Here is a 144,179-nt window from a genome sequence, read left to right on the forward strand (position 1 = left end):
TATTGATAGGATAGCATCTTGCAGTTGATGGAGATTTGTGGGATGCACATCCAGGGCACGAAGCTCCCGTTCCACCACATCCCAAAGATGCTCTATTGGGTTGAGATCTGGTGACTGTGGGGGCCAGTTTAGTACAGTGAACTCATTGTCATGTTCAAGAAACCAATTTGAAATGATTCGACCTTTGTGACATGGTGCATTATCCTGCTGGAAGTAGCCATCAGAGGATGGGTACATGGTGGTCATAAAGGGATGGACATGGTCAGAAACAATGCTCAGGTAGGCCGTGGCATTTAAACGATGCCCAATTGGCACTAAGGGGCCTAAAGTGTGCCAAGAAAACATCCCCCACACCATTACACCACCACCACCAGCCTGCACAGTGGTAACAAGGCATGATGGATCCATGTTCTCATTCTGTTTACGCCAAATTCTGACTCTACCATCTGAATGTCTCAACAGAAATCGAGACTCATCAGACCAGGCAACATTTTTCCAGTCTTCAACTGTCCAATTTTGGTGAGCTTGTGCAAATTGTAGCCCGTTTTTCCTATTTGTAGTGGAGATGAGACGTACCCGGTGGGGTCTTCTGCTGTTGTAGACCATCCGCCTCAAGGTTGTACGTGTTGTGGCTTCACAAATGCTTTGCTGCATACCTCGGTTGTAACGAGTGGTTATTTCAGTCAAAGTTGCTCTTCTATCAGCTTGAATCAGTCGGCCCATTCTCCTCTGACCTCTAGCATCAACAAGGCATTTTCGCCCACAGGACTGCCGCATACTGGATGTTTTTCCCTTTTCACACCATTCTTTGTAAACCCTAGAAATGGTTGTGCGTGAAAATCCCAGTAACTGAGCAGATTGTGAAATACTCAGACCGGCCCGTCTGGCACCAACAACCATGCCACGCTCAAAATTGCTTAAATCACCTTTCATTCCCATTCAGACATTCAGTTTGGAGTTCAGGAGATTGTCTTGACCAGGACCACACCCCTAAATGCACTGAAGCAACTGCCATGTGATTGGTTGGTTAGATAATTGCATTAATGAGAAATTGAACAGGTGTTCCTAATAATCCTTTAGGTGAGTGTATATGCTCTAGCGTAGCCAAGATGTGGCTGAATGTGGCCCAATCAGGATTGCCTCATGTCCCATGACATTTTGTAATGTTGTATGCACTAATAGTAGAACTTACAGTAATGCTTGCCTCATCCCTATACCATTGCCTTCTGGTATCTATGATGCACTTGGAGAAGACCCTAAACATAGTTTTATTTTGTATTGTAGATGGCGGAGCAGGGGGGAAGGTGCAAGTTCAGTGAGATCTTCATGATCGATCTTCTCTTCTCTAAACCAGGGGTGGCCAACCCTGTTCCTGGAGAGTCGCAATCCTGCAGGTTTTCCAGGTCTCTCTAAATTACCAATTGATACCTTGAACACAGGGACATTTTGTCTAATTAATTGGTTCAATTAAGCAGTTAACAATCTGGCTAGAACAAAAACCTATAGACCCTGAGGATCTCCAGGACCAGGGTTAGCCACCCCTGCTCTAGACTCATGTTATTTCACTTGGTCAGGTGTGCCTGTCAGAATGTGTATATGTGGAAGGGGTTATTTCCTCAAAAGCACTAATACTTTCTCCCTTGTATTTAATAAGGCAGGTTCTTTTTGGCTTTTCTTCCCCACTGCCTGGGTCAGGTGCAGTCTTTAACATAGAGTTTAGCACCTGTAACTAATCTTGTAATTTTCAAAATGGCAATCCAGGAATGCAGTTCAGAGCTCCCTGTAATTTTGACTGATGGGACAAATGAGGATGTATCAATGTCACGGCTGTCAAATGAAGGATTGCTGGGCATTTACAGCCTAGCATAACAACAGCAGGGATTCTCCCTTCCAACACAAACTATATAGGTAACACTCCAGCTAGTAAATGAACTTGGTATAGAATGTGTGAATCGCACTTTGCCAGGGGTAACAGTGTCTTGTTCCCCCAGATCTCTCTGAATTAAATAACCATGTTGTTGTTGTTGTTTTAATATTTATTGTGGTTTTGAAAATATTTCAATTCTTCAGACAGACATTACATAGTAAGCAACCAATATAAAAACAAAAATTACTTCAAAATATATGCTGTACATATATTTAAACAGGAAACTTTTTTTAGCATCCCAGATAACAAAATTTCAGAAATATATACAGAAGTACTATTTACAAAATGTTAAAAAAAATGTTGTCCTGCACTTTGTGTTCATGCTTGGTCTCGTTTTATTAATCTAAGAGGCATTTATCTTTAAAACTAAAAACAATAAGTGCAAGTAACATGCTAAATGTCAATTTCAATTTTGAATTTGTCAAGAAACAAACCAATAAAACTTCAATAACCAAGTCACAGATGAACATTTGTAGACATGTAGTATAGAGTTAATTAAATCTAAGGTAACACCTTCGAATCTAATTCACATTCGAAAACAAATGGAGATGACACTATTTTTCTTCTTTGATTAAGCCCAAGATGTAAGTGCTGCAAGTCACAGTGCAAGACAGTGTAGCAAGATTAATTATTTTCTCCCAGCTGACATTAGAGATGTTAACCAGCCATGGGACAATGGAGCCAACACAATCGAGAGTTATCTACGCCATAATCATCTTTAGCAGATATTGTTCAAAATGCCAATATATATATATATATATATATATATATATATTTCACTGAGGTTACTTCAATATGACAATCCTTCAGCTATCAACACAGACGGACAAACACAAGTGATGAGATGTTGAGTAACAATCATTTCAGTGGAGTAACCCATGTAGAACTACTGGAAGAGGAAATTAGTTTTTACAGAGACTCTAAAACTTAATAGAAGAATGGACATGTCATAAAGAGGAATCTTGGTTAGAAGAATACTTTAAGGCCCCTTGATAGGAGTTGCTCTGTGGTCTGCCCTCAGGGAGAACTGGTTATAAGTCTCTTGAGCTTGAGATACTCCTCAGGGGTGAGGGAGACCAGGTTAGAGGAGGCAGGTTTGACCATGAGGAGTGGGTGCGGTGCTGTCCCTGATTGGAGGGCCCCTGCAGGTAGCCCCAGAGTCATGGCAGAGCCCTGCCTGCAGGAGGAGACAGTGTTCTCAGAGTTGTCAGGGCTGTAGGTGGGGGATAGGCAGTCTACACGGTCCATGTGCTCGTGGAGCTGGGGCCCGGGGCGGTCCCGCATGGCAATGGGCTGAGCCTGGCTGCTGCCTCTGCCCACCACCAAGTCCTGAGGCTCCACCTGCTCCCTTGGAGAATAGCGCTTCAGCACCTCATAGTCTCTGCGGTGCGGGTAGAGCTTGCAGTAGGGATCCCAGCTGTCCGTGGGAATCCTGCGGCTTAGAGGCATGGCGTCTGCTGGGTTCAGCTTGGTGGCGTTGGACCATGCGGGCATGCCCTCCCGCTCTCTGTCCTTGACACCCAGAGGGATCAGGTGGCTGTTGATCCTGGCATAACTGGGACACCCAATCATGAGGCCCTCTGTGGGGGATAGGTGGGAGAAGCTGCCCAGAGGGGGTTTGAGATGGTATGTGTCCACTGAGCCCAGCCTCAGCCCCTGCTCCTCTGCAGGGCTCGTCTTGTCCCCCCAAGGGCCCTGGAAGCTCAAATCTGTGGGCAGATCGATGGCTGGTGCTCTGTCCACACTGGCCCGCAGCCCCCTGCCCTCCCCCTCAGCAGATGACACCGTCCTCCCTCCCTCACCATTCAGCAGGACCACTGAGCCCTGCTTACCTCTGGAGCTGGCAAACCAGTTCTGCAACACCGCCAGTGGGATCTGAATTTCCATCCTGCTGGGGGAATCTTTAGGGGGCTCCTGCCTTGCACGGCTCAGGTTCAGAGGCTCTGGGCTGGGCTGAGGAGACTCAGCGCGATCCTTCAGCTGTTGAGCGCCATCTCCCTCTGGACTCTTTGTGACCGGAGCATCCTGGGGGTTAGGGCTGCAGGCTCCCACACTAGCCGGGAGCTGCCACACCGGTGCGGGGGGCAAGACCGGCGAGAGCGAGGATCTGCTGGAGGCAGCTGCAGAAGTGAGGTCGATGACAGGCTGCTCGGGAGTGGGGGCTGGGCTGTGGTCCACACTGCCCTCTCCGTTCTCCGTGACCTCTGACTCCCCTTCTGTCGAGGAGTTCCAGCCGGGGTACAGAGGAGACACCTTTAAAAACTTGGGGGCTTTGATGCCGGTGGGCGGGGAGAAGGAGGAAGGGTGCTGGCTAACGGGCCCCAGGCTGCACTCTTTCCTGCTCAGGTTGAGCGGGTCCGCCCAGCCAGAGGAGGAATTGTACTCCTTGGCCAGAGTTCGCAGGAGCACCAGCTGCTGACGGGGCTGCTCGCTGACCTCTCTGGACATGGGGAGGCAGCCAGTCTGGATGTGAGGCGCCTTCACAGGGGGAGAGGTGGGGAAGTAGGCGGGCAGGGCTGGGTGGTTGGGGTGGTAGTAGTGTCTGAGCTGCAGAGGCATTGGGATGATGCGCACTCTGTTGACTGCGAGGAAATCATGGTGGCTCTAAAGAGACGGAGAAAAAGAGACGTCAAAGCAATGTGGTGGTCAAGTAGGTAAGGTAAATTACACACTCTTGAATCCATAGTTTCCATCTCTTCATTTAATTGAAGAAAAGAACCTGCTGGGGGTTGGGAATGGGGTGCTGGGAGGCTGGGTGTACCTGAGTGAGGGAGGTGTGGCTGTGGCCATAGCTCGCAATGTATTTGCTGGCCCTGCGTCTCTCTTCTTCCTCCTCCTCCTCGTGGCAGTGGCTATCCCTGTGGAAGCGTTTCTGTGCCCGGGATGGGGTCATGTCCTTGTGCTCCTCGCCCCGCAGGTGGCGCTCATAGGGCAGAATCAGCCTGAAGGAGCAAAAGGGCAACAGTGGTATAGGGCCCAGCCACACACAGCCACAAACTCCACAGCTGTAACTGTATGTTCGGGGGCAGTACAGGTGTAACTGTGTGTTCAGGGGCAGTACAGGTAGGGGTGTGGGAGGTACAGTTGAGTTGACTTACTTCTCATAGTGGCGGCGCGTGCAGGTGGCGGCACTGGTGCTGCGAGGATTTCCCCCCAGCTTGTTATACACCTGCTTCCACATCTGGTGAGCAGTCACCTGGGAGAGAAAGAGAGAGAGCAGGGCGTTAACACACACACACACACACACACACACACACACACACACACACACACACACACACACACACACATCTCTTAGCTTCAGCTTGCAGACACACCCTCTTGCAGAGACTGTTAGGATGTGAAAAATTACTTTCATCACCCTGTTATTAGTTGTTGGTATATATATAATATAACTCTCTTACAGACATAATAATCTACATTACATGGGCCAGTGCAAATGAACTTCCTGTGTGCTTCCTGGTAATACACTTTTAGAGGAATGTATTGTATAAAATGTTTGTGTGGCTCCCCAGCCTTACCTGGTCATAGCCTCCCAAGCTCTGCACCGCCTTGTACATGAGGAACAGGTCAACTGGAACAACACAACAGCCACAGGTTAGCTCAGGCATTTCAGAGCTTTCCAATTCTGCTGTCTCTCCAGCAGTACTCAACACTGGACAGAACTACCCTCAATCAATCACTTTCACAGACTCACCCTGTTTGAAGCCTAGGTGAGGGATCCTCTCGATGGGTGTGTCCCTGTTCTTCATGAAGAGGTAGAGCTCCTTCAAGAATGTCTCTTCTGTGGGTTCTTCCTCTGGCGCCGTGCTGGCCTGCTCCTCTGTCTGCCCTTCCCGAGACATGCCCTCACCCTGCTGGCACAAACATGACATGGTAAGAGACATTGACACTGCTTGCTTGCCTCTCTGGTAGTATGGTGACACCCCCACCACACAACAAGACAAGCAGGGTAAGAGTTAATCCCTGCATATCTACCTGTCTCACTGTCTATCACTGGCCATGCTGCCTTATCTGACATGCATGTCTGCTAAGAAATACATAACTGTGATCTAAAAAAGGGAACAGAATTAAGAGTCCCAGTCTGTTTGTACATCTGTCAGCTCACAATCAGATCACAGTTGTGGTCAGAGACACCAGCACAGTTTCCCTGTATTGGTGACACATGGTGACACTATCCTGCTGATAAGACCCAGTCAGTCAATCAATCAGCAGGGAGATAGTCTTTCTGGCTGTCCCTCTGTTCCAGCATCAGTATCAGGTATCCACACTGATCAGCTACATGTTTGCAGTGTGAGGTTATGGTCCCGGTCATAAGAAGCAAGAAGAGCAACATGATGGGGTGTCAAATAGCTGACGACTTCTCAAAAACAGAAGAAACCAGATATTCAGGTTTGCGGCTGCTTATGGTCACAAATCATTGCTCAAGAGCCAGGAACCAGGGCCTAGAAATTTTGAATATTTCACCTTTTATGCATCAGCAGTTACCTGATCACAGATCTTTCATCGAATCCGCGCTCTGAATGTAAGAGCCAGTGCCCGGAATGACAAGCAGGAAGTTGACAGCAGTGAAGTAATCAAGGTTTCTTTGAAATGGTCTCATTAGCATTATTAAGATTTGATAGATTCTTGATTTGGACATACAGGGCGTGCCAGGAATGTATCAATTTACAAACAAACAAAACAAGCCTGTCCTCAAACAACACAATTTGTCAAACACTATTCCAACAGGCTAGGCAAAAAGCTGAGAACTTTACAAAATGGCTGGATTTTGCTTTGATTGAGTTATGATGATGATGATGATGATTTTACGTGGCTTTTTTTAAGCAGAGTTCTCTGCCCATTTCCAGACAGAATACAGAGAGCACTCCACAATTCAGATTGGAAGCTTTTGAACAAATGGATTCAGGAATGGTAACTGTTTAACTATAGACATCAACATGATAATACAACATAATACAAACTATCATAACTTGTACTTTGCTGCAGGCAGTCTGAGCCACCGAGTCACTCTCTATATGGCCTCTCTGCAGTACAACTTTATCACCTGTACATCCTTTTAGCATCACCAAGGTGCAATTCTTCAACTTACCCATTGGGGTCCACTCCAACCATTATCTCATCCCCATGCAGACTGTGGTCACCTGGCTACTCTACATCTCTTTGTTTAGTGAGTAGGAATGCACCCCTGAACTTTATATAGGTGAAAGCTTTACTAATAGTATATATATGATACTACTAAATATATTACTGTGTGATAGGAGTATAATGTCATCATTTGTTTTATTTCAATCAAGTATATTTGTGAATTATAGTGATTCGCATGCAGGACGCCAGTATTGTGCACATTGTCAAGTGTTGTTCATGCATCTGCTCTCACGCACACGGCGGACCTGTCCGACAAGTTCCCGTATGTATCCCCGGACTGACCGCTATTCAGCACTGCCAGCTCCGACCGGGAAGTGTCGTTCAGCGCTGCAGTATGTGCTCACAGCGCATTCCTATTTCAGCATGTCAACAACACCAGTTTAACGTGTCTTCACTGGTTGCATTGCATACATCATCAGTGCTTTAAAATATGAAGAGAGTATGTATTATTATCAGTAATATTATTATTCACAATGTAGGCTTATATCATGTTTAATTTGCAAGCGAGGTAAATCTAATTATTCCGCAAAACATCAATCAGTCAGTGCTGACCGCGTTGGAGCACAATTCTGAACCATAGTGACGTCATCGGATAGAAGGGGAATAAGCCTGAACATACACGTGTGATTCCAGTAAAATATCGTATTGACATTTGGGAAACCACCGTACTCTTATTATGAATTATTACTGTAACATTACTACCAATGCTTCTATCGACAACATCAATAATAGTAATAATTAGATTTATATTTGTAATATTGCTTTTATATATTTTGTATTGGTAGTGGAAGTAAATGTTGTCTTTCATCTTTCATTGTATATGCATAATTATAATGTTATTATGTATTACGTAAAACAAATGAGCATAGCAGCAGTACAACTCTAACATCAAACCCCCTCTATTTACTGCAGAGTATGAATACGCCTATATTCTAATGATAATAATAATTACTAGAATAATAATAGATCTAATCATCATCATCATCATCATCATCTTTGAAAATAATGGCAAATGTTCATGTAGGCCTGTGTTGTTTTCTTTCGTTGATTGTATGGTGATGTTGTCAACATGCCAAATATGTTTATTAAATAACAATCATAATAGCAGAGTAGTAGCCCTGTGCTGTATATGCAGGAATACACAGGATTCAGACCCCCTCACAGCCTCTGCGCATTTTGATACCATCATCATACAAGCAACGAAACGAATACAATTGCGATTATATTTATAGTTTATGATTGTGATGCTGCTTATTATTATTATTAAAACAATAACGCAACACAATACATCACTGAAGACCATGCTGACGTTTGACAATGGCAAATGGGTGTCGTGAGACTTTGATGAGCAGATCTCTAATATTTAATTTAGCAAATACATATACACAATTATATACTACTACTACTACTACTACTACTACTAATTAATTAACGATCATGATCAATAAAGATCAATAAACGCCTAATCCAGTACAGGGTCACGGTGAGGCTGTGTTCCTATTCCTATCCGGTGTGTGATTGACACACAGCTACTCTTAAGGATTAAAGCAAATGTAAATTGACCAATTTCTTTACATTGTGCGTAACATGAGCAACGGGGTGAATTCCCACAATAACTATTCTGTTCTTCTCCTGAGCAGTAATGGGCTACGTTTACTCTGCGATTCCACATGGGTTACAATAACTGATACACAGCAGGAAAGAGAAATGAACTAGTTATGCAGGATTGGTTTTAAAAAGCGAGAAGCTATGCATTTCACAGAATACATAAAAGCAACAGGTGGTAAAATAATGTCGAAATGAGTTTTGGATCAGAAATTATCAGTACTAGTACCAGGTGATGTATGACAGTGATTGGTGCATATATGGTCAATTCCTTTCAATTATTTCAAAAGTTGCATTGCTTTGCCTGTCAAAAAAGTATCCGTATTCTTACTCTTTAACAGTTAACAGTTGCAAAATAAGTGGGAATCATTTCAAAGCCCTGCGGGACAGTCCCACGAATTAGGACAACAGCTGAACAACAACCGAATTGTCCCAGAGTCCAGCCTTTTTACATTTTATTACAATAATAATAATACAAAAAAAAAACATTTTGTGCCAATTGTGCAGAATGGTGTATATTAGGAATGAGAAACTCAACTCTATTGAGACAATTGCAGAGCTCATTAAGTGTCTAGACATTTAAATGTATAGTTTAGATTTTATTTTGCACAAAGCTGGTTCCCTACACAACCGCTGCACAAGAAAGACCAATTTATCATCAGCTTCACACCCGCCGGAGGAATCCGTGGGGACGAACCACCGCAGTTACATTTCAATCCCACAAACTCTACCAGGTCTGGCGCATAAATCCGACCCGCACCAGCACAGGCGCATTAAACCGGGGCTTACTTTTGACGTGAGCCGAAGTCCGCGCTGTTATAACGGGTGTCCCGGCGGCGCCTCCCTGCGTCTCTTGCTCTGGCTGGTGCGTCTCGGAGTGGCGGAGTGGCGCAGCGGGCAGCTGTGGCGTCGCTGTCACCAAATCTGTGCCTGTGCCTGTACCTGGGTGACATCACCGGCTCCCAGCGCGGAAGGTGGGGCCACCTGTGCCTTTCAGCTGCGCTTGTGTTTGACCGTGACCGGTTCCACCTGTCTGAGGAATAGTAGCCCACAGAGAAGGCGAGGCTAGGATATTGTGTGCCATTTAATCTGACAATTTGAATAATACCGCAGGATGTTGTAATTCTTTTTTTTTTTTATAATATTTTATCGGGTCGTCCGCACAGATTCATAAGTCGGGGAAAGCAAGAGGGCACTGCAGGGCGACTGGAAGAATCGGGACCTGACTTCAGAAATAGTTTGATTGAAGTTGTGTCAAAGTTGATCAGACTGGCACTGGAATGTCACTAGAAAAAGAAACACACACACACACACAATTAAACTAATAAAAAAAATAGACCAGAAACATATGATGTAACCGTTACATTGTTTTAAACGTTTCAGAAGATTATCATCATAATCCCATTAATAAGAATTATAGTTTTAATTGTCTAATCATTATGAATATTATGAGAAATCATCATCATCACCATTAGCACTACCAACCAGCAAAGCTTCAGGAGATGTGCAGGAATCTAATCTTGCACTTGAAAATAAATATTTTTTACCTGTATTTGTTTTATCATTAGACATTATTAAATGATTCAGTGACATCCAATAAACAGGCAGTCAGACAACAGAAATCTTCAAAATGTGGGCCACACCCTCAACATATCCCAAGCTGTCATTCATGATCACTGTGCTGTATCTGAGCCTTCATGAGCACGCAGGGTTGCTTTTGTACGGATTGTCAAAGCAATTTGACAAGACAAAGTCACAAACCACACGGAATTCCAGTCTTTTGATTAATTTAGTTGAATTATTGTCTCAGTTGCCTGTTTTTTTTTTTTTACCGAGACAGGTGTCCCTGTGTTTTCACAGAATGAATACCAGTGAATACAAGTCTGTGGTGTTGATTGCTGTCCTTCTCGCTCTCCTCTCAGTCCTGATTTGCCGAAGCATACATCTCTTCCATATGTGTTCAAATTGTACCACTTGCTTAACAGATTCCAGTGTAATTACTGTGGGGCTGATATGGTCCAGAATAGCAGCATAAACCATTAGTGTACAGACTGACCAGGGGAGAGCACAATAGTTTTTCTCAGTTTTCTTCTCAGATAATTAACATGGTCCTGTGTGGCACAGAAAACCAACTACTCTTGAAAACATGTTCCTGCTGATCACTATGTAGCAGAAGTGGAATGGCACTACAGTGACTCTTTTTATAAACCATGTGTGTTGCGGTAAATGTTAAGAGTAGGCTATATAATAGGGGTGTAGAGAAAGCAATTACTGCATGGTTAAAATGTGCCTTTGAATTTAAAAATGATTACCACGTGGGGAAACGAGTGCTTTGTTTCGTTATTCTAATAATGACCTCAAGGTGAGTAATTAAGAGGTGGAATATAAGCTCTTGAGGGCTGTCAAAACCTCACCCTGCTGTGACCTGGGTTACAATTGTAGTTGTGAATATGCAGCACTGTCTGGTTATGAAGGTACAAATTAGGAAAAGGGATCAAGGCAGCTTTGAATGTTCACCAAAAGAAAGCTTTTACTGAGCGCAAGTGCAAGAAACTTGTACAAACTGGTTGGAACAGAAGGATTTCAATTCTCCATGCACTTTCCATTATGCGACCGCAATCAGCTCAGTGCAGTAAATAGGTTTATACATTAATTAAAATATATATTTTTTTAAATGAAAATATTTTAAAAAGGGAAAAAAAAAAACTAACCAACAAACAAGCCAAAACACTGTGAAAAGGCATTTGCACATAACATCACCCAGAGCAAAGGGGAACAATAAGTGTGCTTAAAATTAGGATACATACTAATTAATACATTCTAGTCCTCTATAGACAAAACAGCCTGGTCCACATTAGATTACAAGGTTAAAACGAGAAAAAAGTACAGATGAAAATACACAATCCCTCCACACTTTCAAAATCTGGCAGTGTGTGTGTAAGTGAGCAACGCTTAACTGCATACATTAGTTCAATATGAGAATACCACACACATGACAGGAAAAGTATCTCCCTCAGACCTAATATCCCTCAAGACAGATTAAGCGTTCCTCATGAAAATTAAATACATCACACCATCGATTCAGGTCTTTCTTGATAGTCTACAGGCGCACATATTGCAGTAATCACATTCAAAAACCATGCCCGTCTTTGAAATCGGTCCAGAAGGTGCTTTCTGACGTCTTGAGTTTGACACGTGTCCAGGCGCGAGGATGACAGCGAGACAAGCAGAAGCAGTTGAGAAGAGCCAGGAAACCCATTCAGAATCATCACAGTAAACAGCAAAACCCAAAGTAGTGAACCACTAGGAGTACAGTCAGCTTAAATGGGTGAATTAAAACATAAAAAAGGCAGTCAGATTCAGATATCAAAAGCCCCAGGGCCCCATTCACTTATATAGGCTTCCATAGCATCATGGATTTGGCTTCAATGTCTTACTACAGGACCTCACTAATCACTTCCCTAACCTCCCTGAACCCTACTTAAACCCCCTCACTACTTATTAATATGTACCTTTCTAGACAACAAATCAAACTGGGCTACAAACGGGCCCTTCTCTACAGATTTCAGGACTGACCGTTACAGTCAACAAAGATATTTCCCCTTTTCAATTAGTCTTATCTTGAATTAAAATAAAAGAATTTCAGATATATACACTTCCTATAAGAACAGCCTAGATATCCAAGGGTAGCAACATTCTCCTGTTCTCAAACAAACTATGAAGGAATTGAACAAAACACTGTTAAAAAGACCGCACAAAAGGCTGGGCTTCATTACAATATAGTTATCTACGTATTGCAGATAAACAACACTGTGATAATGAAAAGATAAATGCTTGTATACAATTATACCGTAAGGTCTTTTTACATTATGCCTATGTAAAACTTTGTTTACCAATACGGACTAAAGCCAGTCAATACAACTCAGACAACTGTGAACAAGAGACAAACTGACAGGGCATCCGGTTCCTACTGACAAAACCTGTGGGAATTTGCATTCTCTGCCTTGATGCAAAGATAGTTTGCGATGTCATGTGGGATTAAACCAGTTCTCTAGCATTTCATAGCTGATGCTAAAAGATAAAACAAAGTGCAAAAGCAACATTCTAAAACGGCAGTAAACACAAGTAAATGTTTAACCTATATTAATACGGACAAACCCTGCTGAAAACATACGAGTTCCACCTCCATCTGGGCTCCATTATGAGGAACAGTTAGTCAACATTACCTAGGTTTCCCCTCCCGAAGTATGAAGTCCACTAAAACATTTACACCACATCTAGTATGTGTGTATTTGCCGTGGATTTTCCCGTACCAGCTCATATATGATGGGTGACACAGACATCTACCTCAGACTTGAAACCACCTGCTGCTCAGGTAGGAAAAGCCAAATTAGTAATGGCCATTTTATTTTCCCAGGGAACTACACTGCCTTCTGCCATAAACCCAATGCAGTATTGTATACTAAATACACAGTGCATGGAAAGCAATGTGTCAGTCTGCCATCTTTGCATTAATACCTTAAACCATGACTTAATTCAGACATGCCCAGAGACACCCACACCCACTAGGTCTTGTCCTACTGATCTCCTCTGCTGCTACGGTGCTGTCCTCTCTGCACACACTGCTCCTATTCCCACACTAGATATTGCCAAGGCTAGCACACCCTCACCAGATACAGGCTGCGAGTTTCTGTTGCTTAAAGGACATTGTTAGAGCCGGTTAAAGTCAGTTCTCACTCAGTTAAGGTTAATCCTAAGGGGAAATGTACAATCAATGTAAAAACAGGCATACGCACAGGCGGCTGCTCTCGAGTCAGAAGGTGCCATTATCAATGGGAGAGTTCTCCAATTATGCACTTTACCACGAACAACCCCTCATTCAAGAACAGCATGAGCTGTGTGTGCCTACTCATACCCAGTCCACCGCATACACAATTCAAATCACACTATTCATTTGGAACCAGAAAATAATCAATCAATACTCACTATATATAATCTATATACATACACACCATTTTTTTTAATTAATATATTTATATATAAATATAGAAATTTCGTTTTGGGATACCACTGCACTACGTATGCAGATAGACCTCCAGGGCAGCCCCTCAAGGCATTGGGGAAGGAATAACGATATTGAAAAGAAAACACAAACAAAACAAAAAACGCTGTTCCATACCCATGTATAGTGATATAAAAATAGTTTAGTTTAGTGTGTGTATCCATAAAAAAAACGTGCTGTGGAGAGAATCCATGGTGGTCGTACACAATGCTGGTCTGTCAGTGGGATCTGTAGAGACAGTGTTCTGTCAGAATGGGGAGTCGTGCTGCACACAAGGATATCAACAGCATCCTAAGGCACAAATTCTTGATCTGAAGGCACTCATGCTGTATTGGTTATGCCTGCTGGGACGGTGACTGTTTGGCCATTGTAGGTTGCATCTTAGTAGGACTTTTTACAGTAGTTAAGGGCCTACAATTGGTACTTCCTGCATCTACACAGGGTTGTATGCTGGATCTGTCTCTCTAGTAGCCCCTCCACATTGCTGAATTAATGATAAAGGCCTCGAGGCTTGCCATTTTCCAATGGGCATGTGAAAAACAATTGTTCCTATGGGGACTAAAGCGGTTATATTGCATATTGTTTGGTTGCTCTTTGAACAGATAATGGAGTAATTGACTTTACTTTGTCTGTAGATGACAGCAATCACTGCAGGACAAGTTTGATTTTACTCGGCAGCATGAATGCACCCTGACACTTGCCTGTAGTGAACTCATGCTGCTGGAAACATTTCAATAGGATAGTCACCCAGTTGTATGATCCCTGTGAAAGTAAAGTGAATTATGGGTAATGTTCAGGGCCTGCAGAAGGTGTGCCCCCGCAGTGTAAGGCACAGTTGTACATGGCTGCTAATGCTGTAGTATAAGGATGACTCGACACAAGTGCATAAGTGTCCTCCAGCGCACTCTCTCTACACACATTCGGCGGCAGTGCTGTATATTGCGGCTGTGCTGTCCGGACATCAGTACAGTTAAATCCTCAGCGCTGTGTAGAGGCGGTGAGGTGCGGGGCCCGGTCCCTGAGGGAGTGCGAGTGTGTCTCCTCTCTACAGCGCCTCCACGTAGTTAGCCGGGAACATCCCCTGGCGGCCATCTTTGCTGCAGCCACTCAACCAGGCCTGGTTCACCGTTTCCACAGCGCTGATGATGTCACCGGGTTCCAGGGAGAGCTCGGACTCATCCTCTGAGGGAGAGAGAAAGGGAGAGAGAAAGGGAGAGAGCAGTGAACACACTAACTAGTCCACTAAATCACATCTTCCATACAACATCACAGTGAGGTGTCATTATCATTATTTGTGATCTGGCAAAAAAAACTATAGTAACTCCTAGAGAAAAGAAACTGAACTATTGCATTGTGGGTAAGATGGGGACAGTAATCGGAGCCCTGTGTTTTGACATTTCTTTCAGTCGGTCGCTTGTACGAAGGGAAGAGCAACAGCCTCCCATCACCACAGCTCCCACAGACCAGCAGTGTCAGAGAGGGATGGGTGGCACACGCACGTCATCCTTTCAGAGCCAATTGCTGCCAAATAAATTATAGTGACAGACTTACAGCTAATTATAGCTCTGGAGAAGGCAGGTAATAATGAAATATAATACACTGAAACTGAATTGTAATATATATTAAATTAATTTTGCTTTTGTTATGCAGGTAAAGTTCTGCCTCATCTCTAGGCCCCTCTCCTGCCCTCTCCCAGTCTATTCTTTTGGACTGTGATCTAGTACCCTTTTATAATAAATTGTTTTACTGATGTATTCTCTTAGTTTGACTAAATTGAGTTGGAGGTCCTTGTCCTCACTATAACACAAGGTGGCGTAGTTGTGCATCATTGTAGTTGGTGTAAACGCCTGCTACCCCTAGTGCCCACCCAGCCAGTGTTAAACCTTGGTTTTGTGGCTGTATCTTGTCTGGAAGGTGTTGAAACAAAGAAACCCACACTGCAGAGCAAAATATTTTTGAATTCTGAACCACTTTTAAATATTTTATACTACTTAAATAGACAACTGAATAATACTTATTTTCTAGAAGATTGAACAATACAGCACCCAGCAGAAATGAACTGATAATTAAAAATATACATTCCTCTTCTGTTTACAGTCTGAATAATTGCTTCAATATTTCCACATTCCCATATAATGTCCCTGCATACCTTTAGTGTAATAACCATGTACAGTAATGTTATGAAAAATGCAGGGTGCAGCCCATTAAATATCACTTCAGCATAGTAATCATATTTAATTTTAACCCTAACTGCTTGATTGAAACAACACCTGTATCAGTTCCTCCAGCACAAAACAAAACAACTTTCCTTTACAATATAGATATGCACTGCAAGAATACACCAGGTTAAAATGAAGCCCATAAACTCTAAATCAAATGTTATAGGACTGAGATATTACACAGGATATTTAATGCAAAATTACTCAAGCAATTTATTCCTGTATAATTGTAACAGCTGATATATGCGTTTACATAAATACACCAACATTTAAAAGCAATAAAAGAATGTACTTGAGAATGCCAAGTTATCCTTCGAGAATATTACCCAAAAGATAATGGGACATTGCATATTAACATGGGGAACTCATGAATGACTTTTCAATCAAAGCAGCCAATAGAACACTGTGTCCAGTCACTCACTCTGCCTGCTTTAACTATCTTTAACATCCTGCCTCTTTACTGTTGACTCCCATCTGACTTGAGCCACAATCCTTTTCTGTCTGTCTTAATATTATTCATACTATTATTTGGCTAATTGGGCCATTTCATGAGTTCTCTGAGGAGTGGCTATATTAGAAATAATACGAATAATGCACCTCCCTGAGTTAAAAGGAATATGTGTGTGTGCGTGTGTGTGTGAGAGAGAGAGAGAGAGAGAGAGAGAATGGCAGGGTTGTGTTTGTTTGAGAGTGAGCTAGCTGTTGAAGAATGACTGCTATGCTGTTCACCTATTATCACTATAAATCTTCATTACTGCTTATGTTATAAATAGATGGCAACAAGATGCCTTATCGGAATTGCTGCAAGAGATGCGTTCCACTGTTGTTTTTGTTGTTGTTTTGTTCATCATTCACGACATATGCAACACAAGTGCCGGGGAAATGCTGCTTCAGGCACAGCATCGCATTCAAATTCTAAATAAGAAAACTCTCAATGGATTTGGGATTTTTCTGACCGCTTCATGTGGATCTAAATGCATCCCTGATATGCACTGTAATACTGTATACACAGACATCCAAATTCTGGTCTGCATGCAATCATGCAATTGCAGAACAAAGAGAATTAAAGCACAGAAGTGCATTGCCAGATCCACTGTGAAAGGAGGAGGCCTTTAGGCAGGTTGCTTTTCCTTTTTCATGGGACATAGTGATGTAATGGTGGCCTTGCACACAGTGTACACTGCTGGTGTGTCTTTTTCAAACTGAATAGAAGTGCAGTCAATCGAAATGCAGTAGAAGAAACTGTCATAGTTTAAAATGAATAAAATGACCCCATTGGTGGCTAACTACAGCTAAAGTGATAAAATTACACCTGGCGATAAACTGTGGAGCAAGCAACACACTACAAGGATGCCACCTGCTGGAATGTCTGGGGAAAGAATCTGAATGGAACATTATTATCTGCATTGTAAAATAGTTTTAAAAGAAAACAATGAAAAACTGACATTTCAGCTGGTTGGAATACAATGTTTAACTCTTATTTGAAATACATCGAACATATTCAAATCAGTATATATATATATATATATATATATATATATATATATATATATATATATATATATATAATTTTATTACTATACAACATTATTTGTATACATCCTGGAACAGATTATGCAACTTCACACAAATTAAATAGTATTGTTTTCTTTGTGGAAAATGTTAAAATAATTCAGGTTCACAGAATATTTTTTCAATTGTTGTAATATATATATATATATATATATATATATATGTTTTTAAAAGAGCTTATGCAATATAAATTAAAAAATGAATGGGGTCCCCTTTACTGCACTGATAAAACCGTTTAAATTATAAATGTTATATATATATATATATATATATATATATATATATATATATATATATATATATATATATAACATTTATAATTTAAACTGTTTTATCCAATTGTAATTTGTATTGCTGAAAATGTAAACAGAACTTTTTTTATTTCAACTTGAAATATGTCATACTGCTAAAAATCTTTACTTCTTTAATTTAAGTGGATAATGTTATAACTATATATCTGTACAATGTTATATATTACATATATTACATAACTTTTAATGCACCCTAATCCTTACCCTAACCCATTTAAAGTAAAGGGGACCCCATTCATTTTTTAATTTATATTGCATAAGCTCTTTTAAAAACAACTTTCAAGACTGAACACCTTTAAATGGTCTAGATCAGTGGTTCCCAAACCGGTCCTGGGGAACCCCCTACACTGCTGGTTTTTGTTCCAACTGAGCTCTCAATTACTTAATTGAACCCTTAATTGAACTAATAATTGACATTTAATTATTTTAAACAGTAGGGGTTTTAAGTTAGGTATAGAATTATATTAAAAAACTTATTGAAGAAACAACTATTTTCTTACACAATTTAAAAAGTAAAATCTAAGCAGATTGTTACTTCAATTCAGGTTTTTCAGGTTTCAATTAAGTAATTGAGAGCTCGGTTGGAACAAAAACCAGCAGGGTAGGGGGTCCCACAGGACCGGTTTGGGAACCACTGGTTTAGATAGCACTGATTCACTGGTTTTGCCATCTAAATGTGGAATTAATCTTCATTGGCCCAATACTGGGGCAAAATGCCCCCTTTCTACAGTTTATGATTTTATCATATATGTATGTTTAAATAAAAACTCTACACCCTTATTTCATTTTTAAAAGTGTTTGCCTAAGTGAGTCAGTATTCACATATCTATTTATTACTAAACTTTGTTTTTTGTGTCAGAAAATGAACATTTTCCATAAGGGGGGCGTTTTCCCCCAAAATACCCTATCAATTCAATTATCGGAACATTCACTACAATTATAAAAATGTGATTATGATCTTATTTAAATATCGAATAACTCTACATTTCACATCTTGGCCTCCCTTTTTTGTCAAAACATGCACAGGTAGCACTTCACTTATTTCCTGCTTCCAAAGTTGACATGACAAATCGTGAATAAAAGCATGCAAGATATTGGGAGGTGAATATGCATCTGCCTAATGTAGGGGTTCCCACCCTGGCCCTGCTGGTTTCTGTTCCAACCAAGCTCTCAATTACTTAATTTAATGCATAATTGAACTAATAATTTCTTAAAATCAGCATCTTTTCATTATTTTAAACAGTAGAGGTTTTAAATTAAGTACAGAATTGTATAAATAACTTATTAAATAACCAACTCTTTTATTACAAAAAAAATAAAAAGTAATATCTAAGCAGATTGTTACTTAAATTAAGGTTCAATTAAGCAATTGAGAGCTCAGATGGAACAAAAACCAGCAGGATACCCAGGTACTCCAGGACCAGGGCTGGGAACATGCATTACCCTTTCAGCCACCTGGCACATACATCTGGCAGTAACAACCTAGTAATCTACCAATAGTATAATCTGTGCTTCTTATACTCTGAAACTGAAGGCATTGGATATTTGTAATTTAAATGGCAACATTGAAAAATAAGTCACCAATATTTAAGTAAATATAATTATCTTTAAAAAAAAAAAAAATACACGAGTATGTGCAATACGTTTAAATTGAATCACAGGATGTAACACATAATGTATGCACTATAGGATGGCACAGTCCTTTACCAAGTGATATAGTAGATATAGACACTATGGGATTTTTTCCCATTGTACTCATACAATGTATTATTTTATTTATTTGAATATAGGTGACCAAACCTTATTTTACATTTATTTTTAAATGATCCGAGATTGCCTTTAAATCACCATTAATGTCAAGTGTAGAGTCAAAACAAAACATTGACATTTTGATTTAATGTTTCCTCCATTGTGAGTACTACCTCTGTCCCTTTGCCGTGGACCCCCCAGCTCCCCACCTCAGTGCCCCTAGTTTGGGAACTTCTGGTGTAGGGTTCTTGTGATTTTATGGTAGTGCTATTTATTAACTTGTCTATTTATAGATGACATAGAAGCTGAACACTTTATTGGTGTAAAATATTGTTGAGATATATAACAACTGGTTATATTACATTACAATCAGACCAAGATGACTTCACTGCATGTACAATTACAAGACAGACAATTACATCCCTTACAACTTCAACACCTCCCCATCACCACACCTGCCATTTTTAGTGCCTGCTGTGTGCAATATTCCCATCACCACAACAATGTGTGCATTGAAACTCCATTAAGAACTCTATGTACTCTTTAGAGTAACAACAGTAAAGCATAGCATACCAGTTCCTTGTGAGCTGCCATATTGTTCTACTGCCTAACAATGGAATGTAGCTAGACAACTGCATAAAGCATTTCCATGAAGGAAATATTTAATAATCCAAACATGTATTTGAAGATAGATATTGCATTTGTATCAGTTGTACTGTAACACAAATAGCCAGGTGTCACTGCTTTACACAAAACTTTATTCATTAACATATACTGATATCTGGTTAATAGTCTGTACTTACTTTAATAAAGCTTGAAATTAACTGATGTCTCATAGTATGAGCTTTTGGTTGTCAGGATTCATTGTACAAATCCTTCTCCCAGTGCTAACAAAAGCAGACAATATTCAGTCTTTCACAATTAACAATTTCTCTGAAAAAATTAAACACTTGGTAAACAACGATCGCCTGAGAAAAGATGCCTCCCTTCAACTTAACAACAGTGATTGTGTATTATAGTGTTCTGCATCAGCTGAAAAACGACAAGAGTTGAAGAGATGCATGAAAAATGCAAAAAAGTGCTTGACTTACAGTGCCTTGCGAAAGTATTCACCCCCCTTGGCATTTTTCCTATTTTGTTGCCTTACAACCTGGAATTAAAATAGATTTTTGGGGGTTTTGTATCATTTGATTTACACAACATGCGTACCACTATGAAGTTGCAAAATATATTTTTTTATTGTGAAACAAGAAATAAGACAAAACTATGTGCATAACTATTCATCCCCCCCCCAATGTCAATACTTTGTAGAGCCACCTTTTGCAGCAATCACAGTTGCAAGTCTCTTGGGGTATGTCTCTATAAGCTTGGCACATCTAGCCACTGGGATTTATGCCATTGCTTTAGCAGTATGCTTAGGGTCATTGTCCTGCTTGAAGGTGAACCTCCGTCCCAGTCTCAAATCTCTGGAAGACAAACAGGTTTCCCTCAAGAATTTCCCTGTCTTTAGCGCCATCCATCATTCCTTCAATTTTGACCAGTTTCCCAGTCCCTGCCGATGAAAAACATCCCCACAGCATGATGCCGCCACCACCACCATGCTTCACTGTGGGATGGTGTTCTCGGGATGATGAGAGGTGATGAGACATAGCATTTTCCTTTCAATTTTAGTCTCATCTGACCAGAGTACCTTCTATATGTTTTGGGAGTTGAACAGCAAACGTGTTAGGAAATTACTGATTCCCTGAACAACATGCCAAAAGCTGACTTTGATGGTGTCCAGCCAAGCGAACAAAAAGAAGCGTGGTTTGGGATCACTTTGATTTAAAAAAGGATCATGTTCACTGCAAATACTGTGATTCTGTTTTAAAATATAACACCACGACTACGCCAATGATGTATCACCTGACAAACAAACATCCAGCCGCCTTGGCTAGAAATAAATGTAATGAACATCACGCAGAGAGGATAACACAAGAGATTTGCCGGTTAATAGAGAAAGATATGATGCCAATAAAAATTGTTGACGGCGAAGGTTTTTGGGTATTAATGAATTTGGTGGAACTGGGATATAGCATTCCATCGCCAGGCATCAGGCGCATAGAAAGGCTCTACAGAGAATAGAAAGCAGATCTTGCAGCACAACTGGCTACAATCAGAGGCGTCGCTACACCCTATTTAGGGGGGCTTCAGCCCCCTGTACTTTCGCTCAGCCCCCCTAAAAATAATACAACAAAAGAATCCAAGAATTAAGAAGTAACTCCGCAAAACACTCAGCAACGCCCCCCCCCCGATTCTGGACTCCATTTTGAAGCCCCCCAAAAACTTTGAAAGTCTACAAACGGCCCTAACTCCCGACTGCTGGACTGCCTTGACTGCGGAGAGTCACATCCCCATCACCTGCCATTACATCGGCGGTGTTTGCAAGGTGAAGTCCGCAGTCCTGCTAACCGAAAGTCTGCCAGTCCGACACACAGCGGACCACCCTGCAGAAAAATTAAATGAGGCAGTGGATATATGGGGACTTACTGCCAGTCATTTAAATGTAATACTCATCCAAAGATGGTGAGTCTGATTGTTTTATTGTTCCTTTTAAATATAGGTTAAAAACACCTTATTTTTCATTCATCTTTTGACTCAATTTCAGTTTTAAAATATAATGTTTTCATGTTTAATCCAAAAGTGAGGTAAGAGCGTTGCACTTTTCTGATATGCGTTTATCTACATGATGTCAAATATGTCCACGTCTTGTTAAAATAAAGATTTTATTGAGGAAAAGACACACATTGGAGATTTTCTGCCACAGGCCAAACCCCCCACTTTTTAATAAGATTAATCGATTGATTGATCTTTAACAATGTCAACGGTCGATTAAGGAAAAGTCTTCAAATTTGCAACCCTAGTCAAGGCAGCCCTGGCCCTGGCCATTATTGCGCCCTGTGCGACAGCACAATTCGCTGCCCCTGTATTAATAATAAGGCATTATTACTTACCTTTTCAGCGATTTCTTCTGTGATCGTGCCTTTGTCTTGTTATACTTTGATATATTATTATTATTTCAACCTCTCTACCTGAATTGTTTGTTAAGCCTAATGCATTTTTGACAGATTAGAGAAACTTTAAATATACTTTTTCTGTAGTTCTACCTAGCCTGCAGTACAGTTATTGATCACTGTAATGCTAAAACATGTACATTGGAACAACAAAAACACAATGGAAATGCAGTAAGTACTGTCATGAATACCAGTATTTATTCTATGCAAAATCTAAATATATAAAACAGTATATTTAACTTATATTTCAGTTTCACGATAAAGATTGTGCAGTCGATCACTGTTTCCTCAACCTTTCCAAACTCCAGTATTACTTCCTCTGGCTTTTTCTTTAAAATAATTTTAACCTATCAATGGCTCTCTGAACTGTCACTCTGCTTAGTCCCGCCTTCAAGCAGAAGTAAATGACTCAATCAGTGAAGCAAGGTTTTGGAAACCAACTCTGTTTGGACAGAACTGCAGCAGGGGTGCAGAACGTATATCATGCGTCTGATACTTGCCTCTAGAAGACGGGACATACATAATGCAACCTTACTTTTGATATGTTAGTAAGCTTGTAGAGGGCACGTGCCCCAAGCTCCAAGCTCCAAGATGACTTCTTGCAATGTCAGGTATTGGGCAAGGAAGTATTTATTATTTATTTTAAATCTTTAAAAGGTCTGTCTTTGGCTGCTGTAAGTGGAAATGTAGGATAGGAAATAGGAACAAACCACATCACTCACCCACTCCAAAACAGAGAACTTGTCTTAGCAGACAGACCACTTGTCTTTTCTTTTAAAACCGCAATACCATCTGCAGGAAAGATTTGAAATCCCTTCTGACCTTTGTACCTAGATACCTTGTAACGGCTTGACTTAAACAGAAGTATAGATGTACAGTACTATGCAAAAGTTTTAGGTAGATGTGAACAAATAGTAACGTAAGAATGCTTTCAAAAATAGATTACATTTATCAATTAACTGAAAAGAAGAAAAATCGAAATCAAATCCATATTCTCAACATCATTGAGTCTGTCTGGGATTACATGAAGAGAGAGAAGCAACTGACGCTGCCTAAATCCACAGAAGAACTGTGGTTAGTTCTCCAAGATGTTTGGGCCAGCCTACCTGCCGAGTTCCTTCAAAACCTAGAAGAACTGATGCTGTTTTGAAGGCAAAGGGTGCTCACACCAAATATGGATTTGATGGAGATTTTTCTTCTGTTCAGTCACTTTGCATTTAGTTAATTGATAAATATAATCTATTAACGTCTATTTTTGAAAGCATTCTTACTTTACAGCATTTTTTCCACACCTGTCTAAAACTTTTGCATAGTACTGTATATTATACATATTTTAGATATTGCTTTGTCTGCATGAATCCTTACATGTAGTTGATAGACACGTGTGTGTCTGAATGCATGTCTGCAGAGAAGAGCAAAGGACTGACCTGCCTGATATTCATACAGTGCACGCACGCACAGCTTCCTGCCTGGCTCGGTGGACTCCTGCTGGGACTCGGTGGACTCCTACCGGAACACACAGAGACGTTTAGACTGAGCAGTTCAATGAGACAATAAGAACATATAAACATCAGGCCAAAGTGAAATAACAGTTTTAATCACTATGGAACAGTGCCATGGAAGAAAAGACAACACAAACAGTGTGCGCAGTGTTTGAGGTGGGGGTAAGTGTCAGGCCTTCCTACCGTCTCTCCATTCTCCTCCTCCTTCAATTCTACCACCTCTGGCATGGTGTAGACCTTCTCGGACACCTCATGCCTCACACCACAGCGAGGAGGAGGGGAGTGCTGGGGTTCTGAGACAGAGAGAGGAAAAGGGGATGAGAGAGGGAGCAAGAGGCATTGGTAACCTTTAAACTTATAATTAACCACAACAGTCATTTATCTCAAAACCCAGTTAACAACTGGATTGATCTGGCACAGGAAAGGCAGGAAACTCTGTATACAACTTCTATTGCAATCTAATGGTGGTGCTCTGAAGAGACCAGTTCACCTGGACTGTGTACAGAAATACAAATAGAAAAAACAGCAAATCAACTATATATGATAACAAAAACAGTACTGCGTCTATTTTTAAGGCAGTGTCTATCAAAGCTCCAAGATTACTTCTTGCCATGCCAGGTATTGGCAAGGAGGTATTTTTTGGGTCCGATACTGATAATTGGGACGCAAAATTCCACGATTACCCACATATCTGCTTATATTTACTTTTTTGTTAGCATGCAAAACAGACATTTTCTAGCATGGATCCCTCAAAATGTGTCTCTCGTACATTTGAATAATAAACTTTAACATAACATTTTTATCATCAATAACAACCACAAATCATGTTATTAAATAAATTAGAATAAGGAAGAATAAAGGGAAAATAAATAAATATATGCATGTTCTATACATTAGAACAAATACCAAGGTATATGAACAATTTCACACACAAATAGAAAAATATGCAAGTTCTATACATTAGAACAAATAATAAGATAGTGTTAAGTGCTGACGTAGCTAATATAAGCACTTTACACGCGTCAGGTTCTCCTCAGGTTCGCAAGTCCTCCTCAGTGCTCAACACTGCTGATCCAACAGGAGAGGGTTATATTGCAGGATGCACAGCTTCTCTGCATTTTCTCCTAAGAGGGAGATCCTTTTTTTTCAATGTACTTAAAAAAGCCCTCAAAAGTGTAACTTATTCACTGCATATGTTAAAAGTATTGCAATACAAATCACAACCAAAACACCATACAGGATTAGAAATAGTTTTATAAATATCGTGTATGTTTTCATTTTATTCCAACTTTGTCAAAGAGGTGCTTTTTTCACTCATTTTCTTTAGATTGTTCACTGTGATCTGGGCTTGCTTTTAATTTGCAGAAAGTTTTCGCTTGCTTATATCCAGCCAACATCTTCAGCAAACATTTACTGTTTTTCATTATTTTAAGTCCTATTGTGAATTTTGAAAAGCGATTCAATTAACCTTTCAGAAAAAATGGGCCTCTATGCCATAGTATATGGTAATCTTCAGTCATGACAAGACTAATCACTAACCAAAATTATGGATACTCAAATGCAGCACAGCTTTCAAAAAGACTTCCAATTGGCTATGAGGGTTTTAGTCAAACATATTGGTATTGGTTTTTAAGCCCTGTTTCTCAATGGGTGTGTGTTTGTAAAAAAATTGAAACAAATATTTAGCCAATAGTTTGAGAAAATGTATTGGTGCATTATTGGTGGAATATATGTCGATACTTATATTTCTGTATAAGGCCAATATCGGAAGATAATATCACTGCTCCGATATATATCTGTCAGGCCCTAGTAAAGAGGTAGATTATATATTTTTCTGTTAGATATTCCTTTGTCTGCATTAATCTTTACATGTAGTTGATAGACGTGTGTGTCTGAATGAGTGTCTGCAGAGAAGGGCGAAGGACTGACCTGCCTGGTATTCATACAGCGTGTGCGGCTCAGTGGACTCCTGCTGGGACTCGGTGGACTCCTGCCGGGACACAGAGAGACGGTAAGACTGAGCAGTTCAATGAGACAATAAGAACATATAAACATCAGGCCAAAGTGAAATAACAGTTTTAATCACTATGGAACAGTGCCATGGAAGCAAAGACAACACAAACACAGTGTGCGCAGTGTTTGAGGTGGGGGTAAGTGTCAGGCCTTCCTACCGTCTCTCCATTCTCCTCCTCCTTCAATTCTACCACCTCTGGCATGGTGTAGACCTTCTCGGACACCTCATGCCTCACACCACAGCGAGGAGGAGGGGAGTGCTGGGGTTCTGAGACAGAGAGAGGAAAAGGGGATGAGAGAGGGAGCAAGAGGCATTGGTAACCTTTAAACTTATAATTAACCACAACAGTCATTTATCTCAAAACCCAGTTAACAACTGGATTGATCTGGCACAGGAAAGGCAGGAAACTCTGTATACAACTTCTATTGCAATCTAATGGTGGTGCTCTGAAGAGACCAGTTCACCTGGACTGTGTACAGAAATACAAATAGAAAAAACAGCAAATCAACTATATATGATAACAAAAACAGTACTGCGTCTATTTTTAAGGCAGTGTCTATCAATTCTCCAAGATGACTTCTTGCAATGTCAGGTGTTGGGCAAGGAGGTATTTATTATTTATTTACTTGTCTATGTATTTATTGCACATAATCTGTTAGATTTTATTTAATTTGACTTTAATACCAATATATAAAATAACAGAAGTTTGGAGGAACTATCAATTTAATCCCTTAGACACTAAACTGACTTATTTTCCATTCGAATTGTTTAATTTAAAGGTTCTAAAACACAGAATGTAACATATAGCAATACTTTCTACTGTTGTATTTATGTATAGGCATATAATGATATGCATCAGCAACAAAATAAAATTGATAATTCTTCCAGACCCCCTAAAATATAGGTTTTAATTATACATTACTTCTCAAAAGATGGCTTATTTTTGATAAACTGTTCCTCAAATAATAAATCCTGATAGTGTTTTATATCAAATTAACTAAATTGTGTTAATTTCATGTGTTGCATCCTCACAAATGTTGGCAATATATTCTCATTGTTCTTATTTCTATCACTGAAAAATAAAACCAATGGCTTCACACAACACACACGTCACAAAGTGTACCAAGGTTTTAAAATCTTACAATGAAAATAAAAAGAATGTGGTCTATTCAAAAATATTCTTTCATTAAGGTCAAAGGGAACTGGCTCATAACCTCTTTAGAGTGCAGCTAGGGTTATATTTACTATGGAACACATATAGAAACACATGTATGATCTGTACGATCTTCCTGTAAGGCCAAATGCAAACCCTCTCATTAATCTTTCTAGAGAAAAGCTAACCAGGTGCTTTAAAGCAACTCCAGTTATCTTCAGCAAGTCTACAGTGCTCTGTGGACAAAGGCCTTTGACCACAACCTCAGCAGCCCTGCAGCCAGTGTTGCAGCCCATCGCCTTTGTCATTCGAAATGTGAGGTTTTGCACAGTCTCCTTTTTAGCTGGGCCTAACCACATCCCCTTAGCCACACAGAGTTTACAATCACTAAAAATAAACTGCAAAGGCACTGTAAATGGCGAGGCCCATCTGTGCTGTTTCCATGTGTGGGTGTGTGTGTGTAGAATGCAAATTCAGTGACAATCTTGTCCTTATATTAATTTATTATATAGAACAATTGTACTTGTGCTGTATACTTTAAATATTTAAAAGGTCAGTCTGTTGCTGCTGTAAGTGAAAATGTACAGCCCTTGGTCACTACCTTACAGACAGCAATCGAGCCCCAAATAGGAACAAACCACATCACTCATCGACTCCAAAACAGAGACCTTGTGTTAGCACACAGACCGCTTGTCTTTTCTTAAAATACTTAAAACCGCAATACCATCTGCAGGAAACATTTGAAATCCCTTCTGACATTTGTACCTAGATACCTTGTAACGGCTTGACTTAACATCAAAAGCAGACATAAAGATGTATATTATATATTTTTCTGTTAGATATTGCTTTGTCTGCATGAATCCTTACATGCAGTTGATAGATGTGTTTGTCTGAATGTGTGTCTACAGAAAAGGGCGAAAGACTGACCTGCCTGGTATTCACATAGCGTGCGTGGCTCGGTGGACTCCTGCTGGGACACACAGAGATGGTGAGACTGAGCAGCTCAATGAGATAAGAACATATAGAGATGTGAATTAAAGGAAAAACTAACAGAAAGTGTCTCAGTAAGGTGTTGGGCCACCATGAGCCACCAGAACAGCTTCAATGCTCTTGACACAGATTCTACAAGTCTCTGAACTCTACTGGAGGGAGGAACACCATTCTTCCAAAAGATATTCCCTCATTTGGTGTTTTGATGATGGTGGTGGAGAGTGCCATCTACACAGCGGTCAACAATCCATAGTATATATAGCATATATGATTCACATCATTTTCATACTCATCACACCATTCAGTGACCCCTCGTGCCCTGTGGATGGGGGCATTGTCATCCTGGAAGAGACCACTCCCATCAGGATAGAAATGTGTCACCACAGGATAAAGGTGATCACTATGAAGAACTTTGTAATGATTTGCAGTGACCCTTCCCTCTAAGGGGACAAGTGGATCCAAACCATGCCAGGAAAATGTCCCCCACAGCATAACAGAGCCTCCGGACCCCCTCACTGTAGAGCTCAAGCAGTCAGGCCTGTACCGTTCTCTTAGTGTCGCCACAAATGCACTCGCCCACTTGTCCAGAACACGAGCCAGTTGTGACTGAAGCTCCTGCCATTCGTGCCCCAGTAATTATCTCTCTTTCAAAGTCACTTAGATCTTTTCCTCTTGCCATCTTGATCCAAATCGAGGTCAACTGGGCCTGCTCAGCATTTATATACATGCCACAGAGCATGATAGGATGTTCTTAATTGTATCATGCAGTACACCTGTTTGGAGGCATCTGCATTCGTTTCTCCACTCATTTTTTCAGGTTTTTCCTTTAATTTCTCACCCGTCTGTAAATATCAGGCCAAAGTGAATTAACAGTTTTAATCACTATGGAACAGTGCCATGGAAGCAAAGACAACACAAACACAGAGTGTACAGTGTTTGAGGTGGGGGTAAGTGTCAGGCCTTCCTACCGTCTCTCCATTCTCCACCTCCTTCAATTCTGCCACCTCTGGCATGGTGTAGACCTTCTCGGACACCTCATGCCTCACACCACAGCGAGGAGGAGGGGAGTGCTGGGGTTCTGAGACAGAGAGAGGAAAAGGCGGTGAGAGAGGGAGCAAGAGGCATTGGTAACCTTTAAACTTATAATTAACAACAGCAGTCGTTTATCTCATCACCCAGTGAAAACCGTATCCTGTACCTGCAGTCCCATTCTGTTTTATAGTCTGCTCTCCTCTCTCTTCACACCCCTCTTCCTCATCCTCGTCCCCATGATCCATCTCATTGGCTGGCTGCCCTGCTGGCTCCTCCCTCTCTGCCAGTGATTGGTGGGTTTCCTCTGGGTCTGTGAAACGCACACAGTGACAGACAGCATCGGTGTAGTTTTTGTGAAACTTTGCTTCAGTGACTACTCTACGTCACCATCGGCAAGAAATATAATATAATAATTATCTCTACCTGCTCTAATTGGCTCCTGATCTGGCTGACAATTAGTCTCACGGTCCTCCTCTGCTTCATCTTTTTCTCTAATCAGGTAGATGTCCAGGGGCGGGGCGGAGGGCTGCGTCTCCTGTATGTATGTGGAGACAGACTCCACTCTCTGCTCTCCCACTTCCTGGAGATCTCCATCCCCAACCATCACTTCTCTCCAAATCACTGATTCCGCCTTAAGACTCTCCTCTGATGTAGGCCCCGCCTCTGCCTCTGGATGGAGTTCTGCAGGCTCTGAATGAGGAACCTCATCCACACAGGCTGCCTGAACCACGGAGTCCGTCTCCATAGCCTGCAGACACACTGACTCAGCGGGGGCCTCAATGTGCACTGGTACACAAGCCCTCTTCTCTTCCTCTTCCTCCTCCTCCTCCTTCAACTCCTCCTCTTCCTCCTCTACCTCCTGCTCATGTGAGGCAGCCACAGCCACAGTGCTGGAGTCTGTTGCTTCGTTGGAGGCTGCCTTTTCTCTGGACACGGTCTCAGCTGTGGTGTCAGACTGCATTTGCAGGTAGCTCAGCGTTCTGGAGGCCGTGTGCGGCTCTGGAGGGGCAGAATGAACACAACAATCAGACAAGAACTCTAGGGATAAACAGCACTGATAGTGGAATAAAGGATTGAACAGCAAAATGTTATGGAAATGAACTGATCCATCTGAAAAGACTGGAAGAGACGGTCTTCATACCACTATCACCCATCCCCCAATCACTTACCTGCCGCCTCGGAGGTTCCCAGGGGGGGAGCAGGGCTGGGGGGCGTCATGGGGGCTGCAGGGCTGGCCAGGGGGGCCACAGGCGTATCGGAGGGCAGAGCAGGGGCTCGATCAGCAGGGGCAGGAGAGAATGTAGGCTCAGTAACAGGGGGAGTAGAGTCAACAGGAGGGCAGGAGATGAGTGAGGCAGACTGGGGCTCAGATGGAGGCTCTAGGACAGGAGGCAGGGGCTTGCTGAGGCCAGAAGATGCAGCAGGAGGCGAGGCCACAGATGAGTGGTCAGGGTCACTATGGGCAGGGGCCTGAGGCAGTTCAGTTTGGGCAAGAAGCTCAGGGGAGATGGAAGGGAGGCTCTGGGAGGCAGGTTGAGCTGGAGGCAGGCGGAGCTGGGGTACAGCTGAGGCTGCAGTCTGTCTGGTGAGGGTGGGGCGCTGAGGAGAGGTGGGTGGGGAGGTAAGGGGAACCACATGACGGGTGGGGGACTGGTCTTGGGTGATGGGGCGGAAGGTGGGGTCAGGGCGGCCGGGACTCGGTGGGGACAGAGAGCCAACTCTGGTGATGTGAGGTAGGGGGGAGGTGGGTGTCCGGGAGAACGGGGAGACCACGGTGGGGCTGCGGGGGGAGGTGGGGGTGGAAGAGTCGGACTTTCCGAAAATGAAGGCTGTGTCAGTCAGGCTGCGCTGGTAGCGACGGAATGGGGGCTTGACTGTGGAGAGAGAGACAGAGAGACACATACAGAGAGAAAGTGTGAAGTGTGTGAATATGTGATTTCAGTATGTAGCATCTGCAATATCACCCAGCAGCTTTAGAGGTTTGATAGCTTGAATTATCCTTAATGGCAACTCTCAAACACAGACAAAACACTGCTACACACACATGTAACACAACCACACACTCAGACCTAAAACTGCACACGCACACACACTTCATAAAGCCCAGTGGATCCTAACCCTGATCCTGGAGGACCTCCTACCCTGCTGGTTTTTGTTCCAACCGAGCTCTCAATTACTTAATTGAACCAATAATTTTATTTTTAAAATTGTGTAACTGATCAAAAGTTGGTTCCTTAATAAGATAATTTCCTTATACAATTTTATACTTAAAAATCACTATTGTTTAAAATAATTAAAAGGCTCTGATTTAGGGAATTATTAGTTAAATTAAGGGTTCAATTAACTAATTGAGAGCTTGGCTGGAACAAAAACCAGCAGGGTAGACTGTCCTCCAGGACCAGGGTTGGGGACCACTGATATAGCCCCCTACACACACACACACACACACACACACACACACACACACACACAAAAACAGCCCCTGTCCCCTCCCTTCCTAGACCCCCTCTCTCTCACGGCGTGGCTGACCTGTGCGGGGGGAGCCAGGACTCGGGGGGGTACGGGAGGAGGAGGAGGACAGCTGACGGAAGAACTCCCGCGGGTTCATTGAGCGCTGTGACACCAGCACCGCTGCCTCCTGCAGGACAGGAGGGAGAACACAGGTCTGTTACAGCTGGCCGAGCAGCAGAGAAGAATGCACTACAGTAGTGCAGTGTCACCCCCTTGCTGTACAATATCACCGCAGGGCCCAGTGCTGACACGGCGTGGCACTCACCGCAGCCTTCTCGATGGACTCGCTGCGCCGGAACCTCGCCCGCATCTCCTCCTCGTGCTGTTGCTGTTGCACCTCCTGTGGGACACACCCAGTCAGACCTCGCACCTCTCCCAGTGGCCACACTGTTCTTCCTCTTGGGTTTGCTTGTGATCACTGCACTCTGTATTTTAGCTTTTTGCTTTCTAACAGTTTTTTGTGTTTTCATGTTTTTATATTCATAGTCCAGAGAGATGTATGTAAACTTATTTTATACTGCCTTCTATCTGATTCCAAGACCCTTGCCTAATTGCAGTTGATTTGTTTGGGTGCATCAGTGTTTAATTTGCAATTCGGCGGTTGGGCATGTTCCGGTCCCATGTGTCATCGTCTCAAGAATGGTTTTCTAGAATCTTTCCCTCCTCCTTTGTTTCACTCACCCACTTGGCCTTCTCTTGCTTTCTTGCCTCTGCCTCCATTTTGGCTTGCATCATCCTAGGACACAGAGGCACAGAGTCCAAGAGTTAGACAGAGACACGGAAATGTGCTGAGGGAGGCAGAGAGGCTGACACAAACAGAGAGGGGGACAGATAGGAGAGACAGAGTGTCCCACAAAGACAGACACTCGCAAGGGCTGTCCCAGCGATATGGAGGTGGAGAGAGATGCATTTGAGAGTACCGGATGTAGAGGGGCCTGATTTGAGAAAGACACAAACAGCCATCGAGACTTCTGAGTTTGTACCTCTGTTCCTGCAGTAGCTGCTCCTTCTCGCTCAGCCTTCTCTCCCTCTCCTCGGCTTCGCGTCTTTCCTGCATCACCCTCTCCTTCTCCCAGCGCCGCCTCTCCTCCAAAACCCGTCGCCGCTCCTCCTCCTTCCTCAGCTCTTCCTCCCGCTGAGAAAGAAAGAACAGGAGGGGGGAGTGGGGGGGGAGGATGAAGAGAGAGGGACCGACACAGTTTTGGGACAACCAGTGAGAATTAAGAGATGGGATGGGTCTCATTTCCACCCCAATATCTCTCTCCCTGTTGTATAAATATGTTTGAGACAAGAAGGCCAGGCTCTTGGGTGTAAGTGTTTGTGTCTGCTCGGTTTTGTGATTGGTGTTTTGTTGCAGCTTTATTTTCTGCCGATGTTAACCTGGCAGGACTCATTCAAATGCATATTGAGTCAGTTATGGAGCTTTTCTTGGTAATCTGAATTATTTCATTAGATTAACCAGTGTCACCCAACAGAAAACAACTCCCACTGATACCTAGTAGAGACCCCAGAGGTTTGGGATCATCTGAAGCAAAACACTCACCTCGGCACGCGCCCAGAACGAGTCCCTGTTGATCCTCCGCATCTCCATGGCAGCATTTGTCTTCCTGTAGTTAGTGCCCTGGTGAGGGAGAGGAAAAAAAGAAAGACAGAGAGGGATATTAAAAGAGAGGGAGGAGGAAAGGCAAGAGAGCGGATGGCTGTACAACTGCATAACTATAATACGGTCATGCCAATATTCTAACAATGCATCTCTGAGCCTGACCAAACCAGATTTGACTTGATGCTCACCACCGCCTCCTTGGTGTCCACAGGGCACGACATTCTTCTCGCCCGCTCTGAAGGGGGTGCTATCTTACTGACCACAGATCCGATGGACTCCTCAGTCACGTCATCTGGCTTCTGGGCACTGACAAAGACATGGGCTTCCTGTAGGAGACAGGAGAGACACAGTGAGAGAGGGAGAGAGAGGAAGACAAAGGGTGGAGTCCCGCCACTTGAAAGTCCGTGTCAGGAGGGGCAGGAAAACAGAATATTTATTGAGGAAATTATAGACTGATTGACATTTATCAGGATTTGATATACGCCACTGCAGATATAGAAAATTGTCCTTGTTTAATGATTCTTCTACCCTTCAAACACTTCTGATTTTGTCTACCCCAGGCTTGCCAAACCACGGCCACAGACTCTCATTATATCTGATAGGAGTGTACACACAGGAAGCGCTGTCTTTCTTGCTTAATTACTTCCTCCTTCCATCCCTCTTTCTCTCCTTGCGTCTCAGGGTGAGGCCGGTAATGACAGGCTCCAGGGAACAGGGGATGCATTAGCACCAGTCCTTGTCAACACCGCATGTTTTGTGTTTCAGATGACAAGGTGCACTCACGGTAATGGCTGGGTGGGATAAACTAATCAGGGTGCATCAGGGAGGGAGAAAGCGGCTTCATTCATTCACTGTCAACCACCCCCAGCCTCCAGCTTTGACAGGACTGACTGAGCTATTAAAGGAACAGCCCCGGGGCCAACAAACACGCTCACACACGCAGATACCCTGAGACTGGCAATGGGAACCGTAGGCATGCTGACACTATTTACTCGCTACACTGTGTGAGACTGATGAAGCTAAAAACTGTTCTAACTAACTAAGGAAAGAGAAGCCACAAACTTTTTGGGATAGATTTCCACAGAGCCTGATATCAGCTTAATATACAACAAAATGATCACAGCTCCCACTTAATGGAAGTCAAAATGTGGCACGTTGCCTTGATCTGGTCCAAGTCCAGTCAAAAGCAATCCAGTCCAACTAAGTTTCATCCAGCTCACTTCAGTGTCAATTCAGTTCACATCTAGCCTTTAAAGAGAGCTGAGGATTTGGAGGCATTATGCAAAACCGGGCAGGATGACACTGCAATCTTCCAAGCAGCCACCTGCGACTCAAGAGTCCAAACCTCAGCACTCAGCAATCGACACTGTCTTGGCATTATAAAGTGCTGCCTCCTGCAAGTTTTGAAAGGCCTGCCAAGCAAGCTTGACATTACAAACAGAACCGGAGCAAAAACCAACACATTGACAGTGTCTGACACATTGATGGCAGCACCAGAGCAGCACAATTCCAGCACGCTAGTTCAGGCAGAGACAGAAGTGCTGACTACGACAGAAGGATCTGAAGTGCGTTTTGAAGTGTTGAGCCAACGTTTCTTGGCCGTGCAGCCAGGATGACTCATGTGCGTGTCTGGACTCCACTCCCAGGTACAGGGACGGAGTGCAGAGCAGATTCATGACACTCTGGAACTGCATGTCTTGAACAGGTCCACCAGGGGGCAGCACAGGCACGAGTGGATGCTGTGAGATCTAGCAGGCTGGGGTTACTCCACCTCCACAGGGGCACTGAGGAGCACAAATACTATGCACTATCACTTAAAGCAGGTCAAGGATTGGCTATTTAAAATAACATCTTATGAGGGCATCTCCAGAAAAGCCTTGCTGCATTATTAATATCAAGACAACAGCAATTTCTGCATTAGTCAACTGAAACAGACTTGGACTAGTTTATTTTCCACCTGTTGCCCAACAGAACTGATTTTGCCAACTGAATTATTAATTGACAATATAACTGGTATATTACAGATTTGTAATTTGATGCCAATTGAAATTGGGCCATGACAACAGATAGTCTTACTGCATTATGCTGAATTAAAAAACGACTGTGTGCCAACAGCCAATCAGCTTCCTGGAAGGGTGAAATGCCCAAGTCTAAATTCAACAGAATTAAACTAATAAATCAATATGTGCATATACCGGCTTAGCAAAAAATACACCAACCACTGTATAAGAGCAACAACTATTCAGCTACTTCCTGACGCTGGTATGGAGACAATCATGTCAGAGATGGGACACCGCAATGAAAGCTCAATTCGCAGCTACTGGACAGCAAATTCACAGGAAAGACCCAATCGGTCCACAGTTTTAACTTCAGCAGGATCCAAATGTCACTGCATCAAAACCAGCCAGTCAAAGTGCTGCACTGTTTCAGCTCCAGCCAATCCGCTCCCTGCAGCTTGAGTGAAGCCCCGCCTCCAGCAACAGACTGTTCAGAAACTGTAACGATACCAGATTAACTATAAGAAAGTAACCACTCAACAGTAATTAAAATGAATAAGGATATATTTTAGTCAAATAAGAATAATTTTCTGTATGTGTATGTCATTTTTTAATTTTAGATTAAGTTAGGAACTATTTTTCTCAGAGGAAGGTTACTGGACAAAATATCACAATATCAAGTTAAATAAAGGTTTTTAAATTCATGAAGTTAATAAATAAAGACTTTCCAATAGCAATAGAGCCTCACCTTCGACTCGGGACGCATAACTCCAGTCACTGTCATCCATCAAACGTTAGAGCCTACATCGCTTAAAGAGAACATTGACATTCTGAAGGTTTGGACTTGAGCATTCTCAGAACATCCACTAAAAACTCTTTTTCCAGAATATACTGCAGAAGGGAAACAAGTGGGCAGCTAGTGAACTGGTATGAACTTCCTGTCAGTTGCCCTAGGGCACAATTGTGAGGCAATTCGGGCCTGTAAATTATGCAAGCAGTGCGGGAGCCCAGTACCGGTGAAAGCATTTGTTGCGTTAGGTGCTCCAGCTCTGAAGAAAACCACTTTTGTAACTCAGTGCCAGAATAAATAGCATTTCTGAGAAAGTGCTCATTAAACCGGGTTGTTGCTTACAAGGAACAAGTAACAACAGAAATAATTTTAGCTTCTCACAGCCTTTCGCAACTGAAGAGCTCGTGAGAGCGAGATGGTGGCGATGACTCAGGGCAAGTGGCTTCAATCAGTGGGAACGGAGATCTTACGTGACAGCACTGCCGGGAAAGGTCTACTGTGGTGCTCAGGACCAGGTATGTGCAGGGAGGCTGGCTATCTCAGAGGATCTCTCTACAAACTCGGCTAAACGGTTTCCAAATCTCCGTTTTAATCTGTGTTGTGCTGAAAGCAGAGAGTGACCGCACATGCCAAAAACCCATCAAATACTTTTATTATTTAAATGAAAATGATATAGGGCTTTTGCAGTGTGCACTTATCTCTCTACTTTATGCTTTGGGTCTTTAAGCTCACCCATTTTTATTATATTTGTTGCATGAACTTTTCTTATGGTAATTGGTGTTGTGCCGACAGGTTTTTAATAATATACAAGCCATTGATTCCTATTGTGACAGCTGTGCGTTTTCTTTCAGGGTCTTCTCACAATCCAGCTCATCTGACCTTGAACCAGAACCTCCATCACTCCTCATCAGCATCAATCACAGGACTCTGCCTGAGGAAAGAGCCCTGGGGCCCAATCACGGAGCTCTGAACTTCAACTACTGCTTTATCTCAAACACACACATATATACACACTTATACGCACAAACACACACCCTCACAACAGGCTATGCTGTTCAGTGTCGCTCGCTTAGCTTTCAGGAATCTTCACATCGTTCTCTCCCTCTCTCCTTCCCAGACAGAGCCGCAGACAACTTCCTCATACCGCTTCAAAGCAATAACGAAAGACCTGCCGTCTCCTTCCCCGTCCGAGTATTTATTTTGCGTGGTTGGACAGCTTTGTTCTCAGCACACAATCCTAATGACAATCATGAGTGGCTGCAGGAACCAGCGATCTGAGAGGACAGGACACAGCAGGGAAACTCAAGAGGCGGAAATGGGAACAAATAAGAGCAGCCCAGCTTAAGCACGGCACCAGCACTTTAAGAGGATAAAGTAGAACCCAAACAAACTGACAGATGAAAACAAACAAGGCTTTTTTCCTTGGCTGGGGTTGTGAGGGGAGAGTCCAGGAGTCTCTGAGGACCCTCTGTGTAAACTGACACACTCTCTCTCTAGGGGAGATCTTACACAGCTCCAGAAACCAGGCACAACCTTGACCATGAAACACCACCACTGCTGTATATGGCCAAAAACTCAACAATAAAACCACAAAAACCACCTCAGAAGGCCCTACAGAGCACTGCCCTTCCCTAGTGGCACCCATTCGAAGCTGCATGGCTCATATCTGTGCTCATAAACATGAACCCAAATGAGGTGCCTCTTCCCCAGGAATTCCCCAGGATGCATCCCACAGAGAGAGCAGAGTGAGAGAAGACCAGACAGGAGCATTTCTTTATCTTACCTTGAAAAAGGCCTTGATCGCGGGCACATGACTGGCACACTCCGACCTGCGGGGCTCCTGCACTTCCTCGCCAACCTGCACCAACACACAGAAGCAGCAAGGTCAATAACACTGCCCAGTCTGTGTAGACCATCCTACCACACAGTTGGGTTAGTAAAGAGTCCTGTCTATATATTCAAATGCCCCCCCACCCCGACACCACATCATTGTGCTTCTCATAACCGTTTTCTGATAGAAACTGTAAAACGTACTTATACTAAGTATCCATTCATTCCCCTTCCCCACGTGCCCTCTCCTTCTGCCTTATGAAAGCAGTTTGAAAGCGCTATTGGAATAAACCATGTTAATTCCTTTTCACTAAGGCTCTTACTGTCTGATTAAGCCACTGAACACACCTGATTTTCAGTGCACATACCACATGGCCCCCTGCTGCAAGAAAACACTCCTGTTGGGATTCAACTCGGAGTCCTACTTGACATGGTAAGGAAATTGGTCACCTCCTTGCTGTGTTCAGAGTGTGTAAATGTGCACAAAGTGTGAAGAAGGGGAAATACAGCCCAGGTGCACAGAGGACTGAAAAAATAATATTTTCTCAGAGTCTTCTCATCACAGGAATATCTGATGACTGGGTTATGGGATGTTAGTGGTCCCAGCTGCCCATTGACATGATGGTTTATTCTACAGTGGTCAGACTGTGAAATGAGCTCATTTACTCAAGAGGTGATATCATGGGGTGTGGGTCACATGACATCAGGCCCCTGTGTGTGTGCGTCACAATAAAAACACACAACGTGGCATTGCCTATGAAATCATTGTCTTTTCCTGCCCTTCCCACATGATGCATAAAGAATTAGAAAGGTGCACTACTGAACTATTCTGTCGCCATATTCTTCCACCCTTCGAAAACCATCTTGATTTTGCTAACCATTTTGCCATGCTATGTTGAAGTAAGCTGTCCAGAAACATCCTTCCTGAGCTCATCAAGTCTGCCCTCAAACTTCACAGCACATTGGAGTCTTAAACTTCAGCACAGCAACAGCAGAGTAATTTCTGTGTTAAAAAACACACCCTGTCGTATTCCTAATAACAAAGCCTAGGTGGTCTTCTCATAGGTCATCGATTTGACTCCCAACCATATGTGACCCAGGAGAGCTAAGATAAGTAAGTCTTATGTCACAGGAGTAGCAATAAGTGCCATAAACGGTTCGGAGGCAAATTAATTTTCTGAAATGAATTAATTTTGTTTTACATTTTAGGTGCTTTGAAATGTCAAAATTGAACGGAGAGCATTGATTTTATGGGGGGGGGGGCTATTTAGCATAAAGTATAGTACTTTGTGATTTGCTAGTATAAAAAATGCAGTTTGTATACTCTATTCCACCCCATGGACATTAATTTACTTGAACCGACACAGAAAATCTATCAAACGATCTCGCCAAACGACCCTCATTATATGGGTATCAGCATACAGTGTGGAATTTCCTCTTTCTACCTACAAGATGCACTATATTAAAATCGATGTCTATAAGATTTCAGTCAATAAGAGCGCTGTAAGCAGGGGATGTCATATCTCATTTATGCATTAAGTTAGATCAGTGTTTTATAGTCTTTTTGACTAAGTCTGGACAAACCTGCCTCTTTGCGAATATAACCATTGCAGATGTCTGCCTGCTGGTTTTTGTCCCCTTTTTTGCGGCAGTTGCATATCTGTGGGTTTATATCATGCATATCAGAGAGAGAGAGAGACCCACAGACACACAGGAAGTTTTTAAGAGAGTGGGGGCTGCGGGTCAGCGGGGCAGTCTCCTCCTCCACAGCCTCCCTCCCTGACTGGCTACAGATGTGACCTCTGACTCCCTACTACATTCCAGCCAGCTGCCATGGAAACACACTGCGAGTCGGGAGTGAGGGGACGGGTCGCTCTGTGGCGGGAACAATCCCATCAGCACCCCTTTTAATGAAGGACCCTGGGGAGGAGGCCAGAGAAAAAGCCTGTCTGCTGAGTTAACACCCCCACCCCCAGCCCCAGCCCCACCCCCACAAACACACACATACACACACACACACACACACACACACACACACCTACCAATAATCTTACTACTCAATACCCCCAGTACCCACTGAACAAATGGTGAACACCCTGCAATCCCTACATTCATGTAAACCCATTTCACCCATAGTGTCCTTACGGTGAGCTGGTCGGCACTCACCCAGTTGATCATGACAATGCGTGGCTGTCCAGAGCCTGGTGCGGTCACCTGGCACAGCCCATACAGAGGACGACCCACATGGAACTTTGCTGCCAACTCAGCCACTCCGCCTGCTGGAGTAGAGACAGAGGGAGAGGGAGGGCAGAGATTTGAATAACAGAATAAGTGAGAGGAGAGAACATTTGTTTAACATTCCTCTATATAACAAAAAAATAAAAACACTCCCTGGCAATTGTCCTGCACATGTTTCTTTTATGAGAATATGCTGATGTGAGGGGTCAGAGCAGGGCTGGACCACCCTGGTCCTGGAGAGACACCCAGTGTCTTCTGGTTATGTTGTTGTCGTTGTTGTTGTTGTTGTTGTTGTTGTATCAAAAACCAATGACTACGTGGAGTTGGTCAAAATTACATAAATAAATACATAGATAAAAGCTCTGCAGTGATTGAGAATTTAGAGAGGCCTGTAAAACCTGTACTGTGGCCCTCCAGAACCAGGGTGGCCACCCCTCTTATGAGCATCCAATCCTAAAGTGTGGTCCTGGGGGCCTCTGATGGGCCTTAGAGACAGATCCCCAGAAAGGCCTGGTAACAGCTCACACCAGCGCAGACAGGCCGATCAAATCAAACACCACAATCCATAACTAGACCTGCACTCACCAACAGAAATGCATTGACATGGCGTCTTAAGAATCTGTTATAATTTCTTCATTTAAACAAAAATGTCTATACTGTATTTATGTCAGGTGGAACCAGGGGGGTGACAGTGGGAAGTTTGGGGAGCTCAGTCCTACCTCCTGAATCGCACAGTTTGAGGTTGTTGGTCGCTCCATCGTAGGTGAACAGAGCCCTGGAGGAGAGAGAGACACGGGTGGTTACTGATGAGCAGCTGGACTCCAATACCAAGGCTTTTGCAAGTTTACCCTGGTAAATTTTCCATAGGATTCTTACATGGTTGTTCCATACTTTAACAGTGGTCTCCTATGGGTTTGACAAGCCTTCACTGTGTTTTACTACACTCTACCATGACTAGATCACAGTCTATCACAGCAAAAATGCCTTTGAAATATTGGAATAATGGAAAACGTGCACGGTCCAATCAGTATGGTCTTCACCTCCACTCCCCGGGCCTGGCACGGTGACTCACGGCCAAGAGCACCTGGGTTTACAGATTGTGTTACTTTCCAAACTAAACGTTACTTCACTGCAGGGTTTGGGATGAACCTGTCTGACGGCTTCCTGGAGCCAACTGCGTGTCCCGGCTAGCACTTATTTCTAGGGGGACGGTAAAGCTAGACGCTACTTTGAAATTAGTTTCTGAATTTGGGGAATTGCAGCTGCCCTGAATAAGGTCATTATAGTGCCCTTTAGTAGGAGTTACATCTTGGATAAGAAAGAGATAAACGAGTCTCACGCACACAGTGGCAGAAGACACAGTGATGCGGACACTATCACACTGTAATATCATGGGAAACTCTTGATAGCATGTACTCAACACATTAATCCATCTAATTAAGCAGACTTAAGATCTGGGGTTGGCTAAGCAGCTAGGGTATAGCATGTCACTCGGCCTGTACAAATACAAACTAAATAACAATGCATGGTTAACCATACTGTATTGTGACACAGACTGTACTATGTACCAATCTGGGGACCGCCCTGACATTGTATACAGGCCCTGTTTAGAAGCCTGACCTATAATCCAGATTCTGCCGAGAAGCCCGACACCGATTCCCGACCCCATAGAAAGCCCAAGACTTCTTTATTTTCACTAAGACTTGGCTCAGAGATTCAGATCTCTCCCGGGCAAACAGCAGTATGGACGTCCGTACAGAATTCAAAGCAGCAAACTATAAAACTCTTCGATTGGACACAAAATCTGCTGACAACAAAAACCTTGCTCGACTCGTTTTCAAGTTCGAGAAGATTCACTGCAAGTTGCAGTTGCATGTTTATGTCGCCTGCTCTTGCTCTAGAACTAGAAGCAGAGAACAACACTGTGCTATGCTGATTTAGGGTCTCTGCGCACCTTTACCACGGCCACAGTGCACACATTCCACCCACCCTCTATTTTTCGGCTTGTTTTGTGTTTTTCGTATGCACAGGCAGGATAGGATAGCTTTCCCCCCACAGTAAATACAAAAGCGGATAAACGCAACTCTTTAAAAACAGTGCTGGCTACACAAAAAGTTGCAAATCCCCCTGCTCACGTGTTCCCTTTCTCTCGCTGAATCCCTAATCCATAGCTCCCCTGCCCTGCCAGCCCCTCCGGCACAGGCAGGCGTGTTGCCACTGGTCTGGTGCTTTTGCAAGAAGTCTATCAGAGATGCACAACTCAGCAGGGGTAAAAAAAAATCAAATCAAATAAAAAAAGCATATCAAAAAAACATTTAACACCGGGCTGCATGCAGCAGGCAACAGATTTACGATGGGAACCCGGTAAATCTTTCACCATGGACTATCAATTTCCATATCCCCACTCCCTAATAGGCCACTCTGGTGGGTGCAAAGAGATGGCAACCAGGAGACGAGTCTGTACAGAAATAATTAACTGTCTTCGGTAACCTGAGAATGTGCCTCCAGTGCTATGGACTCTCCACGTTAATAATTCAACAATAAAAAAAGATCACCTATCCAGTTGTTCTAAAGATCAGTACCGAAACCGGTCCCCTCTGCCCCCTTCCTGTCCCTTACACTCTGAGCTGGCATCACGGAGCAACACATCAACAGAGGCGTCTGTTCCAAGGCAAAACTGACAAAACTGACACTATAAAAAAAATGTTTTTAAGTAATTTCGCTTGGTAAGGCTGGACTGTATTAAAACGTTGACAAGTCCTTTATAAAATCTTTGACTGTTTTGCTATTTTAGCTCCTGCACAACACCACACAAGCTATTCAAAACACAACAGCCCTGAAATGAGCTTTTGCCATAACAGTTTACATCTGGCGCGCTAATGGACCATTTTATTCAATCAGCGTATTATTGTAGTCCAATTGTTTGCTGGGGAAAATATAATGCGGGGTTCATTAAAATGTGTATAATTAAGTAACAATATCGCCATTGTATTCTGATGCCCAAGACACAGCACAGTGACAGTCTAATTGCCATTTAAAATTAACTCATGACAAAGGTCTAATGATAGGCTGTAGGAATAATCAGTTTGCGCCCATGGTTTCACAGCGCATGCCCTGCCACTCTCCTTTTCTCCCTCACGGCCTCCTCTTGCCACCGTGTCTCCCAACAGCTTTACAGAGGGTTTCTGGAGAGACAGGTAAACAACACACTGTTTCAAGTCTGGGCTGCACACCGTTACAATCCCACTGCCAGCACATGTTTAAACGATGAAGAAATATAACAACATCAACAGAGAAGAAGCCCATACTTAGAGGCAAGTTTCTCAAACCTGTATCCTATAGTATTGTGTTAGTTCTCTGCAAAGCACAACTTGTGCACTGTTTTACAGCCCCTCTATGAAGGTGAATTGCTTTGCGTAATGGCAGCAGCCATATTTTAATGCCAATGATGGGGATGATGAAACTGACAGGAATTGGGGCAGCTCTGTGGGTGCCCACACTGCCAGTCTGATCCTCAGGGGTTATAATAATCCAGATCAGCCCGGAAACAAAGTTTTTTTTCTCAGTGTGTGCCACCGAGACAGGCTCACCCTTTTGTGAGTTGATGACAAGTGATGATACATCATGAAAGGGACAAAGGTGGCAGCACTGGGCAGACTGGATAATCTACAGAGGAACACTGTGCAGCAGCGTTTGTTCCATTTCTGCGTTTTGTGTTCAGTGAGAAGGATTGGAGGATCAGGAGGTGCGGGGAGTGGTTAAACCCTTTCAAAATATATGCACTGAGTTTGGGTGGATTAATGATCTTGTTTAATAGAAACTGTTTCTTTTTCCCAGACAGTCCTTGACACGTGCCTGGAGTTCTGAGATGTTCAGAGCCTGACAAGGCTCAGCCATAAGACTTCGGTATTATCTGCCAATGCCCTGCAATTAATTTATTGGCTCAGACCTCTGAAGAGCTTTCAGATGCATGCCTGTTCTTGATTAATATGTTGATTCAGGCTTTCAAGGGAATGGCTGTGGAAAGTTATAATGCAATCAATAGGAATTCAATGACATTGTTCATTTTTCGCATACAGTTTTTATAGGGAAGCGTTAGGAACTGGTTTGAAACAACACGCAAGTGTCACTAATCTTTACTGTGCCAACAACCAATTGCTGAAATTAAAACGCACACTCACAAATACACGCAACACACACAAGCACACATGAAAAATGTAAGACATGAAAAACGCATGCACCAACGCACAGACGCAAATGTGCAAACGCAAACACAGACGCAAAGCACTAACAACAACACACACACAGCCCAAGCTATTTGCTGCCAGCCTTATCCACTCCGGGCATGTTCAGTTCAAGCACGAGGTCAAGACAGCGCCGTCGCTGATCCCTTTGTGCCTGTGGAACGGCTGTGGGTTTGTGCGTCTCAGCGTTTTTTCCCTAATCCCCAGGAGCAGCCTTTTGCTGGGAAGAGTTCTCAGGACTAGATTCCAGGGCCTGGGATACAGCAGGAATGCAAGAGCAATACCATCTCGGCCAGCTCTGACTCAGGCCAAGTGCATAACACAACTTCAGTTACCCCGCAGTCATCCCCTTCCACGTTTAAGGTTGAAAGATTTTGCGTCCATTAACATATTGAAGTCAATACGTTAGTTAAGGGTAAAGCCACCATATTTAATACTGTACTTAAGCTGGTCAGTACTAAACTATTGGATGAGGAGCGGACACCCTCTGCCTCTCACGAGATAAAAAGCACGAGGAAGCAACACGAAAGCGAGGATGGGAGCCAGCTCTGTGGTGTGCGTGTGCCCACAGAGGCCACTGCCAGCGCTGAGCCCACTGCGGCCACACACAGCTGTATTTACACAGGGCCGATTGAGCAACTGCTCACAGGGAGGGGACGCTCCAAGACAAGGGTGCCCAGGGCACAGCATTATCATATATGCCACTGCAAGACAGCCTGGCTCCTGGCCCTGGAGGCATCTTATTAATTAATGACTCATTAAACCCATAAAAAAAGTCACAACTGGTCTCCCCTTTTGCACTGAAGCGTGGGAGCAGGGAGTGATTGATTTCATAAGGCTTTATGTAATGATATCAGTCACCTGCCAGTCCACCCAGTGCCCAGATGAAACAGTGCGCTATATGGACTAGTTATGCCCTAATACTGTATACTACAGCCAACTGGGACAGTACTGGTCAGTGCTGTAGCCAACGGAGAACATGGAGAAGATTACATTTCAGTACAAAATTGAAACATTTAATTCTCTCGAGTTCTACGTTCAGTTTCATTATTTATTTATTTTTCTTGGCCCACCTGCTATATCCATGCCTTCTGTAGTGGAATGATTGTGTGAGAGTGAGAGAGAGCAAAAGAGATCCTGAAAGAGAAAACTAGCTCAAATAAACTACTGTACTTTCACCAAACTGAAGAATACTCTGCAGTAGGGCCTGTCCTTACCATTGCTACAGACTGCCAGGGGGGCACTGCTTTGTAGAAGAATGAGCTTGGGACTTTGTTTGGCAGAAGCAACAGGATACTCTGAGCTGCTTTACTGTGCTTTTTAGTGCTATTGGTTGAACGGTTTATGTAAAAAAAAAAAAAAAATGCTCAATGAAAGAATGAAGCTCTCCCCAGTCGTGGAGCTAATAGGACCCAGGCATTGCTCAACAGCCTGGCTCCACCGCCCGCACCGAACAGCCCCAGTCTCGCTCACCACATGTGGAGTTCAGTCATGGGGCCCTAATGTTAAAAACAGCCCTGCTTCTGTAGCTGTGCTGCACTGAACTCGGCCCAGGACAGCAACATGCCAACACAAGACTAGTCAGGGAAAAAGAGAGGGAATCGAGTGGAAACAAGAAGGAAAAGAGAGACACAAAGACAGAGATGTCAGAGAGAGTATGACATAGAAGACGGGGGAGAGGGGCGGAGGGAGAGAGAGGTAAGGACATAGAAAGAGAAGGAGAGGGAGAGGGCCGCCAAGGGGTGTGGAGGGAGAGAAAAAGAAACTGAAGCAGAGAACAAGAGCAGAAGGAGGAGGGGAAATACAGGGGGACAGATGTTAGAAAAAGACACTGTTGAGTAAGAGAGGAGGAGGGGTGCGGAGAGCAGTGAGTTTTCACCGTCGGCCTGCAGGCTCGGGCTAATGATAGCTGTGGTTTTATTGTGGAGCGGTTAACGAGCAGCATTTACCTGCCTGCCAAAAAGATTGCAGCAAACTAGCTAACCTCAGAACCGCAGAGCAGTCAGAATTAAGTGGCGGCAGAAATGCAGCCCACACAGCCATAGAATTGAACCCCTTTTGAATATTTGGGGACAGACAGACATAAATACACACACACACACACGTGCAAGGCAGAGGAGATAATATAACACAGGATGCAACACCAAGCATAAAAGGAAGTAGACACAAGCACTGGGGTTTTTTGCAGCCTGTGCCCCAGACACTCATCCAAAAGGCTCAGATTTACACCCCAGGTGAGGGAGTCTGGGAGAAAACTGGGCAATTCCACTGCATTGGTGGAGCTCAGGTTTAAGAGGCCTTCATGAGACAATATTTTTCCATCAAGCCTGTGTAAACGTAATCAATGCGAACGGCCAATGCGCATGCAATGACATTTAAAAATAAATAAACGCATGCATAAATACATCATTCAATAAATAAATACATAAATCAAATTGTACTGCCGGTCCCCCGCTCTCTTTCCCTTCAGTCCTCCACCAGTCCAGTCTCAAGACTGTAATGAATCATATTTGCTGGCTGAGTGAGGCCTGACCTGGGGCCCAGGCTGCTATTTATAGGCAGCTGTCGGAGCCGAGTAGCGAGACATTACACCTCACTTCCTTTAGCACTCTCCGCTCACCAAACATGGCAAAAACCACAGCTTTTTGTTATCGTTCTTTTCTTTTGATATGGAACAGACAGCAGTAACCTATCCACGCACTCTGACATTGACACTCTCATACACTCCCGACTCACAGCAGCCCTGCCATTCCTCAAAAGAGAGAGGGAAGGAATGAATGGAGAAAAGGAGGAGAAACAGAGCCCATAACTGCCACATGCCTTCATAATGAATTCTAGTGTATTTCATGAATCCAGTAGCTTTCACTTTATTACCAAGCTCTTTGAGGAAATATTCTAGATTTTAGATATATGCCTCCCATCCCATTCCCATCTCCAATAGGCCTCTCCCACTGCCTGGACCAAGTCCTAGACTCTAAGGAATCTACAGATTTGATGGCGGCTGAGAAGGGCCAAAAACAATGGAGTCTTGTGGCCAGTATCCCTCAGTCAGGAGGAAGGCGTTGTGTTTATGAGACAGCCTGCCCTGCTCATTAAGGCAGGTAGAGGGGGAATGGGGGCTGTGACTCACGCGCTCGGGGCAGCAGTGCCTGGGGTATTTGGCTGAGGCTCAGCTTATTACGGGCACGCTCACACTGGGCCGTCGGGTAGCCCCTGACACTTGCAGGACTGTAATCTGCCATGAGGGACGACCCAGAGCGAGCGCAGACCACAGCTGGGGTCAAGGCATGGGTTTCTAGAGCTGCAGTGTGTTTGTGCAGGCGTGTGTGTGTTTGTGTGACCTGGAATCACCCGCCAGTTGGACATCTTCACCCTGTAGAGCACTCTTGCCTGCTCCTCCAGGCTAAATTAACCACAGAGAGCTGCCCAGTGTGGTGGAACACTTCCAATATGACTTAGGCCTGGAAGGCAATCTCCACTCTGACTCACTGCTGGACACACAGCTCAGTATTGAGAAGATGCTTTTAAATGACAAAAGCCAGCACTAAGGACGACTGCGGAAAAAACACTGAGCTACTGAGCACACTGCAGCCCAGAACTGCAACACAGAGCCAGAGAGAGAGAGAGAGAGAGAGAGAGAGAGAGAGAGAGAGAGAGAGAGAGAGAGAGAGAGATGGCGAGAAGGGGGAGGCAGTGAGGAAGGTAGATTGTTATAGTGCATGAGAAGGCTCCCTGGGGTGGCCATTACATCAGAGCAGCAGCTATTTGCGGAGCTGGAGAGGAATGGAGTGGTCCCAGACTTCCTGACAGGGGACTGTGAGGGCAGAGAGAGCATGCCAGAGGGGCTCAGTCAGGGCTGAAGGCTGGGAACAGGACCGAGAGAGAGGGAGCAAAGAAGAGGGAGGGGATGGGGAAGGGGCTGTAGAGAGAAGAAAGGAAGGGGAGAAACACAGGAGAGGGAAGGAGAGGGAGTGAAGTAAAAAAAAAGAGAGAGGGGGGAGAGAAAAGGGGAGGTTAAAAAGAGCAAGGGAATGAGGGTGGAAAGAAAGAAAGTCTGTGCAAGAGCAAAAGAGAGAGAGAGGGGTGGGGGGTGACTGAGGAATGAGAAGACAGAGAGAAGGCCAAACAAGAGGGAGAGATGAAGCAAAGCTGGCGAGAGGGAGGGAGGGAGGGAGGGAGGAGAGGATGGAATGCGAGAGGGAGAAACGGAAACTTTAGCTTCTCCGGTTCGATGAAAAATGACAAACAAAACCAGTACAGAAAACAAAAGTATAAATAACAACAGACTGGATGGATAGGGTGGGCAGTCAAATTGTGAGGGGAATTAGAAAAAGGGAGAGGGGAAATCAAATTGAGAGAGGGAGAGTTGGGACAGAGGCTGGAGGTGTCAAGACTGTGACAGCAAAAGAGGAAGGGAAGAGGCAGCAGGACAGAGTTTAACAGAATGTACTCCTTCTCTCTCTCTCTACTTTTCTCTCCCTCATGCTTTGCACATTGTCAGTTTACTGTATTATGCACTAAGTCAGTCAGTGTGTCTGTTTATCTCCCCCTCCCACCCCCTTCTTTCTCTCTCTCTCACGTCGCACAACACATCTGGGTCTGATTCGGCTGCTATGTGTCCAGTCAGGACTTGGCAGGAAGTGTGTGGGGGAAGAGGATTGGGGTGACACCAGATGTCTGCAGCTCACTAGTGAAGCATGAGCCTCTACAGTCTTTGCACCACCAATAAAGTTCCCCCATTCTGTTTCTATAAGCACATGCATATATATTTATTTTCATACGTATTTGCCTGTTTAGTAATGCAGCACAACAGACAGTAACATAAGATGGAATGACAGCAAAAACATTACATCAGACATCAGATATTGGATAATATTCGTTATCCTAACGAATACCACCATAATGCTTAATCGCTAACTTTACGCATGGGGAAGTTACTTTTTTAAGCAGCCATTAACGCTGACAGTTACGATGTGGTAAGGGCATTGCTGTGTTGTGGCCCCTTTGTCACATGATAAGGATTAATTTACTGCCTGGGACTTTCAGATTTCAATTCCATGCTTTAATTAGTGAGCCGGTCACTGGCAATGCCCGTCAGCGAGTCTCGTGTAAGTGTTAACTGTACAGCCAGCTATTGAGGATGGTTTAGTTGCAATCTAATGACTTTTTTCGTTCCCTAATAAATGTTGACCATGAGAAGCAGAGTTTCCCACAGGGCAGAGGGTGGGGGTGCAGGGGACACGGACTTACAGTAAAGACAGTAGCCAAGGGAGCTTTTAAAGGCCATTAATTTCTCGTGAGGTATTTACAGCTTCTGTGCTCTATTACCCAGGAGATATACAAGCATGGTCTGCCAGGAATTGTTACAGCACTGATAAAAAGCACTCTATAAAACCTACCAGGGGAATAACTAGAATTAGCGGAGATTTCGATTCTCCAGCTGTTTCCCATTGCCAGTCGGGGGGGTGTTCTGCCCCCCACCGGGTCGGAGCACCTTCCTCAGCCTGGCAAGACCCCCTGGCGGACTCACACACAGGCGGCTGCCTGTAAACAACTAGAGGAAGAACTTTAAAAAAAAAAAAATTACGTTAAAGAAGCATGATGTGCACAGACAGCCAAGCTGTTTATTGGAGACCTGTTTTACACATGCCAGTAAATTAATCATCAATGGAGCTGTTGACTTTCAGGCAATAAGTGTTGTTTTTTTCAATAATAAAAAAAAAGTATTTCAGTAAAAGAAGAAGAATTAAAAAATAGAGCCAGACTGACAGTCCACACGGTCCAGTTTATAAGACAGGTAAATATCATGGCTTGAGGATGCTGGTTCCATCTCACAGACACCCCGAGTTCTAGTGACAGCTCTGGTACTGGACTGGACTGGACGGGGGTCTCTCTCCTGAACCTGCCTGCACTCTGATTGGTCCACTGGTTAACCAATCAGGGAGCACAGCCCCCACATTCTTGAGATTCCCCCATGCCTGTAAATCAGTCCAATGGTCTCCACTCAGACACACGTGGCGGGCTATATAAACGTCCATCGTACTTCCCCTTCTCCACACAGTTTGGGTTCAAGAAAACTGCGCCTACACTTTTGATACAGTATAATCTTGAACTGAACTGCCATTGTGGGCACAGCAGTACAGGGACAGCCAAAACACTGTGCGCGGTCAATGCCCTGGGAGACACTGTTCAAAGGGAGGTGGGCAGCAGGGGAGTGTGGGAGGGAGGGTCCAGCACTGATAAGGAACAGAGTAGAGGCCTTATAATCGGCCGAGCGTGGACAGCCTTCCGATCCGAGCGGAAACACTCCCAACCTCCTCTCATCTCTGTCTTTCCTAATGTAAACAGGAGGCGGCTTGTTTGATGACAAGCAGCCCAGGGGACATTGACCCTGCCCCAGCACAGCCGCCACAAGGGAATTCACTGCATTTTTCCCACTGTGCAGCAACAAGACCAATCCAAGGCTACCCCCCCTGAATACTGAAAAAGTTAACTATAAACCCAGTGACTCGGGGGTGGGGGGGAATGGATTCCTAAAGAGGGAAAACAAAATCCTCACACTGGGTCACCTAGCTCCTGAGGGACGGCATAGCACCCACACACCACACGGCCAAAACTCACAGGCTACACAAGTAAACCTAAACGGAAACACAGATTTAATAATTGTTTCAGGTTGTGTTTTAATCCCAAGGGGAATTCAACCCCCGATAATGTTGTAGTATAGGATTGAAAGCAATTATCCTAATCCAGGGAGCTTTGTGTTCATATTAAATTGCATGTCCCCAGGTTTCTGAAAATTCCCTCAGGCTCTTAATCCAGTTTAGTCAAACAACTTCAGATGAGAAAAATGTGCCCATGATGCAAAAAAAAAAAATTCTCTCTCTAGGTCAGTTAACGTCCATTGGCCGGATTCACACACTGACGTCCTTGTATGGAAAAAAAATATATTCTTAAATCCATCAGCCACTCAACCATTGAGAAATAAACATTTCATTTTGAAATGAGGTCAATTTGAAATATTGTGCATTTAGAATTACGGCCTATTTTTGTCCTTGGGTAAAAGCAAAAACCACAAACAAAAAAGTCTATCTATAACATCTTTTGGATTAGCCCTGATCAGATCTGATTGGTCAGCTGCGAAGGAATCAAACCAGTAGGGTGGGCATCCTCTACCCTGTACCCCGTGTTATGTGATTGAGTGTAGCGGGGGTGCAGGAGGTGAGGGAAAGGTGGGGGAGTGGGCGACGGGGGGGTGAGGCTGGGCTGTCAGACAGCAGCTCTGGAGTCAGGCGCTGAAGGGCAGTGTCGGCAGCACTCCTCTGGGACCGTCCAGGCATTTCCTGTCAAGGCTGCCCCTTGCTTCACTGCTTTTAATGAGGGGGAGGGCTGGTCCTCTGTCCCATCAGCCTCATTGTGGGGCAGCTGGCCAGTAACACAACTCTCTTCCCTACCAGCGCAACCACAGGCCAACACCCTCACCTGCACAGATAGCCATGGACATTTTCACACCCCCATTGGAAATACTGCCAGGGAATTAGAAATAAATCCCATGAGGCATTACATTTGAGTCACAGTGAAACATCACAGCGAAGGACATGTGAAATAGCAAGCAATGAAGCCGTACTACTGTAGCACAACAGGACGCGACATAACAGACCACAGAATATGCAAACTGTAGCCGACAACCTACGATACAAAGAACATTAATCTTTGTAATTCCCTCTTTTGAAAAAGCTGAACTTCCATGCCTGCCCTTAACGTAAGGAACAGGTTAATATAATGTAAGCAGCCAATGACTGACACTTATTGTAAATTTAAACAATGGGATGTCTAGCTAGTCTAGGCAGGGTCTGGATCGAAGCCCATGCCAGGTGCAGGATATTTGACTTGTTATTGTGAATAAAGCAGGCTACAGAGAAATACAGAGACACAATAGTATTTGCCTGCTGTCTGTTAATGTTGTGCCTGGAGGGGAGGCAACCACTATGCCTGGCCCTTAAGCCGTGGACCCCCAGAGATTTATTTTCTTCTAAAACAGTCCGTAATCCTGTAGGAGCTTTTGTTTCTCTCCTCTGTGCCTAATAGTTTATTTTTTCCTGTTGTGTTAATGACTATGATATATTGTTCTTTTATTCTGTGAAGCGCTTTGTGGCAAGCTTTGCGAAGGGGCGCTACACCAATTAAAAACTGCCTGATTGATTGATTGATTGATTGATTGAATAGATTTAATGTCTGTGCTTGTATTTCAGAGCGGATATCTCAGGGCCAGACAGTGTGAATGGGCCCAGACTATATAACTAGCCGCCAGGAATCCAAGCTTGTTTTCTGCACAGGATGTGTGTTCAGTTTTGAAAAACCGAGGGCTGTTTTTGTTTCGCATTGTCCCTCACGGCCAGCCGGTACATTCATTCATTGTACATCGGGATTGTAAATGAAGAGAGTGTTTCCTTCCTTCTGCAGTCTCTCCACAAATGGTCCCGGCTCCCTGCCACTGCGTCTTGCCTCTAAGGCTTCCCCCCACAACCCCGCACACTCTGATCTGTTCACGGAGGCTGGGAGGTCACTGCAGGACATACAGTTACAGTGTACAGTACTCCCGGCTTGGCTCGGTCTATCAGAGATGTGCAGTACAGTAACTGTGTGAAACTCTGCTAAAACAAACAGAGAAAAGTATATTTAGAATTCACAGCCTACCCCCCTCCTTCCCTACTGGTATGCGGTCTGTGAAGGATCTCAAGAGCTCTGGAGTTCTCCGGAATACTTAACCAAAGTGGAATGTAACAAAACATATCAGTCTTCCCCTACCAAGGGTAACTTACCATAGTTTAGTGCACAGAAGCATAATTTGCCTGACTCTCCAATACAGCATCGAGGTACAACATAAACAGAGGTATCCAGGCAGAATTACACAATTTTGTAAGGTAACTCCACCCCACACAGACACAGACACAGACACAGACACACACACAAACTCCATTCTCGTCTCTGACAGGCTCTGTTTCGTGTGACTCAGAGTATCCCTTTCCTGAAACTGACATTTTCTCTTTTGCCAAAGGCTTAGTGCAGGTGTATATGTTTGTATCCAACTTTCTTGTCCACTGCACAGAAACGGTAACTTAAGTCTTTAGTGTGGGTGGAGGAGAACGCACATCTCACAACCATAAAAAGACAACAAGAACAGAAGGACAGGCCAGGAGACTAATTACATGACTACTTCGGCCGCCACTCTCGGCTGCACAATAGGGGAAGAAACGCCCTCACTGACAGACACTGCTGCGGTGCTCAAAAGCTTGTTTTTAAGGACATTTGCCACTTTCTTCTCCGGTTACTGCAGGTAGCAGATACTTTCACCTGAATTTGGAAAGCTGGAGGCTGTGGCTTTGATGTGCCTTTGAGCCGTGGAGAAGACTCCACTTCAGCAAGGACTGCCTGAAAAACATCTGGGAACGCAGCCAGAACCTGCACTTTTATTTAAGGAAAACTGCACCCTCTTTTTAAAAGTGCGTTTTACAGCCCTGCCATAAAGGTTAGTTGCTTAATTGTGTCCTGCTGAAACACCCACAAGCCCCAAACAGCTTGGGCAGGGAGGGTTCGTTTGTTTTCCTCATCCCACACTTCCTTCCACCTGTTTGTGTTTTATTTGGATTCGTTTATTTTTCTTGCAGGGAAAGACAATTAAAAGTCAAATACCAGTGCCAGCCCAGCCCCCAGGGCATCATGGGTACATTTCTGCATATGGTCTGGGAAGGTCGTGATGTGGAGACAGGTTTCTTCACCCCCTTCTGTTATTTGTGATAGAGAGATTCCTTACGATTAGAAAACTCTTCACTTGAACTTTCTGTGACACAAACGTGGATCTTGTTCAGCCTGACCTCACAGCAGCTAAAAAGACAATAGCCCTTCGTCGTTACCCCCCCCCACTCCCTTCCCTGGCATTAGTGGACCCTCCATTTCCTGGGCATTGTTCTTGTCAGGCTTAGCCAGGACCTTGCTGGACAAAACTTAACTTACTGGTGAATTTTAACATCCGTAGTCCTTATGGTGTGGTGGGTTGTGAGTTACAGTTTGGTGCTTTTGTATTATCTTCTTATCTTCTTCAAACAAGTTAAAAAGTCTAATACCAGTCACACAAATGAGAAAAAAAAAACTGAACTCAAGCCCTCGGAACCTGACAGAACGGTATGCATACAGCGAACAAAACCTCAAACCACACAACAGTGCTTTCATTATATTTCAGGGTTGGGGTCAATTCCAATTTTTCCATTCCAATTCCATTTGCAATTATTTTCGCAACTCAGATCTGATTCCAGTAGAATCTATTATGCCAATGGTAAAAATAACTGGAATTGGAATTTGGAATGGGTCTGAAAAATTCTATTGGAATTGAAACATTGAAATTGACCACAATTACATTTAACTTGCGCTCAATACATCCAAAACACCAGAGAGATAACCAAAGTCTACAGACAGTGAGATTTTAACAGAACACTGTATACAGCTCTATAGGGTAGAGACAAGCTTGTGTTTCCAGGAAGTGTGCAGTTTTACTACATGTTAGGGCCTATATTTGACAAGTAATTTCTCTATACATCATAATCTTCTGTTTATTAGTATTTGCATTTCTTTGATCCTGCAGCACTTGTGAAATTGATTGAAAATACTATTTGCGTTCACACCCAAGTGCTCCAGAAAATGACAAATCGCAACTGACTCATTCTCCACTGGCTGCAGAGCACAAGCTCAAGTTAGGGTGTACATCAGGATACTCATTAGACTACCCTGTGCAAACAATTGCTTTCCGGTACGATTGCAAAATCTCCTCTTAATGCATTTCCCTTCTTGTCCTTTCTTTCATTTTTGTTTCGGTTTCACAAATTAAAGGAAAGGTCCCACTAGTTCTAAAATCACGTCCTTTGTTACCAGAAAAGATTACTTATACACTATAACAAAACAAAAAGATGCACAAAACCATGATTTTAGAACTAGTGGGACCTTTCCTTTAAAGGCCAGGATTAAATCGAAACCGGCCCATCGACTGCTGTGGCACGGTGGCATTTGGTTTTGCAGAGGCCTCTTAACTTCAATCAAATACTAGGCTTGGATATTGAGACTGGTGGTCAAGTCAAAGCTTTCATTCAACCCAGTTTAATATAACTGTAGGCAACTAAAATTTGTCTCTCATTAAACTTTTGACAGAGTTTAATCACATCTCCCTCTTGGCTGTCGTTTCCTCAAGCTCAGCACATTGCATTCCTCAAATCTCCTCCTATCCTTGAGCCCTAGACTAAGTCTGGCTGCTCTACTGATGTGGAAACAAGCTCTATGCATTCCTCCTGATATAAAACCATGGTAAAGCCACAGTAAATGCATGTGCAACTTTGAAAATCCTTCGGTACATTAACTAAGGTAAATGTCTTAAGGTTTATTCAATGCAAATCTTTGTGAACAAACCAAGCAGGGACAATACACTGATACGATTGCCCAAGAAAGCAATTCGAGGCGTGTGCATATTTTTTGATTCATTTGTTTTCTGTAGGAACGCCAAAACCGAGAGAGCTCAACGTCTCTGGCTTGTGATTCTGAAAAGCCTGGAGATCAAGTTTTTTTACCCCTTGTGTTAAATAAATAAATAAACGAGAATGGTTAGCTCATTGGTTATGGAGCCTGTCCCACGATACTGATACCATCTACTGCTTGAATGAGCGGTTATGCCAGCTTGTTTTGCCCATCGTGGGTTTCTTTTCATTTTCTCTGTTCCCTGTCTTTGACTTTGCTTTATTTTCCTCTGCTGCCACACGGACCCCGTCAATGCCACGCACCACAAGCTGGAGGACAGGTGATCAAATCAAGAATAAATAACCTGGCCAAATAATCACATGAAACACAAGGAAAGTGTGACGGTTCGTCCGGGGGCATCCCGTAAAAGATCACAAGATAACGTATCTCAGTCAACTTTTTTTGTACTCTCTTTATACTGTTTTGTTGTTGTTTTTTTCCTAACAATCATATTCTGTTCTGGTGCTATAAAACACTGAAGAGCACAATGATGAGGCCATATAACGAGACCAATTGTGCCATTGATATTCTGGCCGTGACTCAGATCTGCGTGCGAGACTGCGGGCTGTAGGCAGGCTGTGTTGGTGGTCAGATCGCAATCTACACTGGAGCTGGGGGTGACAGACACCCCCTCAGCCCTGTCGCCGTGTCAACAGTGCAGGGGCAACCTGTAGGGGAATGGCTGTGAAGTCTTTCACCTCCGTGTCCTGTGAACGCCCACCCAGACACGCTTGCATCACAGAGCCCTTTTTAATTTTATTTTTGATTTTAAACACAGTCAGTTCCCAGATCCTCCAGTACTCTCCCACATACACAGACCCGTATACAAATGAAAGACGGAGACTCAAGAAAGAACAGATAGGTTTGTCACTGTGGATTAAACCATGATGGTAGAGAGATGTAGGCAAGACTTTGAAGTGGGCAGACATTCTGTGGCAAATTAAATAAAGCACCAACTTCTATATTTAGCTGAAACTAAAAGGTTTGGAACAACTAGACAACTGATAAGCATCCTGCAGATGGAGAGAGTGAATAGGATGCTTTGGTGCGTTGTATAGAGGGTACAATACAACTCAAGAGACTCATAATGAAACTTTGCAAAGCTCTGGTTACACCCATATGTGCAGGAATGCATACAGTCTAATTTCTTTACTGGATTACTCACAACATAACGTGAATTGTCCTGCAACTGGTATTGGTTTTCCAGTTTTAATGTACTTTACTACACTGGATCATAAATAACTACTAAGTCTACTAAGGCATGGTATTCCCTTGGCAGTGTAGGCATGTTGAACACATAGCAAACCACTGTAAAACCATGAAACCATGTTAAAAGTGCATCTATGGTAAACGTTCCAGGGCAAACTTGCATAAGGAAAGCCTTTGGGAAAGTTGGGTTATTGCCAATTAATAAAGGAAATTGCTCTCTCTCTTTCACTCTGATCAACAAAATACCTTGTTAAACACCCGAACCGCAAGTAAAAGCAAGAGCGCAGTACAGACGCGCTGCCATGTCACAGACTTGGCCTCCTCTTAAACTGCGAGCACGCTTGGCTGGCCTTCAAGGTTTCCGTGACAGCAATCGGCCCAAGTCCTGAACACTCTTCCAAAGGAACGTTTTGCAATCCGGTCTCCTAATGAGGACTGGGCATTGCTAAAGCACCTATCAAATTCTGTCTGGCTGCATTTCTGAAATAAGCCACTGCCCAACATAACATCAGAGCACCACTTCGAAAGAATGCAGGTAAGCACTGAACTGAACACCCCACTCACAGATGGGGCACTGGGAAGAAACGGGACATAAATAAAGATCTGTCAATCAACATAGAAGTGTATAAACAGGAAATGAGGGAACTTAAACTATAAACTATAGGGGTATATTTTGTAATCTGAGTTCTATATCAGTTCAACTGCAGTGTTACATCAGAGTGGAGATTTCACACAGAGGCAGACCTAGTAAGTGAGAGAATGGACGTTTAAAGCTGCAGCAGGCGCCAAAGACAACACAAAAGAAGCTCCACAATGCGGTTTCTTTCACGTAAGAGGAAAACACACCAAGGGTATTCATTGCTGGCATATTTTCCCCATTCATCAGGCTTCCACACAAGGTCAGCTGATAACCAAAGCCGAGCGTGGAGAAGGATCACTTTTCAAAACACCCTGTCTCTCTCCCTCCCAGTCTCCAGACACAGCTCCCAGTGATGACCTCATCCACTCTCCAGCCCCCCATTGCTGAGGGAGGGGGGTGATGTGATGGCAACAGAGGAGCACCGAACTATACTGACAATGCCTCCATTTGCACTACTCACTCTTCTAAAAAGACAGGAGTGGGAGAGAGACAGGAGTAGCTTAAAGTAGAAAGTCATTTGGAATAAGGTAATTGAGAGACTTTTTGTTACAGTCTCTCACAATGAGCTCTCTCATTTGGGCAAAACACACACACACACACACACACACACACAGGGACCAGTCTCGCCCTAACACATAATCCAAACATATGCTGATGTGACGGCAGGAGCGGGTCTGAAGCCCTGCTGGCAGAGGCACACATGCCCAGCGCACAGACAGCTCCCAGCGCAGTCTGCTCTGCAAAGCCTCGCGATTGTCAGCGTTTCCACAGGGATTAACTGTGTGGAAAAATCAGAATAGCAACACCCCAGATCGCTTAAGCTGCCAGTGACAGGATGTCTGCGGGAATTAGGTGTTTCGCCCGCTGAAAACTTGCAGAGAACACACTATTTGGATAATATAATAACGCCATTGACAGTGGAGCGTCAAGTCCCGGCACGCTCAAAGCCACAGAAGGAGTCTGAATACAGTGTGAATATCAGATTCTGTTTCATGCACAGACAATGTTTAAACTGTCTCACATTGAGAGTTGCTACAGAGTAACAACAGAGGGAGGGAAAAAAGAAAAAAAAATCTACTAAATAACATTTGTACCCTTTGCGGTCATGAGTAATTGCATTAGGCAATTATGTGACTTTTTAAGAAAATACAAACTCTAGAGATGATGGACTGGGCTGGGGTCATGGGGAAATGTTTCATGAGAGGGAACTAGAATGGAAGTCTTTAGGCTTGAGAGGAAAAATAAACAGACACCGGTTATTATTTCAGACTGAAGCCTTAATGATCACTAAGGAGAGAGCTAACAGTTATTTTGATTGATTCTTTATTTTCCTGTATGGTTTGGCCAGTGCAATGCTCAGTGTGTACAGATCTTTTCTTCGAATGCTTTGGTAGACAACTGTGGTATGACTGTCACACTGAACGATTTTTGTATTTTCATCGATTTGGGCAGACAGGGGTCTTGCTCATGATCAAATGAAACGCACAGCCCCCTGGGTGTCAAATTTGGGGTCATCTGTACTTTCATCAGACTCACCATTTTGTCTGGACCGATACACAAAGAGCAGGCAAGTTGGGGAAAAACAAAAACAGCCTTACAAGCACTACTAGTTTAAAAAATACAAACCGCTTGACATCATTATTCACATGTTTGTTTTGTTTTGTAATGTAACTGTGCTGCCTTTTTTTTAAATGTGTTCTAAAACTGGATTTACAAGTATGGAAATTAACCAGAAAATCCAAAAATAGTACATTTGAAATTCTGAAGAGCTGGGAGAGACGTCTAGCTCCTGCTCCTGCTCAGCTCCAACCTAGATAGTAAAACCGGCCCAGGCCAGAGAGGGACACTTCACAGCCAGACCTGGGGGGGGCAGAGTAACTGTTTTCAGGTGCCAAACAGCCTTCTTTGTCCCACATTTTATTCCTCTGATTCACACACAGCCCCTTTTTTCTGTTCCTTAGGGAGCAGTAACATAGTTCGCATTTCCCTGGTATTCCACTCCTGGCTGTTGAGTCTGATCCTCACTGATCTCTCTCCCTCTCTCTCGTTTCTCCTCCCAATGTTCACAGTCTGTCCATCTCACCCAAAACGGGCAGGGTCTTTGATTGACAAAGCTGCTTCACGGGGATTACTGTAGAGGGGGAAATAAATGCCAGGACCCCAGCAGCACCAAGATTCAAACTCCAGCCCCTGACCACATGTTTCTGCTCCACTACAGGGTCTGACCCACGAGTCAAGCGAGCTTTTGTTATGTTATCCTGCTGGGCAACGTTGGACCTCCTACACTATCTACAAACAAACACCAAAAACGAAACACACGAAGTACAAACAGGTGGTGAACCTGCCCCTACTTTCATTCATGCTTCTCGTTGCCCTCAGTTCTGGCAGGTACTGAACACCACTGTCCTGACTTGCATGTTCAAGCCTCCAATAATGCATTCTACAAACTGAACATTCAACTACCCTCAAACCAAGCCCTTGGGTCTGACTGTTGTTGGACTAATTACAATAAAAAAGGAAAAAAACTTGTTCGTAGTTACTGTAACCAGATGAAACAGGAGAACTCCTCCTTTATGCTTGCAGGGTATGATAACTGAACCCTGCAGTAACTGAACTCTGAAGAGCACTTTTACAGTGTTCACCCTAACAAAAAGTATGTGAAGACATGTTTGACTGTTTGCCCATTGGCCTTTAGATTGACTGGTTGCTTTATAACGATGCACTAAGGGAGAGCCTTGCAGAAACAAGTGTCAGACGATTCTCTGTTGTGGTGCAATAAGGGGTTTTGGTGTGAAAGAGCCAGCGGTTAAACCATGTATTTCAGCACTCAAGATAAATGCATTTTGGGAATATGATAGTGTTGTAGTAGTGTTCGTGTATTTTGTATTGTGTGTATTCGTGCGTGAGTTAGGGGTAGGGAGTAGTTAACGTTTCATAAGCACAGTACACATTAGTACTTCTGATGACGTCGACATATATTACAACTAAAAAATACCTCTCTTCCGTGACTTGTACAAACTAGTGTTGAAACATCTGACTGGGCTTTAATGTGACCTAAAGTGCCGCCTCGACCAGCGCAGCTACGGGAGCGCAGAGCAGTCGTGTACAGGTCGCTCTCTTGTGGCGCAGATCTCCGCAGCTCTGCGCGGCTCCACCAATGGGATCGAGGCAATTCTGCAGATGTGTGCAGAAATGCGTAAATCCGGACTACGTAAACGCGACCATTGTATTTCAGCACAGGCTTGCGCGCACACACACACACACACACACACGCCGAGCGATTACAGCACTAGCGCAACAGCAGGCTGCGCGGCGCACACAATCAACTCCACTGGGACCAATTACAGCCCGCAGCTGCGTACCGGAGCCCTGAAGTAAAGGAATCGACCCAGCAGTACGTTTCCGTGTCCCTGCAAATGATCACACTGTTAAATGTATTGGGAAGGACAATATGAAGTTGCAATGGCAGTGTCCTGTAACTACGCTATAACAGTTTGACTTACCAGTTCGCGGAGGACTTGGGGTTGAGGATGTCCTCTTTGGCAGTGAGGAGAGACAGGCTGTAGGTGCTCAGATTAATGGGCTTCATGGTGATGCTGCTTTTTCTTCGCCAGTTAGTCCCCTTCTATGGTCGCCGTCTAATATCCGCTATAGAAATACGCCGAGACACACACACGCACTCATACAACTAAAACAGCTCATATATAGCGATAGATCTGTGTTATATATATATATATATGTATGTATATATAAAAAGAAAACCTATGTATTTGCTCAGTCAACCAGTGGAACAGCGCTGCTCACACACAGCAAGCACCGATGAAGTCTGTCGCAAACTTCAGCAGAGAGGGGAAAAAACGTATTGAGAGGCAACCTAGAGCCAAAAAGCCCCACCTCCACCATGCAAAAAAAAAAAAAGCGCAGTTAAACAAATTCAGATGGACTTCAGCCCCCGCTCTGCAGCGCTGCACGCCTCGCACAGAGCCCAACAGCGGCAGCACTTCCCAGATTGCCCAGTTTCCGCGGGCCGTCCAGCCTCAGTGCAGCCGCAGTGCAGCCGCTCCGCGTCGTCTGGCTCAGGACTGCGCTGCTGTGGTGGAGCTGCTACCTCCGCCCTGCCTTTTGTTATGGGACTCAAATACAAATAGAGGGGAGACGTTTACTCTCGCACTGCCCGCCTCCTCTTCCCTCTCTCTGTCTCTCGCCCGTGCTTCTCAATCCGCTCTACCCTGGCGCAGGATTGTATTTATTAATATGTATGTGTTCTTGCATTCCTAACTGCACATTAGTTAGTAGCTATTGTAGTTGTTGTTGTTGTTGTTGTTTTTGTTTTTTGCTCCCATACCTCTATAATTTCAAATGCACCAAACGCAAAACAGCACATATCAAAGAATATATATATATATATATATATATATATATGTGTGCAAAACCACAGTATTTTCTGCACTTTTACGGTAGACTCTACCAGACAGACTCCGACACGTTGACTTTGCACCCGAGCTAAGCTGGCATCCAGTGACCCTTAAGAGCAGAGGACTTAACAACTGAACCTTAGACTTTTCCCTGAACACTGTAAAAGAACCAATGATAATTAAGCTTCCTGGTATGATTAATTTCCATTCAATTAAAAATAGTTTGTAACAACTATATGATGGATAGATAGGTAGCCCTACCATTGTACACATAGTGGTGTTGTCCATATGTTCTACAACAGTTCTGCCCTGGGTGGCTGAATTTGTGGTCCTCAAGAGTTTCCCCATTTCCAAGTGTAACTAGTGTTGTTCACAGGTCTGCTCCAGTTTATTCCTGGTGCTGGGTTGAATTGTGGTGCAAAAGGGGCAATGTTTGAACACAGTAGAGCTCTATACACATAAAACCTCCCCAATATTTAGCATAAAGGTGACACAGGCTCCTGCCCTGAGTGAAGTGTGCAGGGTACAGTGTTCAGTGTTTAGGGCGATATCTGCAGGAACCCATTCAGGGTGATACCCCCCCGCCCCCCTGCAAATGCCCATTCAGCCGCTCTGTCAGTCCTCATTGTTGCAGTTCATTCAGAATGGCAGGCGGCCTGGACGTCACCGGAAAGCCTTTTACAGTGTGGAAAGCATGACGCCTTTAAGTTAATCGCTACACACTGGGGCCTGTTTATACCATCACAAAAACTGGGTCCCTGTGCCCAGTTTCATGGGAACCACATTCCGTATTTAGGCTGTGACTTTACAAACAAGAAAATGAAAGAAAAATGGGCATGGCTGGTGTGATCTATTAATCCCACTTTACTGGGAATGTTTCTCATTAAGTGTGTGTCCTGGTATATTAGCTGTATGTTTGCCTGGAGATTTTGAACAGAAGGGGTTGGTGGGCCGGGCAGGATTTTGTGGGCATATTTTGCAATGTTTACATTGAAACAACATAAACACCACAACTGTATCATTCATGTAATAAGGTGTTTCTTGACATGCATTTTATCCAATATCAATTCAACAGTGCCTGCTGTGGCTGGGCATAATATCGTCCAAGCGTCTGGCAAGATTCTGCCAACCCCTATAATTCAGCTTCAGTGTCCAGCCTTAGATAACATGTGGTCAAGGATATTTTCCTCTAGACTGATGGATTGCTTTAAGTACTAGGGACACTCATTCATGGACAAATGTGTACACACAGTATGCAAATAACAACCACAAACAGTGAACACAGAGTAAACGAGTGAAACACACAAAAGTTCAGTTCTATAGCCATTAGATCACATTGCCTCCCCATTTCTGGCATATCTTCTGTACCTCTAGGCCCTCCTTGTTGGTGAACTCTACTGATCAGCCCACGCTGTCTTCCCCCTGCGCTCTCTCTCAGAACCCCACTTCTAATCACCTTGGCACACAACCTCCCGCTATCTCTGGCAGTCTCTCAGCTCTAACCGCCAACCCCTCCTGCCTTCCTATCTTCCTATCCATTCTCCCACCTCCTCCGACTAGTGACCACAGTTAAACTGTGTTAAAAGTGCAAAAATCCTCCTGTCAGTTTACCGGGGTAAACTCGTGTCAGGGACATTCCCGCCAAGGAGATTCTGGAATCCTGCAGTCAGCTTTCTGAAGGTTCGGGACGGACCAATTCCTAGGAGAGGAAGCAGGCCATTGCTCGGATCTGTCCGTAAAAGGCAAACAGCCCTGAGCTTTCCTGAGAGTCACACACAGACTCGGGAGTTAATTAAGGCCAGTGGTTCTCAGACAGTGAGTATCCATGCCCAGAGAGAGAGAGGGAGATAGAACAACGGATGGGCAGAAGTCATTTCTCTCCCATAACTTTGGCTTCCTGTCATTAACTTTTAAGATTTTTATTTTTTCCCCCTGCAATAAAAAGGCAGAATAATGCTACAGTCTGCACACTGGAGAATTTCCTCTATGTCCGGGAGGCAGGGCATGGGATGCACATGGTATATATTTTTTTCTTTAGTGCAACAGTAGCCAGCAATGAGAATAGCCAACACATAGCCAATCCCATCTCTGTCCTGAGAGAAGCACCTCATCACCTTTTATTAAATTCAACCGTTAAACCCATAGCCATTACTCACAGGGGCTGGTGACACGGGCACACTTTTGGTTTCGATTTTAAGTTTGTCTTCACGAGTGTTGTTTTGTTTTTCTGCCTTCCCTGGATTTTACTTTTACAACTACAAACTATGTATATACGCTCTATTGTCTGTTTATCTGTTTTGGCCCGTGTTGATGCTGGAAATGTAATTTTGTCCACACACAGGAAAGAATGTGTCCAATTCTGAGTCACGGAGGTGCCTGAAGAGGAAATCTGAAACATGCCCTGGTAAAAAGAACCCGAGGAGATGCGATTCAGCCTCAGCTTTGTGTGTTAGTGCCACCTTATGCGGGCCTTGAAGTCCTGTCTGAGGAGTACCCTGCCTTGTGCCCCATGTCTGCCATGTTAGGCTCTGGCTCACTGCAACCCTGCGCCGGCTGAAGCGGTTATCGATTATGCCTGGATTTAATCCCGGCTTTTCATTGTCTGCTCTTGCTCTGTCAGACCGTTCAGTTGCTGGTCTTTACTGAGCTCAGTGTTGCGCCACCAGATTCATCCCAGTTCACTTTGCATTTAATTTGGGACTCCACTATAAAAGCACGTGGACAGTAAATGGCTTTCAGACAGCCCTATATGGATGTATTGCCATCACTCCAACAGCCCTGAACTGGACAGTACACCCCCCACACTCCTCTCTGCTCTACCCCATTAGCTTAGCATTGAGGCATTAAAAATACTGAGAGGAAGGAATCTAGCAATGTAGTTTCTTTCGCTTTACAAACAAATCACTGAAGGCTGGATTTGAAAAAAAAAGCAGAAGATCTTCTCTTCCTGGTTCTCGCTCCACTGATTGTCATTGTCACAGGGAGATGAACATATGAACTATCCCCTCAAAGACTAACTCTGGAACAGATGAGTCCCAGCTGGATTTATGGGTTGAATGGAATAAAACAAAGCAAACACCAGGCCACGAGAAAGCATCTTTCCTTTACTGAGTTCAGCAGTTCCTCATCACATACCTACACATTTAATGTTACACCAAACACATCACTATTTCCTTTTAGTGAGTCAACCACATAGATAATCTGCTAAGAAACAAATAATAACAGGGGGCGGTACGGAAGTGAGCATGCGGCCCACACAAGGTTAGGTGGCAGATAAGAAACGTTAATGGCAAACACCATTGCATTAAGAGGTGCATTTTGGAGGCCAGCATTGGACACTTTGTTTATATGCGTGATGTTTTTCCCCCGAACTGAAACGAACAGAGGTAGCACACAGATAAGCTGTACAAAACGGGAGCAAATGCAAAGTCCCGAAACCCCAGCCTTTCTGTGCAAGAGCCCTGCTGTAGCACAATCCACAGGGGAGTCCTCCCATCAGCACTCTACACTGAACGCCTGCCTCCCTGACACGGCGTGTTGGGGTCTGCTCCGTCTTGTGCTCGGTGTTGTGAACCTACATGCCTGGGAGCCACATGAGATGTTTGCTTTGCTGTTTTACTCTGTAACTAAGAACAGAAATCTGGCCTGCCTGCCAACAGAAGAAACACACTCCTCTCTCTCTCTCTCTCTCTCTCGTCTTGTTTATTTTGCACCATTGGAATATATGAATGAACCCTGCCCCCCCCAATCCTTGCTTTCCTTTGTTCATTTAAAAGCATTGGAACTGAGGCTATCCGTCATCGCCTGGAGAGCGGCTTCAGAGTGCAGGAAAACACAGGATGTTTTACAGATGGAAGACAAGTCTGAATTGCTGCTCAGGGCCTCTGGAAAGATATCCGGAAGCTAGAGGAACCTACGTTAAAATTTCCCTTAGAAGAAGCTTTTGAACCAGCCTGTACGTCTTTATCTTGTATTTTTTTATTTTTTGGTTGTTTTTCCCTTGCTTCATGTCCATACTGGTTGAGACTCTACACAAATAAGGGATGTATTTATTTCTTTATTTGTTTGTTCTTGGCTTAATTCCTCTTTGTTTGCCTCTTCTTTAACTTCTCTTTATCTAGTGCACCCCCACCACACAATGTACATGAATTGGTTAAAGAAGAACTATTCTGATTGAGTTGTAAACAGTTGCTGCAATCTAGATTTCCAAAGCAGGTGAACACAAAGGTTATAGGGGGATCTTACCACTCTCCCAGATTATAATGTTTGCTACTCAGAATCAGTCGGCAACAGGCAGTCTGTCAAACATGAGCTCATGACTTTAAAACAAATTTGTGGAGGCCATATTTGCCTGTGGTGGTTTGTACAGAGGCGTCCAGAATATATTAAGACAGTCATTGGAGTTATTTCCCTCTAATGAATGGGCTGGACCACTCCTACGGTTTATGGACTGCGATGCCAGGCTTTCCCCACATCCACACTGCGAGCTACAATCGGGCCACTGTTGTCCGTCTGTGGGCTGGGCGCTAGTTAGCTGTGATCGGTCGTATCAGCGTTGGTGCATGGTTGTTATCCAGGCCTCACGTCTGTGTTTGTGAAAAGATCTCAAAGTGTCTGTTACCTAGCAGCACTAGGTGGGAGTGTTATTGTATTCTACGCCACTTGATATATTTAGATGGAAAGCAGTCGGGACTATAGTGACAGGGATCCAGCAGGAAACAGAGAACTACACTAACAGGACAACTTGAAACGTTTTGTTTTTCGGCCCAGTACAAAAATTAGTTCTGCTTTTTGGAACCCTGAATGATCTCCAGAAGACATTCCCATTCGAATATTCTCTTTCAAAAGGTACACCTTAAATGTTGCCTGTTTCCCTCCGAAAACTGTGAGCAGTTCAGACTCCAAACACTGAGAGAATGTTTTTTCCCAAATGATTTCTAACAGTCTGAAAGGATGGGATGGGATTCTGGGTACAGAGCAACTCTCTGTCTGTCTCTCTGTGTGAGAGAAAGAGGGAGAATTGGATGGAGATGAGAAGAACTGGGGGATAAATAAAAAGAAGGCAGAGTTAAAGAGCGCGAGGAAGAGAAAGAGAGAGAGAGAGAATGTGGGGGAGAGACAGAGAGAGTAGTTGAGAGGGAGAGGTCAGGAGAATTTCCCAGGGCACACAGATTCTTGCGGAGGGCGGCTGTTTTTCCTTTTCTTGGGGAATGCACCCGCCTTGGCTGTGTTGTCTGATAAGGCCGCGTTCACACAGCGAGACTGATCGGCGCAGTTATTTGCAGCTCCCCAGCACTTTCTCTTTTCTGCGTTTGACCACAGATTGAGGCTGAACAGCTGCTCAGGTTGGAGATGTGAGGAAAGCCCCTGGCTGAAGGCTTGAGGTAAAGACACTGCACTTTTTTTTTTCGAATGACACAAACTCAAGACCACGGCGGACTGCTGCAAAGTCAAGATATGGCCCTGCCACGATCGCAGTGAAGAGATCTCTGCCATTAAGATGGCTGCTGTGTCGATTGCAGCTTTCAAGTACAACTCTGAGCGCCTTTCTCCCAGCTTGAGCTTCCCCCGAACGAACGGGTCCCGAATGGAAACAAAACGCTCATAAAGACGGATGAGACAGCGCTCCTGGCTGCACTCATGCAGGGCAGATGTCTGTAAATGCATGACTTAGGATTTTGCTGCGGTCACAGGCATGCCACTTCATAACAACTCATTTATTGCAATTCTGACTGAAGATTTTATAGGCAATGGGAAGTGAAGTCATGCAGGTCTATTTTAAGAGTGTTGGAATAGTTTCGTTTCCTTCAAAGCATTGTTTTTGCATCTTGAAGGTCGACCCACTCCCAGTGCTGTGCCTGGAGTGGGAGAGACTCGGGGGGCTGTACTAGCTGTAAGAGACATGAGACACGCAAAGGCCTGCCACCACCCCCCACCACCACATCAGAGAACGAGGCAGAATATTGCTGACACCCAACCAAACCTCCTCCATCTGTGCAGCTCAGCGCCCACAGCGTGCCAACAGGGAAGTGGTTACTGCTGCTGGGGTGGCCAGCTCCCTCTCCTCGCAAGCCATTCCTCTGTTTCTCATGTTCTGGGACTGATGCATTTTATACATTCCCACACAGGCCGAGTGACTAAGTGACAAAGGGACAATGACAGTGTCCTGTTGTTCAGCTAATTGCAAATGGAACAAACAGAGCTTTTGACATTCCCAGTTCACTCCTCTGTGCAGTGCAGGGGCGCACACTAATGCATCGTTGCACGTGTCCCCTACTCACCAAATCGGGATAGAGGAAGTCACCGCAAAAAATCTGATTCCCCTCCATTAACATGCCAGTGTTTCCAGTGGGAACACAGAGCTCTCTAGTCGCATGCTGCCTCAATCTGACCCCTCTGGGAACAGCAGATCAAATAGCTAAGGCCAAGCAGCATGCTGAATAAATATTTGTGATGGTTAAATGCAGTGCAGCCAGCAAACAGGGCACAAACAGCTCCATTATCAGGTTAAGTGTTTAAGTAATGACCTCATATGAATACTGCTGGGAGCTTTTAAAACCCAGGACATGCCTTTCTTCACGTCTCGCTGTCCTGAATCAGTCACGACTCATAGGGCTGGTGCAGGGCTTTCATTCACGGAAAAAGAGATTGTCTTTTTGTGCTGTAGTTCTGAGAAATAAGCAGGTTGCACACAGCAGTAGTTCCCAAAACACATACACAACATTACAAAAGCTAACACCATCCGCATAAAGAAATAATCTCAGGAGTGCAATAATGTGACTAGGGAGGGCCTAATAAACCTTTCTATTAGCGTCTCATTAATGCTAAGTAACAGCTCGTTTGACTTATTATCCAAATAATCACTTAAATTGGGGGAACGAAGGTTTGGGGTTGAATTAAATCCAGAGCACCCTGCAGACCCTGCAGGTAAGGTTTAACCGGCATTGACCGCCACCTCCTGGTGGGTCTCTGGCCTGCACCTAGAAAAATCTATTTCTGTGGAGTTGTTTACCATCTCGATTTCATTGCTTTTGCAAACTGTTACGCTTTGTTGCACCATTGCGCATTTTATGCAGATGATGGAGCTGCAGTGACACTTGTCAGAGACAGCGAGGTGGATATCAGCCTCTCTAAGACATTTCAAAGGCAGCTATTTCTCAGTAGCATTGCAGCTGGAAATAATTTACAAATTCACTATATAAGTCATTAAACAACCACCCTCTAGAATCTAGCGACAGTAACGACTGAAATAATACCGAAAATGGGATATGACCGTTAACTGGAAAGCTGAGAGGAAAGCAATGGTATGTTGTTTTCTATCTTCAGACAGTCATTGTTCATTGAGTTCATTGACCTCCCGATCACTCAGCAGCTCGCGTTTCAGAGATGTGTGAAGATGCAATGCCCAAGTACAGCCAACAGATGGAGCCAAACGCCTCTTTTATCGGCCGTTGCTTATTCATTTCTCTGCGTCCTCGGATGATGGAGCCATCAGCAGCTCTGATACGCAGCAGGTACGGAGACAGTTTTCACGCCCAGAATTTGAGGCTGTGTTTTCTCTGCTGCTTCATCTATTCAGTCCATGAACTGAATCCATGTGTACTTGAAAACGTTTCCCATGAAATGTTTTAGCAGGTAGCAGGTAGATGGACTGAACATTAAAAAAATAATGCTTCTTTCAGCCTACAGTCTCCTGGGTCTGTTTGAGCTGGCACTGGAAGGGTTAAGATGTTTAAGTCAATCAATCAATCAATCAATCAATCAATAAGTCAAGTATTGACCCTAACGCCACTTCAGTGGAACTGTGCCTGTGGACCCAGAATTCCCTGTGCCAGCGACACTGGCTGCTCATAGGGAAGCTTACTGTCCCAGGAGCCACACACTGGCACTGAGATGCTGTTCTGTACTGTGCTGTACCCCATTCTCCTGCACAGTCAGGTACGGGCACATGCGTGGTACAGAATTTTGGAAAAGTCGCATATGAAATAGGTAAATGCATACATAATTAAGATTAAACTTTATTCCAATTAAACAAGTTCCTGCCAAAACAGAATCCCACACCGAGCCCACACAAATGTCAACCCGACTCAGGTAACTCAATAGAAAAGCAACCCTAACCTTGGCAGATGTCTTAGTTCAATGGGGAGTCAAACCCTAACACTGGCACAGACCAAATATTCAAATACTTAAAATAATCCCCTCTAAAAAACTCAAAAAGAAGACCATTCTGGTAGTCATTAAAATTTAAAATGACCAATTAAGATTATTATTATCCCCATTTCGTTTTTAGTTTAATTTAAAAAAAAATCATTTAACATTCAGAATTTCAGTTTAAACTGGGAGAACAACCAATTACCATAACCCATAAATAAAGTTCCCAATATGCAACTGTGATACAGAGAAGCCAAGAGACTAGACATTCCGGCCTGTGACAAGGAATGAACCGATCTGCCATGGAGTTTTGAAATAAAATCACAAATGAAGGAAGGATAAACATCTCCCAAACATCAAGAAAAGAAGTGCCAGAATAAGGCAACTAAATGAAAATAGAATTAGTATTGGGTGAACAGGAGGAGTGTATAAGCACTGCATTTGAATTGTGTTTTAGTTATCCATCCTGAACTGTGTAGAACATCTTGCACAGTGCTCATGGACAGTGCTGTTGTGCCGTGCCGCCCTGAAGTGCACTGCGCACAATCTTATCGCATCGCATTGTTTTGCATTGTGCTGTCTGACAATTACCTCAGCTCCCTCCCAGCACAGTGACCTTAAAACCTCCTTTCTGCTCCATTGGCTGATTCAGAGCCCGGCAGTGCTGGCAGGCAGCGCTGTTACATAATGCCATTAGCGGGCCGGTGAATCGGGTTCTTATTGACGTTTGCTCCCTGCTCGGTCCATTTCCATGTGCGCTGGGTCAGTGTGGGAGTGCGCCGCCCCGGGGCCCTGCCAGGCACTTCAATCCTGCTGCAATTATCCACACTGGAGGGGCTAGTGAGCATTATTAACACTGCCCATCGACGCTGCTCATTCACACCAAACACTGATATATTAACCCCCCTCAGGGCCGTCGCAGTATATTCACACTGAACGCTGTAGAATTAAGACATTGCCATTGATCCCAACCTAGGCCCCTTCCCCTGCCTGCCCGCCCGCTCTCTCTCCCCCAGTCTATCAGAGCTCTTCTCAGCACCCATTCCCCCTGAGAGCCATCGATTATTCCATTCCCAGAGGGCCGTGGGCCAGCGCTGGCTGAGCTGGACCCGGACCAACTGGCACAGAGCTCGGACAGGGGGAGACAGAGGACACTGAGGAAGTCCACCAGTAAAAAAATAATCTTTCTCTTTTTCACTGCGTCCCCAAGCCTCTCTCTGGCACACTCTCCCAATTAAATGAAACTAAATTGTATGAAACAAAGTTAAATTCACTTCACTTCACCGCCAAAGGGCTCTTTTGGCATGACCAGGGCACACACATCTTGCCAACATTTTATACGGCAATAAGCGCGACAAAACCAAAAGAAGACACATTCATATACCTTTTAAAGACATTGCAATGCATTTACCAACATGTTTTACTTGTTTTACAGCTCTCTCTTTCACTCTCTCCCACTCAAAATAAGGAACTGCTTGCTTTTCATGCAAGATTTAAAAAGAGAGTAGATGCAGACAGGAGTGGAAAAAAAATCATTCTTCCCCAATAAAGGGGAATATACATGTATAAAATTGAGCATAATTCATTTTCTGCAGCTGTCGTTAATCTGTTTAAACATGGCGATGCCCCAGTGTTCTTGTCAGCGAGCGCCGTGTGTTTTAACCATTCTCTTTGTCGCTGTTGAGCGCTGAGTGAATGGCAGCGCTGACCCCATTCACAAAACGCAGCAGACAGACCCAGCTATCTTTTATTCATGACCAGCGACAGGAATATCTCTCTCTCTCTCTCTCTGTCTCTTTCTCAATGTTATGAATGAAAAAAATGTCTGCTCCTTTTGCGCGTCTAATTCCTTTTTCCTTCCCCTTCCCAGCCTAAGCAACACAAAAGGTACCAACAGAAGTGCAAAACGCAGAACAAAATAAAATAAAATAAAATAAATATGGATCGAGGCACGAGAGAGAGTGCGGAGGTGTGCTTTATTCAGTTTCTCAGTGTCCCCCCTTTTTGTCATGAAGAACATTGCATCATGCAGTAGCTGTGATGCTGAACATACAGACAGGAGGGTGACACCTCCTACCATGAAAATCATTGTCTACAGAATGGCCTAGCTCCACACTGGACAGATCCCCAGGTAGAAAAGACTGTATTTATAATGTATTTAATACATAGGAATATAAATAATACACTGAGCTGGAGCTGAAGATCTGTCTTGAGAGATAACACATTATGATGTCTGTTTGAAGTTTTTATTTTCACCTTATGGCCCAATTCAGAGTTCAAATGGCAAGCTGAGACAGAACATCTCTTTGTTGTGGATAAAGTGGGAGATTTATTACAAAGAACATAGTTAGTTTCGGGAAGGCTGCAAAAGACAGAGACGGGCCGTGTAATACCCTTGCAGGCAGACTTTCTAAGACAAACACAGCATGAATTATTCAATATAAACAAGCAGCTATCATACTTCACTGGAGGAAGGAGATGGAGAGATGGAGCCATCGAGAGGGAGAGCCAGGAAAGGGCGAGGAAGAGACAGAGGAATGATAATCAGGAAATTATTAATTCAGTTGCAATTAAGATACAAACTCACTGTCATATCTTCCACTAATTCCTCAAAAGGTCCCTGTGATATACCACTTGAAATAAGTAGATCTCTGCGTGTGCGTGTGAAAGAGAGAGAGGAGTTCTAATGAATCTTTTGAGAAGTGACAGGAGGGGAAGAGAGGGAAGTGTTCTGGGAAAGAAAGAGCGATATAATGAGATTAAAATGAGTTCGCAAAAGAGGGAGCGAGAGAGAGAGAGACAGCAAGACAGGAAGGAAGACAATAATAGGATGAGAGAAGCAGTCTGGAAACCGACTGACGGATGAAACAGCATTTACTGCTCCCCCTGGACTCTGCTGAAGATCAACATCAACTCATGATGCATTACACTGGCATTAATATCCACGCTGCTGTGGATGAGACGTGCGTACTGAAGGGCATCGCTGGTAAATAAACACCAAAGCGCAGCAGCAGTCCCCGCCATCTGTTTCTGAGGACAGGTGCCCTAGACGTTGCCTGTTTGTCTTTCCCAGGGCCTGATCAGTTATCAGGGCTGGCTGTGTGTTATCTCAGGGACTCTTGAACATGAAGGGAGACAAAATGAGTGTGCTTTCCCTTGTCTGTAGAGGAGAGCGCGTCCTACTGTCCCTGACCATGTCATGTCATCTGCTTAGGATGTCCTTCTGGGCCAGGATGGCTAACCTCATTCCTTTAGGGTCTTCTTGCTTAATTAGCCTTAATTAATCTTCTATGCCTAGCCCTCCCTTTAGCATATATCTAGGACTTAAATGTATTAAGTCTGCACTTGTACTAGGATGTCTGCTTATTGAATTGTGTACAGATTGTATTGATGCACTTTGTAATGCTTTGAAATGTTTATTGTGTAAACTGGATACGGGATAAGAGCATCTGCTAATAAACAAATAATAATCATAATAATAAACAGACAAATGTGACCAGGCCTCTCCAAGGAGAGCTGGAGAGCTCCTGGTGGTAAAGGCGGTTCATGGTTGCCCAGGATTGGTCGATTGACCCCTGTTGCATCAGTCACAGCTTTGTAAGTCATCGCTTTATTGGTCCTCCATAATACCCATAATTCTATGCTTTGAAACTGGTAGAAACTCTTCCCATGCGAAGCAGTGTGACATGACTGTACGTGCCGTGGAGCTGCATCCCTACATACCTGGTGTTTCCAGAATAGGAGAGTATATGCGTGCCAAATAATGGTCTGGTCTATATTTATCACAATAAACATGAGGGACACTTGAAGACCAAAGAGGTTATACATTTCCAGACCAGAGCTCTCCAGCTGGGTCCAGCATGTCACAGGGGCTGGGGTGGGGATATCAGACTGGTCTGTAGCCCCACATGAGGAGGCCAGAAAACACCAGCTTGGGCCAATTGCTCAACTCAGCACTCTCTAGCTGTCAAGCTTGAGAAAGAACAGCGGCGGTCTTCTCTCCCCCACCTTGTGTTATCAGTGACACTTCCTAACGAGATGCTGCGTCCTAACGAGCTAAAAAAGTCACTGCGTCTGTAATCACAGCCTGGTAGGGGGTTCAGTATGGATGCCCACTCAACAGAAAGTGCTCCCAAACACATGAGTGTGGCAGGGAGAGTGCTGAGAGGCTGTCTGTGCCACCGGCTGAGCCCAGGACCCCACACTGATGAAGCCATGGCAACAGTGCCAGAGCAGCCAGGATTTGTACCTGAGCAGCAGACTGGTGAGACCCTCCACCAACCCCGGCTCCCAATGCCACCTGCCTTGCATCACCATCTGCCACACACAAAGGGTATATTGGGACCTGGGCAGGGGGAGAGAGATTACATAATTTTTTTGAATTGGACTTGAACACAACTGAAACAACTAAAATCCAACAGCTCAGTTACTCAGGGAAAGATATTTTCTAGAACTTTCTGTAACTCTGCCCAGGAGAGCTGGTGCTGCCCAGCAATCTTCAAAAGCAAGAGCAGTGTGGCAGCGATGTAATAAAATATGTAGTGCAATCACAGGGAAAGCAGTTTACGCTTGAGTTCAGAGTACAGTACAAATGCAGGGAGTACAAGGAGTGGAGTGGAGTGCCAAAACACAGTCTGAGTATCCAGTATTCTCAAAGGAAATAACAGCGATCACAGATCAATGCCGCCACGTCGATTGTAGACACACATGTGAGTCAGAGTTGAGCTGGCCGATGTCAGTGTCGTAACACACTTGCTCCCGAGGCAGCGAGAGTCCCAGTGAGATTTCCTCAGGAGAGAAACTGTGCCTGCGGTCAAGGCCTGGATGGGAACAGCTGTCTCGGGCACAGCTCTGGTCCATACGGGGCCAAAAGACTGGTCCCCTGACGTGGGGGCAGGTATGAGCGCCCTCCCAAGCCTAGAGGGCTTGACATTGCTGTATCATATTTGGTTTTGGTTCAGTTCAGTACAGAACTGGGGAAGTAGTTGGGTTCAACATGCCGTAGTATACCATGTTATGTATTTAAAAGGCATGTTTACTGTGGTAGGCCATGGGTTATTCATAGTAGAGTGTAGTAAAGCCTCCCCTTGCCCATCACCTGACTCTCATGTAGGAGGTGGTGAGGTCATTTTAAATCAAGCAACTAAGCTCAGTTTATAAATATATACAATCAGAGAAGCCTCTCAGACTTGCAATTGAATCGTTTACATGTGCTATTCTGAGAAAGCTCAAAACATCTGAACGAGGTCATAATCAACCAAATACACAATCACATACAGCAGGCAAAATTCGATCTTCCCCGTGCTGAGTTTCGGGTGACTGGACTGCATTCACCCCTATTGACCAGGAATAATTAACCCTGACAGTAACTATCCTAAGATTAGTTTAACCAACACATACCGATTATCCTGACAAGGCAGATAACAGGCAGTGCTATAACACACAAACAAACAGACACCGAGGCCAAAACAAATATGGACGTTAACCCCGGTTACTGAGAAGCATTGATTGGTGATAATGACTCTGTGACTGTGACAGAGGCAACATGTTGAGAGAGACAACTGGAACATCTTGTGCCAATGCCAAACGGCAAGTGAAGCACAAAGAGCCCCAGGGCATCCCGAAGGAGCCAGAGAGAGATAAAACCAGGAGAAGAGCATGTGCAGTAGCCCTTTAAGACTCAGCTGTCCCTGCTGAGGTGGGTGCAGTGTTGCCAGCTGCCTTTCACATTGATATCTCTGAATCGGGCCTCGCAATGGGCACAGCCCCTAGGAGCAAGCTAATCAGATTACGGCACAGCAGACCCTCCTTGACCACAGACATGGTGCCACCTTGACCCCCAGCACGGACCCAGCTGTCCACTAGTTGCCCAAGAGATAGCAGAGGAGATCTGTGCTATTTGGGGATTAGGCTGTACTCTGCTAGGATACTGTCAACACATAAATACATCGTAAAAATCGACGAAGGGGGATAGATTTTGAGGCATAAAATAGCCACAAATATTACTAGAGGAAGGACAACAACCTTGATCACCCCCGCTGCTGGGTAGACCATCACTTGCATCATGAAAGGGTCAGACGTGCCTGCAAAACCAGTCTACTATGCTTTTATTGGGCTGTTCCATTGCATCTCCACCTGGTACCAGCAGAGGCCGCCCTGTGAGTAACGGCCCTGCCAGCTGTAGCCCATTAAGCACAACTCGTGCAGGGCAGCCTGGGACGCGGCAGTATTTTCAAACGAGAGTGAAAATAACAACAACAGTAATTAAAGAAGTGTGCACCGAGTAGAGCAGACTTTGGCCGCAACACGTTATCTTCGCACCCCAGGTCTAGCAACACAGAGTCACAGGATCTGCAGTTTTTCAAGGCTCAGGCTTTAAAAAAAGACCAGTAAAGTCTGCAAATAGACTGTTATGTAATCAGAGCTGTGCCGCAGCAGAGAGATAATATTTGCATGACACAAGAACAAGCACAAAACGAGGGAGACACAAACATGGTAGTATCTCATAGCTAGGCTTTGAGTTTAATGGGGGAGGCTGAAGTGTAAACACTATTGCAGTCTTGTTGGCTAAGGGGGTTATGGGTAAACTGGACAGTTGGGCACAGGACTGGCAACAGATCCAGCTCGGCACTGAAGCAGGCGATGCTCTGCCATCTCGGTGCTGTTTTGGAAACAGGGATTTGCGATGCAGTCAGTGCTGGGTAAATTAAAGGTTAAAACAGATTATATAAGTTTATCTGCAGTCGTGAGGGACGCGAAGACTCCTGTGCTTTCTGGGCCTCCCTCTCCGGAGCAGCAGGGCGCCTCAGACACTGCTATCCTGTTTCACTGGATCCCCGCGCCCACAAAAATAAACCACAGGGAGAGCAGCCAAGAGGCCTCTCCAGGATATACACAGACACGACTGCAGGCTCTCGGTTAAAGAGGCCGCGTTTAAAGGGTCCTGCACGCTCATTCACAACTCGGTGTCTTGTTGTCTTCCCTCCACTGTGGAGCAGAACAGCTGAGCGGTGTCCGGCGTTTGCAGAGTCATCCCTCTGTCTGTGCACTGACAGCATGGAGAGAGCTGCCAACTTTTATCCAGGTCAAGCGCCGGGTTTTTCACTCCTCCATCTCCAGGGGACTGATGCACACCTCCCTCGCACGTACAAGCAGAAGGGGCAGAACTCAATGTCATATTATCTAATTTAATTTGTGCCTTGAGCTTCAGTTCTGATCAGGTGTCAGAACATCTGCAGCAAATACTAAAAATACAAGCAGGCAAAGATTCAAACTTCCCCATTCTGGGTTTCAGGTGACTGGACTACGTGAAGAACTGCATTCAGCCCTATTGGCTGAGAACATGGAATCAATTTCATAATAATCTCCAGGCAGGGGTGAGCTTGAATGAAACTATGACTAAGGAAAAACAAAGGCAACGTTAATTAACCCTGACAGCAACTAGCCTCAGATTAGTCTAACCGACACATACCGACTGTCCTGACACTGCAAGTAACAGACCGTGCCACAGCCAAGGAGAGCAGATAAGGTGACTCCAGATTGTTCCACACAATATAAAACCTGTGCTATAACTTACAATAGGAGACTGACAGCCCCATTGCTGCACCACAGAAAAAACAATGAAGTGTCAAGGGAGGGTAAAATAATACCAAACTCCATACAGTGTCTAATTTTAGCAGGGACTGTTGTATTGGCAAAGCAAAGTCTAAAATCACTGTTATCTAGCACAGAGGATATTACTGCAATTACCAGTGCAAGCCAACAAGTTGAGAGATACGTGAATTTAAGCATGTATACAACTCCTAGTTTTGGAGTACAGTTTAATACATAGATACCCTGTGCAATTGCCACAAGAGTGACTTTGTTTTATCTCGATACTGGCGTGTTGCTAGAAAAGGGCGTTTGGAGAACTGAGACTTTCGTCCCAATTAGAGTTATAGAATGCTTTTGTGTCCACCGTTTCTGTATTTACTGTACAGCAGATGGGCTGAGTCATCTTTTTTTTCCACAGCAAGTGCGTGCACATGGAATATCAGGCTGAACAACAGGTCGTCTGAATGAAGAGAGCAGTGTTGTCTGTGTACAGGTGTAGCAAGGAAATATGTGACTCAGAAATAAATGCTATAGAGAACCTTCATGTGCAGGGATGAAAGTAGACACGAGAGACTGAGGGGGCTTAAAACTCTCTCTCTCTCTCATACACACACACACATGTCAAGCAACCTACGCAGCACGTCTTTGGGATGTGGGAGGAAACCAGAACACCTGGTGAAAACTCAAGTGGCCAAAGAAGAAACTCCCCAGCCCAAAATGTTATCCTTCACTGTTCTTCCTTAGCTGTTACTCCATGTCAGGTCTCCATGACATTCTGGGGAATTCAGGAAGATATACACAGTCACTGCTGCTGGTTGCGTTTGGTTTGTTGTCGGTATTGTCAAACCTGTGGTTGTTGTTCTACCAACCTGAAAAAGAATTTGTGAGAAATAGCTCAGTCTTTCCTCTTGGCAGTCATCGGTTCGTATGCCACAAGGTATGAATGGAGAAAGAGAGAAAATGAAAGGAAGAGGGAAAAAAACAAACAACCAACAACATCCAGGCATCTTTAACGAGCTCGCTCAAGAATGTCAGGGCAACAACTGCACTCTTCCTGTTTCCATGGCTACCCCAAAGTGCTGCTAAAAAAGTGAAGCCGCTGGGAGTCAGTCTCACGCCAACCTGCCTTCTCCGCTCAGATCTATTAATAGCGCGCTAGGGCAGGCTGGGTTACCGTGGACGACACGCCTCGAGATCCAGCCCTGTTTCTGAGTGAGGTGGACAAGGTGTCAGTCACCTCTGGTGTGTGTGGCCTGCCATCTCTTCTCAGTGCTCTCCACACACAGACAGGAGAGATACACCTGGGCCACTAGCGTACTCCCTGGCTTACATAGCAACCCGGATTCAGAATTTCTGGTAGCGTGAAAGCACGTACACAGGTTGAAAGAGGGTTGACCTGGGTCAAGAGCAAACCATCTCAGAAGGTTGGGTCAACCAGCACTGACCCAGGTAGAGTGAGGCGAAAGGCAAGCACCAAAGCAGGTAACATGTACTTACGTAGATGATTGCAGATCTAACCTGCTTGTTAAATTTGTAGTGTGAAGGTACGTATGCAATCCCCTTGACACTGTGAATGTGACCTGGGCAGGCTTGAGCTGGGTAGAAGATGCATGTGTGCCAGGGTCTCTATTTACCTTGACTAGCACCCTGGAAAGTTTCTGATTTTTAACACACTGCCTAACACTGTGGTGCAAATAAGCGTCTGGCTATTTTGGAACCTTCCGCGTGTTCTGCAGTGCTTCCAGCTGGCAGATTTCACACAGAGCTATAAAAGGAGGGACAAATGCATTCTATTTTTTCTTTTATTCCTATTGAATAATGATGGTTTTGATCGCTGTGCAGGTGAAGTCTCTGGCAGGTCAGGTGTGCCGCTACACACTGTAGTATCAATACCCAAACTCCATTCCCCCTTCTGCTGTCTGTGAACATGTGTAGGAATTCAGAGGTCTATTAAGCTATTAATGAAAGGTCCTTGAGGTGATCCAGGGGTGGCCACTCTCACTTTTACAGGGCTGCAGTGAAAATAAGCGGCCTGTGTGTCCGAGTGTCTTGGGAGCAATTGGTCGAGGTCAATTGGCAGTGCCATAATGGCCCTTTGTAGGGGGGATCAGCACTGTGAATGGAAGGGCTTTTGGCCACAGAAGGAGGCCATTGTGGGCATGGATGGGGCTGTGGCTTGCGACACAGAGACTGCTGAGTGAAACCAACCACAGCTCTTTGCTGCTCAGGATTAGCCAGCCTCTTTCATGTGTTTTTTGCACAGCACAGCCACCCGCGCTTTGTCTAAATCAGCCTACGCAGGCCTTTTGGATCCCTCCCATCAGCACTTTCCCCCACGACGAGCGAGTGGCTCGGGGGCAGACTGTATTGAAGCCCCGAGTCCCTTTGTTCCGGCCACGCATCAATAGTGCTGGGTGGGAGCCAGGGCAAAAGCGCTGGGCAGGACACTTTAGGGTAAAGCTCCCATGCAGCCGCTAACAAAAGGCTAGAGTGCCAATCCGAATGCACACTGCAGCTGGTAGAGTTTACACAGTTGGCACCATTACCACTATTGTTCATGGCAAGTTGGCTATGCTGCTCAGTTCAAATGTAGTTTCTTCTGCAAGTGGTATCAGTGGAGTGGGTGGCTCTCACCCCCTTTGAATAAAAATGACACAGCGACACACCAGAAGAGGGGCAACCCATGATAATGGACGAATGGACATTGAGCCCACACTCTGATTCCATGACCCAATTTATCATATTTCCATGGTTACAATACCTGGCCTGTCATAAATTCCACCACACAAGGGTTGCGGTGAAATATTTGGTTCTCTCCCTGCCTCTCCCCTTCATATAGATGAGTTGGTATGTTGGGTTTCTGCTACTCCCTTGACCACACCTTGAATATGAATATGATATTAATAATAATTTCTTGCCTGTGCTGATTGACTGGTCTGGCCTGTAGGATTCCTGGGTCAGGTGGAGAAAATTGACTTGCGTTGACATTTAGCATGTCCCATTGTCACCAACTACCATAGTGTAGAAACACACAATACTGCCCGGCAGCAGTCACCTGAGCTGAGCCCCACCCTGCTGAAATGTAATAGCTGCCTAAGTCGCACGGATGGGGCTGCAAAGTGATGCAAACAGTCAGGCATATCAGAGAGACACCTACTGGGCCCTAGCCTTTCTTATTGCATGTAGTGGAGAGGTTGGAGTACATACTGCAGTGCGACCACAGAAATGGGTGGCAGACAAAAAGAAAACAACACGAGCACCCACACAGATTAAAACAGAGAGAGGTCTGTGGTGCGGTGAGGGCTTCGTGTAGGAACAAGACTTGCTGAGTTAATGTGCCTTTCAACACCTGAGGGACATGGTGAGTTAAGTCATTGCAAGTTAATGGGCAAGGGCTACGTGGCTGACTGGAAAACCACAACTTCAAACGATGATGTAACATCGCTTCTGCCTGCCTCCCAAAATGCATTCATTATTTAGCGGCTCTGCGTTACGCAAGCTGATTTAGGTAAGATCTAGGTTAGCAACAGCTGCTGTCTTTTTGACTCCAAAGATAAGCTGGAAGAAGATGTCAGACACACACATACAAATACACACAAAGGCATACACAAAGACAGGCCCACGCACACACATTTGCACAATATGCGCACACGAGCTAACGCACATTATACAGAAAATGTGGTTGGATAGAGTTGAAATGGCCTGCCCAATCTGAAAGGACTGAAAACAAATGGAGACATTTGTCCAAAATGGAAATCAGAACCACTTTGCGTTCTTGTTCAATTACTTCACCACCTCTGAAGTCTCTGTAGGAATGCTAATAACTTCTAACCTGGGAAAATGGGAGACTTTGAAAGGGGATTCTAGAATGAAACATCAAGGTTCTCATCTCCATTCCAGAGAGTGTGATCTGTGTAGCCCAGGATTAGGGTTAATGATTGGATTAGGGTTAGGTATGTTAATGTTTGGCCTGAAATTAACCTTTACCACAATTGTAACCCTATCTGTAACCTCAACCCTTATTCTAACCAACACTAATCCTTCAGATAACCCTAAACCTAATCTCAAACCTAATCCTAACCTTTATTTTAACATCTAATCTTAACACTAACCCTAAATCTAATAAAGGTAGATTTTAAAAATAATACAGCAGTGTAATTCCCTATCACTTGGTAATATATTATGAGGTTTTAGTTAGTAAAGGAGAGCATCAATGTGTACTAAATAAACTGGAATACTAACAAAACTGTCTTGTCTTTCTTGGCCGCTTTATTGCTGTCATGGCAAAAAGTATAACAGGTTTTGTTTTCTAGTTCCGAATAGAGCTCAGAAATATGTATTTAAGAATACAATTCAACCCTTAGAGGACACACAACTACTCAAGGCGCACCTGTGTTAGCTTAACTAAAGGGTCTGAACATCATTATCATTAAAGGACGTGTCCCTCCATCACCTGCGTGTATGCGGGACCCTGCGAGAAGAAGAGCGCCCCAGCTCCTGCCTCCCGTGTGTGTGGGTATGTAAGTGAGCAGGCGTGGCCGCCGCGGCACTTTATGAATGGATGGGTGTGGCCGGGGCCTGTGAGTGACGCAGAGGTGCGTGTCGTCACGACTCGTGTTGAGAGGCACGGCCGTGTGCACCGGGCTGAGGCTCGACGGGGCTGTGCGATCAGATACGACTGCACTGAGAGAGAGAGAGAGAGAGAGAGAGAGGAAAAAAGAAAAGCAAGGGGCTGAACTCCGAGTAACGGGCAAATCAGTGTGGCTACGGCAGCGTCTGTCTCTGCGCTTATTGCTTGACAGGAGAGCGCAATGAAACGCATGAATTAAACGCGCAGAAAAAAAGGGCTGGGTGAAACAAAGGATTGGCTTTCGAGATTTTTTTTTTCTTTCTCCCCTTTTTTGTTCCTAGATTTCCACAATCATATAGTTAAGTTCTATGTCTGGTCTGCAGCTCACAATGCAATGCGCTTGGACGCCAAGTAGTGCTTGTTGTAGGCGATCCACTTGAAACATTTACAATATTATGTCACCATTTGTTTGGACTGGAAACCAAAACAATGCAATGCATGTAGCGGAAGAGTCTACTACAAAACCCTGTAACAAAATACAGCACTTCACACCAAACAAGTGAACCCACAGGAGAGAAAAAAGCCTTTTTGTGAAGCACAGAGAGAAGGCAAACACGGGACTTTAAGATTGTGCTTGCACCCTCAGCCTGCAGGGAGTGGGAGAAAGAGACATCTGAGCGGCTGCTCCTTAATATTTGGAAAAAGGCGTGACGGCAACAACAAAAACTCGCATCAGCACCACCGGATCCACAGTGCTGTATAAAACGCCGTCTCCTCGCTTGCTTTTTTTCTTTGTGGGATTGCACTTGCAGCCTTAACTATTTAAAAAGATTTGGAGACCAGGATTTTCGGTCCCCACCAGAACCGACGCCAACATCCCGGGACCAGCTAGCGCACTGACCGAGAAGAGGCGGAGAAAGAAGAAAGCAAGCAACAGAAACGAGAGAATCGTTGTGGGTCGAGTTGCACCCGAACCGAGCTCGGGAAGAAACTCATCCTAGAAGAACCGTGTTGACCAGAAAGAAAACCCAGCATAAAGGAAAGACTGGGAACAACTGTCAAGTCGACAACGACCCCCACACACATATTCCCCGAAGTGAATGATCACTGAAGGTAAGACACATCTCATATTGCGTTTCCAAATCCCTTCCAGCGAGACCGTTGACCCGTTCTTGCTCAGGTGCAATACTATGTTTTTTCTCCTCTAGCTGTGTTCTCCCTAGTATTGTGACAACAAAGAGCATGCATCCGAAATTAGCTGCAGTGACAACACAATCTCTACACGTGCATTACATTACATAACACAAGAGTAAACCACCAGCTCATATTTACCATGCATACAAACCCGACCGCCGTGACAGTCATAGCTTATATAAAATACAAACACATCTACTGTATAATAATAAATAAATACACACACACAAAGACAACAAAGAAATGACTCTGACAGCAAAAGGACAATCATCCCCCAATAAGTTCGCCTATTGGGTTGCAAACAATAGATTCCAGAGTACCGTGTTGGGTGCAGTATAATACAGGCAGTACAGTGCAGTTGGTCGCAAGTCTTTGTCCCCAGAGTAGAGGCAGTGAGGCTCTATACTAACTTGCAATGGGAACCTCCTCCTGGTCCAAACCTCCTTCTGGCGACCCTGCATTAGAACTGGCTTCAGAACAGCTGGCTTGACCAATTACGGTCTGTATTATTATACCTGGAAAATGGCAACAGTGTTCCTTGCTGTATGCTCATGTTCACACCTCGTTACAATTATATAGTTCAAAGGAATACATACTAACAATACAATGGCTGCTAATAAATAACGACCCTTCCAGTTTGTGAAATATTACTGCTTTCTTTTTTTTTCTCTCTACACAATTTTCGGTAGCAGGAATTTCCTCTTTGTTGATGAGAAAGCAGAAAAAAGTGTGGAGTGTGGTGAATATCCCCCTTATTGAGTCTCTGCACAGTTAAGAGAGGGTCTCTGTTAGGGATGGGGGTTAGCTTTAGGGGTCCGTGTGTTACAGGGGAGAGGGGCAGGTATTGGTTGGAACTGGGGAGTGCTAGAGAGGGCAGAGGAGTCTGTGTGAAGTATGCTGTGGTTGAACTGTGTCCACCGCAGACACTCTGTGACTGGGCAGGAGTGGCACAGAGGTCAGTCTATTACGGGGAAGAGATGACTCCATATCACCTGGTCACATGCCCTGATAGTTAGTGTTTTTTGCTTTGTTTGTTTCCTGGTTTTAGACTGGATGCATAAAGATGGACAGTGTAGGAGATGTCACGCGTCAATAAACTTGAAGTGGAAACATTAAAATTGCATGAAGATAGGGTTACCTCCAGGGGGAAAACTTAAAATAAAAATGGTGAAAGTGACCAGTCCCCAGTGGCAGGGCTATGACCAGGGTCTCAGTACTGTCTCAGTACCACTGTCCAGTGATTGAAAGGGGAGAGAAAAATGTGCAGTGATCTGGCTGGGACTTGCTGCGGTCCAGGGGTTGGTCTCTGGAAGCAGGAGAGAGACTCTAGTCTGTACAATCTCTAAGGATGTTTCAATGGAGCAGGGGAGGTCTCTTGCAGTCAGTCTGTCATAGCATGAACCATAATGTTCTCAACTAAGAAACAAACAAACAGTGTATTGAGAATACATTTTAGTCATCTGCAATCAGGAAGAGAAAAAGCTGCAGAGATGCAAGCCTTACGCCAGGCAGTTTGAGTTCCTGTCTTTATTAGTTTAAGCCAATTCACTTTGAAACATTATACTTGCTCTCTATGTGATTAAAAAATATATTTACATCAATTTGCCCACCTCAATTAAAAATTGCAGTGATTGCACTCAGGATATCCTGTCTACTTTATTTTAATGATTCATTTTTTGATGTGCTGTTTGTATCAGTGTAGCAGAATGGGTTGAAATATTGAAAAAAAACCGTTAATACTCAGCTGCATCACTGTTTGTTGTATGAGCAATTTCAATTAATAATACAGAAACCCCAGCCATCACAAGGGCGGAAAAACTGTGAAGAATAGGCTACTGATGTATTGTACCTTTTCTCAGGGTCTACAGACCATTGATTAGAAATATGAGAGTGCTAATAAAGCAGACTTATTATCAATTGATGTAGAATTACTTTCCAACATCGTTTACTTAAAGCATTTAAGGTGATAACTAGGTAAGGTTACTCTTAACTAGATGGCAGTGGACAAAATACAATGTTTCTACAGCTCTTGAAAGCCCAAATTTCAAAATTTAAAATGTCTGCACTACGGGGTAAGATGTATAAATCTTTGCACGTTACAAATGCATCCAAGTGTACCATTAAATGGCTCCTGAAATCTGCCAACACACGGTGTCCGACTGGAAAATCAAAAGCGTAGTTTAGGATGTGTTGAAGGCTCACATTAGATTTGTTTCCCTTCAAGTTTCTACCAAACGAGTGTGAGAAATACGGCTGCCACGGCCAAGCTAGTGAGAGAGGGAGAGAGTTGCTAGCTGCTCTGCACTGTAGTCGCTTCTGAATCTGTAGTTTTATCAGCCGTGGAATTTGAACCATTCTGCTCTGTGGGTGAAGCCAGACCCATGGAATTTGTTGTTCGCTGATGGAGCCGGGATTGTGTTGGCAACTGTGTGTTTCCAGTGCTGCTGTGAACCAAACATTCCAGCCTGTTAGAGAGTTTAAGCGCCTGCCAGCTCCACACAGCTGGAAGCTATATAAGAAACCCTGTCTTTGTATTGAGCAATATCTCCCCCTCCGTCCTGTGGAAACCTCTCATATACAGGACACTAGGCCGGGGGGTGGATACTGGGGCTGGAGGCTGCATTTGCTGAGCCTTTCTGTATTTCAAGTGCATTCTAGGGGAGGAAATCTAAACTGCATGACTGTAAATCGAGCCTTTTTCCAAACCCCATGATATTTGTATATATAGTCTAAAAGATTCTTAAATGGATTTGTTGTGTTTTTTTGGTTTGTTTTTGTTGTCGTTGACGTTTCTTTCTCGTCTCTTGCGGTTGTTCGGTGGTGAATCCGTTTGCACGAGGCTGTGCGAGTTGAGGTTGCGACCGGACAGCAGCTGGCTGGAAAGGAAGAGGGTAGATCCTGTGGAAGAATCATGAAAGGGGAAGGGAGGGAGATGGGATAAACTCTGTTTAGAAAATCTCTGTCAAGAAAATGGGAAAAGGAAGGCCCTGGGAATAGCAGCTGGGGAGCATGCAAGTCCTGCTAGTGCCAAGACTTCTCACATCAGTGCCTTGTGCAACTCTTGCACATCCCACGTGTGCACAGAGATGTGACACTTTAATGCATGTTTCTACAATCAGGAGTCAAAGACTTGGAATCCCAGGGGCACTTCCAAGCAATGTTCACAAGTGGGTGTTGCAGCTAATGGTTTCTTGTAACATTTTCTAGCATTTTTCTCCAATCTGATTTAAGCAAGATCATATTTGTTTTGCTTTGCTTAAAGGACCCATGGTGCTTTTGACCCCCTTAGCACTTTAGTGGACTGTGAATGAAGAATCAAAGAGCTTGTACCAAGAAGTAATGCTAAACCTACAATAGTAGCGCCTATAGAGACCAAACGAGTAACCAGTGTACATGGAAAACCGTAAGGGCGAATATGCTCATTTTATCTGGGTTCCCCTTATCTGAACCACAACCCTTCTGGTATATCAAGGTAATGCACAGTATAAAAATGAAAGACCTCTTCATGAGCTACTTGGTCATGGTGGCCATCGTTTAATCAGCTTCTATTGCCTTTATAAAGTCCTCACTATCCAAAACATTTCTGTTTCTCAAACCAAACTGGATTTTGGCCGATTCCAAGTTGGGACCCCCTTGTTAAAAACAGTCGCCATGATTTCAGTAGAAAATCGAGCTTCTTCCATGGAGCCGGGTCTGGTTGTGATGGTACAGTTCTATCCGGAACAATCCAAAATAAAAATGTCTTGATGTGAGTGTCGGCATATGGCTGAGAGCCAGCACCAAAAGAAAGACCTAGGACCTGATGTGCAAATGGTAAACGTACTCGCATAAAGGAATGAGAGTATATGTGCTTCATTGGGTTGCATGATGAAATGCTCAACAATGTGCTGTCATTTCACTTCAGTTTAATTACCTTCCGTTGATTGGTTGGTTATTGGTTTAGTGTGGCAAGAAGTGCTATAGTGTTCCAGTACCATGCAGGGACATTGCTCTCCAGCTAGCACGAGTGTGTTGGTCTGTGCCAGTGATGAGCGTGGTGAGAGCTGCGCCGATAGAGGGGTGTTGTACAGGGAGCGAGACCAGGACCTGCTGTGATTAGAGCTCTGGGCTATTCCTGCCCTGGCTGCAGCTCTTTCTGTGTCTCCTTCTCCTCTCTCTCTCTCTCTCTTGCAGTCCATCTCAGTATTTTTATCTTTGTTCTGAGTCAATTCAATTTCAACTGGTTGTATTATTTTAATTACAAGTTGCCTCTAGACCCAAGGTTCTCAACCCTGCTCCTGAGGGACTTCTGTATCTTCTGGTCTTCATTCCAACCACACTCCTAATTGCTTAGAATTATTTAGCCCTTAATTGAACTGTTTTCTGAAGCTTTTTCAAAAAATCTTTTCTCTGCCCTCGGTCTTTGGTTGCAGAAGTGTTGCACCGTAGGTGTGTTGTTGCCAAGGCACTGAGTAAACAGAATCGTATTCTGACTGTCTTCAGCTTGTTCAATAAATTGTTGCTTTCTTAAACCTCTTAACAGGTTACCTATTAATGAGGCACAGACACATCTGTGGCGATGATATTGTATCAAGCACTCCTACAAAAAGCATGGTTAATTATTTATTCATTCAAATGGTTAAATTCCAGCCATTCTAATCGCTTGTCTAAATGAGAGGAGTTCTGAAACATAGCCCTTGTTACAGGGTAGTGGTAGTGGTCTAAGATATTATGAGCAAACATGAGTTTTAATAAAGTTGGAATAAGAACTATAAGGTGCAGGATCAGTGTTGAGGACCACTTCTCTAGGCTAAGGAACTGTTGCCCTGGCATTTCAGTGTGTTGTTTGAGCAGGATAACAGAAGGTGAACCTCTGTTTCAACCTTTTCCAGCTCACAGTGGCGGCACAGTCAATTCTTTCTGGCACGGCACATTTTTCTTTGTGCCAGCCAGTCTCAATGGCCAAGCTGCGGTCATTAGAGTTGGTCTTTGTTTTGTGTGTGTTACCCTGACAAAATGTCCTGTCAGGGTAAAGCTGGTCTTTAGGTTTGCTCATGTTTGTTTCAGAGTTTTTGTTCTTATTTTTTGTTTTTGTTACTTTTATCAACTTCTTTTTCTGCTGTTGTTGGTTTTGCTCGGGTCCTCGTATCATCCTGCTCTCCCTGCCTCACTCTCTCTGTGTGCGGGTGTCCTTCTCCAATCACTGTCTCACCTCCTGTGTCTCTGTCCAACCCTTCTTTCTTCTCATCGTGTGTCTGTCTCCCTCGGACAGTGTTTTCTTTCTGGTCTGTGTGTCTATTTGTTTTTGTTTTCCTCTCTCTCTCTCTATGTTGGTCTGCTCACAGGCAGCCGGCCCCGCTGTGCGTATTGGAAAGCCAGTTCCAGTGGAGTTGAAGTGTTATGCAATCTGTGTCAAACTCCTCCACTGAGATAAGGACACGGGCCTTCTGGGATAAAGGTCTTCAACACAGAACAGCACTTTTGGATTTAAGCCACCTAATCAATTATTTAGGCAGTTTGACCCACCATGCTGAGTTTGCATTAAATCCTCTTTAGTGGTTCTTGTCCAGTTTTCATGTAAAGGTGATTGGCACTTTCACCCAACATTAAGCATCTCCATTCTTCACATGCTACAGTCTTGCAACATTTTAGTTGTGATATTCAGTAGTGATAGCACTCTGTAAGGTATTGTGTTGTAATTCTGTAGTGTGTATCACTGATCAATGAGATCTATAGTCTGCAATATTATAGATCACGGCACTACTGAGTTACAATTACTTGGCAAAAAATTAAACCCAATACCAGTACTGACTTACAAATACAGAATATTATAGTTAGGTCATTAGACAATGTCCTACAGATTTATTCATACCCCTAAATAAATAGAAACAAAAAACAGCATAAACAAATATCTATGGATTGGAAAATGTGTCCAGCTGGAAAAGTCTAAAATCTTATACTGTAATCTGATTAGCATCGCACAGAGCAAAGTCATTTGTCATAAATAATTCATTGCATTCCAGAAAACAGGAGGGTCACATTTATTCACACCCTTGTAGTGAGTACTTTGCAAATCCTCTTGTGGCTGGATTACACTGACAAGATGGCTGCTGTAGTGTTCTTTGAGGTTCTGGCACTTTCTGATGGGGGATTTTTACAGTTCCTTACGGCACATTTGCTCTAGGCCTTTCAGACCCTTTGGTCTCCATTTGTGAGCTGCCTTCTTGAGCAGTGGCACCCCAGAATTGTTTCTTAGGGGTGGCCAGATGGGGCCACTGAAAGTCTTGGGGTGGCACCAGCGGGGTTTCTAGAATATTTCAGCTAACTTGGGTGTGGGGTGGAGGGGGATTGGGTGCTGGCGGTATTTCGTTCTTGCTAGCGGGGAGCCGCAGACAGCATTCGTTGGGGTGGCCTCTGGGGGCACCCCTGTTCTTGAGTACGAACCACTAATGTTTTATTGGATTCAGATATAGATTGAGATGGTCAGGTGAGAACGTGTATATTGTGTAGTTGACCATTTCCTTGTAGATTTGGATGTATGCTTCGGATCAAGGGCGTTGCAAGGGGGTAGGAAATCCAGGCAATTGCCTGGGGCCCCAGACTGGGGGGGGGGGCCCAAATGGGAAAACTACCCTCCACCGTCCGCTGTCCCCCCCAGCTCTCATGGGAGAAAGCTCCGTCTCAGCCCCCCCCCCCTCCCCCCTCCCGTTTCCCCCCGGCTCTCACGGGAGAAAATTGTCATGCCGGAATGTCCATTTTCATCCAAGTTTGTCCTTCTTGGCAGAGGGAACCAGTATTTTGGCCAAAACGTCCTAGTATATGTCGGAGTTCATGATTCTTAACAATGGCATTTGCCTGCAGTCTTTGGAGACCATAACTATGATGATGCATGCAACCACAAAATGCCTTCTATGTATTACCCCCTTTTATACCCCAGGAAAATGGGAAACCTTTGCAGACCTCTATATAGTTCCAGAGGCTTCCATTGAACTTCCAAAGAGTAGAATGTTGTTGTTGTGGTGGTATTGTTGGATTTTATTTAATTGAATACTTTTCTGGAATTAAATTATCTATGACAAATTTGACTTTGCTAATAAGATTACAATATAACTTTTTAAGACTTATTTCAGCAGCTTATCCAATCTGTACAGTTTTTTTTGTTCCTGTTTATTCAAGGATATGAATAGATCTAGAGGGCACTGCAAATATTGAACTGCAATTTCATTACAGTACATGTCACAGTCATTTATTGACCACTATCACTGCTTAATTACTACTACAATCAAGGCCATTATAGATCTCTGGCACAATGGAATGGGAACTTTAATGGGGCAGGCCTACATTGTCCAGCAATATCACCTTCAATCCATGAGTACAGCACATTACATAATACAGCACGATCATTATTCAGATTAGGAGGTATAATATAAGCTGCTGTAATAACTGAAATGAAAAGTACTTTAAACCTTTGTTGTTTCTTACAAATGTAGTTTTTATTTGATTTTTACAATCCACTCCCAAAATATACATTTGTAAACTGTCCAAATGTAGTAATATATAACACTGCACTATATAATTTGTGATGTCATACTTTGTCACCCCCATCATTTCTGTTGCTCTTCTCCCATTTAAATTCTGTCACCTTCCGCTGTGCAAGATTTAATTAGGACTATTGCACTGTTGCATCAGAAACTCTTTCCATGGTTATGGGATGATGCAATTACATGCAGAGTGTTACATCAACAGTTTTCTGTACAGTGGTATTCTAAAAGAAGTATACAATTTCCAAAACACACTGTGATCTTTCTGACACACAAATTTCAAGGGAAACTGTAAATCACAAAGTTTGTGTTGGTTTGGTAACCCTTGAAACTATTTGTGCATCAAAAAAATATGTAGTTTGATGTAACTCCATTTTCCTTACATTTTCTGCACATATTTTAGACCGTGTGATGTAAGTGAGGTATGTGAAGGTCTGTTGAGACCTTGTTAATTTAAGTTGGGAATGTTCTGGCACAAGCAGACACGGAATATAAACGACCATTGTTCTGTTGTTGATCTGAGTGATCATTTAATGTAGATTAACTCAATAATGAACTAAGCATTCGGCCTCTGTCTGTGATTAAGGCTACAAGAATAATACAGCATCTGATGCCTTTAATCAAGACCGTAAATTGAAAACAAGGCCCCTGATCCCTGGGCTTGAGGCGTGGACTATTCTTAGTGTAGAAACTATGGCACCAGAAATGCTATGTGAATTGGTGTGTAGACCTTAGCATTTCAGTGTTCTATATGATAATTAACATGGTTCTTCATTATTAGGGTACCACCCAACAGGGATGTATCTGGGTGCAGCAATTATAATAAGATCAAATTAAATCATATACATTTTTTATATACAATCTGAGAAACGTACTAGTCACAAATGTTTTTATATCAATGTCACCCCAGGCAGTGACGAGATCAGAAAGACAACACAGCATAAGGACTGATGATGTAAATACAATAAAGGACAGTTATGTATGTTGCTTACATTGTATGTGTGTAATTAACAAATTAAATAAAACATTGAATAAACTGTGACGTACAAAATGCAGTTCAGTATTTTCTCCTAATCAACGTAAACATTGTTCCAGACTGTATAGGAGGCTGGTCCGGGGTTAACCAGCTATTCAGATGTGAAGCTTTAGTTAGTATTGGTTTGTGGACTCTTTAATTGAGACTGGCCTGTGTTACACACTATAGAGCTATGGAGGTGATGAAGGAAGGCAAACTGCACCAAGCGTTTGTTTCTCAGCTCCCCCCAATTCCTTTAATAAGATCCTGCACAGCTTAAACCAGTCAGCGTGGGTTTAATTAAATTAGAATTAAGACTCTCCATTAGTGAAGTGTGTGCATGGCATTCTGTACAGCCCACCCCCTAACCAGCTGTGTGAGAGAGAGAGAGAGAGAGAGAGAGAAAGAGAGAGAGAGAGAGAGCGCAGACGGCAAGAAAAATTAGAAGGTAAATTCGAGAGAGGTGGCATCCTATCCGTGTGTCGTAAACATTCAGCTTAGCCTTTGACCACAAATGTCCCTCTCGGTCCAAGCCAGGAACTCTATGTAAATCCGCTTCCTGTTTAGCTTTAGTCTAACCACAGAAGTCAAAAGAAAAGACATACTCCCTATCCTACCATCCCTATGCCACAAGCTCATACCCTAGTAGGAGAGGAGAAGAATTTAAAGCAAGAAAAATGAAAAAGAAACCACAGTGAAACTCCTGACACCTTGTAGCTAATAAAAGCACACCCAGAGAGCAGATCATGCTGAATGAATTGGCTAATCACACACTTGGAAAGTTTGACAGTTGTCAGCATTAGCCAACTAGGTGTCACCTCGGAGTCTAGAAATGTCTTTGGACTCCATAATGCTTTGATCTTAACGCTCGGGGGAAACCTATTCCAAGCCCGGAGTGCTTTGCCTAAAATTCCATGCTTTTATGCCCAGAGGTGTGGGTGGGTGTGGTGCTACGTGCAGTAGGTTGCAATACACACTAAACCACACCAAGTGGGATCAGTGTTGTGCAAGGGCTGAGGTATGCCACTGTAATTGTTTTAGAGAGATAGTGTACGGGAAGGAGTTGTTTAGCAAATGCCTTCATATTGAGAAACTAATACTTAGGGTGAGTCACCAGTCTATAGTGCACGTACACCTTGGCAGCTCCAAAAATAAAGCTTTTATTGTTATTATTAGATTTGGTTTCTGCTTTGGGGAGCAGCTCCATTGTTATGGTTTCTTGGGTTTTGGCACACCTATATGATACCAGGTGGCAAGAATGCATACAATCACAATTTCACCTTTTAATGACACCAGAAAGTTCACTTTTTCTAGTATACAATACAATACAATATGATAGAATATGTTTTGCTCTTCTATGATAATCAGTGGTCAATCCATCAGAGAGACTGAGTTGGACAGTGGAATCTGACAAGTAAAAGTTTGTGTAACCTTGCATTGTCCATGAACCTTCATTCGAAGTTGACATTGAACTTGTGAAAGGCTAACTGAGCCAGGCAGAAGAGGCTGTGGAAAGCTTTGTTTGCTCTCTGCTTTCCGCTATCTGCAGCTATTGTGGTGAGGTGGTGAGCACGCCAACTGCAGGGACCCGAGGTGTCATGGAAAAGCAAAGATCACTTGTCCGGCACAGGCTTGCTGTGCACGGAAATAACTGGACACTATTGATTTTTCCATTGTATTGAGGATCTAATTTTAATCGTGCAGCCAACCATCCTTCAGAGGCTATGAGGGAGGTGTATGTGACATTGCTGCCACTGCAGGACACCACAAACCGAAACACACACAAACAGCCAAACACACACATGTACTAATATACACCCATTTATGATTTTGTTATACTTTGTTATACCATACTGGCTGGTGGACACAGCTAGTATCCTAAAGTGCCCCCCCTATTGTGGCTGTCAGAGTGGACTGGCTGGTCTCTGTGCCAACCTTGCCTTCCAGGCTGAAGTCCAGATCTGTTTGCCTTGGCGTCTGCTTGTTTGATCAGACTGCTGCAACTCTGCTCGGTTTGTCCGTCAGCCCCGAGCTGCCTGTAGGCGAGAGACACAGAGGCCAAGGCTCCCCCGGCCTGACATCCTGTTTCAAGCACAGTGCAAGGCCCGGTCACTGAGCCCGGAGTGCTTTCAGACAGAGCTTTACCCTCCACATTACTCAGTGTTGAAAAGTGAGCTGAGCTTCTATATGCCTACCGAATCTTGTCCTAACTTGTATTGTGCCTTATCAAAGCACCTCACAAATAAAGGCTTTAAAAACAATATGTTTGCCTCATCACTCCTAATTCAATTCCTGTCTGTTATCCCAGCTCTGTCCAGCTCTGCCAGAGGAGAGAATGACACCAGCGAGTCAATTTGGAAAAGTGGAACAGCTCCTTTGATGGGCATTAATGGTTTTGTTCCAGGAGTAATGGTGTGGCCTGGAGGGCTCGGGAGAGTGACAGACTATTAGGCTCTGTGCTGACTGATTCATGCCAAGCCACGATCTCTCTCCGCATTAAAGAGCTGGATGCACCCGGCTGGCAGACAAACGGGTACGAGGCGGGCAGATCAATCCTGTGCTCTTCACGGCCAGGACTCGGTCTTTGTGCCTTGGTGCCTGTGGGGACCAGTGACTGCAATGCTGCCCCAGGTAAACTCCGCCTCATAAATCCTCGTCCTCTTTTATACCTGCGTGAAGCCTTGGGAAGCTCGCAGGCTCTGCGCTGTAAACCGAATATTCCGGTACTTAGCTCAGCAATCGACCAGCGCTGTTTAGTAATTAAGTCTCCATAAACCTGCCTGAGTGAAATGGTAATGAGATTAGCTGTTGCATTTTAAAAAGGGTCTGCAGCCAGTGGGTGGCCCGGGCTCTGTTTTGAAGACAGCTGTTGTAGAGTGGATCGGGATGGTGCAGTCCTGAAACAAATCCTGAATCGTTTCTTAGTCTGGGCTCCTCCTGCTCTCCGAGGACGCATCCCCGGTGGGAACACGCTTGCCCAGGTCATTGCCGACACCTCACCTGAAGCAAGCGGTTCCAGATTGTCCTGATAACCCACACACACCGGGACACATGAGATGGATGTGGTGGTATATTGATAGGGGAGCCAGGTTCTTCCTCATTCGACCCTGGTCCAACAAAAACAGTGTCCTCTCTTGTGCATGTGATTTGTCAAAAGCTGAGGGGTGATATTTCTGACAGTGAGGTTGGCAGAATAATATTAATAGTGATAATCTTCTTTGCTGAGTCTTCGCACTGAGGTGTATAATGGCAGACGCAGCTGCCTGGCAGAGCTCACACATGGCTCTTCAATAGTGGCTCTATTTCCCCTCCAGAAGAGAGAGAAAGGGAGTGAGAGAGACCGAGAGGAGCTGCATTACTGTAAATGGGCAGCAGCAATGCTAACATGGCTGTGTAAGAATGGGCGAGGGTATGTGTTGCCAATCCAGCGGGGTCTTGTGATCGCAGCACAATAAACCAGCCTGTTTCCCATCACTGTGATGGAGCGCAGCTGTCCGCGAGTCCCCCATGGATCCTGGCTGCAGTCGGCTCCTCATTGTTTCGCCCAGCCTGCCGCCCCATGCCTCTGGCGAGAGCCGAGCGACAGCGGGGGGCCGGGGCAGCGTCCTCTCTGATTGGCCTGGCTATCGATTATTTGCTCGGGAGCATTGAGCAGAGAAATGGAGGGAGTCTTGCTTACACGGCCGAAGCAACAAGGGGATGTCTGACATTGTCTTTTTTTTCTTTCACCACTGATCGTTGCTTTCAATGTGCTGAGATACTGAGAATACTTCTTCCCACTCAGCCTTGAGCTCTCCAAGCTTCTCCAAAGGCCCGTGGGCGGTGATTAGGTTCTTGGAAGCAGTGAGGTCGGGCTCCAGGGGGAGACCTAGGCAGACAAAAGCATCCAGGAACAGATCCAAGATAAAATGATCTGTGTGACATTGTACCATACATTGCACAAGCTGTGTAAGGGGAGTCTTTGTTTTTAAATGCAAAGCCTTGTGGATTTTCAGGCCCTCCAATGGTACATTACTCTTATTATTATTATTCCTTCTGATCCCCAAAATGAAACGTATATGTAATTTCTACCGGTGTCCTGCAGGGGGCTCTTCCTCTGTCTCCCCTGCCTGCACTTTGCTTCTTCCTGTACTCTCTAGAAATTCAGTTTTGCAAGAATCCTTCACCTGACCCGTGTGCACTGTTGTCACACACCCTGTACATACACACACACCGAGTCCTGGTTTTTAGATCTCTCGGCTCGTCTGCTCAGATCCCTGCAGCCCCCGAGTGCATTGCAAACCGACCTTCCTGATGATGTGGGTTTGCATTGCAGTATTGTAATGGCAGACAAGTGGCTTCTCGGGCTCTGTGAACAATGCAGATGTCCAACCAGGTGGGAAGGGGGAGAAACAAATTACAGGGTGACTCTTCATATGCATGTCCTCCTATTCCTGGGCTTTCCAAGTACCAGGGCGGGATTGAACCTGCTGTTTGGAATTGGTTCCACGGTGGCACATTGTGAGCAGGAGAATCTCTCAGAGTAAACTACAGTATGGCTCTGTTAGATTGTATGTCATTATTCTCTTTTTTAGATCAAAATTTCAGGGAGGAAGAAACTTTTCAGCTGACCTACATGTGTCGGAATTTAGAGCGCAGCCTGGCGCAGACGCAGCCAAGTGAATTCCTCAGAATTGGAGTGTCTCGGCGGGGAGAGGGAGTTCTGCCTTGCAACGTGGTGACGTCGAATGGGCACGGTGTTCTCACTGGAGAAGAGGAGCTGCACAGCTGGAGCAGAGCTGCACCTGCATCAGGGGGCCACGCAGACCCAGGGCTCTGGCAGCGAGCGGCTCTGAGATTGCTGAGTGGCAGCAGCAGACTGAGCCCCTTTGTTCTGAGGCTTTACCCCCAGGCCAGGGATTTAGCCACTGGCCTGGGCCAGAGGAGCCCCTGCCTGGCACCGCGCCTGCTCCTCTGCTCAATTTAGCAGCTACAAGCTAATTTTAAGGCTGGCCTCCCCATGCTGTTTGAGTAGAGCTGCCATGAGCCCCAAACCACGTGGCTGGGTGCTGTGTGGACAGCAAGGCCGGGCTGTGTGGCAGTCTGTGACACCATAAACATCAGGCTGAGAAGTGCCCGCTTCAGGGCCAGGGCTGATGTTAGCTCAGGATACTGGGAACAGCTGGCTGTCCACTCTTGGCACTGTGTGCCGTATTGCAAAGTATTGCACCATGACGCTTGCTATATTTATATGACTTACAGTTACAAGGTTTCCTTGTTCTCTCTGCATAATACATTGCATTTTGAGAGGTAGGTGTCAACCAAATGAAAATAAATAATAATTTTAATATCAATAATTATAATTTATTCCTTTGATCAAGGCCTTACACAGGGCAACATAGATATACACACATTGAGTGCTCTGTGCAAACTCTTACCCTTCCAGTCTTCAGCATCCACAGGCTCTTGTGGTTAGCATTGCAGCCCGAGCTCTTATTTCAATTATGTGACAAATTGGTCAAAATGACCCACAGAGCACAACTCTCATCTTGGAGAGCCACGGTGAGAAGCCTTGGAACCGGGGAAGAGCAGGCTCCGGTTAATTGAATAACTGGTGTAATTAGATAGATAAAGACTCCTATGGAAAACTCCTCATAAGACCTTAATTTGCATAAAAACAAATCCAATAGCTGGAATAACATCTACAGTAAGGGAAAATGCTGCTGATTTTGTACGTTTGCCCACTGACAAAGAAATGATTAGTCTATAATTTTAATGGTAGGTGTATTTTAACAGTGAGATACAAAATAACAGCAGAAAAATCCAGAAAAACACATTTCAAAAAAGTTATACATTGATTTTTATGTTAATGAGGGAAATAAGTATTTGATCCCCTATCAATCAGCAAGATTTCTGGTTCCCAGGTGTCTTTTATACAGGCAACGAGCTGAGATTAGGAGCACTCTCTTAAAGGACACCTGTCCACAGAAGCAATCAATCAGATTCCAAACTCTCCACCATGGCCAAGACCAAAGAGCTGTCCAAGGATGTCAGGGACAAGATTGTAGACCTACACAAGGCTGGAATGGGCTACAAGACCATCGCCAAGCAGCTTGGTGAGAAGGTGACAACAGTTGGAGCGATTATTCGCAAATGGAAGAAACACAAAATAACTGTCAATCTCCCTCGGTCTGGGGCTCCATGTAAGATTTCACCCCGTGGAGTTTCAATGATCATGAGAACGGTGAGGAATCAACCCAGAACTACACAGAAGGATCTTGTTAATGATCTCAAGGCAGCTGGGACCATAGTCACCAAGAAAACAATTGGTAACACACTGCGCCGTGAAGGACTGAAATCCTGCAGCGCCCGCAAGGCCCCCTGCTCAAGAAAGCACATGTACAGGCCCGTCTGAAGTTTGCCAATGAACATCTGAATGATTCAGAGGAGAACTGGGTGAAAGTGTTGTGGTCAGATGAGACCAAAATCAAGCTCTTTGGCATCAACTCAACTCGCCGTGTTTGGAGGAGGAGGAATGACCCCAAGAACACCATCCCCACCGTCAAACATGGAGGTGGAAACATTATGCTTTGGGGGTGTTTTTCTGCTAAGGGGACAGGACAACTGCACCGCATCAAAGGGACGATGGACGGGGCCATGTACCGTCAAATCTTTGGTGAGAACCTCCTTCCCTCAGCCAGGGCATTGAAAATGGGTCGTGGATGGGTATTCCAGCATGACAATGACCCAAAACTCACAGCCAAGGCAACAAAGGAGTGGCTCAAGAAGAAGCACATTAAGGTCCTGGAGTGGCCTAGCCAGTCTCCAGACCTTAATCCCATAGAAAATCTGAGGAGTGGGACAAAATCCCTCCTGAGATGTGTGCAAACCTGGTGGCCAACTACAAGAAACGTCTGACCTCTGTGATTGCCAACAAGGGTTTTGCCACCAAGTACTAAGTCGAAGGGGTCAAATACTTATTTCCCTCATTAATATGCAAATCAATTTATAACTTTTTTTGAAATGTGTTTTTCTGGATTTTTTTGTTGTTATTCTGTCTCTCACTGTTAAAATACACCTACCATTAAAATTATAGACTGATCATTTCTTTGTCAGTGGGCAAACATACAAAATCAGCAGGGGATCAAATACTTTTTTCCCCCCACTGTATAATATATATCCTGATGCTGGCAAGGTTACAGATCACATCAAAGAACACATTCCCACAGCTGAAGTACTGTGAGAAAACTGGGGGAGGCACCGCTGTCTTTGGAGGGGCTCATTTTCATAAAAAGGGCTTCTGTGGCAGAATGTCTCATTTATTGAGGCAAGTGTTGCCTAGGCTAGTTCTTGGAGTGTGATGGGTCTGAGCTCATAGCCTTGGAGTGACTCCAAAAGGCACGTACTTCCCATCCCTCACCTCTGCCTGGAGCCCTCTGTCTCCCCGCGCGGTGCCATTCAGCCTGAATCTATTCGATCCGAGCCAGAGGGCCCAAGTGCACAGTGTTCTCAGGCCCGGCTCACCAGAGACTCATATTGACATTCCTGTCCTGCTCAGGGCGGGCAGCACAAGGGCACTGGAGAGGCACTGTATTGATGAATTGTGGGAAAACAAGGCCTGTTTCCCTCTGGGCTGTGATGCAGTGCAGCTGCACTCAGGCAGAGTGACTGGTTGGCCACCTCTGTGGGCAAACAACCACCCAATCCGTTAAAATGCCTGAATAAATGTAGGATTCTTTAATTGTTTTTTTTAATTTCATTTGAATGGTTGCAGTAATTTAGAAGTGGATTTGCACAACAGTGTTGTATTGCACTGTGGAAATACTGTTTATAACTAGAACTCGATTACATCCTCACCATCCCTGCATGGTGCTAAAAAATATCATTTTCTTTTTTTTTTCTTTTCATTGAACCTGAAAAAAATCAAGACTACAGGGGTGCAACAAAACTAATGGAATTTAAATTATTTATTTATTAGTATGATGATTTATGATTACTACCAATACTACACTGTTATAGTGCAGTTTACTGAATGTGTCCTTAGTATAGACAGTAAAAAACAACAACTTGAGATTAACTCCCACTCAGACCCTTCCAGACACAATTCTCTTAGCTTGGATCATTACAATACTACCATTTACATGAGCTAGATGGAGCCAGTTGCTGCCTTTTCCTCTGTAACTTCTCTTGGGTTTTTCTAAAACTCAAGAAGAGTGAAGGATATTGTCCTTGACCACTTTCTCTTTCTACATCACTTGCTGCCTTTAAGCTTCTGACCTGTGGTGTGTCCGCATGAACACAACACACAAAGGAGCGCATGCAGGGCACAGAACAGAGGCCTCTAGGTGCTTGGTCAGGAGACCGCCTTCAGGAACAAACCATCAGGCAGAGACATCGGCTCCAGTGCCAATGGAGAGAGCCACATGAAAGATCCCTGACAAATCCCTTGCACAACAGGAAAACGAACTTTTCCTTCCTGCAAGAGGTCTAAAATGAAAGAAGGCAAACTTCCACCTGGTAGACCAATGGCACATTCTTCTAATACTTATTTTGTTCCTGCTGCTAGACTTGCATTCCAGGAATGCCTGTTATTAGTGCAACGGATTTATTGGGGATTGATCAAATATTATGGCAGGTTAAATAGTGGAATGGATGCCAGGCTCCAGTCAGCAGACAAGATAAGAGGGGAAATCAGTATTATCTACATAAAAATAACTGAGGTATGCTAGAGGTGGCAGACTGAGCCTGGGCCATCCACATTCACAACCCATGCAATCGTATGAAAAAGCAGGTTTGAAGACCTTCTACCTACTTCATATAGACGGTAACCTTAGGGGCCGCTGAATGGGGCCCCAGTATTTCTGTCCTTTAGTGCTGTTGCTCTCGCTGAGTCTGGATTCAGTACAGCAAGGGAAACAGCTGGATTGTAAATTTGCCTCCTCAGATGCGTGTGTTTTGGTGATGGTTAGAGCAAATTAGCCCCATTTAAAATTGTTTTGCAAGGTATGTTAAATGAGGCAGTGCTCCCAAGACTGTATCTGCATTGAATGGAAAAAAGAAAAAGAATATGGCAATTACACAGAAAAGTGAGTTAAGCCAGTGAGGCGTATATAGAAAAATATGCAGAGATTTAACAGAGGCCAACTGAAATTAACCAGATTTGTCCAGATTTGTATGTATTTTTTATGTGGTGATCTTAATCATCATGCAGTCTCTCCTCTGAGGTCAGGGCTCAGCTTGGATGATGTCTTCCATTGCTCTTTAATCAAGAAGACAGAGGCAAAAAACTTTCTACTGTCTATTCGACTAATCTCCGTCAATCTACATTTCATGTACATCTGTTACAACAATCCTTAACGTTAACAACTGATTGTACTGTAGTGGGGTCGTTGTTGTTGCATCGCTGCGCATGGGAGACTGTGGGTTAAGAGGGGCGTATTTTTAACAGAGGGGGTGTGGCTTCGAGCGGGACCGAGTCCACTGATTGGCTTCTCGTATAGTTTCTCTCGGCGGAATTGGAGGGGGCGGGACGCTGACGCAGGCCGCTGTGTGGTTCGTGCAGGTTGGGAATCAGCTGGAAAAATAAAAACACAGAGCCGGGCTGCAGCGGGCGGGAGAAGCGCTCGGTGGAAGAGGGAAGAGACGGGAGCCGCTCCGGTTAGGGTGGAAACCAAGACGAGAGCCGCGGAGCATCAGTGCCACCCGTGGGAAGTGCAGACGCGCTCAGGGAGTCGACTGTCACCCCCAGCCGTTTGACATCGTACCGCGGGCGCCAGCGAAGTGATGCTGCCTTTGTGACAGCTGTCGTGCAGCCGGGCTTCGGCGACACAACTTTCCCAGTAGCCCCTCCGCAGCTTTTGTCCTCGCCTCTTCTCTGCCTGCCTGCCTGCCTGCCGGGCGGGCGGAGTGGCATGTGGGTCAGTCCTGCAGCTGTCGGAAGGTAGGAAGACATGTGACTCCCCGCACGGGCTGACGTGTGTAGAGCGTGCTCCGGTCAGAGGCATGTGCTTCGTGTGTTGACCCCCCCCGCCGTGTTGTCCTGCACCTCTTCTGTAGCCAGGGCACATGCACACAGTTTGATGCTCTGGCGTTCTTGGTAACGGCGATGACACAGTGGTGTGATTACAAAACTATGCATACTGGCTTAGAAAGCTGAGCTACTTAATTCATTAACCGGGGACTTTTTTTATTTTGCTTGTTTCGTTTTTAGTTTCTGGAAATTTTGGAAAGGTCTTATTTCAGGGAAAGTCCCCATTTCATCTGTGTGATAGGTCCCCCCTTCAGTTGCCGTTTCTTAAGATCTGAAAAGCTTTGTTGTGTTGCTGAATTTTGTTCCCAGTCTTTGCAAATGCATGCTTTTTAGTATGAACCTCACAGGATGGCTGGAAGCTCTCCAGGATTGCGGTTGGGCAGCACTGCATTAGGTGGAGAAGTTGAAAGTATTGCACCTGCTGTGAGGACAACTGTTCATGTAATGATATTTAAAAGCGCTGTATAATATCTTCCACGGATTTCTTTGAATGCAATCTGAAAGCTTGCCATTCTTTTTTGCAGTCAAGCATGAAGCATATGTTTGCTCAGTGTTTCTGGCTGGTTTGCTTCTGCAGCTGTACACTAGTCACAGTGAGCACAGCAGTATTGTCCAAGGTGCAGCTTCCTCTGTGGTGTAGGAGTAGATCAGAAACTGCCTCATAACTCTCCTACATAAAATAAGCCTCTATGTGCTTTTCAGGCTGCTTTTAATCCACAAAAGACGCTTAACACTAAGTAACCACCCATCAAACAAAACCCCACTTTAAGGCGCATGGCCCAAAACCACAAATTCTTAACCTGCCATTCAGTCTGTCAGTCGGTGACAAAACCATATAAAGCCGTATTGCATAAACAATGTCTTGAATGTCTTTTCACAAAATCTGGAAAAAAATAAAAGCTGCACAAACATCTCGAGTGCCGGAAATTTTAGGATTCTATTTTCAAGCTGAGAAAAAGGGAGGAAATTGTTCTGGTATTCCCAGAGGGGAAAAAAAAGAGTCCAAAAGCAGGGAGAAGCACACATTCTTTCAGTTGTTTATCAAGTTAAGGGTCAGCCTCAGTCACAGGCTTCAGCATGAATGCACAGAGATAAGAGGTACTGCTGCACCCCACCGGACCCCCAGTGTGCAAACAGGAGGGCTTTACACTCCCCTTCTTGTCCCCGTCTCTCACCTGCAGGCCTTGGGTCATGTTCAGTTCAGAAAAGCATGTTGGTCTGACTTCAGCACATTCATCCTCAAAACACTCGCATCCCCCTGTGTGTGGTGAGATGCCAGGGGTTGTCATGTAGCAACAAGTTGTAACCCAAATCTGGAGTCTGTGTTGGTGTCTTCTCTGGCTTCTTAAGCATGCAAAAAGAGAATAAACCAGTCTGGCTTGTTTGGCTCCTGGTATTGATCCCTGAACTGTAGAAGGCTGTTTCTCATCCTAGTTCCAAGGAGTTGACTTATCTTCAGTTGCTTTGCAGATGAGCACATTTGAGTCTGCCAAGAAACTGCATTGCATTCTGGGTGTAGATCTTCCATTTGCACCGTTAGATTGACTTATTTGCTTATTTCAGCTTATTTGCATATTGGGTTTGTTGCTCTGCTGGTAGGGCTGCGAGGATCAGGCGCTTGGAGGTGTGCCCGAGACGCCAGACTGCATAAACATCTTTTCTGTATGGCCAAATGTTTGTGAAGTATATACAAATATTTATCCAGGAAGGACTGAAGAGTGTATTTAAGTAGCCGCTGTATTGTTAAGCAATTTTCTGCGGATACGAGAGGATGTGTAGTAAGGAATACTACAGCTCAGGCAATGAGATGACAAGTGAGTGGACCAGGCAGGCCAGACCAGCCCCAACTCACCACAACCCCAGCCTGTATCTCTTACTGTAATATTTTCTGTTTCCTGATTGATGATTTCACATCATCTGCACTGCAGTTGGTTCTGTATTGCACTGGACGATTGGTAGTGTACGACTACTATGCTCTCTTTTTTTGCAGAAAGGAACATGTAAGCAGAGACCATAGGGCTAGATTGCAATTCATGCTACTCTGCATCGCGGTAGATTAGTGTCACCCAGTTTCTGCTTTTCGTGTCTGTCCAGTGTTCCTGCTAGCACCCAAATCAGAAACGACTTCAGTCGTGGTCAGTGAGGGACCTGAGAGAAGGTGTGCGGAGGTGTGCTTTAGCCACCCAGTGAGTTACACCCCTTGACTATTAGTTCCTTGCTCGGCAGACTCTTAACCACACTGGCCTACAGCTTGGCAATGGCAGTGTGTTTTTCCAGTCTTCTGCTTGCCTGACTAAAGCTGTTTCTCACTGTGTTTTTAAATTGCCATCCTCTCTGCCTTAAGAGCTCCCTTACAGATTGAGTGTTGCAGCCTACCACTGTGAAGGCAAACAGTAGATCAAGCGTTAGTTACAGTCTAGTTTCTTTTCCTGCGCCCAGGGGGGATGTTTCTTGTATGTATTATGTAACGCTAAAGGATAGAGAAGTAGAAACCATTATATTTGTGTGTGATGGCATTTCGGGTATTACATTAGTTTGGTGTGCTGCAAGCCATCCAGGCCCCGCATACAGTGTTCTGACCCGGCCTAGCTGCCTCAGGGTGGGCGGCATTTCTGATGGTCTGAGTCATCTGTACATTCATTTTTTTGGTTAAACTACATAGTCAGATGTGTATTTGTACTCAAGAGGACAGCCATAGCTAGAAGAAGGCACAGCCACGCATGCACAACAGAAACCGTGGTCTGTGTTTCAGCCGTTGGTTTGATTTATGCTGACAATTAACTATTATCTGTTTGGTTTATTGTGACTGGCCCCTGTCTGAGAGGGGGGACCAGATGTGGCTCTCCAGCAGTCAGGGATGGGTAGGAAACGAGATTGGGGCTAAAGGCACCATAAAACGTTTGGGATCTTGACATCTGGGTGGTGAGCTACGTGCCTTGCCTGGCATATCTCTGTCTCAGGGCTGCCCACCTCCGCATGGCAGGGTGTGTGGGTTTCCCTGTCTGGAGAGGAGCAACAGAGTGAGTCATGGCTCGGCTCTGACTCCCCTCCCCGTCTGGGCTGAATGGCTGCTGGCTGCTTGATTCACACACGCTGCCACTGAAAGCCAGGCAGTCTGCTGTGAGAGGTCTCAGCCCCAGTGCAGGGAAACCTGTAACACTACTGTCAAACAGCAGCCTGGGCTATTTCTGTTTTTACAAGCTCTTGTGTATTTAAGAAGGCTTGATCCTTTTCAGTGTTTGAGTCTGAGAACAGCAGAAATGAACCTAGCTGTTCACTCACACTTTAAAATGAATTGTTTTCATTTTGCTGACTTTTGACACTTGTTAAGTGCGTCATGGGACTAGGAGGGAAGGGGGAGCTGATTTGTATGTTGAATGTAATAAGTTTGAATTATTATGTCTACTAATGTAAATCGTATCAATCCTAAAACAACCATGTCCTTGCATCACCTTATCACAACTTGTGTTTTGGAGTTTCAAAATTAATACTGCAGGAGATGATTATGGTGCCTCGCTATCACATAATTTGTAGGATCCACATCTTAACAGGAAAACAAACTGTGACTTTAAGTCAAACATGTTGGGATAGTTAAGATGTTTCAATATAGCCTACACCTTAAAAAACATTTCAGCTGCATACATGGTTATTAGTATGCTTAAAAAAAGAAATGAATAAAAACATTTCCTACAGAGTAACAATATTGTAAAAACGCCAACTGCAGATGCTTGTATTTCAAAATGGTTTATTTTTTGCATTGAGGTAGTACAAGAAAATCAGTAAATACTTTTTTGTGCTCCATCTGTGCATTTTGTAGAAGAGGAGACTGCAACTCCTGAAACCCAATGCACGATAGTTACCAGTTACAAGCAGGTCCATTCTTACTTTGTTTTAATTAGAAATTACACTTTTTTTGTATACATGTTTGCTATGTTAATACAGCCTATCTATACTTCTCTCACTTACATGGAGATGGTCAAAGTGTTTTAATTATTCTAGTCATATTCTCATCCAACCGTCTTGTTCAGAAGACCCAGAACTCCAGGGTCGTCTTTCCTGGCGCTTGTATGGCATCACTGTTGCGCTCGTGTACCGTTTTATGAACAATTCTGTATCCTATTGTTGAGAGAGATTTAGATCTGAACTCCAGTCTAGTATGCAAGATAATCCTTTATTTGAATAAGAATATTAATAATGCAACCCAGCCTAAGAAGTGTTGTACCCTGGGAACTCCTGCACCTGCACCGGGAGAAAATGAGCAGCTCTGCAATGGGAGACATCCTTGTTTCCATGCCAGCTCTCCAGATGAGGAGTACATCACAGTTTCCACTGATTGAGTCATGGAAACTGCAGCGTTACTGACTTACACCACAGTGACTAGGCTGGGCTCTGCTTGCTGCACCTGCTTTACACAGGAAACTGAAAACAAACCAACACGCAACAAATTAAGCTTTGGATCCTGTCTTCCTCCCAAAAGCCAGCCCACAGCAACAGTGCAGTTGAGCACAGTCTCAGCCTGGCCTTGCACAGAAAAAAAGGAAAACTAGAGACTGCTCCACAATGCTGGTGCTTAAGATGGATACATTGATAAGAATATACTGTATTTAAATGAACACAAAGAGAGGACATTTCACCCTCGGCCCAATATTGTCTCTTTGTGTTTGTGTTTTTGCTCCATCTTGTGCTTGGTAGTCCATCTGTGGCGGGTGCAGTATGTTTATGTTGGGACTGTTTGGCCACAGCAGGGCTCTGTAATTTGATTAAGACAGTAAGAAGGGTGGAAGAGAGGAGCGCCGGGCCCATTGGTTATGTACAAAGACTGCAGGATGCTCTTCGGCTCTTTATTCTTCACCACTGCTCTACCAGACCTGCTTTCTGCCAGTCTGGAGTCTGTTACATAATTAGTCTGTGCGTGCCTTACCTTGCCTGTGGCTGCAGCTGCTTTTCCAGATTCCCATCCACATCCACACAGACACGGAGACACACAGACTGAAATCCCGTGCCCTGTCGTGTGTGCGCATCTGTTTAGGCGCTCTGTCTCGGTTGGCTTGGAGCATTGCAGGGGGTCAGGGGCAATGAGTGGGTACCAGGGGGCCAGCTGTGCAGATGCATGGAGTCGTGGGGAATGTTGCTGCTTCCACATCTGGCTGTCGGGAGAGGGATCTTTGTTATGTTGTGTGCTCTGCTGCTGAGGCTGTTATATAATGGAGGGGGAGGAAGGGGAGACGGAGGAGGAGGAGAGCTGATGGGAAATCTGTCTCTCTCTCTGTGTTGTACATGCAAGGGAGGGCGAGAGATCTCTCTGCAGCGGGAAGTGAAGACTCCACTCAAGGAGATGGAATGTTGTTGGGGGGTGGGCTATGTGGTGACCAGGCGCCTACACTGGAGCAGGGCCGGGGTTGTCAGGGAGAAAGATTGCGCGTGCGTGTGTTTAGGATGGGAGCCAAGACAAGTGCATTTCAGTGCGGAGACCTACGGATGACCTTTCCTCCTGCACTCTGTTCCACTCAAACACACGTGCAATTCTCCCACAGAGGAGAGGTGTGAGCAGGGAGCATGAACACCGACCCCTGGGGTCTATAATGAGCCTGTGGTCACACAGTGTTGCTCTTACATCACACGTCCCTCACCCAGAGCAAGCCTTGCTAAGCTCATTACATGTTCTGCAGTTTATTCTGCTTTGACACCTGGCTGAGCCCTCTTTTCACTCTCCACCGAGGTCACTGCGAGCACATATCACATCCAGTCTTCCCCGCGGGCTTCCCACAATTCTTTCTGCCTACTGCCTGCCTACTTGACATGATCTGCTCCGGTACAGTTTTATATGTATAATTGAAGGCAACTATACAAAGATTGCAGCACAACATTTCTTTCATTGGAAACACCTTTAAGACTTTTACAAAGCACACCATGCATTTTAAAAAAAAGACAAACTGAAGTTTAGTTAGTGTAGGAATACCATTTTACCTTTTTCTTTTTTTATACAGAAACCAGTATCATTTGTTTCTCCCTGAAATTGACACCAAGTGTGAGATTGAACTGGATGGACTTGATTGTGCAAACAGACCTTGTGTATAGGCTGCGGATCTCTGTAACCTGACCATGTGTGTTTGCAAACAATGTTTTGTTCACGGGTTTTGCACCCAATGGCATACACCAGCCCACATGAGTCCTGGCTGTCTGAAAATACAGGGTCTGCAACCCAGCACACCGGACCCGTAACTGTTCTGCGTGACTCTTTGTTTCTGTGGGTTTAATTCCGCAATACTAGCAGAGGAATGCCTGAGTGAACTCTATAGTCAACCTGTATTTGACAAGTGCTACTCTGGTGTATAGACATGCATTGTAATCTATTTAAAGCAGGAGACCTCTCCTCAGGTTACAGGGCAGGTGATTACAGACCAGGTGGTAAGAGACACAGCCTATTTGTGTTTCCTTTCCAGGCAGCACACGTATTCCAAGATAAGGTGTTGACTCTTGGAGGGATAATCTGATGTTTATCATTTCCCTTTCACCAGTGAGGGCTTTGTGTACCTGCAATTTCTGAGAAGCCGGTCTTAATATTGGTTGTCTAGCAGGGTGGGGTGGCTGCGACAAGTGATATTCAGTTACTCGTGTGCTGTTCCCCAGATATTACAGTGGAAAATTGAATGAATAGCTCACATTCTGACACAATTAAACAGGAAGTAATCTTAGACTGTACTGGTTTGGTGAAGGGTATCATTATGATGGAAGTTTGATTAGTGTAAGTGAATAAAAAAAAAATAGTGTAGCATATTAATCTTTGATCAACTACAGCTGCCGTGCAAAAATCAACTGAGCTCTTGTGCCTTTTCCTTGCACTGGGAGCACTGAGGATTGGCAAAGTCCAACCAAGATGTCCACACGTTGGCATCTTTCCCACTCCTGGTAATTTATTATACTATTCAGTGTGTGGATCTGTTTATACACTGAGCTGTCAGTGCATGCGTTGTACCCAGCTGTCCCGATTATCAAGTGGCTGATGTTTGAAAGGCGCACTGAAGACGATATTCTGAGAATTCAGGACACTTCCCATGAGGTGGCAGCTGTAGCACAATGCACTCACTGTCTTAGCTCCCACCGAAATGCGGTCCCTGGGCTTGTGTGGGCCGAGCTCTGGTCAGACGGGCTGGAGCGCGGAGGAGTCCTGCGGGTTAGGAGTAGGAGATTGCCAGTGACTCATGCTGCTCTTTTCCTTTGTCTCCACATCAGAGCAGTTTTTGTTGTTGGCCCAAGTATTGTGTCACAGAACAGGTATGGCATTAAGGGCTCTGTTGTAGACCGCTTCCTACAGTGCCCGGGCTCAAAGCAATGATGTCAGAATTGTACACTCGCCTCAAGTTTACAGGACGGTCTGTGGTGTAGGAGGCCACTTCAACGTGGCAAAATAAAAGGCATTGCATTTCACAACTCTACCAGGTTGAAACGACTCCCCCGAAACTGAAATAACAACATAACTCCGAAGTGGCATTATTACTTTTTTACACCTTGCTTCTACGGTGAGGGAAAAAAGTATTTGATCCCCTGCTGATTTTGTACGTTTGCCCACTGACAAAGAAATGATCAGTCTATAATTTTAATGGTAGGTGTATTTTAACAGTGAGAGACAGAATAACAACAGAAAAATCCAGAAAAACGCATTTCAAAAAAGTTATAAATTGATTTGCATGTTAATGAGGGAAATAAGTATTTGACCCCTTCGACTTAGTACTTGGTGGCAAAACCCTTGTTGGCAATCACAGAGGTCAGACGTTTCTTGTAGTTGGCCACCAGGTTTGCTCAGGAGGGATTTTGTCCCACTCCTCTTTGCAGATCCTCTCCAAGTCATTAAGGTTTCGAGGCTGACGTTTGGCAACTCGAACCTTCAGCTCCCTCCACAGATTTTCTATGGGATTAAGGTCTGGAGACTGGCTAGGCCACTCCAGGACCTTAATGTGCTTCTTCTTGAGCCACTCCTTTGTTGCCTTGGCTGTGTGTTTTGGGTCATTGTCATGCTGGAATACCCATCCACGACCCATTTTCAATGCCCTGGCTGAGGGAAGGAGGTTCTCACCCAAGATTTGACGGTACATGGCCCCGTCCATCGTCCCTTTGATGCGGTGCAGTTGTCCTTTCCCCTTAGCAGAAAAACACCCCCAAAACATAATGTTTCCACCTCCATATTTGAAGGTGGGGATGGTGTTCTTGGGGTCATTCCTCCTCCTCCAAACACAGCGAGTTGAGTTGATGCCAAAGAGCTCGATTTTTTTGGTCTCATCTGACCACCACACTTTCACCCAGTTCTCCTCTAAATCATTCAGATGTTCATTGGCAAACTTCAGACGGGCCTGTACATGTGCTTTCTTGAGCAGGGGGACCTTGTGGGCGCTGCAGGATTTCAGTCCTTCACGGCGTAGTGTGTTACCAATTGTTTTCTTGGTGACTATGGTCCCAGCTGCCTTGAGATCATTAACAAGATCCTCCCATGTAGTTCTGGGCTGATTCCTTACCGTTCTCATGATCATTGAAACTCCACGAGGTGAGATCTTGCATGGAGCCCCAGACCGAGGGAGACTTGACAGTTATTTTGTGTTTCTTCCATTTGCGAATAATCATTGTCACCTTCTCACCAAGCTGCTTGGCGATGGTCTTGTAGCCCATTCCAGCCTTGTGTAGGTCTACAATCTTGTCCCTGACATCCCTGGACAGCTCTTTGGTCTTGGCCATGGTGGAGAGTTTGGAATCTGATTGATTGATTCCTTCTGTGGACAGGTGTCTTTTATACAGGTAACGAGCTGAGATTAGGAGCACTCCCTTTAAGAGAGTGCTCTTAATCTCAGCTCGTTACCTGTATAAAAGACACCTGGGAGCCAGAAATCTTGCTGATTGATAGTGGATCAAATACTTATTTCCCTCATTAACATGCAAATTAATTTATAACTTTTTTGAAATGCGTTTTTCTGGATTTTTATGTTGTTATTCTGTCTCTCACTGTTAAAATACACCTACCATTAAAATTATAGACTGACTTGCAGTTTCTGAGGCTGACAAACACAGGTGCCAATAGGTTGGCAAAAAAAGGCATTTACTGCTATTTCTGTTATCTTCCTCGTGATCATACTTCGAGCCTCTGGCGGATGTCCACCGGGAATAAAGGACAAGGTTAAAAGCCAGCATTAAATCCCTTCTGCTATGCTCAGTCTCCATTCAAACACAATTAGCCTTTTAGCTGTCTATTTCTGAAAGCAGGCCATGTGACATGCAGGCAACAGTCACCTGAGGAGTGTATTTCATGTCTGGGAACCGTGGCATCCAGGGATTGCTAAGGGAGGTGTCAGGGAGTGTAGATCCTGCTGTCCACCTCCTAACACTGGAGGCCAGAAACAGCTGCTGGGACCAGGCCAGAGTCAGAAAGCACTTTTTATATGACATTCTATATTTACCACATTTGTTACCAAGGGAAAATAATTTCCTTTGTTTATAAGATGAAAAACCTAAATTTAAGCTGCCTCTATTTACTTATTTATGTGTATGTGTGTATGTATATGTGTGTATATATATATATATATATATAATATAATCATCCTGAAAGGCTCATGTGACACTGAGTTATATAATCTTATTAGGAAGCAAAACAGGTGTAGTCCATTTGTATACACAGCACAGTTTGTGTGTATTCTGGTTAGGAATACATTATTTTAAAGTTCTATTTTAATCACAGAAAAACTTTTTTAACATGGAAAATGAGGAACCTTGTTAATGGCACGTCCATTTTTATAGTTCTATATATGTTTTTTTTTTATTATTATTTATTTATTTATTGTATTATTATTATTTTATTTATTTATTATTGGAAGTGCTAGCAGAGCTGTCAGTCTGTTTGATTTTCTGTATGTTTAGATTTATGGGTTGATGTTTATCTGTGTGCATGTGATCATCAGTCACCAGTATTCACCCGCCACTCTCCTTCTCTCTCTCTTCTCTCCAGGCCCTCTCCATGGATATAGACACAGACTATGAGCGGCCCAATGTTGAGACAATAAAGTGCGTGGTGGTGGGAGACAACGCAGTGGGCAAGACTCGACTGATCTGCGCCCGCGCCTGCAACGCCACCCTCACGCAGTACCAGCTACTCGCCACACATGTGCCAACTGTCTGGGCCATCGACCAGTACCGCGTGTGCCAGGAGGTGAGTGCAGACACACAGATAAACACACAGCGTGCCCATGTGTGTTCACCTGTATCTCTCTGTAATTGTTTCCACTATTATCCTACTAAAGTTTGAGACTTGAGAGATCCCAAATTTCTGCAATTTCTGCACTTTTGCTGTCTATTTTGTTTAATAACTACTGCATTTGGCTGCCAATAGCCACTAGCTGAGTGTTTTTTCTTGGCCATGTAAATTTGTGAAGTCCAGGCCTGATTTTGTATAGCCTAATCCTGAAGATGCCTGGGCAGAAATATTCTTGGTTTCCACATTAACAGGAAAGAGGAATCTTGATTTGAGATGGAAAAGCTACTGTACACACCTGTGTTAGGCTGCTGACTGCACGTTTCCTCTGGGTGATAAAGCAACAATCTCCTCAGCTGAAAGGGACTTCTCAGACGGTGCACAAAGCATTCGGTTATTCTTGGCAATATTACAATATTTTCCCTCAAGCTGGAAGGGAACTGTGTGTAACTGCTGTGAAAATGGTCAACACACACAGACCTACTCAAACAGGTGTTGGAGAAGTGCTGTATTTCACCACCCAATCTGCAGGAGTGACACTGACCTTTAGAGCAGCTGCTAAAATAATGAATTTTTAGTTTTCTGTGGAACACGTCAATCTCCAATGTACACACTTCATTTCTCAAGATATGTTTGTATTCTGTGAGAAGGTTGTACAGATTTAAGTCGTATAAAAGCATTAGAAATTACAAATCATGGTATTTAAATAAATAAACGTGGCATCAATGTATTTTCATGTCCACCTGCCTTTGCTTTCTTAGTGAGGTAGGTCTGCATGTTTGTGGGATCGAGTTTGATTAATTACAATAATAGCTAGTTTTAGGACTAAAACTATTTTCAAGTAATAGTTATTATGATAATAGATAGAAATAGGAAACTATTTTTATAAGTTCAAAATGTGTTGATTTAGGTGGTTGTTTAGGTCAGTAGATATACATTTTTAATTTATTTCCTGTTTTCTAACCAGGAAGGGATTTTAAACAGCAGTTTTTCCTCCAAACTTTCCATTCCAATAATAATTTAATGATGTCTTTCTGACGTCTTTTATTAAACAAGTCTACATGTATTTGCCGTGCACATATTGACTCTCTACCACCTGTGTTTGATTATGACTGTTTTATAATACCGCTCAAAAGTTCACACTTTAAAACTAAAACAAAAGATGCTTTTTTTGTACTTTTTTAAATGCTCCGTTGCTGAAACAGGAGAGAGTGTAGATTCCATTTCTTTCCCCGGTTGTTTTCTTGGCAGAGAAAGATCTATCCTACTGCCAAGAAGCTCAGACAAGGCTGTGCTTTTAAACCATGTCAGGTTGGTTGACAAGTTGGCTGGAGACTTGAGTGAAAAACAAAACCAAACAAAACCCTGACCGAATCGGTGTATCTGTGCGACAGTGTCTCAGTGCCTGTCAGTGCGTCCGCCTCAGACCTTCTCTGTGCGCCCGCAGGTCCTGGAGAGATCTCGAGATGTTGTGGATGAGGTCAGCGTGTCCCTGCGGCTGTGGGACACCTTCGGGGATCACCACAAAGACCGACGCTTCGCTTACGGCAGGTGAGGAAGATGCACACCGTGGACCGCATGCCCCACAAGAATCATTTAATGTTTTTCAATTTATATGCCGTCCCAAGTTAATTCTGATGCACAACAAGTTAGTTTTATTTATAAGCAGTAGAAGGTTCAATTTGTGTTTTTATCATGCTGTTTTGCTGTGCTCTCGCTACCAGAACACACTGATAATACACACTATGGCCTCCCGTGTAATTTGATAAGTTAGGATGAAAGTGCAGTGCGGCCTTTCTCCAGCATGCCATATAACCGAGACGTGATGAGGCAGGGCGTGCGTATTAATACAGGGAGTGTTGCCAGTGCAAGTCAGACAGACGCACAGAGAGAGTCTGGGCTCCAAATTTGTGCTACTCTTCAGAATTATTGTATTAATTGCTCAGGCATAACATGATCAAGCATCCCGGCAAGTGGAAGCAACGGCTGTATGGATCAGTCTACATCGTCTGCACCATCCTGTCAGTTTCTCTCTCGCTGTGTGAAGATGGGGCTGAGGTGGCAGCCTGTGTGAAAAGTTTTCACAGCCTGTGCAAATCAGGTTGAAACTATTAAGCAATTATGAGGGGATTCTGATTTGCATAAAACTGCATCCAAAACGGAGACAAAATCAACATCAGATCACTCGTGTTGAGTCAGTTTGTAATTTGATTAGTCTTTAAATTGGCACCGCGGAGGATCTGCAAATATGGCTTCCCGGATTTCTGTGCAGGATAGTACTTGCATTCTGCCCAATTCCGTCTGCTTCAGTCTCCAGAACACTCTGGAAAGACTGCCAATGCTGACTGCTGGAAAGAGGCCACGGGCTCTAAATTAGTGTGGTGCATTGTTGTAATGCTTGTCAGTTAAAGGTCTCTTGGCTAACCCCCTGCCCCCCCCCTGCTCCCAAACAAATGTTAATGTCAGTAATTTTGTTCATGCACTTTTGTGTATTCTCTAGATTAGTGGTGTAGTTCTGAGTCATTTACAGATACCCAAGTGATTCTTTCTCCCCTGCTTATTATCAGGCCAAGCTGATAAGAGTTTGTGTAACTGCATGTCACTTCTGTTCTGTATTTCTTGTTGGAAGATAAGAGGGTGGTGCCAAGTAAAAAACTGTCAGACAGGATGGAACCAGCCCTACGACCAGTGAGACTTTTTGACGTGGAGTTTTTCAAAATGGTTTGACAGACATCCCATCCAGACAACACCACAGGCACAGCTTCTAGGGTGTTAATGGGATGACTCATTTGAGAACCCACAACAGGAGGCCCTGCTTTGCACAAAGGGTCGTGGGTGTGTGTAACAAGCTGCCCAGTGCTGCTGTGCATTATATGTCACTGGGTCTCTGTGGGTTCCTGGTAGTAAACTATGCACTATGGAGGTAACCTGAAGTACCTTTTGAAACAGTGGGAGAGGATAGATACATGTTGTTCCCTTAAGCTCTTTCCAAGAACTTAATGCAAGTGAAAATCACCAGGCAGGGATGCATATCTCAAGCCTTTGCTCCACATTATATATAAAAGAAAAATGTATATATATTTATGAGGTTACATAAGATTTTAAACCTGACCTTTGCAGTTTGATGTTATGATAGAAAATCACATGATCTGCAATTTGTATCACTAGACTGTATATGTTTATCACAGTATTAATAATTAATATCAGCTTGTATGTATGTCTTTATTTTAAACCCTGTTGGTATTCAGTGCTGTCACAGCTTCACACCCAGGCTGGACTGAATCTCTGAGTGATATAGGAGATGTGTGAAAAAAGTCTGTAATAATCACCCTTGTGTAGTGTGAATACAGGCCAGTGTTTGGAGGTTGTGTTAAAACTGAAAACACAGGTTTCACAAAGGAGTGTTCAGTGTGGTCTGCTGTTGTTCTCTGGTTCCTTGTTCTGTACTCAGGCCACTGTTGCAGGAGGGTGACCATGATCCTTTGCAGCTTACTAAGTGTCTATGTATGTGTATGTGTGTGTTTACAGTATGTGTGTCTGTGTGAGGCATTGTAACTCATTAGGAGAATCTGTGTTTAAGGACAGTCAACAAACTGGCTACTGGCAGCGCTCCCTGCTCTGAGCTGTGGCTGTAGCTATGTGTGGGTATGTGTGTGGGGGGGTGTGTGTGTGCTGTGCTATTATTAGCTTCTCCGTGGCCTGTCTGTTATTTTGCCTGCTTGTTACCTTACAGTGGGTCTTCATTTCACATTGTTTCTTGTCATCAGGAACGCCAAGCCAGGCCTTCACAGCAGCCTAAGAAACTGATCTCATACTCCTTAAGTCCTGCAAGCATCCAGACAATAATCACATACATTAGTGTGCTTTCAGCGGATTAGAATTGTATACATTTCTAGTGTGGGTCGTCTTGATTTCCTGTAGCTGCATAAGTTTAGTATCCAATGGTCATCTAGAAGAAATAACAAAAATAAACCACAAATAGAATTTAATTTCTTGTCTGCATTGCCTCACATTCCAGTTTTGTCATATTCTAGAGCTTAGCTGTAAATAATTCAGAAAGCAGTGTGTTCGTTCCTGAAGATACTCATGACGTCTCTGTCTCGCCCGATCTCTGTGGCAGGTCTGATGTGGTGGTGCTGTGCTTCTCTCTGGCCAACCCCAACTCTCTCCGCCATGTGAAGACCATGTGGTTCCCAGAAATCAAGCACTTCTGTCCCCGCACTCCCATCATCCTTGTGGGCTGCCAGCTGGACCTGCGCTACGCTGACCTGGAGGCCGTCAACCGCGCCCGCCGCCCCCTCGCCAAGTACGTTGGCCTACGTGCACACCGATACACGTCATACACACTGACCAACAGAGCAGCGTCTTTAGCACTTAGTGACATACCAATCTTACACACACAAACACTGACCAACCCTATGAATTTGAATTATGCAAAGATAAAAGGTAATATAAAATGGACAAGTTTAAATGTTTTGAAGTATGCTGATACTGAATAACGGCTCCAAATGTCTGTAACCTCCCCCTTTGCCCTCCCTGTTCCCTGTTCCCTCTTATGCCCCTACCACTCTCTCCCCTCTTGGTGCCCTCTTTCCACCATTAACCTTCTCTCTTCTCACTCTCGCCAGGCCCATCAAGCCCACAGATATCCTGCCCCCTGAGCGGGGACACGAGGTGGCCAAGGAGCTGGGCGTGCCGTACTACGAGACCAGTGTGGTGGCTCAGTTCGGCGTGAAGGATGTCTTTGACAACGCCATCCGAGCTGCCCTCATCTCCCGCCGCCACCTGCAGTTCTGGAAGTCCCACCTGAAGAAGGTGCAGCGGCCGCTCCTGCAGGCACCCTTCCTGCCCCCCCGCCCGCCACGGCCCGTAGTGGGCATCCCCGACCCTCCTCCCAGCGACGGTGAGGGCCCCGCCTCCCTCTTTGCACTGCCCCTCTGTGCAGATGTGCTCTTCCTCCTGCAGGGTGGCACCACCCGCGTCTTCGCCCACAAGGTCTACTTGGCCACCTCCTGCTCCAAGTTCTATGACCTCTTCACATTGGACCTCGGGGGAGCATGCGGGGGCTGGGGTGAGGAGAGGGAGGGCGAGTGGAGCAGGGAGGAGGAGGATGGATCCGGATCTGGGGGAGAGGAGGAAGAGCAGAATCGCAGAGGGGCCAAAGAACAGGCCGGACGCACCAAGAGCCTGGATATCGATAAGGACGGGGACGGCAGCGGGGGTGCGCGGGGAGCCAGACGGCCCCTCCTGCTCCAGCAGGGCTCTCTGAGGACCTCACAGAGTGACAACTCTCTTCCTGCGCGGAGCCAGTGTGTGGGGGGACTGCTGGGGGGAGGCCGAGCCCTCTCCAGCTGGGGGCGCGGGTTCCAGAGCGTCTGTTTAGAGCACATCGAGGACCCTGTAACGGGGCGGCCCAGGCTTATGACTGTTGTGTCCATGGATGGCTTGATTCAAAAAGGACCCTTCCAGGTAGGGATGATCTTGATGCATGCTGTTGGGGGGGGATCAGAGGATTGCAGTGATGAGGGAGGGGTGTCTGTGTGAGAGGGTTGAGATGGGGAAGTGGAAATTTGACCGTTGCTCTCCCCCTGCAGGCGGTCATGCAGTACCTGTACACGGGCAGCTTAGACGAGGCACGGGGAGACCTGATGCAGGTGGCCACCATCGCGGAGCTGCTCGAGGTGTTCGACCTGCGCATGATGGTGGCCAATGTGCTGAACCGCGAGAGCTTCATGAACCAGGAGATCACCAAGGCCTTCCATGTGCGCCGTGCCAACCGCATCAAGGAGTGCCTGAGCAAGGGCACCTTCGCTGGTACGGGCCTGGGGCTGCCCCCCTGCCCCCCTGTCCATCCCACCAGCTGTCTCTATACAACCATTCCTACGTACTGTCCAGACATCTACCTATACTGTCTATCTTACTCATCTCAAATCTTTTTGTCTGTGTGTCTGCTTTTTCACCTCTCCACAACGCCATCTCTCTATTTGTTCTGTCGGTTTGCTCCTCCCTCTCTCCTTACTGTTCAGTTTGTCTATTCACTCCTCTGTCATCCCTCACGTCTCTCCCCCATGGGTCTCCGGTCTGTCCATCCATCCATATTTGATCTGTCTGCGATCACTGTGTCAGTCTGGCCCCAGTTGACTATTATCATCCAGTAATTGGAGATGTTTGTACAAGAAAATAAGTTTTTCAGCTTCTGCAAGTGAATTTCCCTCCGAGAGTATTTTTAATCTGGGGATTTTTCCCTCTTTCAATTGTTCATTATAGTCATTTAGTGTTCTAGAGCACTTCAAAATGTGCACGAGTGGCTCTATTGAAATTAGTCTTATTATTCTGTATGTTATTACCACAAGCGTTTATTGGGAAATAATTATGTTAATTAGCCAGTGTAATCTCACAGCCCACAAGATTAATGAGGCATCGGTTGTGTGGCAATCTGGTCAGGTGGAGAGACGGGACACTGTCAGAGTGCTTCCTGGGATTTGGTCAGACTGGGAGCGCTTACTCAGTTAGTCGTTTATGGTCTTAAATTGAGCAAGACAAGGAATTCAGCCTTGGGTCGGATAAGACCTGGCTGTTCTAAGGCAGGGTCTTTCAGACAAGCCCCCACCGTTTCCTGGCTCGTGCTCCAGATGCGCTCGCAGTTACTTAATTGCATCCTTAACTGCACCGGCTGTTTAACATGACAATAATTAAAAAACGGTCCAATTAAGCAAGTTTAGTTCAAGTATGGATTCGATTAAGAGCTTGGCTGAATCAAAAACTGGCACATGCAGGGGTGCCATGGAGACCAGGGCTGCGGACTCTTCTTAGCCCCCTCTGACCCTCGCAGAATGTTCGCTTCAGGTCCTAATAAAATGGCCGGTGGCTGCACAGCTCCATACCTCTGCTTAGATTTCTGGAAGCAGCAGGAGACAATGCAGGACAATCTGTGCCTTTGCTTGCCTGTTTGTCTCCCAGCAGTCCACTGTGTGTCCCTTCTTGCTCTCTCCCTCTTTTTGTGCCTATTTTATAGCCCTGTCTATCTGTCTATTTATTTATCTGTCTGCCTGTCTGTCTGTCTGTGTGTGTCTTATCTGTTTGTCCGACTGTCTGTCTGTCGTCTTCTCCTCTGTAGCTGCGACTCTGTGACACACGCCGAGATGTGTGTTTTTTCCTCCCGGTTGTTTTAGATGTGGTGTTCCGACTGGACGACGGCTACCTCCCCGCCCACAAGCCCCTGCTGATCTCCAGCTGTGATTGGATGGCGGCCATGTTCCGCGGGTCCTTCATGGAGAGTTACATTGAAGAGGTGGGTGAGGCAAGGCTGTGGGATGGTGGGGTTTTGGGAGAGTTGGAATCCCAGTCATACTTTTAGGAAAGAAAGGCAGTTCAGTACAAAAACACAAGGGAAAGAGGGTGCAAGGACAGTCACACAGGTAAGTCTTGGCCACACAAAAGCAATTTTATACTGTAGACAATGTGTGGGAATCAAAACCTGGCTATAGAGGTCTGAGTGCTGGAAAAAGCCAAATGCCAGACTCCTGGAATATAGCCCTTGCCTGTCATGCATTTATGATTCAATCTCACAACCTCTTCTTGTAAATCAGACACACCACACTGCAGCAGAAGCTACCTGTTAGTTGGTTTGTAGACACACACGCATGCACACACCAAGAGTCTGTTAGTACATCCCTGTCCTGCTGCACAGCTCGTCACATGGCTGTGAGTGAATTCTGCCAGACCATTTCATAGTGAAAGTGCTGTCAGCACTGCAGGGGCTGTAGAGGGGCCTGGGCTTGGGACCAGCCCGCTCCTCAGGTGGTTCCACACTGACGCACTTCAGCGTCTGTCAGCAACAGCGGCTAAATAGGGAAATAAACACAGGGCATTGCAGGGATGGGAGATGACAGTGAGGCTGTCCCAAGAGTGCGTTTTGTGAGTTGTAATTTTGACTCCTGAGGTGGGAGGAAGACGGAAATAATTAGATATGGGTGCCTAGGGCTAGGCTGGGCAGAGAGTTGTTAGAGAGGCAGTGCAGGCTGACACAATAACGGCAACTTAGGCTGTCTTGGCTAGAATTGAGCACCACAGCATCCCTCAAACTGCTTGTTTTTTCCCCCCATCCCTTCTGGGAGATCTGCTGAAGTGAATCCAGTGAAACCCCTTAAAGGAGCAGTACATGACTCTCCTTCATGAATATGTGACCCATTGCGCTTCGATGCTTGTTGACCACAGCATCCAAAGAACAAAACAACAGGAGTCCTGTGAACGCTGACAGGAAGTGAGGGCTTGTGTATCAGCACCGCGCAGGCCTGGGCAGGAGCAGCGAGCCCTGCTGTTCATCCTGCACACTTCCTGACTAAGCTCTCGGGGTTATGAAAAGGAACACATACAGCACACTTCACAAGCAGGGACATGGCACCCTGACAGGAGAAAATGCACGCCATAAACAACTTACTCCAAAGTAAACACTGAGCTCATTTCAGCTTCATTTTCATTTCTGGTTTTAAACAATGCATTTGACATCTTGGCCTGGTTTGTTTTCCTCATTCGACATCATAACTTCAGTTCATTAACTTGTTGTTGGCGTCCCCCTGATTTAATGCACAGGGAGTGGTATTCATGTGGCATTAGAAAGCTGATGTTTGTTGTTTCTTCAAGGGACATCATTGGGGAACACTTTAGAAAATGGTGGATCGTGTGTGTGTGTGTGTGTGTGTGTGTGTGTGTGTGTATATACACTCACCTAAAGGATTATTAGGAACACCTGTTCAATTTCTCATTAATGCAATTATCTAATCAACCAATCACATGGCAGTTGCTTTAATGCATTTAGGGATGTGGTCCTGGTCAAGACAATCTGCTGAACTCCAAACTGAATGTCTGAATGGGAAAGAAAGGTGATTTAAGCAATTTTGAGTGTGGCATGGTTGTTGGTGCCAGACGGGCCGGTCTGAGTATTTCACAATCTGCTCAGTTACTGGGATTTTCACGCACAACCATTTCTAGGGTTTACAAAGAATGGTGTGAAAAGGGAAAAACATCCAGTATGTGGCAGTCCTGTGGGCGAAAATGCCTTGTTGATGCTAGAGGTCAGAGGAGAATGGGCCGACTGATTCAAGCTGATAGAAGAGCAACTTTGACTGAAATAACCACTCGTTACAACCGAGGTATGCAGCAAAGCATTTGTGAAGCCACAACACGTACAACCTTGAGGCGGATGGGCTACAACAGCAGAAGACCCCACCGGGTACCACTCATCTCCACTACAAATAGGAAAAAGAGGCTACAATTTGCACAAGCTCACCAAAATTGGACAGTTGAAGACTGGAAAAATGTTGCCTGGTCTGATGAGTCTCGATTTCTGTTGAGACATTCAGATGGTAGAGTCAGAATTTGGCGTAAACAGAATGAGAACATGGATCCATCATGCCTTGTTACCACTCTGCAGGCTGGTGGTGGTGGTGTAATGGTGTGGGGGATGTTTTCTTGGCACACTTTAGGCCCCTTAGTGCCAATTGGGCATCGTTTAAATGCCACGGCCTACCTGAGCATTGTTTCTGACCATGTCCATCCCTTTATGACCACCATGTACCCATCCTCTGATGGCTACTTCCAACAGAATAATGCACCATGTCACAAAGGTCAAATCATTTCAAATTGGTTTCTTGAACATGACAATGAGTTCACTGTACTAAACTGGCCCCCACAGTCACCAGATCTCAACCCAATAGAGCATCTTTGGGATGTGGTGGAATGGGAGCTTCGTGCTCTGGATGTGCATCCCACAAATCTCCATCAACTGCAAGATGCTATCCTATCAATATGGGCCAACATTTCTAAAGAATGTTTTCAGCACCTTGTTGAATCAATGCCACGTAGAATTAAGGCAGTTCTGAAGGCGAAAGGGGGTCAAACACAGTATTAGTATGGTGTTCCTAATAATCCTTTAGGTGAGTGTACACCGATCAGCCATAACATTATGACCACTGAGAGGTGAAGTGAATAACACTGATAATCTCGTTATCATGGCACCTGTCAGTGGGTGGGATATATTAGGCAGCAAGTGAACATTTTGTCCTCAAAGTTGATGTGTTAAAAGCAGGAAAAATGGGCAAGTGTAAGGATCTGAGCGACTTTGACAAGGGCCAAATTGTGATGGCTAGACGACTGGGTCAGAGCATCTCCAAAACTGCAGCTCTTGTGGGGTGTTCCTGGTCTGCAGTGGTCAGTACCTATCAAAAGTGGTCCAAGGAAGGAAAAGCGGTGAACCGGCGACAGGGTCATGGGCGGCCCGTGTGCGAAGGCTGGCCCGTGTGGTCCGATCCAACAGACAAGCTACTGTAGCTCAAATTTCTGTTAAAAAGTTCATGCTGGTTCTGATAGAAAGGTGTCAGAACACATAGTGCATCGCAGTTTGTTGCGTATGGGGCTGCGTAGCCGCAGACCAGTCAGGGTGCACATGCTGACCCCTGTCCACTGCCGAAAGCGCCTACAATGGGCATGTGAGCATCAGAACTGGACCACGGAGCAATGAAAGAAGGTGGCCTGGTCTGATGAATCACGAGTTCAAGGTGTTGACTTGGCCTCCAAATTCCCCAGATCTCAATCCAATCGAGCATCTGTGGGATGTGCTGGACATACAAGTCCGATCCATGGAGGCCCCACCTCGCAACTTACAGGACTTAAAGGATCTGCTGCTAATGTCTTGGTGCCAGATACCACAGCACACTTTCAGAGGAAAGAGGTCAAATGGTTTTCAAGTTGGCCCTGTTAGGAGATTGTATGAGAGCCTGTTGCTAAGGCTATGACCTATATATTTTACATGTGGTTGTTTAACCATTATATAGATCAGCGTGCTCTTGCCTACAGTCTTTTGTTGTGGGTGACTGGAAACTCAAAGTTCATGTTATAGAAATTAGGAGAGGGAGTATTGCTGGCCTTAATGCTGAGCATCTTGAGTTCTTCAGCCGGGGAACTGGACCTATGGAGAAATGGATCTCTCTGTATATAGTTACAGCTCTTAGGAGCAATACTACACCTAGCCTGGAAACTGTGAGGAAAGGGGATGCTGGGGTGCTGTATATTCTTACACCGTGAACCTGTTTCTCGGCAGACTGCACTGGTTTAAAAGGGGAATAGCAGTCTGTCCACTTTCAGGCAGGACAATCACAATATGAAGTGTCACTAGTTGTATCTGTGTGTGGGTTCCTGTATTAATGAGATCACCTCTTGGTTCTAGAACTGACAAAAATACATACTGCTGTTTCCTCGTTTCAGTTGACATCTTTAGACCCACATCCTGTCTGTGTATAACGCAGACTTTACACTGGTCCCAGGTTCATCCTCCAATCTTATTTTCCATTAATGTCAGTCTCCTGCCACTATTCACCTTGGACTTGTTCCCATGGTGCCGAGTAGGCTTATCTAGTTGTTGTCTGATGTGCATTGCGGCTGTGTTGCGGCCCAGGAGTTGGACTGGATTGTTCTTCAGTGTTACGGGTTCCTCCGGGGCTGATGCACTGTGGGGTCCTGGGCTGAAATGCTGCTTAGTGCAAGTTGTTATTGTTGTATTCCTCTCATTAAAGACCTGGCCTTGGCATTGTTGCAGCATTATCACTTATTAACATTTATTTTGGTCAGAGGGTTGCCAAGAGGACTTTGGCTGTGACCCCAGCAACTCTGTTTTTGATGTTTGTTTGCGGTGTTATTAACTGCTGTGTTGTGTGATCAATAGTAAAGGACAGTTGGTTTAGTGGAGGATGGTGAGCTGCAGTGTGTTGGACTGTGAGGTGGTTTTGGCCGCACGTCCTTCCTCTCCCCAAACTGGGGTAGGTTTGTGTTGAACCAGACTCCCATAGTGCCACTGCACTGCCCCAAGAGATACAGATACATACTACTTCATAATATCTTTGCGTTATGATTTATGAAGGAAACTGCACACAGGATGAAGATAGAAAAGAAAACTGAGAAATTAGGACCTTCTATTTAAAGTCCTATTTGAGTCATGTTCAGGTTGTGAGGGAGAGCAGCACGTGACTTTCGACAGCATCTCTATTTTTAACGTGTGCCTGTCCTCTTTTTTCATCTTTGCTAAACTCATTAAAGGTAATTTTGTTTGTTGCACATCCACACAAGGATGACTTCTTATGTGCTGCCGCTCTTGTTTTTATGTTTGTTTAGTGCAGGACCAATATAAGAAAAACTTATTGTGCTACAACAAATGGTATCCCCTTCATCTCTGTTCTTGCTGAAATAGGTGGGAAATTACCAGCTTTCACAAAAACAAAGTAGCCAGATCACCGAAAGAGCAGGTTGCAGAGGAAGCAAAAAAATAGCAGATGGCACAGAAAAGAGTTGCCCTTCCTTAAACTAAGACCAAGCACGAGATGCTTGTTGTTGGCTGGTCTGTGTTATTGTTTTTCCAGTTCTGCACAGTAGAGCAGGTAGTATAGTCAACAGTGTGTGCACTGTGTTTCTGAGCTTCCTGTGTGTTGTTTGTAAAGACTGCTGCACTTGAATTCTCAGAGATTTACTTTCTTGCAGTTGTACGCACAACCTATTGTACCTGGTCTTTAAGCGGTGTTCCTTTGACAGTTTGTTTCTGGGATGATGATCCCCTTTCCCAGAAAAACAAAACAAAAACAAAACAAACAAACATGGGACCGCAACAGAAAATAAATAAAAATTACAGTTATGAAAGATTGACGTGTCACTATAGCTTCCTCGTGTTGATTTCAATCAGTAAGGAACAGATGTATAATATAGCGTGGTGGTAAATGTTTAATGAATACCGCCCTCACAGCAATGAACAATGTCCTGCCTGTGAAACTGGCAGCCTCAAACACGGCTGCTTTGCCCATATCTCTCCGCACGTCCTTTACGGGTGTGATCTTTGTAGTTTTTGTGGACAGGAAAGTGGAACCGAGAGGTCACAGCCAGGCCATCCTGTTAGCGGTGTCCTGCCTAGAGAAGCCCTTTATGTGTGTGTTTGCTTGCTGGCTTTACAGTATTTGCTGTAAGGTGCTCTATAGCTTGCTGTTGTGTTTAGTTTTGGCCACAGTTGTGTGCTGGATGGTATGGCCCCCTCCACCTGTGGACACAAAGGTCACTGCCTTTGTGACAGCTTGTTTGTTTTGTTTTTATGTTTAAGGCTTAAAAAATAAAACTAGTTGAAGCAGTTTGTTCAGCCTTCCTCAGACCAGACTGTCATAACTTGTCACTTTGTTGATTAAATTGTCTGGGCCGTCTGAGGGAGGGGGGAGAAAGCAGCACAACATGGTCAGGAGGCAGAGAGTATAGGAGAGTGTAGCTTCCTCGATTTCACTTCTGCTTTCTGATTTCACACAGCTGGGCCACACTTTAAATAAAAATCTGGACTCGCCCTCCAAATCACAAACTGCAAGCCCAGTGCTTGAAGTTCCCAGCATGTGGAAGCAAGAGGCCACCGTGAAGTACTAAAATTGTAATACACAAGTGTGTGGGTTGAAGTTGTAATTTAATAGGAAACCAAGTGTGGATCAACACTTATTTATTCTGGAATTGAACCTGACACTGGCAAAGTGTCAGTGGGGTTAATTCTATGGGAAATTACCTTTTGACTTATAGGAGCAACAAGTTAATGCATAGTTTGGGTTCATGACCGGAGGATGGCCAAGCAATGGATGAGCTGCAATTTCCAATTTCTTGATGTGGACATCTGTGTATTTAGATTTAGATTCTGCATACATCTGTTCATTAACTAGTGTGTGCTGCAGATTTAATAGGATTTTTAATTCCTGAAGGGAACTTGTTGCCATCTGACAAGCAGACACAGAGTGTGTGACTGTGTTTACAGTACAGTCACCTGGGTTGTGCGTGCAGCTGGGTTAAAAATAGACAGCAGTCTTCACCTAGAGATGGTTCAGCCTTGACTTACTCTGACATCACTTTACTCCTGTTGCTATAGCAACACGGCCTACCTGAGTGCAGTGTGCGAAAGCCCGGTGCAGAGCTTGCAGGCTACTGGTCTCATAGTTTTCACCTCAACTCCCAGCTTCCCACCCCCCGCACAGATGCACAGATGCACATGATTCTAATCTATATTCATGATCTGGACTCTGGGATAGTTGACAAACTTGCCAAATTTGCAGATGATACTAAAATAGGTGGCTCAGCAGATGCTATTCAAAGGGACTTAGATAATATTCAGTTGTGGGCCGACAACTGGCAGATGAAATTCAATGTGGATCTACCTTGGTTAAGTGCAAGGTATTACATGCAGGTAACAAAAATATCCACTATAATTACTCTATGGGAGGAATAGAACTAGATGAAGTAACACATGAGAAAGACCTAGGAGTCTATGTGGACTCCTCACTTTCTCCATCTAAACAATGTGGAGAAGCAATAAAAAAGGCAAACACAATGTTAGGGTATATTGTCAAAAGTGTAGAATTGAGAACAAGGGCAGTGATGTTCAGACTGTACAATGCACTAGTTGGACCTCATCTGGATACTGTGTACAGTTCTGGGCTCCACACTTCAAGAAAGATATCGCTGCTCTAGAGGCAGTTCAGAGGAGAGCAACCAGACTTATTCCAGGTCTGAAGGGAATGTCCTACTGAGAGACTGAGGGACCTTAACCTTTTCACCCTGGAACAGAGGAGACTATGTGGGGACTTGATCCAAGTCTTCAAAATCATGAAAGGCATCAACCACATCAAACCAGAGGAGCATTTCCAGATCAGCAGGGACACACGCACCCAGGGACACAAAAATAGACTGGATAGGATCCTTGGATCACCTAGTTATTACTGGACACCAAACGAGCAAGATGGGTTGAATGACCTCCTCTCGTTTGTAAACTTTAAGTTCTTATGTACTGCCCCCTCCTGGTTGGCAAGGATTATTTGTCCCATTAAGTATTAAAGATACACCCAGCGTCTTATCACAGTCCTTCAGACAGTGTGTTAAAGTGTTTGACCGTCTACTGATGGTCATTAAAGACCCCGTGCTGGTAGAGGTATTCAGCTCACGTTGGTTGGTTGAACGTGCCAGTAATGACTGATCCTGAAATGGCATTCACTGTAGTTTCCCCATGTCTGACCTTTCTAAGGTAATTATAGGCCATAATGAATTTGACATTCTGCTAATTGGCACCAAGAACTTGGGCAAGGTAAGGACACCTCAAGGGCCTGTGAATGACTCCTGTGGGTCGCCCTGCAGGAGTCCAGTCCCTGAGGGCCGAGTGACCTTTGCTGTAGAGTGTTCCACCACACCGCCAGGCCACAGGGGGGCTGTACCTGTTATCAGATAGCGGGGGGAGACCTTTATTAGGGAGTTCATTTGACTTGGACGGGTCTGTAATTACTCGACGGAAGGAAAAGTTCAACTTGCATCAGAGCACATTTCGCACAGCAGTAGCCAATATTGTGTGTTGGCTTCTCGTTAATCAGTGCAATGTGACGAGGAAGCGTGAAGGGATTTGGATACAGTTTGATATTAATTATTTCCGCGAGAGGGACTCGGCGTCCTCGGCCACATCAGCAGGGCTCCGAGGGTGCCATGGGAGGCGGTGCGGCCAGCTTCGGTGTGTAGTGTTCTGTGGGAATCGGGGCTTTGAGGTACAGACGTCCATTGCTTGACTGTTAGTATCTTTCATCTGCTGAGGATCAAAGACCCCTTGGGGTGAGACTGCCCTTTCCACCGAGATAGTGAGTCTGGAGACAGAGCTGTCTGCACCGCCTGATTTTCCCCCGATGACATCATTTCTTCCTGCACTTCATATTTGTTTGCATCTGTTGCTGTGGCTCAGTCTGTTTCCTGCCAGGCGGAGGCAGTTCACGTCTGCTGAATTCAAGACTGCAGCGCTGACCCATGTTTCCAGTGCATCAGAATAAGTAGGGGCTGAAACTCCATTAATTGTGCCCAACGCACACCAAACGGCTGTACAAACAGATCCAGCCCTCAAATTGTTGTTCTGAGAGAGTGGCATGGGAAGCTCGTTTTTCTTGTTTTATGTTCAGCAGTCTTAGCTTCATAGCCAATTGTATGGATCCAGTCCTGGGGGGCAGCAGGGTTCATAGGGCTCTGTAGAGGCTCTGAGGGTAAACATTCAAGTGTTCAATTCAGGAAATAATCGGTTCCCTTATAGATCAGGATGGAACACTATCCCACACACCGAGCTGAGGCGTTGGGCTGAAGGAGAGGAAGTGAGGCTGGGGGGAAGCAGGTCTTCTTTATAAGTTGACCGTTGCTGCTGCTGTGGATGCTGTTGCTTTCCAGAACTTGTTGTAAAGTGGTTCTCATTGTTGGTTTGCTGCTAGACACCCAGATGAGCGATATGGACCCTCTTCTCCCACGTCCAAATATGGCCACCTCTACAGAAGCCTGCCATTGTTTTACAGCTCCCAGCTCCCACACTTCAGCTGAGCCTGTCACTCTCACAGCCAGCTGCTATATGGTTATAGGAAATGTCACAGGGCTTATACAATTGTATAATAATAGTACAATAGTAGTTTAAAACACTATGGATCAGTCAGTGTACAATTGTTTTCCACTTGTTTTTCTTTCCCACAGAATGCATCTTCTCTCAGGGTGACATTGCCATTTTTACTGTCAACACACAGTGTTGTGGAAACAGAATGGAAACTGCTTCTGGCAGACCTCAGAGAGGGATTGAAACCAACGTTACCATGTTGCTTTCTCTCCTCTCTCTCTCTCTTGGTTTCAATTCTCCCCTCCCCTCCCCTCTGTCTGTCTCTCTCTTGGCGCAGGTCTCCATCCCTAACACCAGTAGTGCCTGCATGCGAGCCGTCCTGGAGTACCTGTACTGCGGCCTGCTGACGGCCACCTTCGCCCTGCAGCCCATTGACCTCATCGTGCTGGCCAATCGGCTGTGCCTGCCACGCCTTGTCGCCCTCACAGGTCAGTGGGAGGGAGGTCCTTCTGGGAGGAAATCAAAGGGGAGGGGTGTGAGAACATGTCAAATTCTTTCACTGAAGGGGAACTGGGGTTGAGGACCCCAACCCCAAAATCTGAATGATCAAGGACAAAATTGCACCCTACCTTGCGCTCCCGCTGAAAGAATGGCACAGTAACTGCTCGGCTCCACTAGGGGCCTGTGCTGCCTGGTACTGCCAGTGCAGGGAGGCGGCCCTCCAGGGGGTTGTGCTGCTCCTGTTCTCTGCACCACACACTCCACTTGCAGCGGACAGCCTGGAGCAGCACTTGTCTCCATTACAACAGCATGGCCGGGTGGCAGCCAGGGAAGTCTCTCTTGTAATAGATCCCCTTATCTCTCACTACCTGTTTCAATCTCTGACTAAAACATAAAACATTCATCATTCCTAAGTTAGCATGTTTTGTTTATTTTTTACCTGAACACTGACTTGAGTCTTGCAGATTGTTTTTGTCCTATTGCCATGAAGGCGGTTTATCCCACAACTTGCCCTTTCCTCCCAGCTCTTTCAGCTTCACAGTAGCTTGCGTCATCACTTCCCATGTGTACGGGGGTTACTGTGTGCACCGGATGAGTGAGAGTGTGTGTGTGTACATTCAGGATCGTTTACTGCTGTGCCCTGCCTAGAGAAATAAGTCCCCCAGAAACTGTTGCACCTATAAAACTCTTGTGAATAACACACCTGTATCGCCCCACAGAGCAGCACGCAGTGGACGCACTGCTCCAGGCCGCAGTGCGGGGCACTGACATTGATGGACAGGTGCTCATGTACCTGGAGATGGCTCAGGTGAGTGTCATAGGGCCTGCCACCACACGTGATGTAACATTTTGAGGAAGTTAAGAAAAGAGAGCAGATAATACAGACAATAGGAAGTCAAACCCAAACTGTATTCGCGGCCCATAGTGTGTGAGCTTGTTAGGGTGATGCCGTCTCTCTGAATTTAGGGTGTTCAAACCCTACCATGTCAGGGAGGACGGCCTTTATGGCCAAGCAAGTCCCCTCCTGCAGTCGAACTGGTTTTCTACTGTGGTGCTGATTTTAATATGCCAGGGAGCTATAGCTGACTTCTCTGCCTGCCTACAGCTACTCTCGACATTTACATATGGATTCAAAGCACTATAATTGTCCCTGTTGGCATGTCTCTCATCTCTCTGCAGTTCCATAATGCCAAGCAGCTGGCCGCCTGGTGTCTGCACCACATCTGTACAAACTACAACAGCGTGTGTCGCAAGTTTCCCAAGGAAATGAAGGCCATGTCTCCAGGTACCTCTCAACCCTGCGCTCTGACCTTTCACTGATGTTAATCATGTGTTCTAGATCTTGCAAAGTGTATGGAATTTATTTTCTCTCATCGTCTGTCTCCATCTCTCGCTCTCTCTCTCTCTCCACACAGAGAACCAGCGTCACTTTGAGAAGCAGCGCTGGCCGCCAGTGTGGTTCCTGAAGGAGGAGGACCGCTACCTGCGCTCGCAGAAGGAGCGGGAGAGGGAGGAGGAGATCCTGCGCAAACAGCACACCAAGAGGGGCTGGTGTTTCTGGAGACACTCCTCCTCCTCCCCCCACGTCTCCTGAAGCTCTCCGGCAGCCCGCCTGCACCCCCGCAGACGCACAGGGCGGGTGGGGAGGGGGGGGGAGCAGGGACAGGACGGGAGGGGGAGGAGGGGTCAGCCTAGAAATCTTCCGTTCTTCCAGTCCAGAAAGGGCAGTGCCTCCAGCTCTCATTCTCTCGGGCAAGGAAGAGCCAGGGGATGCTCGGCCTGGAGAGACACGCCCATTCCTGCGGGGGCAGCCAAAAGGGTGGAATGGGCTTCCTCCTGTTTTTCCTTCTTCTGTTCTTCTGTGTTGGCTTTTAAGGCCTCCAGAAGGGATGTGTTTGCTGGTGGCTGGGTGGTGCTGGCACTGAGCCCCCTACCTCTTACAATGGCCTGTTAACGACACATGCCCCCATGTGGAGGCCGCAGTCACCCTTACACACGCTGCAGGCACAGCTGACAGACCCCACTGAGCGGCCCCTGAATGCAAAAGTGAAACCGCACTATTCTGGACACATTGGCTTGTAATTCAGGACAATAAACACACAGCCCTACATGAGTAAACCGAGCACCCTTTGATGTAGCAGTAATAATCAAGGCAAAACACCAAGCACAAAACGGAGAAGGCACATGCACAGTACTGTCCGGCCGAGCCTAACACTGTGTTGTGGGAGTACAATGTGGCCCCGCTGTGGCGAGTGAATTGCTGTCTTTTACTCTGCCAGGCCTCTGTAGAACTGGGTTATGATGCTCAGCGCTATTGCGGAGTCCTTAGATCCTCCTGGACTGTCAATTTATTTTATTATTTTGGACTTTACAGAGGGGAACCCCTCACACACACACACACACACACACACACACACACACACACACACACACACACACACACACAACTCCTGGGACTTCCTGCAGACACGGACACCCAAGGACTCCCGAGGTCTCTTGCGACTTTTTTTGTTTTCTTGTTTTGTTTCCGGTTCTCTTCTTTCTGTTGCTGTTGGTTTTCTCTTCAAGACTGTTATTGTACAGCAACAGGGAAGAAAACAAAACAGAAACACTCGAGGTCGCTTCAATGATGCCTTTGTTCCCAGAGAGGAAGACACGGAGAGAGAGAAGTGATGCGATAGGACAACAGTGTATTCTTCTCTTATCTGGGAACCTACTGACTGACAAACAAACACACATAATAGGTGTCAGGGAAGACAAAATAGACTAAAAGTAGACTAAACAGGCTTTGAGTTCTGAGAGAGGACCCTCCGGCTCTGCCCGCCTGTCCATGGCAATTTTTTTCAGCTCTTTTTGACTGTTTGTGGTGGAGGAGGCGGTTGGTGAAAGTTACCAGTGTTTAATGGGATGATCCAGTTCCTGTTTCTCAAACGCAGCCTCAGAGAAAGCACTGCCACCCCTCCTTCTGCACATGTTTTTCACTTTCATTTTCTTCACTTTTTCTCTTTCTAGATTTCTCAGTCTTCCTCCAGGTTTTTGTATGTAAACTCAGTAGAAGACCGTGTACACGTTTATTATTACAAATTTATTTTTCTGATTTCCTCTCCGTTGTTCTTCATATGTCCTGTTTTTTTAACCAAAAACAAAACTGTGAATATTCGTTCAGTTTGAGGTGACTCCCCAGTCACCCCCGTCCCTTACTCTCCATCTTTCTGGGATGGAGAGTGAGAGCACAAGAGAGAACTAGACGAGTGAATGGTGTTAGAGAGAAGGCCGTTCAGACAGAGGTTATCTATGATTTGTAGAGACAAACAATGACCACAGTTGTTATAGTGTAAATCTATTAAGCTGGTGGACTTCCGTGTCCCTGAGGCACATCTACGTGTGTTGTTTGACATGGATGCTATGATTGGTTGAAGTTCAGTGTTTCCTGTGGGCTCCTTTAAAAATCACATTTACTGCTAGTCACTCTCTGATGTTCCGTTTGATTCCCGTTCTTCAGATTAAGAGAAAGAGATTGTAAAGTGAGTTGTATTCATTGATTTAGGGATTGGGAGTGGGAGTGGCCAGCCCTGGTATTGATGTACACGGGGGGGATGTAACTGTGACTGCATTATTGGTCTTCATTGAGCCCCAACCCCAAGAAAACAAACAGGCTCTGTAGCGGCGTCCAATACGGACCAGGTCAGCAGGGCTGCTGCCTCAGAGACCAGTGAGTCGCGGACAGGCGAGAGAGGAGGTACGTGAGCAGAGCGCCAGAGCAGAGTGACCAGGGCTGTGGGGGGAGTGTCAGTGTAGAGGTCCTGGGGAGAGGGGGGCCATCGCTCTTTGAACTCGGCATCAGTGAGCACATACCACCCACCCACCCAGTAGCATTAAGTGATAAACCGACACGGAGGACGTGGGAGAGCCAGTGTGCCCCCCAGGTGTGCCTGCTTGTATCTCCCTCTTCAATGCACAGTCAAGTGTAGTAAAGCACAGTGAAATTGACGTAAGTGTGGCGAAAGTGCAGAGACGACGGTTAAAGCACGGAACAAAACTGACGGGCTCCACCATACCTGCCGAATGAGGCGTTTGGAGATAGACTTTGGGCTTTATTGATTTCCTGCTTTTGTTTTCACTTTAGAGGTGTGACTTTTCTCTCTCTCTCTCTCTCTCTCTCATGGTATTGCCTTTGGTGGTGGTGGCAGTGTGTGTGGTTGGGGGGAATGGAAGCAGCTGTTTAGAGGTGTTGAAACTGCGCTTGCAGAAAGAGCTATATGGGTTTGACTTGGGGAACTGATTGCATGTGTCCATCTAATTTGCACTAAGCTCCCTCCTGCTCCCGGTGTGGCTGTGGCCCCTGTGTTGGAGGAGATGCAAGAGATGTCTTGAGAGATACAGGGGCCCCAGCTGGCATTCCTCCCAGTAGAGAGTCAGTCTTGGTGTAGCGTTGGCACACTTGCTGGTCAACAGATGAAACCGGATTTATTTGTACCTTTTATGAGAGGGGGGGCAATGAATGCCTAATTCTCTCACTAACAGCAGAGAATGTGCAACCTTCCATTTAAATATAAGTGAAAGGTAGAGGAACATCGACAGAGTGATATATATATATATATATATATATAAGTTCTGTGTCAGCTTCCTGTGCTTAACAGAGATCTTCATATATAGTTAATTTAAACTATAATCCTAATTTTCATTTAAGCTATACAGACAAATTGGAAATTGTTTTTCACAGTGTACAGTAGCAAATGGAGAAGGTCTTTAATACCTGCCCAGTATTCTTTGCCTTGATGGTGCAGATTAATACTGATGTGCACTTGTCTGCAGAGGGACTGTTTTCATGCGCAGTATTAACTGGAGAGGAGGATGATGGATCTATTGAAGTGGCGTACGGTATTGAGTCACAGGGCGTACTGATCTCCTTATTCTTCATCGATGCCTATTGACGAGTCTTCCAGGGTCTTGGCTCCGGCCAGTTCCTTAATGCACTCACTGAGCACAGTCTGCCTGCGGGGCGTTTAGGGCAGAATCCAGCCCTCTTTCTCTTGTGTCGGAGATGCAAATGGAGAGAGTGTGGGAGTCAGGGGACAGTGGGCGCTGGCATAGGGGTTTTCTGTACAGATGTAATGCAGGGTTTTTCCTATTATTATTATTATTATTATTATTATTTGTTTTTACGTGTAGCTAAATAAGTCTCTTGCTCAGCTGCAAAGATGTACCGATGCCTTCCTGGAGCTGAGCAGACACCTGATTGCACGCACGAGTGTTGTAAAATTTCAACGTGTACCATACCCCCCCACCCTCCACCCTCCACACCATCCCCCAGCTCTGGCGTTTGCTGTGCCTTCTCACACTTTGTTGCCCATCTCTTCTGTAGCCTTGCCCATGTGTAGGTGTTGGCATCCGTCACTGGGCTTCCACCGGTCACCTGACTCACCCAGTGCGTGTGATGCTTGTTCGGCAGGGCTTGTACCCCCAGAGTAGCAGTGACGTGTGTGTGTTTATTTGATGCTGCTTTCCTGTCGTATGCTTCACTGTCACAATGTGAGCTCACCGGCTGTGTCCTCTCACCGCGGCAGTGCTGCTGGCCTCCGTCTGGTCAGGGCTGCCGCTGTGGTAAAACGCCCTCTCAGCGCAGTGCCATCGCTGGGCACACATACAGGTTTACAAAGCTGGTGAGTCTTGAAATGCAGAAATTAGTACGATTTGATTAAAGAGCAGTTTGCAAACCCACTGGAGAATCATCCTACCTTCAGTTTGGTGTCAGTTTACTACATTTGTGGTCTAGTTCCTCTTTATTTATTTATTATGATTTAAACGCATGCTTCAGCTTGTCAGAACGTTTCAAATTCATTTCATTTCTGTTGAAAAACTAAAAACAGATCAATGTGAACGGCATTACCAGAATTGGTATAGAAAGATTCCGCAAATAACTGACTGACATGAGTGTGGAAATGTGTGTTGATGTTTTGGAAAAGCATGCAAAGTCTCCTGTAGTGCTCGGCGTTAGCAAAACTGTCAGAACTTCCCGATGAGAGTTCTACCTCGTATGCTGACTTGCACACAGTACCTAGTGATGAAGACCTTCCTTTGTGATGTTGCTGGTGTTCTTGCCATTTGGACCAACATTTAAAAGTGTTTATTCTTAGTGTTAAAAGACTGAGATTTAATGACCAATAAGCTGGATATCAAACTTCAAATTAGCCCATAAAATAATGTGTGCATTTACAAACCAGGGGACTGGACATGCTGCAGTGTACAGCCTAGACAAGAGTGAGCTTTCATTCTTGAACCTCAGCACTAATCACTAGACCTAAAAAAGACAAACAATCATATGTAATTTTAACTGCACACCTTTGTAAACAGTATTGTAGACATGGTGTTTTTGTAGTTTGTCAAGACGACCCGGCCCTGGCACAGGAACATGGTTCAAACCCACGGGCAGAGAGTTTTTTCTGCAGTAGCTTCTCGCATCGGCCTCTGTAATAAACTCGCCCCCAAACAGCAAGGGCACAATCACGTTCACACGTCTCCCAGTGTAACCAGCTCCCTGGTAGCTTAGTCCTATACTGTGTCTGTTGTACTGCTTATGAAACCCCCATTTCAGTAGTGCTGTAGATCTGCCTTCTCACTGGGGGGTCCGAGCCCGATCCCCATTCACACTGCCTTCGATATTAAGCTAAGGATGCTGCATACAATTCCAGTGGTTCTTTTGCACTGGGAATAAATACTTAACCAGTGAACCGCGCTGTTTATACCTACGTATGGCTCTAATTAATTGCACTAAGCTAGTTACACCAGCTGCCTGATCAGTCACACACCATTTTAATGTGTTGGCCCCTCTCCTGGCTGTCTGTGTTCACTGTACTCGGCAGTGTAGATTTGCAACCCAACCGAATGGCAATTTTTCAACCTCAAAACAATTTTATTTGAATAAACCAGGTTATAATTGGCAATTAATAATACTGCTTGGCAACAGATTCCTAATAAATTAGTCCGAGCCGAGTGCAGAGTGCGTAAGCGGATTTGGAAGTTTGAATGCATTATACAAGTCTTCTCTGTGGATTCACAGGATCCCTGTTTTGAAAACCTGTTTTGACACTGCGCTAAAAAATTGGCCAATGTGCAAATACACACTCCCAGCCTGCAGAGACCCCCCCTCACAGCCAGGACAGGGGCCCCCATCTTTAACCCAGAGGGGCTCTTTTCTCTTCAACTGATGTGACTATTAAGGACTTTTGCACTCCCCCCCCCAGTTATTCAAACTTAATCCTATTGAGCTTCTTTTTGTGGACTTTGAAATAGTGACAATGACCTAACAGGAAAAAACTAAAATGAAAAAAACACTTTAAGGGCTTTTTTTTATAATAAAATGAAAAGATCAGAATGTTTTGCTGCTGTTGCGCAAAAAAAGGACAAAAAATAAAATAAAAGAAATCCTTTGTAATATTTTTCAACCACTGTGATTTGTACAAAAAGGAAAAAAAGGTAGTTTTTTTTTTTTTTTTTTTTTGCCGTTTAAGTATTTCAATGTTTGACTTGACTTTTAATAAAACCTTGCTAAAGTCTTTGATCCGGCTGTGTCTGGGTTTTCATTTCTATAAAAAAAAATCACTCCAGAGCTCGAAGGACTGAGGATTAGTCCAAGTGTCCCCTTGAATGAACTAACGGGACAATAACAGGGTTGGTTTAATGTAGTACACAGACTCAGACCCTACAGCTGGTTTCAAGAGACAGAACCATCTGTACAGAAAGGAGAGAGGCTTGTATAGAAATCTAAGGGCTTGTGTTTGCAGGAATGAAGATGTGGGCTGCAGTGCACACCTGCCCCCTGCAGGATGCAGCCTGAACTACTTCCTCCTCCATGGGCAGATTACTTGGTCACTGCTAATAATATAATGGTCCTGTAAATACAAATATGTTTCCATCCTGGTGAGCAGCACCATGTTTACTAGAGTGTGTATGTGTGTGTGTGTGTGTGTGTAAGCTAAGTCAAAATCACTCCAAACACTGGCCGAGGCCTGCTTCTCATCTGAATGGCATGTTTATTGGTGGAGCAGAGCTATTCCAAGTAACAGTCACGTATCATCCACTAAAAAGCAACACTGATTTTTGATTTCCGACATTTTAAAATGCAGGATCTTAAAAGGCAGCAAGAGGAAATTAATAAAATATATTTAAAAAAAAAAAGACCAGTAAAGGACCAAAACCACAGAGACCAGAAACCCCATTCCCTTGTGTCTTGGATGCATATGGTGACATTGATCTATGTGTGTCCTGCAAAAATCGATATAAAATAAAGATCACACACACTTGCTATAGAATTTCCCCTGGCACTGCATTGTTCAATCGTGCTGACCTGTACGTACAAGCACTCATTCCATTAGAAATCCATCACGCTGCTTAAAACAGCATTCGATTCATCACGAACATAAACCAAGTAATATTTGTAAGCGGCACTATGTATGGATTTCCATCTTCGTACTCAAATCAGTTTCTGAGATCTGAGCATCTCATGGTTGGCCCACAGCTACACAGGTCCTCAATCTAGCTGCTCTCTCACTCCTAATTAGTTGTTTGGTCACTTTGTCTAACCTGAACACCCCTTTCCTCTCCTGTCTGCCTGCTGCTGCATTCACAAATATGTCATGTCAACACAGACGAGGCGAGACACTCCTCTCTCAACGAACTGTATGGGAAATGGTTGCACAGTTGTGTGTGGGGTTGACCGATCACCTGTCAATGCATTTCAAATCACAATGGGATTATTTCAATCACAGATGACCTGACTTGGCACACCAAAGCGCTGTCCGTGGCGCGCCCTACACCAGCGTGTAGCGGATGATCTCGCTCAGGTCGTACCCTGTCACAGCAAACGCGCTCCCCTCGCCGTCGCAGAACTTGGCTCCACAGATCTGGACGTCCGTCACGCACTCCGTGTGTTTGTGCTCGATCTAGGCGAGGACAGGGAAAAAAATGTCTTGGCTCAGTCTGGGAGGGAGAGAGAGATGGAGAGAGCAGCGAGGGCGAGGAAACTAAAGTTTCTTGTACAGCTGCACAGACAGGAGGAGCCAATGTTTACCTCCACAGTGTCGTTCTCCGCACTCTTGTTCAGCTTCCAAATCCGAACCAGGGAGTCCTCCGCTCCGGACAGCAGCTGTGCCGGGACAGACAGGCATGGAGACAGACGCATGTTATAAGTTATCCATGTAGTTTGAGGAACAGAAGAAAAATAAAAAAAAGACTAGGTGTGACATCGCCGATGCAGAGTTGTATCAACACCTAAGAAAATTTGATCCTTTTTTTTATTGTTAATCGAGTGTCAAAGTGGGAGTCTCACAGTGCCAGTCTTGGGCGCCACATCCAGGGCGTATATCCAGCGGGCATGGGCGTTGACCTCGGCATACACCACCCCCGACATGCCGTCGTACAGCCGGATCTGCCCACTGCCGTAGCCCGCCACCACCACCCCGCACCACAGCTTCACCGAGGAGCAGCTGCACCTGTGCACGTGGACAGGGCCGTGAAAGAGAGTGGGCGAAGAGCCTGCCAAGGGATTTCTCTTTCACAAAATATACACAATCTCCAAAACATATGAAAATAAGTGCATTAAAATAAGTGAATCCCATCTATACAACATAGTTCTTAATTAAAGTAAATTAAAATAAAGATGTATCCAGTCTAAATGCTGTGCGGGATTCTCTGAAGGTGTGATCAATATGAAGATCCATCACTATGGTCCCTCCCTCTCCCTCCCGTTCCCGTTCCCTCCCTCTCGCACCCATAAGCAGGGATTTTGTTGAGCAGCTGGAAATCCTCTCCTGCCTTCCACACACACAGGAGCCCCGAGTCGTCAGCGCTGACCAGCTCAGCCACGCAGTCCTGAGAGGGAGAGAGAATGCAAATAGGGAGAGGGATATCAAAAATATCCAAATACAATCGATGCAAAAGTGTCGTCCATGTGTGTAAAATTCGTTCATGAATAATGACTGGATTTAATTGTTCCTCATTGGCCTGGACCTGTCAATGGTTTGGCAGCAGTGATGTAACTTAGTCATGCCAATACAGATTTTTCGTGTGTCAGAGGCAGAGTAGGGCTATACCTCGTTCTCAGACGACTCAGAGGCCAGGTCTGTGATGGGCTCCCTGTGTTCCTCCAGCACCTCGGACAGCGTGATGTTACTGCCTTTGCAGGGCACGTCAAACACCAGCACTGAGCCAAGAGACGTGCCTGGAGAGACGAGGAAATACATGCTGAAGACTGGATTTGAACACCAGGACAGATCCACACAGCAGAGAGAAAACAAAATAAAAAACTGAGAAAAGTTTGAGCAGGAGAGGTGAGAGAGAGGAAGAGAGGGACAGTGAGAGAGAGACTGGGATTTTAACAGAGAATAGGAATCATTTGCAGAACTGTACCTGCCCACTCTCTCTGGGAGTCCCCGGGTCTCAGCAGCCCCATTCACACTGAAATCCCAGCAAAATGCAGGCAACATTTGCCTGTTTTTTTCCTGTTGCACCCCATTCACACTGGCTTTGAATGCCGGCAAATCGCAGGATGTACCCATTCACACAGAAAACACAGAATGCAGGCACTAGTGCTGTAGCAATGGGAACGAGATGTTACAGAAGCCTGTGGATTCGGGAGAGGAGACACAGACCCATATTCTGGACATATTTGTAAAAGTTCGATAATTTCCTCATTTTGCCAGTTTCCTTCCATTGTGTTTCTGGGGCTATTGGTTCTAACCAGGAGGTTGGTTCAGGTCTGACTCACTACCAAGAACAACTGTCAAGGGGGAAAAGCAAACAATACATCAATCTAGGTGCGTTTTCGCGCTATGACCAGCTCATCAGGCTGTGGTTGTGTGTTTTTGCGGTGTGGTCACTGGACCCAGAGGTCACAGATCATTTGAACCAATGGACCCAATGTGAAACTCAGCTCTCGGTTCATGGTCGTGTAACGAGAGGCATTGTGTGGGTCTTGACACACTACAGCAAAGTTTAGTTAACTAAAATAAATGAGAAAAAAGCATGACATTACATTGTGTGTATATCTACACTCACCTAAAGGATTATTAGGAACACCTGTTCAATTTCTCATTAATGCAATTATCTAATCAACCAATCACATGGCAGTTGCTTTAATGCATTTAGGGATGTGGTCCTGGTCAAGACAATCTGCTGAACTCCAAACTGAATGTCTGAATGGGAAAGAAAGGTGATTTAAGCAATTTTGAGTGTGGCATGGTTGTTGGTGCCAGACGGGCCGGTCTGATTATTTCACAATCTGCTCAGTTACTGGGATTTTCACGCACAACCATTTCTAGGGTTTACAAAGAATGGTGTGAAAAGGGAAAAACATCCAGTATGCGGCAGTCCTGTGGGCGACAATGCCTTGTTGATGCTAGAGGTCAGAGGAGAATGGGCCGACTGATTCAAGCTGATAGAAGAGCAACTTTGACTGAAATAACCACTCGTTACAACCGAGGTATGCAGCAAAGCATTTGTGAAGCCACAACACGTACAACCTTGAGGCGGATGGGCTACAACAGCAGAAGACCCCACCGGGTACCACTCATCTCCACTACAAATAGGAAAAAGAGGCTACAATTTGCACAAGCTCACCAAAATTGGACAGTTAAAGACTGGAAAAATGTTGCCTGGTCTGATGAGTCTCGATTTCTGTTGAGACATTCAGATGGTAGAGTCAGAATTTGGCGTAAACAGAATGAGAACATGGATCCATCATGCCTTGTTACCACTGTGCAGGCTGGTGGTGGTGGTGTAATGGTGTGGAGGATGTTTTCTTGGCACACTTTAGGCCCCTTAGTGCCAATTGGGCATCGTTTAAATGCCACGGCCTACCTGAGCATTGTTTCTGACCATGTCCATCCCTTTATGACCACCATGTACCCATCCTCTGATGGCTACTTCCAGCAGGATAATGCACCATGTCACAAAGGTCGAATCATTTCAAATTGGTTTCTTGAACATGACAATGAGTTCACTGTACTAAACTGGCCCCCACAGTCACCAGATCTCAACCCAATAGAGCATCTTTGGGATGTGGTGGAACGGGAGCTTCGTGCCCTGGATGTGCATCCCACAAATCTCCATCAACTGCAAGATGCTATCCTATCAATATGGGCCAACATTTCTAAAGAATGCTTTCAGCACCTTGTTGAATCAATGCCACGTAGAATTAAGGCAGTTCTGAAGGCGAAAGGGGGTCAAACACAGTATTAGTATGGTGTTCCTAATAATCCTTTAGGTGAGTGTATATCCAGGGTTGGGAGGGTTACTTTAAAAAAGTATTCCGTTACAGAATACTGATTACCTTGTTTTGAAAATAATCTGTAACCCAATCCAATACATTAGTCAGTCAGTAATGTAATCAGAATACTTTTAGATTACTTTTGGAACACTATTTTTTTCCTTTATTAGAAAACAAAAGCAGCCGATTTCAAAAAGTGAAACAAAATGTACTACACATTCTAATATGGATGACGGATTGAAATTGTTTATTTTTATCCACAGATCAAACGATTAAAATGGTAATTAAGATTTGGGTCAGTTTAATTCTCTTGCATATTTATGCTTTGCATTTTGTAGTAGTGTATGCATTTTGTGAAACTGCATCTTGATACCCTTTACATTTTTACAAACCGACATAAATCTGACATCAATAATATCAGCGTTAATATCAAAGAAGGTGTATCACGTTCAGTCATTTTAATGCAGGAGTTGTTTTTCATTTTCTGTTAATCACTGATACTGTGAAACACATTTTCTTGAAAACTTAAATAGGTACCTTGTCTGTAAATTATTTTGTTCTGTGAAAATCAAGCAACTTGCTATAATAAAGGGGATTTAAATGTTATATATTGTTATTCATTTGATTTATTGATTTCACCGGTTTCAATTCACCAGCAACGAAAACATAGTTTGAAATCAATGCAATAATGGCGTTATTTTTAAGTATCTACGAGTGAGCAATGTTATGCCTCTTGTTTATACAATTAACACATTATTGACGTCTTACCTTCTTTAAAGTGAAATCTATCGGTTTGTAAAAGATTACAGGTTTGACATGTGAGGATCCCCTGAACACACACAGTAAAGAGCACTGAACGGCACACCACTGGTTAGGACTAGTTTATTAAATTTGTGTGATTTGTTTTGTTTTAGGCTATAAACACATTGTATGTTGTTATTTTGGCATTATATTAATCATTTCATTGTTAAGATCAAAGAACCAGCTAAGATGCACAGGAACTATTTGTAATGTACGTGGATGTATCTTAAATTTAGATAGGATAACTTATTACTGCAGATACAAACTATTGATAACGTTTTTTGATTATACTATTTCTGTGCTGCTGCTTTGATTATTATACTTTCATAAGAAAATATGTAATTATTAAATCGTATTTATTATAATTATTAAAATGTGTATTTTCTACTCGCATGTCAATCATAATTGTATTGCACAGTTGCAACACATTTAAAAAACAATCTTCCCTCCAGATGTTTTTTTTTTATTTGAAGTCGAGTCCTTGGAAGCACATCTTGTAATGCACTTTAATATTTGTTCAATTTTCTTTCTTTGAAAGTGAGCAATTGCCTGTAACTCCATGAGTTAAATCTCTGCTAACACACAAATTGTTGCAACAATAGCCACAGTTGAGCTGTGTGTTACTGACTGGGACATTGCTGACTGCAGCTCCATTCTGCTGCTTGTTGCAGAATGGCGCCAAATCAACAAGTTCCAACTGCTGGACACTGAGTTGGACAGTGAAAGCTCAGAGGGTGACGGGAGGGCAGTTAAGCACCAGAGCACCATGGTGCCCACTCCCCGCCAGAAGAGGGAGGTAGTTTTAGTAGGAGATTCAATCCTTACAGGTGTAGATCACACAGTGTGTTCCAGTGATAAGGAGACCCGCATGGTATCTTGCCTGCCTGGTGCTCAGGTTGCAGATCTCCCTAAACTAGTAAACAGGCTACTGGCCAAAGCCAGGGGGAATCCACTGGTCATGGTCCACATTGGAACCAATGACATAGGAAAAGGAAGGGCAGAGGTTCTGCAAGACAAATTTAGAGAGTTAGGAACAAAGAGTTGAACCTCCACGGTAGTTTTCTCTGAAATACTTCCGATACCACGTGCATGGCCAGGGAGACAGGCTGAGATTAGAAAGTTCAACATGTGGCTAAAATCATGGTTTACGGAAGAGGGTTTAGATTTATCAGGCATTGGTCTTTCTTCTGCGATAGATGGAACCTGTACAAACCGTACGGTCTACATCTAAACAGAAGGGGGGCTAATGCATTTGGAGAGTATGTGCAGAGTAATTGAGAATCATTTAAACTAGGGACCAGGGGGGCAGGGAGTCCTGACAATGGGAGATGTTCCTCCAAGGAAAGAAAACAAAGGGAAACTACCAGTAGGAAAGTCCGGAAATGTTTGTACCTCAATGCCAGGAGTATAAGGAACAAGATGTTAGACCTAGAAGCCACAGTGTTGGCGTGTGACTATGATGTTGTAGGAGTGACAGAAAAATGGCTTACAGAAAATGATGTGGATTAATACAATTTGAAAGGATACACACAGTTTAGGAGAGACAGGCAAAATCAA

The 144,179-nt window shown here is 44.7% G+C and overlaps 4 protein-coding genes across 8 annotated transcripts in view; 1 reads left to right on the plus strand and 3 right to left on the minus strand.

The window, feature by feature from the left end:
• Positions 1 to 2,021: 2,021 nt before the first annotated feature.
• Positions 2,022 to 11,100, minus strand: arid6 (AT-rich interaction domain 6). 2 transcript variants are annotated; one of them, XM_066711933.1, is made up of 6 exons: positions 9,470 to 11,100; positions 5,625 to 5,781; positions 5,449 to 5,501; positions 5,026 to 5,123; positions 4,689 to 4,869; positions 2,022 to 4,531 (listed from the first exon to the last, which is right to left on the minus strand). In XM_066711933.1, the coding sequence occupies exons 2-6, from the start codon at positions 5,770 to 5,772 to the stop codon at positions 2,945 to 2,947; spliced, it is 2,067 nt and encodes a 688-aa protein (XP_066568030.1). In that variant the 5' UTR covers positions 5,773 to 5,781; positions 9,470 to 11,100; the 3' UTR covers positions 2,022 to 2,944. The 2 variants fall into 2 exon arrangements, with proteins under 2 accessions (XP_066568030.1, XP_066568029.1); XM_066711932.1 differs by having other exon boundaries at positions 5,625 to 5,784.
• Positions 11,101 to 11,184: 84 nt separating this feature from the next.
• On the minus strand, positions 11,185 to 62,086 carry LOC136755382 (drebrin). Of its 2 annotated transcripts, none has more exons than XM_066711930.1 (20): positions 61,459 to 62,086; positions 41,026 to 41,081; positions 40,235 to 40,347; positions 38,022 to 38,096; positions 33,640 to 33,777; positions 33,392 to 33,469; positions 32,832 to 32,983; positions 32,530 to 32,584; positions 32,114 to 32,188; positions 31,867 to 31,975; positions 30,507 to 31,211; positions 29,761 to 30,336; positions 29,504 to 29,647; positions 29,274 to 29,383; positions 28,243 to 28,282; positions 26,320 to 26,429; positions 26,078 to 26,138; positions 24,332 to 24,441; positions 24,074 to 24,152; positions 11,185 to 14,924 (listed from the first exon to the last, which is right to left on the minus strand). In XM_066711930.1, exons 1-20 carry the CDS (start codon positions 61,542 to 61,544, stop codon positions 14,788 to 14,790), a joined length of 3,009 nt encoding a protein of 1,002 aa, XP_066568027.1. In that variant the 5' UTR covers positions 61,545 to 62,086; the 3' UTR covers positions 11,185 to 14,787. The 2 variants fall into 2 exon arrangements, with proteins under 2 accessions (XP_066568027.1, XP_066568028.1); XM_066711931.1 differs by lacking the exon at positions 61,459 to 62,086 and adding an exon at positions 49,950 to 50,095.
• Positions 62,087 to 82,769: 20,683 nt separating this feature from the next.
• On the plus strand, positions 82,770 to 131,218 carry rhobtb4 (Rho related BTB domain containing 4). Of its 2 annotated transcripts, none has more exons than XM_066711934.1 (11): positions 82,770 to 83,797; positions 112,411 to 112,611; positions 114,101 to 114,204; positions 116,774 to 116,959; positions 117,282 to 118,122; positions 118,248 to 118,467; positions 119,826 to 119,944; positions 129,393 to 129,543; positions 130,276 to 130,364; positions 130,736 to 130,841; positions 130,972 to 131,218. In XM_066711934.1, the coding sequence occupies exons 2-11, from the start codon at positions 112,420 to 112,422 to the stop codon at positions 131,148 to 131,150; spliced, it is 2,187 nt and encodes a 728-aa protein (XP_066568031.1). In that variant the 5' UTR covers positions 82,770 to 83,797; positions 112,411 to 112,419; the 3' UTR covers positions 131,151 to 131,218. The 2 variants fall into 2 exon arrangements, with proteins under 2 accessions (XP_066568031.1, XP_066568032.1); XM_066711935.1 differs by lacking the exon at positions 82,770 to 83,797 and adding an exon at positions 101,821 to 102,332.
• Positions 131,219 to 137,569: 6,351 nt separating this feature from the next.
• The window catches only part of wdr54 (WD repeat domain 54), a 12,132-nt gene continuing 5,522 nt past the window's right edge, over positions 137,570 to 144,179 (minus strand). The window contains exons 6-10 of one of the 2 annotated variants that reach the window (XM_066711942.1): positions 139,648 to 139,775; positions 139,326 to 139,426; positions 138,885 to 139,041; positions 138,627 to 138,701; positions 137,570 to 138,498 (exon numbers count right to left, since the gene is read on the minus strand). In XM_066711942.1, the coding sequence (XP_066568039.1) occupies positions 138,367 to 138,498; positions 138,627 to 138,701; positions 138,885 to 139,041; positions 139,326 to 139,426; positions 139,648 to 139,775 (593 nt within the window). In that variant the 3' untranslated portion in view covers positions 137,570 to 138,366. Of the gene's footprint in view, positions 138,499 to 138,626; positions 138,702 to 138,884; positions 139,048 to 139,325; positions 139,427 to 139,647; positions 139,776 to 144,179 lie in introns of both variants that reach the window. The other variant, XM_066711941.1, reaches the window with a different exon arrangement.

This window comes from Amia ocellicauda, chromosome 8 (genome assembly GCF_036373705.1).
Source record: "Amia ocellicauda isolate fAmiCal2 chromosome 8, fAmiCal2.hap1, whole genome shotgun sequence".
In the NCBI taxonomy this organism is placed as follows: Eukaryota; Metazoa; Chordata; class Actinopteri; order Amiiformes; family Amiidae; genus Amia; species Amia ocellicauda.

Bases quoted from the DNA above. Each gene is read 5' to 3' on its own strand.
- arid6 (XM_066711933.1), bottom strand. From the start codon at position 5,772: ATGTCTCGGGAAGGGCAGACAGAGGAGCAGGCCAGCACGGCGCCAGAG. The intron at 5,124-5,448 runs GTAAGGCTGGGG...TTTCTCTCCCAG, and splicing joins GCTTGGGAGGCTATGACCAG to GTGACTGCTCACCAGATGTG. The intron at 4,532-4,688 runs GTACACCCAGCC...CCGTCTCTTTAG, and splicing joins GCCACACCTCCCTCACTCAG to AGCCACCATGATTTCCTCGC.
- LOC136755382 (XM_066711930.1), bottom strand. From the start codon at position 61,544: ATGAAGCCCATTAATCTGAGCACCTACAGCCTGTCTCTCCTCACTGCC. The intron at 33,778-38,021 runs GTAAGATAAAGA...TGTCTCCTACAG, and splicing joins CGATCAAGGCCTTTTTCAAG to GAAGCCCATGTCTTTGTCAG. The intron at 14,925-24,073 runs GTCAGTCCTTTG...TCTCTCCCTCAG, and splicing joins ACTGTATGAATATCAGGCAG to AGGATGAGTCCGAGCTCTCC.
- rhobtb4 (XM_066711934.1), top strand. From the start codon at position 112,420: ATGGATATAGACACAGACTATGAGCGGCCCAATGTTGAGACAATAAAG. The intron at 116,960-117,281 runs GTACGTTGGCCT...CACTCTCGCCAG, and splicing joins GCCCGCCGCCCCCTCGCCAA to GCCCATCAAGCCCACAGATA. The intron at 129,544-130,275 runs GTCAGTGGGAGG...ATCGCCCCACAG, and splicing joins ACGCCTTGTCGCCCTCACAG to AGCAGCACGCAGTGGACGCA.